Below are 119,041 nucleotides of genomic sequence, written 5' to 3'. Positions count from 1 at the left end.
GCAGCTTTGGGAAGGTGGGAAAATGAGACGGGGGGCGGGGGGCTGGCTCCAGGTGACAGGGTGTGAAGGGAGGTGTCCCAGGGCCCAGGAGGTGCCTACGCCCGCTCCCACCGGGAGGGGAAAGGCCATGGCCAGCACAGGCCGGGGGCAGCCTTCACCTTGCCAGCGTCTCAGGGGCTGTCCTGTCTCCTGCTGCCTCCGCTCCTGCCCTCGGCCTCCCGGGCAAGGCCCTAGCAGACCCCCCACCCCGGGAAGTGCCCAGTGGGGCAGGGGCCTCACCTGGGTCAGAGCCCCCTGCCACCCCAACCCCAGCCCTAAGAAAATACAACTATCACCCCTGATGGTTCTAAAGAAACACATCTAACTGGTTGACTAAGAGTCTGTGGACTCTGGGTGCCTACAAGGCTGTTGACACAACTAGACAGTCAGGAACGACAAGACAGACACCCCACTACATGGGGGACGGGGGGAGGGGGCGGGATCTTAGCAGCATTTCTTCTTTAAAGGAAAAAACCGCACCCTGAATGACATCGCTTTTTCTGAGCCTGTCTCCTGGGCTGTGGGACCCTTGGGGGCCTGAGAGCCCTCTCCAAGCTACTCCCAACCCAGGGGAGACACCAAAAAGTAGGGGTGCTGGTGCCCCAGCAGGACCATCTGCCCAGGGCGGGTCCGGCCTGGGTCCTAAGCATCAGGCAAAAAGCTCTGCCTGGGCCCCAACCCGCACTTTAGCACTTTCCGGAGGTCATATGCTCTCAGTAAAAAAAATAAATATAGATATATGTCTGTCTCTCTCTATATGTGCATATATATATATACAGGTGTCTGCGTGGGGAGGACCACGGCCAGGCCGGTCTGGGCTTTGTCTGGGCCTCAGCCGCCCAGACCCGCTCCATGGCGCCGGGTGGCCGGGCGCCGGGCCCGCGGAGTCCAGGCTGTGGCCCAGTATTGCTGTCTGCCCCTGGCTCCTGAGGTAACGAGGTGAGACGGGAGGGCTCTGGGCCCGGCGGCCCTCATCTCTTCCTCTTGCTGGCAGCGTCTGCGGGCTGCGGCTCTCCGGGGGGCTGGGCCGGGCCCCGCGGGCCTTTGCTGTGATCCGCGGCCCAGGAGGGGCTCCGGGCCAGGCCAAGGGGCGCGGCGAGGGGGCGGCCGGGGCCGGCGGCCAGGCTGCTGGTGCTGCTGAACCTCCGGGCGGGCGGGAGCCCCGAGGGCGCGGGCGGCGGGCAGAAGAGGGAGGTGAGCGAGAGGCTGCTGAGCGTCTCCGAGTGCTCGCTGCCCCCGCCGCCGCCGCCCGCGCCCCGGCCCGCGCCCTCCTCGTCCGAGGGGTCCATGGAGTCGTGGTGGGTGCAGCCCGGGCTGGTGGAGCCCCCGCTGCTGTGGCTGCGCTGGTGCGCCCGCAGCCCCCGCCGGCTGAACAGGCCCCGGCCCCGCAGGCTCAGGCGGCGGGTGGCGGGGGACAGGCCGGCCCGGGGGCCCGGGGCGGGGGCGGGCGGCCCCAGGGCGCGCCGGGGGCTGTCGCTCAGGGTCAGGCTGTCCTCCAGCGTGGTCTGCAGGCTGCCCGCTGAGCTGCTGCGGCTGGCCTCCAGCGACGTGTCGCTCCCGGTGGCCTGCGGGGGACGAGGGGGATGGGGACATGGGGACCGGCCGGTGTGCCTCACCCCACTCCTCCTGCAGCCTGCCCACCTAGGGACAGGCAGGCACAGCCCTCCCCACACACCCCGCACCCCTGCTGCTCCCCTCCCAGCCACTGCCCCTGAGCGTGGCCCTCCTGACAGTCACTGAGCGGCCTCCCACCGGCTCTCCCCACCCTGCTCTCTGGCCCCACAGGCAGCCGGAAGTGGCCTGCTCAAACCCATTCAGACCCTGGCCTGAGGGTCCTGGCCGCCCCTCCACACCAAGCTTCCCACCACCCACCGCCGCCCACCTCTGCTCACAGGCTGCCTGGAAAGCCCATCCCAGATACCCCCGTGCTCCCACCTCAGGGCCCTCCCAGCCCCTCCACCTGACTCCCAGCGCCCCTGCTCCCGCCATAGACCCCTCTCCTGTGCAATGTTCTCCCCAGTGTGTGTGGCTACCAAACAGACTATATACTCTTTACCCACTGATCTTGGCATTCCGTCTCTCCTCCCCTGTCTCTCCTCCCGTATGCACCTCCGAACTCATACATTAAACACAATGTAAGCCCCAGGGCAGGGACTCTGCATTCTGTAGCCTCTTCAGCCTCGAGCCCAGCACGCAGTAAGGCACACAGTTGGGGTTGACCGCTGCTGCATGAACAAATGCCTGGCGGAGCCCTGGGCCCAGCCCTGCCTCCACCACACTGTGCCATCTGGGCAGCTCCTGCCTCTCCCTGAGCCCTGAGCCCGGGTCTGCCACCCACAGAACGGGGTCTCGGGGCTGCAGGGTCCTCTGCCTGCCCGGGTGTGGCCCTGCCAATCCAATACAGGTGGCCCCCAGACCAAACCTCCCATCACCCACCTGCCCCTCCACCACTAGCAGGAACTCAGATGCCCCCCAGGAGGGGGCTCCCGGAGCCAGGGGGGTGCCTTACCTGCCGGAGGAGGGTGCAGTTGACACTCGGTGACCGTAGGGATGCCCAGGAGCCCTGCAGGGAGATCTTGGGGAGGGCCCCGGCCCCGGCGCCCTTCTCCTGCCCCTTCTGGCTGGAGGACACGGCGGGGTGGAAGAACTCGGCTGGCATGGGCAGGAGTGGGCTGGAGGCCTCTGGGGAGAAGGGGCTCGAAGGTGCCGCTGAGGAGGGAGGAGAGGGAGCTGGGGAGCAGGCTCAGGCTGGCGGGCCCCTGGGGGTGGGCTGTGAGACTATGGGCACATCTCCCTCTCTGAGCCTCAGTATCCCCACTGTGAGAGCAAGAGAGAACAGCGAGCCTGCCCGTGTGATTCCTGGGAGGACAGGCACCAGGCAAAGGCACAGCTTCTGGAGTCAAGTGGACTCGGCGCCAAGACCCCTGGGTTCCTGCCTCTGTGAAAGGGGAACCAGCTGCTCCCGTGAGGGTTGGAGAGGAGGTTGTCAGATCAGAGGTTCCCAGCCCAGTCCCAGGAGCACAGCAGATGTTATGAGTGCCACCCCCAGGCCGGCCGGACCCCGTGGCGTGTCAGGCCCTGGGGCCCGTCTAGGACAGCAGGCAGGTGGGCACTGCACTGTGTGGGCTGAGCACACAGATGCTGCTGGGTCTGCCTGATCTGCTCCCCTGGAGGCTGGAGAGGGGCCAGGACAGGGGCGGGGGAGGGGGCATGTGGGCGGGGCCGGCCAGTGGCCTCTGTCCACAGCCCCCTCCATCAGGGCCTCCTAGGGCGGGGGTGGGACGAACGAACTGGGGGACATGTAACCAAGGTGGCTGGACAGCATCCCCAGGTGCAGGGACTTCTGTTCTATGTCATTTCATTATTGAAGGAAAACGCAAACGAATAGTTCACTAAAGGGGGATGAGATGGCTCTCGGGTGCTGTGCCCTGACTGGTGGTTCGGGAAGTCTGGGGTCGTAGCACCTAAGCCACCGTGCCCAGCCCCGACGCCACTGGTTTTAGGATGAGTCCCCGGGAAAGTCACTCCACCCCCAGCTCCTGGGAGGTGTTCGGTGCCAGGCCTCCCGGGAGAGCACTGAGTGATCTCAGGGTCTTGGGGCCCCTCCTCTGCTGAGCAGGTCTCTCTGTCTCCCTCCTCAGCCCGTGCTGTGAGCCCAGGTTCCTGTGACCTCTAAGAGGACTCGAGGCGACAGTGGGCCCTAGTGATGGACAGGCCATCTCAGTCCTCGGTCCTGGTGCCCACAGCTAAGCCTGGAGCCCAAAGCACAAACGCGGGATGCCAGGGGCAGGGCCAATGGGGAAATGTCAGGACATTTTACAAAAGGGCCACCTCTGCCTGGGCCTCAACCAGGAACCGAACCCACAACCTTTTGGTCTATGGGATGACACTCCAACCAACTGAGCCACCTGGTCGGGGCGTTGATATCATTTTTATCTCCTCTCGAAGTAGTAGTTGGCTCTTGATCTTTTATCATTGTTATATCAGACCTGAGGTTCCTATCTTTTATCGTCCATTATTTATCTAGTTCTTTCTCCACTCAATGTAATAGTCTGGGGGAGGGGGGAATACTGAGGGAAACACTCAACCAGCTGCCTCTGAGGCGGCCCCCCGAGAGCAGGGCTGCGGGCAGCTGGGGGGGCGCCTACCCCTCACCTTGGCTGCCCTCCTGTTTCAGCCAGGACTGGACGGGGTTGAAGGCGATCGCCTCCATCTCGCACAGGAGGTTCTCCGGACCCGAGGAGACGGCCGTGTTGGACAAGGGGAAGAAGCATTCGCCCAGGTCCCCCACGCGAATGGGCTCGGCCGGGTCTGGCTCACCCTGCGGGAAACGGGAGGCAGACGGGTTAGGACGGTGGAGGAGGAGCGGGGGCCACGCCCACCACGCTGCCTCATGCCTCTGACCCACATGCTCTGCTGGGGCCGCTCTCTCCGCCTGGGATGGCCTTCTCCTCGCCCTGTCCACCTGGCCGACATCCGTCATTTTCCAAAACCCAGGTGGGAGGGCCCCACCTCCAGGAAGCCTCTCTGATGTCCCGGGCAGGTCACAGTCACTCCCCTCTGGACACTGAGGTCCGTGAGGGCAGCGGAGGGTCCTCTCACTTGGATACAGTATCCAAGGCAACAAGGAGCAGCCAAGGCCGCTGGAAGCTGTGCTTGGGGTCCTGGCTGAACTTGTTGCTGTGTGACTCCAGGTAAATCTCTCCACCTCTCTGTGCCCCGCTGCCCGCATCTGACCAACAAGAGCCGAGGGCCTGGTCCACAGCAGGCGCTGCTCAAAGGGGGCACGGGGAAGAAGCAGTGTCCTGGCTGAGGCGGCGGAGGCCAGCCTGCAAGGACAGACTCGCTGTCCAGGAGCCCACAGGGCCGCTCACCTTGCTGTCTTTGGGGCGAAGCGGGCAGGCTGTGGGGTCCTCCAGACTCAGGTCATCGCCCAGCAGGATGGACGAGGACTTGTCTGAGTTCAGGGAGAAGGCTTCTGTCTCGGCCAGCTGTACCTGCAGGGAGAGGGGGCGGCCTCAGGTCACCCATGGGGCGGGGACTGGCAGGGCTGGTCCCCGAGAAGGACCCAGGATGGTGGCCAGAGAGCTTCTGAGATCTGTTGAGCATGGAGGGCATGTCCACCTGGGGAGGGGGCCCAGCCTAGGCGGAGCGGGGGTGGGGGTGGGGAGATACAACGGCGTCACAGCCAGTGAAGAGCCAAGCCCGGGCTGGGCCAAGGGCAGGGGAGGTGCCGGGAGCCGGGAGCTCCAAAGCTGGTCCACTTGCTGGTCCACAGACCAAGTGTTCCTGGAGGCTGGCCATCGTGAGTCAGGGCAGTGTCTGCCCAGCGCTGGACTCTTCCCAGCCCCCCAACCCCTGCCCCAGGCCAGCCCCCGCAGGCGCCGGCTCACCTCCTGCTTGTCATGGCAGCTCCTGCAGCCGGCCGGGGACGAGTAGTGGTGGAAGACGGACCCGGACAGGTTGTCGATGATGGTCAGCTCCCCCTCCAAGGAGTCCTTGATGATTAAAGAGACGCTGTCCAGCCACAGGTTCTCCTAGGCGGACAGGACGGGTGGGGACAGGTGGGATTATCACTGGTGGGGCCTGCGGGGTGGGCGGGGCACTGCTGCCCTCGGTCCTCTGCACCTGTGGCCTGGGCCCGACCCCTCGTCACAGGGTCACTCGGAGCTGAGCAGGGGATCCCCAGAAGACAGAAGTCTCTGCCCAAGGCCCCCTGGGCGGCGTCCCTGGCAGCCCCAAGATGCTGCCCGCGGCGACCCCAGCCCCTGCCCACCTGGGCTGGAGAGTAGCAGTGCGGGCACAGGTGGCCTTCGGACTCGCCCCCTCCGCCTGGCCCCCCCGGGCCTCCGACGGGCAGCCGCGGGCCGGGCCCCAGGCCCTGGGCCATCTCGAGCTCCAGCTCGGCGTCCATCTCGGCGTCCTCCTGCGCCTCCTTGTTGCTGTCGTCCAGGTGCTTCATGAGCACGGCCACCACCACGTTGATGAGCACGAACTGGGCCGTGAGCACGAAGCTGACGAAGTACAGCGGCGACACGAACTGCAGGCTGCTCAGGCAGCTGCGCTCGTCATGGGTGCAGTCCCGCAGCGTGTCCTGCGGGCGGGCGGGCGGCAGTGAGGACCAGGGTCTCGGCTCAGGCCTCACCTCTGTCTTCCAGAAGCCCGCCCTGCCCACCCCAGGCTGGAGCCAGAGGGCCTCCATGGGGTGATGGGCAGGGCAGCAAATGCCAGGGCCCTGGCATCAGGAGGAGCAGCCCCTGCCCCGGGCTCTGGCCCTGGGGACAGTCATGTCCCCTAACACCTGAGCCCTGATCTGAGCTTGTAGGGGTGGACAGAGAGCCCCTCTGGTCTCACCTGCACATCGCTGTGCTTCTGGGCCCCAGGCAGGGCCCCCTGCTGCTCCGGGCCCTGCCCTCCCCTCCCATGTACAATGGGTGCTGGGCAGGCCGAGGCCGGGAGGCCTGACCGCCGGGACATCACCGGTACCCTTGCTCTCGAACCCAGCCTGAGTTCTCCCTGCGCAGCCGGCCCACAAGTACCTTCATGATCCCATTCCAGTTGTCGCCAGTAGAGACCTGGAAGAGCGTGAGGAAGGCCATGCCGAAGTTCTCGAAGGTGGCGTGCCGGCTCATGCCCTCGCACGGGTTCTCGTCGTTGCAGACTGAAAGGAAAGGCGGTCAGCTGGCCCGCTGCGGAGCCTGCCGGCCTCCTCTCAACTCCCACGACAACCCTCGGAGGTGCGTGCGGACTGTGCCCTGCCCCCAGATGGAGAGACTGGGGCTCAGGGAGGTGGCACACAAGCTGGGGCTCAGGCTCAGGTGAGCCCGGCTCCTCCCCCAACTCCAGTATCAGTTCCAGAGGGAGAGGATGGTGTGGGTGCAGGCCGGCCGCCAGGGGAGCCCTGCTTTCTGGAGCTGGCCCGGGGTTGCCCTGGCTGTCCTGCTTGTAGGGGTGGCCCTGGCCCAGGATGGGCACTGGCTTGTGGGCTCGGAGGGGGCATCGCTAGAGGTCAGACAGCGTGGGGGCTCAAAGTGGGCATCCACGGCGTAGGCCTGGGGTGTGCACGTGGACCCAGGCTAGCACCTCTCAAAAGCTCCTACTCACACGGGAAGGGGTGCGGGTGGCGGAGGGCCTCCCACCCATCCCCCCAGGGCCTACTGTTGGGGCATCTCCCCAATACGAAGACCCTGATGTGCCGGCCGGCGTGGCTCAGCGGTTGAGTGTCGACCTATAAACCAGGAGGTCATGGTTCGATTCCTGGTCAGGGCACATGCTCAGGTTGTGGGCTCAGCCCCCAGTATGGGACGTGCAGGAAGCAGCCGATCACTGATTCTCTCTCATCACTGAAGTTTCTATCTCTCTCTCACCCTCTCCCTTCCTCTATGAAGTCAATAAAAATATTTTTTTTTAAAAGACCCTGATGTGATAGTCTCAGGGGGCTCTCAGGCCTCCCCCCAAAGGCCCTTCTCCAGACCCGGTCCCCCCCCACCCCGGGCCTGCTTCACTCACCCAGCTTCCCGAAGAGCTCCACGCCCAGGGCGGCGTAGATGAAGAAGAGCAGCATGAAGAGGAGGCCCAGGTTGCCCACCTGTGGAGACAGCAGGTGGGCTGGACTGGGCCTAGGTGGGGGCGGGGGAGGGGAGGGGAGGCTGCAAGGCCAGGGAAGGGTTGGGGTGGGGGCCAGCAGGCTCCAGTTAAAGGGCCAGCCTGAGGGTCAGGGCAGCTGAAACATTTCACAGGGTCTGTGTCCATGGCTGCCACCCCCGCATGACCTCCGGGGGGGCAGGCTGCCCAGCACAGGGCACAGATAATGGTAATATGCTGGTGAAGCCTTTACTGTCAGCAGCCTCGATCCAAGCATTTCATATTCATTAGTTCACTTATCCACACGCTGATCCGTAAACTCTCTTTTCCCCCCATTCGGCAGAATTCTTGAGAAAGAAACATACTGGGCGGTGAAATCCTGGCCCAGGGTCACATCGCTAATACTAGAGTAGGACTGAGATCCAAAGCCAGCCCACTGGCCCCAGGGCCCATGAACACAATCGCTACGCCATATACCTGTGTGTGGTTAGTGCCATCCCCTGGGTGAATACAGAGGGGAAGGGAAGGGTGACTCAGCAATAACGCCTCCTCCTCCACGAAGTCTGCCTAGATTTCCTCCAGGCAGACCGGGATGCAGTCTGACAGTGTGAGTGTAACTGGTGTGTCCCTGCCACTGTCTCTGCCGCTCTGGGAAGCTCTTGAGAGCAGGAACATGACTAGATTAAGTCACATGTGCTTCCTCAGACCAGCACGGAGCCCAGCCACGGAGAGGAGTGGACATGGGAATCATGCAGAACTGTGGGCCCCAGAAGCGTCCTGCATGCCCAGCCACCCCTGTCCCACGGCTCCTATGGGAGGAACACGTCCCAGATTCCAAACCTGTTTCCAATCTATCTGTACGCCAGAGACCGCTTCTTACTACAGATAAGAAAAGTCTCAAACACATTCTTGCCCTGGAAGTGAAATATCTCCTGGAGCCCTCAGAAGGCCGGCGTGAATAAGTCCGAAGACGCTTGCATTAATTGCTGAAAAGTAAACCACGTTAATCACAGCCTCCTAATGCCTTTTTGCACCAGAGGAGGGTTCCCTTCCGAGCTGCTCTACAATCACCCCAACAGTGTCTGACTAATTAAATGATGCTCATTCATTAATGAAATGAGCACATACTGAGCACCTATGAGGCAACGTGTGAGGCCCTGGCGGCGAGGAGATGGGAGGGGGGGGGTGGCCGGGGCCCTGGGCTCAGCTCCCCGCCTCCGCAGGCCCCAGTCAGGAGCATGTGTGAGCCAGCGTCCACCTCGCCCTTCCTATCAGTCCTTCCCTCCTCCCTCAGCATCTTCCAGAGCTTGTACGGCTGCAGCCACCTCCTCCCCACCTCCCTGCCTCCAGCCTCTCCCTCCAGTCCATCTTCCTCGGAGTTGCCAGAGCAACCTTCTAAAAGGGTGAGGCCATGCCTGGCCAGCGTGGCTCAGTGGTTGAGTGTCGAGCCATGAACCAGGGGGTCACTGTTCGAGGAGGTCACTGTTCGAGGAGGTCACGGTTCGATTCCCGGTCAGGGCACATGCCCGGGTTGCAGGCTCGATCCCCAGTGTGGGGCCTGTAGAAGGCAGCCGATGGATGATTCTCTCTCATCATTGATGTTTCTATCTCTCTCCCTGTCCCCCTCCTCTCTGAAAGCCAAAAAATATATATTTAAAAAAATAAAAATAAATAAAAGGGTGAGGCTTCCCTTGTCTAGAACTGCCTGCAGGACAGAGCCCGAGTTTGCTGGCCTGGCACCAAAGGCCTGACCCAGCCCTGCAGGCCCCTCCCAGCCTGACCTCCCCGCTGACTCCAGCCACAGGAGACAGACCCCACTTGCATATTCTGTCCCCGGGCAGGAAAGACCCTCTCTCCGTCTTTGACTGGTAACTGCTCCCTCCCCACCCCTCAAAGCCCAGGTCCCCAGTCAGCTTCCCCGAGGAGCCTTCCCTGATGCCCCTTCCCTCTGCGTAGGAGGAAAGGGGCTAAAGTTTCATTTTTATAGCACTTCACAGAGAACAAGGAACGGTCCAGGGTCAGCTAGTAGATGTTGACGGGTAAGCCTGCGGCCATGCCATGTGCCAGTTTGGCACTTGAGTCTCTTAAAGTTGCTGATATAATCATAATTACTATTGAGCCAGGGACCACCTGGGCATCTTCATGTGTCCTCTGCCAACTCAGGGTTGGTCTGGGGAACCACCCAAGGATACCGAGGGGTCAGAACAAGGAGGTTGGGGGGAGGGAAGAAAGCCAATATAGCTGGGGACACACACCACCCATCCCCATTCCTAGCAGACTCTCACACAGCATTTCCTATGACCCCGGTCTCATTCCTTTCCTATAGGCAGGAAACCAAGGCAGGAGAAGGTGAGTCACATGCCCAGGGTCTCACAGGGGATGAAGCTTTGATCCCAGGCAGGGTGATCAGAGTCTGGGCTCCACCCACTTCCTGCCCGCACACCCCGAAGGCCCAGCACTCACCCCATCTTCCATGTGGCAAATCTTTCTAAGAGACTTAGTGTTAGGAAAAGCCACATCTCTTTGCGTGAATGCCCCTGCTTTCGATCAGACCTGGTGAGAGTCATGGCGCTTTCCCTTTGCAACTGGGCTGCTGGGAAGCTCACACCAAACTGGAGAACGGAACTCGCTAACATTCGTAGCCCAGGTCCCCGCGAGAACTAGCTGTGCTTTCGCCTCCCCTGAGCTGTTCATCTTTTATCCTCATGTGCAGTGTGCTGTGTCTGTGCCTTTTATCTTAAGATGCTGAAGTTCCTTAAGACTAGATGAGTTATAACGAATAAACCAGTGTGCGTGAGACGCACCTCAGAGCAGAGGCCACCCTGGGGGGCGGGAGAAGGGGAGCCTCAAGTAGTCAGGACAGCAGGGGAGGGAGAGACTGGAATCTCAGACTTCCCAGGAGGATGGAAGATGACCCCTCTGTGGCCCTGACCCTATCTCCCTCCCACTGACCAATGGGATAATTTCCTAGGATCTGTTCCCACATCAGGGTCTCAGGCTGTCCCATCCTAGAATCTCAAAACAGAACCTCTCTGTCCACATCACCACCTCCTTCTGCCAAGCCACCCTACAAGGTCAAGTTCAAAGTCCTCTGACACCTTCCCTGATTTCCGGTCTGTGTCAGGATCCTTCCTTCTCCCCAGCACAGTGCAGGCCCCTGGCCACACTGCCCTGCACATCTGTCTCCCCTACTAGCCCGCTGACCCCTGAGGGCAGAATGTGGGCCCCCAGGGGCCAGCCCAGGGCCCGATAAGGAGCGGGGTTGGCGCATACTTGGTGACATCAGCAAGAAAGAGGCAAGACTCCTGCTCCCTCTCCCACAGTCTCAGCTCAAACTGCTTCTCTGGAGACAAGGTTCTGCGCTGGCTCTGGGCGGATTTTGGGAGAAGGGAAGTCGGGGCTCGCCCCCCAGGGCCCAGCATGGCACCAACAACAGGCAGGAGGGGCCGCCGGGGGAGGCGGCTCTTACCTGGGGCAGAGCTTGCACCACCGTGTCCAGCAGGGCCCGCATGCCCGTGGCCATCTTCAGCAGCTTCAGCACTGTGGGGAGACCCAGCGGCCACTCAGCCAGGCCCGTGGGTGGGGCGCGTGCACGTGTGCGAGTGCCACAGAACGTGGTGCAGGTACAGAGTGAGTGGGGTGTGCACAAAAACTTGTGGCACAAGGTGCAGACATCGGCGTAAAAAAGACGGAAAGACAGAGGGCACGCCCAGTGGGAACCAAGGGATAGAAAGTATTTGAGTGAAAAAAAGCGTAAGAGTGACCCCTAATTCACCGATGAGGAAAAATGACCACCCAGTGAGTGCCCAGCCTCTTCCTGTGGCTGCAGAGGGCTCCGGCGTTACCCCGAGCTCTGCCAGCCATCCCCACCTCGGGACCTGGAGGCCTCAGCAGGTGCAGGGGGAGGGGAAGAGGCACCCGGGGGAACAGGGAGGCAGGGGGTCTTTGAAAGAAGTGTGGGAGCGCCTCGGGGTGGCGGGGGGTCTGGGAGAAGAAAGGGGATTTTAAGAAGCGTTGAGGCCCCCGTGTCCCAGCTGGTATTGGAGAAATGAAAGGAGAAATGCCGGTGAGGAATTTCAACCTGAGCCTGGGCCGCATGGGTCGTGGTGTGATGGGGGGGGGGGGGGGGGGGGTGCTGTGTGCTGTACAGAACGGCCTGTGGACGTGGGCACCCGAGTGTATGTTGGGTGTGAGCTCCTCCTGGCTTCTGCTCTCCCTGCTCAGCAGGAAGCCCATCATGCCCAGTCCCCTCCCCCATGGTGCCCAGTCCCCTCCCCCATCATGCCCAGTCCCCTCCCCCATCATGCCCAGTCCCCTCCCCCATCCTGCCCAGTCCCCTCCCCCACCATGCCCAGTCCCCTCCCCCATTGTGCCCAGTCCCCTCCCCCATTGTGCCCATGCTCCCCTCCATCGTGCCCAGACCCCTCCCCTACCTTGCCCAGTCCTCTCCCCAATCATGCCCACTTTCCCCTCCCCCGCTGGCCCCCCGCCCTCACCCCGGGCGATGCGCAGAACCCGCATGATGCGGATGATGGTGGGGTTGATGGGCAGTGCTGCGTTGATCTCTATCTCCTCCAGCGTGATGCCCATGACCGACAGCAGCACGATGGCCAGGTCCAGCTGGTTCCACCTGCTCAGGGGACACAGGAGGGCAGGAGTGGGAAGCAAAGTAAGAGCCACCTAGTTTAGACACACCTCTGTTCGGAGGAGGTCCCAGCTCTCCCCCCTCCTGCTGTGGCTGGCAGGGATGTGTGGCCACCCTTCCGACTAGCCCTCCAGACCCCACCGGGTCCAGCTCCCTCTCTGCCCTTAGACAGCCTCCAAATCCTCAAGCAAGAGGCTAACTGGGCTAAATAAATATCTTCGGCCTCCTGCAGAGGAGAAGAAATGGACTCTGACTTCTGGCTGTAAATCCTGAGCCCCTGTTCCCTCTGTGTGGCCCAGGGCTAGTCTAGCAAGCCCTCTGAACCTTATGTTCCCTCTGAGAAAGAAGGAGGTGTGCCCTGCTCTGCCCGTAGGGTGTGGAGGACCCATGGGAGCTGCGATGAGGAGACTTGGCAGAATGCCCTGCACCCACCAGGTAGTACCATAAACTTCCTGTTCAGGGCTGCAGGCAGCACCCAGGGGCCCTGGTCATCAGTGCCCAGACACTTATTAGTGTCTAGCTGCCCCAGGCTTCCCCAGGGATCAGGCCTGCTTCCCCATCCTGCAGCCCCATCAATGCTGCTATGGCCTGGCCCAGCCACTCACCGGTCCTTGAAGAAACGCCTCAGACCAAATGCCACCAGCTTCAGCACAGCCTCCAGCACAAAGACAGTGGTGAAAAAGTAGTTGCAGTACTTGAGGGCTATCTCCAGGGACTATGGGGGAGGGGGACAAAGAGAAGCATGATCCAGGCCCCAGGATCTGCCCCACCCCCATCTTTCTCTAGTCAGAAAGTCTTGGCCTTTTAAGAGGAGAATTTAATCCATTTACCTTTAGTGCAATGATTTATGTGTCTACTTTTATTCCTTCCATCTTATATAATGTGCACTATTTCTCTCACTGCTATTTCCTTTTCCTTATTTCTGCTGGTTTGGTCCAGGAACCCCTCTTTGGAAGCAGTGTTGGTTAATAGTTAGGGGTCATGTGTAAGAACCAGACTTACTCCTTGTTCACTATGACTTTGGGCAAGTCACTTGACCTCTGGGAGTTAGTTTTTCAATCTGTAAATGGGGGGTGACAACAGTCCCTTACCTCAGAAAGTTGCTGTGAAAATTAAATGAGCCAATAGCCCTGTGCCAGACACGGTTATACATTTAAATACTTGGTAAATGTGAGCTATTATTATTCCATTTCTTCATGTTAATTTGGAAGTTCCAATGGTTGCCATCCTTTCCCCTGCATGCATAACATTCCTCTCCTATCATTTAAAATAGCATACTAACCCCTCACCTGGAGGCTCTGCTCCCTCTTCTTCCCCCATCTATATATATAAAAGGCTAATATGCAAAGCGTCCCCTCGGGAGTTCGACCGGGAGTTTGATCACTCACTTGCCATGACGTGCACTGACCACCAGTGGGCAGCACGAAATGAAGGAAGGCCCTGGCCGGCAGCCAGCATCCAAGTAAGGGAGGCCCTGGCCGGCAGCTGGAAGGCCCCGATCAGCCCTGATCGCAGGCCTAGGGACCCTACCCATGCACAAATTTCGTGCACCGCGCCTCTAGTCTCTGATAAGAAGCTTTGGGGATGTACTTGCCCCTACAAGCCCCTCACATGCCCCTCATGGACACTGCCTGCAACTAGCTAGGAACTGGTCACCCTCCCCACCTCTGTGTTTGCCCCCAACAGTCCTGCTACCTGAAATGCCCCTCCCCCAGGCTCCATATGCCCAGGTAGCAGTGGGGGCCGCCTGGCAGTCCTTGAATACAAATCAAAGTCCTGGCTTCACTGCTCTCTGGCTGGCTAATTGGGGCAACATATTTTCTCTCTCTGAGCCTCAGTTTGTTCGTCTACAAAATCTGGAGAAGGTCCCCTCCCCCACCTTAAGGTTGCTGTGAGGATGAGAGAGTTAAAATCGGTACATGCCTTGCAAAAAGTCATATGAAACACACCCTGGCTACTGTTACCTGTATTCAAGGTGGGGTCCAAATGTCACCTTCCCGCCAACCAGAAATCGGAGACCTTTCCCTCTGGCCCCTCTCTTTCAGTCACATGTTCTACCGGGACCGTGAGCTTCCTGGGCATAGCACCCAGCATGGGTGACTCAGATCCTGCCCACCCTGTCCCAGGGGAAGGGTCCTGCTGAGGGCCTGCCCCCCATGAAACCTCGGCCCCGGGGGGCAGGACTGGGGCTCACCATCGGCTGGTTGTAGTGTTCCAGGGACATGGTGACCACATTGAGGCAGATGACGAAGGTGATGAAGATGTCCAGGTAGTGGCTGGTGCACATGGAGTGGATGAGCAGCCGGGTGGGACAGTAGGTGGCATAGTAGGGCAGCCGCTGGGCCTCTGCCAGGGGTGCACAGGGGTGTGGCACAGGCCACAGAGGGTGGCCAAGGAGGGCACAGAACATGTGGAGGGAGAGGCAGAGGGGAGAGAGGAAGCAGGCCCTGGGAGTCAGACTTAGGTCCCCTCCACCCAGCCCGGGGGCCACAAGGGAAACGGGTAAGATGTGGGGGTAGGTGGCAGAGACAGCAGGACACTGATTCTCTCCATCCACCCCGAAAGTGCCCATGGCAGGGGCTCTGGTCTGCTGGGGGGAGAGCAGGGGTCCCACAGCTCAGGGTCGGGCATCAGGCTCTGCCTTTGCCCTCTGTCTGGACCGAGACACCTGGTCAGCATTGGTGTCACCATCAGACTCCAGGTGGACATGGATAGGGCTCAGGTCACCTGGACAGGCAGACACTGGGCCAGGGGCAGGGCCAGGGGCACAGGGCCGGACCCTCCGTCCCTTCCAGCTCCGAAGGCCTCAGCCCCCGTCCCCGGAAGGATCAGCGGCAGTGGGCCGAGGAGGCCCGGGGTGCGTGTCCCCCACCCTTAGAAGTCACCCACTCACTGCGGCGCTTCTTTTCCAGGCGCCGCAGCCGCTTCTCCTCGCGCCGCCGCGCCTCCTCGGCCTCCTGGTGCTGCCGGCACTTGTGGAAGTTCTCCACCACGACGCCCACGAACATGTTGAGCACGAAGAAGCTGACGATGAGCAGGAAGGAGATGAAGTAGAGCAGCATCCAGGGGTTGTGGTTGGGCACGGGCTGCAGGGAGCCAGATGGGCTGAGGCAGGCTGACCGGGCACCACAGGGCCGGCTGTGGGGGAGGGGCGCCCTACCACGCTGAGCCGCAGTGCAGTTCAGATACTAACAGAGCCTGCCTCCTAGGGGGCCGTGAGGTTTGAAGGAGGATGCAGGGGAGTGCCCACCCTGGCCTGGCACAAGTAAGGTGCTCAGCAAAGACTGCCCCTCCCTGTCCCTGCTCCAGCTGCTGCCTCCTGGACACATATCCAGCCGTCTCCTTCCTTTCACCCACCCACCATCCACCCACTTATTCATCTGTCCACCCACCATCCACCCTCCCATCCATCCATCTATCCATCCACCACCTACCCATCCATCTACCCATCCACCACCCACCCATCCATCCATCCGCCCATCCATCCACTTATTCATCTATTCATCCACCTATCCACCCACCCATCCATCCCCCACCCTTCATTTATTCATCCATCCATCTATTCATCCACCCATCCATCCACCCATTCATCCATCCATCCATCCACTTATTCATCCATCTATCCACTCACCCTTCATTTATTCATCCATCCATCTAGCCATCTACCCACTTATTCTTCTGTTTAACCATCATCCATCCATCTAACAATCCATCCACCCACTTATTCATTCTTCCAGAAATAAGATAGCCAGCAGGGGGGAAACATATCCCTTGTGGAGTCCGTGTGTGTGTGTGTGTGTGTGTGTGTGTGTGTGTGTGTGTGGTTGGGGTGGTGGACAGACGAAAAAGTACAGGAAGATGCCCCCAAGTGTTCTCATTCCCTACTCCGCCCCAGAAGGGACCCCTACTCTTGGGGGATCTTGAGAGCAAGAGCTCAAGCTTCCGATCAGGCCCAACCTCCTCCCTGATCCCTTCCACCCTCCTCATTCTCAAATCCATCCCCGCCCAGCAGCCCACAAGAAGCTCCCACAAGCAAACCCAATGCTGTCACTCCCTTGCTCTAACACCTTCACTGGCTCCCACTGCCCTCAACTAAATGCCAGCCCTTGCCATGCTGGGACCACACTGTCCTGCTTGCCTCCTCCACACCTCCTGCCATTCTCCTCCCACTTTCCATTCGGGAACCTCTTCTCACGACTCCCTGAATGTGTCACTCTCTTGCGTCAGGCCTGCACCTACTATCTCCCCATCAGCTGGCCTGGCCCCACTGCATTCACAAGGCCCTGCACCCCTCCAGACCGGAACCAGCTTGGAGGGCTGCCCCTACAGTAGGGGCTTTGCTGAAGCAAATGGAACAATGACTTTCACTCCCCAAGGTATGGCTCTATTGGTGGAGGATTCAGGCCCGGATGGCAAGGGGTGGGCCGCACTGACAGTGGGAGACACTGGGGCGTGGGTCTTGCTGACACAGTTTCAGGCCACTGGGCCCCAAAACCACCGCGTCCCTTCCCGGCTGCCCTGTGACCCGGCCCAGCCACGCCCACCTGCTGGTCCACAGCGACAGCATCCAGTCCATTGTACATGATGTTCACCCAGCCATCCTTGGAGGCCAGGACAAAGAGGGACATCAGGGCCTGGAAGACACGGGGAGGGCGGGGACAGAGGTGATGGGTTCACAAAGCGCCCGGACCAGCAGAGACTGCCCGGCCGTCACACACCTACTCTGGACACTCCTCTCCCCGAGCCCGCCTCCCCCCCTACTCCACCCTGTGCTTCCACCACACCATTCATTTGTTGTAGCCCAGGGCCCTGGGCCAGGAAATGAGGTTCTGGGATGGGTCTCCTGCCGGCACTGGCCCCTCCTTCCTGTCTATACAGGCTGCAGACCCGTCCTCTCCCTTCCAGCTGGGCGTGATGCCAAGGGCTGCCCGGAAAAGGTTCCGGCACAGGGCCGGGCGGGCAGGGGACGCAGAGGAAGCCTTCCTGGCCAGGGAGGCACATGAAGCTCACAGGCCAGGGGACAAATGCCCCTGGAAGCCCTTGGATCACAGAGGCCTAAGGTGCAGAGAGCCTGCGATGGAACCACAGACCTGCGATCACTGTCCCCATTACAGGGAGGACACGGAGCACAGAGTCACGGGGGCTTGCCTGAGGGCACACCGCTGGGAACGAGCCTGGAAAGGGGTCAGGGCTCTGGGCCACCCGCTCGCCCCCTTTGGCTCTGCGTGCTGAGAGCACCATGCTCAGGGCGGGGGGCATCGGCCTGGCATTGAGCATGCTCAGAATGGAAGGGCTGGATGCCCCATGGGGGCTGTGGCCGGGGCCTGGTGCTGGGGTCAGGGGTCAGGGGTCAGGGGTCAGGAGCAAGCTCATTGAAAGCCCCCACTGGCTTGCCCTCAGCTTAGTGGAACATCTTTTTAAAAACATCTGTTTTTCCAACACTGAGTTGATAATAAATTAAAAGGCACCGCTTCCGGGGAATCTGGAGGAGTTGGGGGAGCGACTGTGCCCCAGTTCCTAACCCCCTTCCCCGGCCACTCACTGCCCCTCTGTGGCCACGTGGCCCATCTCCCGAGGGGCATGGGGAGTGGGATCTCTGGTCATGTGGGGTGAGATCCAGTGGGAACCCACTGGAGGGCCCCAGCTGAGGGGCGGGGCATGTGCCCTGGGCCACTTGGACCTGGATCCTGCCCCTTCCCTGTGTGACTGGGGAAGGCGCTCCCCGTCTGCTCATACCCAGCACCGGGTGGGCCTTCAAGAAAGAGGAGCATTTGGGGGTCTCTGTAGGCAGCCGGCTGGAGGCTCTCCTCTGGGCACCTCCCAGATGGCCAGGCCTGGGAGGCCCTCAGGAGAGGAGACAACGGCGAGGCCGGAAGTGGGCAGGGGCCTGCCTATGAGTGGGGAGAGCAGAGTAGAAGGGCGAGGAAACACACCCTGGGCCAGGGGCTGGTGCACTTTCATCTCTCCACAGCCTGCCTGGTGGGCTGTAACATTCCCATTTTACAGACAAGGAAACCGAGGCTCAGAGACGCCACCCCTACAGTAAGTGGCAGAGCCGGGATTCACACCCACGTCTGGCTGGCTTTCAAACTCCTGTCTGGGTCCCATGGGTGGGGGTGGGAGCCAGGAACCAGTGTCCGCTGAGGCGCCTATGAAGCGCCAGGCACTTGGGGACACTGCACTCAGAATCTCTCATCCTCTAATCCTGTTAAGGTGGCGCTACTCCTACCCATTTCACAGAAGAGGGAACTGAGGCTTGGGAAGGAGAAGTCCCCGGGTCAGTCCTGGGAGGGCATGCAATCCTGGAGGCTGGTCTATCATCAATCCCAAGCTGCTGGCACTGAAGAACTGTCGCTCCCCCCGCTGGGGCGGTAGGTGAGGAGGGGGTAGGTGGGCGGGCTCACCTGGCCCAGGTTGTCGAAGTTGTACTTGTGATGGACCCAGCGGTAGTTGGCGGCCATGCAGTCAGAACGGTTGGTGATGTTGCGGGTGTCCACACCCAGACAGTGGTAGAACTTGCCCTTGAAGAGCTGCGGGGAGGGACACGGGTGAGCGACTGTCCTGGCAACGCTCCCGGGGGTGGGGATGGGGGTGGGGGTGGGCGCCAATCAGAAGAGGGACAGCTCCTCAGCAGACACCTCCTCTGTGCACAGCCCGGGCCAAGCACTCAACACCGTCGCCCACGCCCCCCCAGGAAGTGGCACTGCTCTCATCCCATCTCACAGATGAGGAAACTGAGGCCCGGGGAGGCAGGTAATTTTCTCAAAGTCACTTGAGCTTTAGGAAGTGGCAGCCAAGGCTACACCTGGTTTGTCTGATTCCTGGGCTTTGCACAGACCCGAGATCAGACCCCAGTATCCGTGCTGGAGATGGGGCAGGGACCCCATGGGAGGAGATGCCTGCATATCCCCAGGGGAGGGAGGGGGGAGAGAGAGAGAGAGAGAGAGAGAGAGAGAGAGAGAGAGAGAGAGAGAGAGAGAGAGAGACCCTCTCTCTCACCAAGGACCCAAGCCTCCTCCATGCCAACTGCCTGGAAGGGACAGGGCCACTGTCCACTCGCAGCCCCTCCTGCCCAGTGGCTCCACTGTGGCTCTCAGCAACCCCAAAGGATACCTGTGCCCGGGGCTCCTCACCAGCCACAGCCCAAATGCAGGACCAGGTGAGGAGCCTTGGGGCCTCGGGGCTCAGACGCCCAGAAACAGGAAGGGTCTCAGTAGCCGCTCAGACCCCAGAGGACCCAGGTCACGCTGGCCATCCCCGTCTCACACTTTATGACCCAACCCACCCCAGCCCTGAGGCCCGTCTTACTCCTGGGCTGGGCTCCACACCAAAATCCGAGCCAGCTCAAGGCCCTGCCTGTGTCAGACCTTCCATGGCCCCAATCCCGGAGATGCCGACGCCAGCTCCCTAACTGCCATCCCAAGTCCTTCCCCCTCTGACCCCGCCCACCATCGGCTCATCCCTCTCTGCCAGTCAGAGCTCCGGCTCACCTCCACATGTGCCCATCCCCCCTGAGTCACCTGCCCGCGCCCCCCCTCTCCTTCAAGGCCCGGTGCAAAGGGCACCTCCTGCAGGGTGCTTCCCCCATTGTCCCCAGCACAGCCCCCTGCTCCTGTGTAGCTTGGACCCCTGTGATCCAATTTACCCAGCCTGCCTTGCACACAACCTTTCTGGCCATGTCTGTCTCCCTCCTGGACTGGGAACTCGCTGCTGACAGGGACGTGCCTGCTCCACCAGGGCCACCTGAGCCCCCAGGGTCGGAGGAGCTGAGTGGGAGTGAGGAGCCTCTATTCCCACCTTAGAGCCGACCCCACTGCCTGCCCAGCCGGGCACCCCTCACCTGTACCCCCAAGATGCCGAAGATGATGAAGAAGGCACAGCAGATGAGGACAATGTTGCCGATGGGCTTAAGGGAGGAGATGAGAGTCTCCACCACCAGCTTCAGGCCCGGGGCCCGGCTGATGACCCTGCAGGCAGGGAGGGACCAAGGGCACTGTTGGGCCTCAGCCAGGCAGGACGCAGCCCAGTCCTCCCAGAGTCACCAGGGCGGTGGCCCCAGGCTCCAGATCTGTAGGCGCAACAGGGCTCTGCACGGGGCCACCTCCATCCACGTCTCCCAGTGTGAGAGTGTGTACACACGTGCACACACACACACTCATACACACTCACATTCACACACACACTCATACACACACACACACACACACTCATACACACTCACATTCACACACACACTCATACACACACACACACTCATACACACTCACATTCACACACACACTCATACACACACACACACACACACTCATACACACTCACATTCACACACACACTCATACACACACACACACACTCATACACACTCACATTCACACACACACTCATACACACACACACACACTCATACACACTCACATTCACACACACACTCATACACACACACACACACTCATACACACTCACATACACATGCACACTCATTCACACTCACACACGCACACTCATACACACGCACACTCATACACACACACTCACACACTCATACACACTCACACACACACTCACACTCATACACACTCACACACTCATACACACACACACACACACACACACACACACACACACCCTCAGCCTGGAGCCTGGCCCTGCTCAGCTAGTGCTGGGCACGTGCTAGCAGAGGACTGGGTGGGTGAGGAGGGCAGGAGCGAGTGGTCCACGTAGACCCCAGGCCCGTCCCCCAACACGGAGGACTCCTCACCGCAAGGGTCGTAGGGTGCGCAAGAGCCGCAGGACCCGGAGGACCCCCAAGATCTTGGCTCCACCGGCCGAGGCCAGGGAAACCACGATGTCGATGATGGACACGAAGACCAGAAAGCCGTCCAGCACGTTCCAGCTGCTGCGCAGGTACGCCTGCTCCCCGAAGTACAGGCCCAGCGAGACCACCTGGGGGCGGGGTGATGGGCCAGGTCATCTGACTCAGCCAGAGGTGGGGTGAGGGGGAGTCAGGCAGGTGGGGTGGAGCCGCAGGGGTCACATGCCCCATGGCCCACTGAGAAGGTGGGTGGCAGGCAGGACCTGGAAGGTCTGGGCACATGAAGCAGCCCCACAGCCTGTCCTGATCCGCTCTCCCCTCACATCTGCAAACCCAGTTCCAAGCCACACGCTCCGGGAAGTGGCCCACGCCTCCAGCAGGTACCCCCATTGCACTGTAAGCATTTCCCTGCATTAGCCTTTCTGGCAGGTTGTGACGTCCTGGAGAGCAGGATGTGGCTGACCCCCCCACCCCACCCCATCACACTAGCCCAGTGCTGATACCAAGCGGGGGGGGGGGGCGGTTCTCGGGGGCCCCTGTGGAATGCTGCTGACCAGCAGGTGAGTGACAGCTGGGGGAGGGCGGGCCACTGGGGGTGGGAGAGGTCCCAGGTGAAGACGGGGCTACCTTCAGTGTCATCTCGCCCACGAAGATGGCTGTGAAGATGTAGTTGGACACGGTGAGGAATATGCGTTCCTGAAAGAGCAGGAGACACCATGGGCCTGGGGCTCCCAGAACTGCGGGTCCTCTCTGACTCTGGCCAAGGGGCCTCAAGGGGAGGCCACTTCACAGTCCAAGGAGGTGCCCCTCCCCAGAGACAAGCTCCCTGCCACACCTTCCTCTGCAGCATCGATAGATATCCACCTTCTGAGCTCCTAGCCCCCCGGCCCTGCACCCCGTCCCATAGCAGGCCCCATGGCCCGCCCCTCTGCCTGGCCCCGGCCCTGCCCGAAGGCCCCAGCCACTCACGGTGCTGCCGGCCTCGATCTGGGGCCGCTCCAGGGCGATGGTGATGCAGTTGAGAAAGATGAAGGCCAGGACGACGTAGTCGAAGAGCTTGTGGGCAATGACGGTCTGGCACAGGACCCGGAACCTGAGCGGAGAGGGCAGGGGCCATGAGTCTCCACTTGCCCCTCACCCCGGTGCGAGGAAGGCAAAGGGCTTAGGCCTGGGGATGGCCCAGAGGAAGCGGACCCTTCTTTTCTCCGGCCACAGCCATTTACACCCGCTCAGGGTGCCCACCTGGAGCCGCCTCCCGTCCACACACCACGGCAACTCCCACAGCCGCAGGAGGAAGGGCACCCTCCTTGCCCTGGCATGTGAGGCCTTCCAAACACCCGCCCGAACCCCGGCGCCCTCCCTCCGCCGTGCGGACAAACCTGGCCTGATACCCCGAGCTTCTGCCCCAGGCCCTCCCCCGGGCTGCTCCCTCCACCCGGTCCAGCCTCCGCTTCTACACAGCCGGCTCCACCTACAGACGCCACAAGGCCTCCTCCCGCAGGAAGCCTGGGTGCCCCCTCCCATGGGAGCGCCCGGCGACCTGAGCATCTGTCCACCCTGGTGCCAGCTCAGGGATGGCCTAGACCCGTGGTCGGCAAACTGCGGCTCGGCAAACTGGGGCTCGTGAGCCACATGCGGCTCTTTGGCCCCTTGAGTGTGGCTCTTCCACAAAATACTGACTTCTGCGCATGGGCCACGAAGTTTCAATCGCACTGTACGTGGTATTTTGTGGTATTTTGTGGAAGAGCCACACTCAAGGGGCCAGAGAGCCGCATGTGGCTCTCAAGCCACAGTTTGCCAACCATGGGCCTAGACCAGTGGCTCTCAACTTTCTGGCCCTTTAAATACAGTTCCTCATGTTGTGACCTAACCATAAAATTACTTTCGTTGCTACTTCATAACTGTAATGTTGCTACTGTTATGAATCGTCATGTAAATATCTGATATGCAGGATGGTCTCAGGCGACCCCTGGGAAAGGGTCGTTTGACTGCCAAAGGGGTCGCGACCCACAAGTTGAGAACCGCTGGCCTAGGTGAAAGTCCCCATTCAAACACTCCCCCTGCCCTGAGCCCCTCTACACAGGAGGGCACCAGCCTCCATGGCCCGACCTGCTCTGCAGAAATCTCACCCTCCCAGACCTGCTCACCCCCTAGTCCAACCTCCCCCCAAGCCTGGCCCGGCCCACCTGTTCTCAGGGGAGAAGAGGTAGACAGACCAGTCCTCGCGGATCTCGCACCAGTCGGGTTTGTACGCGTCAATCATCTTGCGCACCCGGAAACACAGAGTCTGGCAAGGAGAGGAGGGGGTGCGGACAGGTCAGCGCTGCCCACAGCTGCCCGTCTCTGCCCTCTCCAGCCACCCAGCAAGCTGGGGTCCCCGGGTGACCTCTGAACTCTCCCAGCAAGACCAGAACCCACACCCCTCCCAGGGCTTCTCTCCCAGGGGTGGGCCCAACGAGCTGTGGGCAGCTCCAGCCACCTCCGGCTCACCCGCCTGAGCCCTGCCCCCTGGCCCTGCCCCTCGGCCCCTCCTCCCTCTGTCCCGTGGACCTTCTCCTGGCCCTGGCCCCTCAGCCCCGCCAACTCGCCAACTCACATAGTCGACCTCCTCCTCATCCTCCCCGTGGTCCCGGCGGTCCCCCATCTGCGTGAAGACCTCCTTGGCGATGTGGGGCATCCTGCCATTGCAGTCCTCGTGCCCGGGGCCCGGGCCCGCTGCCCTCCAGGCCGCCCGGGGGTGGGTGCCCACCGGGGGTCCCAGCTCGGCCAGGTCCACCGAGTCCCGGGTGTCCAGGGACAGCGTCCGGCGGTGGTGGTGGTGGTAGTGGTGGCGGTGGGTCGCGTGGGGCCCGTGATGCGCGTGGTAGACGTGCGGGGTGTGCAGGGGCACGGCCCGCGGCCCTTCGTCCCGGGCGCCCTCGCAGGCCCGCGCCCCGCTGCGCTCCGCCGACAGCAGGGACTCGTGCTCCGCCGACAGCGGCTTGTGCTTGAGGCTGTTCCAGCTGGAGCGGCGGCTGGCCCAGGCCCCGCTGCGGCCCCACGGCCCACAGTAGGAGCTCCTGGAGCTGGACTGGGAGAAGCCGGGGCGCTGGTCAGCCCCACGGTGTGACGGAGGCCCTAAAGGGGCCACTGGCCTGGCCAGTGGGTGGCAGAACCAGCTGGACTCCAGAGGCCCTCTCCCCACCCAGCCTCTCAGTCCCCCACATCCATGGCCATGTGGGCTTGTCCACAGTGTGCCTTCATCTCCTCCTGCCACCCCATTTCCTTGGAGGGAAGTACAGCAAGTTAGGGCCATTTTCCTCTTTACAGGTAAGGAAACTGAGGCTCAGAGAGGGCTGTGACTTACTGGTGGGATCTGCCTGCCCCCCCCCCCGCCACCCTCCCAAGCTCAGCTCTTTACCCTACACATTGGCGCCAAGATAAAAACCCCATTCTCCACACCAGACCCATTGCCCCACTCCACGCATTCATTCATTCATTCATTCATTCATTCATTCCTTGCTGTCTGGTCCCACTCTGGCACTGGGAACCCAGAAATGCAACAAAGATAATCCCTGCCTGGTTCTGGCTGGACACTCGGTGCCCGAGGCCTGGTACCAGTTTGAAGCTGGACTGGCAGGCGCCTCTCCCCAGGGTCCCTCCGCACACCCAGCAGGGAGCAGCCATCAGAGCCCCCGCACAGGACTCACCAGGGAGCGCTGGTCGTAGCTCACCCTCCCCAGTGACATGACACTGCTCTTGCGGGAGCCCAGGGCCACCAGCATAGGGTCCGGCTGCAGCGACAGGCGGGCAGGTGCCGCAGTCCCAACGGGGCCCAGATGTCCACACAGAGGAAGACTGAGGTCCAGGTGCCCATTGGGAGTCAGCGGAATTGGGTAAAGCTTGGGATCTGGAGGGGTGAGATGGAAACAGAGGGAAGGGCAGACAGGAAGCCAGAACAGGAGCAAAAGAAGCCATGAGACAAAGAAACAGACATGGACGATTAACAGAAATGGAGAGTTTTTCTGGGGAGACCTCCTCCACCAGGAAGTCTTCCAGGTTGGGCCCCACCACATGTGCCTCTCCTCTGCCCTGCCTACAGGGCTCTCAGCTTATTTTTGGTTTTTTGTTAGTTTATTTGTTATTTATTTTAATTTTAATTTTTTAAATTTATTTTAATTTTCTCGGCTTATTTTTGGATAAGTGACACCCTTGCCTTCTGTGTTCAGGGCAACCATTGAGCCTCACCCAGCATGAGAACCTCCCTGCCATGCCCGCTGTGGAAAGCAAGGCAGAACCGTCCAGCCGGTTACCGAGGACATGGCGTGGACGGGGAGGTTTGTGCCAAGCTGCCCAGTGGTGCCAAACAGGACCAAACCCCAGGCATCCTGAGGCCCAAAGCTGTTCTCAACAGGCCACTGACTTTTTTTATTTTTATTGATTTCAGAGAGGAAGCGGGGAGAGAGAGAGAGAGAGAGAAGCATCAATGATGAGAATCACTCATTGGCTGCCTCCTGCATGACCCCCACTGGGGATCAAGCCTGAAACCCGGGCATGTGCCCTTGTCTGGAATCGAACCCAGGACCTTTCAGTCTGTAGGCCGACACCCTATCCATTGAGCCAAACCGGCCAGGGCTGGCCACGGACTTTGAGATTTAGCATTTCTTTCTATCATGAATGTAAACATCAAACCGCAGAAATGAGCAGTCACAGAGCCTGGGTTTGAGGGGAACCTGGGCCGTGCCCTTGGCCCACCTGGATCTCTGGGAAGGGTCCTGGCCCCCAGGTTTACCTCCGAGGCTGTCCAGGCCCTCCTGCAGCTTGTCAAACTCCTCCGTGTTCGATAAACTCTGGTCCTCGTCTGAGTAGGAGCGATTGGCGTCACCCTGGGAGACCGACCCTCACGTTGGAACTTTGGGTTGTCAGCTCAACCCTTCCTTCCCTCGTGAACATTTTCATGGGTCCCCCCACCCCACCCCCGTTTTACAAATATGGAAATTGGGGCTCAGGGAAGGGAAGTGAGAAGCTAGTGAGGACCTAGCCCACAAACCCATGTCTGCTGACTACACGTTCCCCAAAGCCTCAAAGGATGGAGGAGGCGGGATCCAGAGGCCTGGTCTTGGAGACTTTAGAGTCTCAGAGATGGAGAGGTCTAGTCTTACCCCCGGGGGAGACGCAGGGACCCCGATGCTGCCTCTGTTTGCATGCTTCCTGTGACGGGGAGCTCACTACCTCATTGGCGACCCTCCCCTCTTCTGGAAACTTGCCTGCTAGATGTTTGAATGGCAGCCCTCCCCCGTCCAGACCCCCTCCCCTCACCCAGTCTCCTGCAGGCCCCATGGGGGTGCTGCCTCCACCAGGGTCCCAGTCACCTCTGCCTGGAAGCCCTCCACCAGGATGGCCACCAGCAGGTTGAAGAGCACGTAGTTGCCGAAGGTCATGAGGGCAACGAAGTAGAGGGAGGCCCAGGGGGAGGTGGAGGCCATGCCGTTGTAGAGGACGACGTTCCAGTCCTCCTGGGTGAGGATCTGTGGGGGGAGGAGCACGCAGCTCAGTACAGAACATCCTCAGCCCCGGCCCGCCCACGGGCAGGGGAGCCCGCTGGGGGGAGCTACCGGCACACGGCAGCCCACACCCTCCTGCAGCCTCCTCTCACAGGCACTCGGGCACTCCCAGGGACCTCGAGTAACACGGCTCTCGCTGGGGTGCGCCCACCTGGTGGAGCCTCAGGCTTTCCCCCTGCCCCCGTCCCCCCCCCACACACACACACACTGCTCGCCTGTGCTCCCAGCTGGCCCACACCCGCAAGCCTGTGCCGCACACTCCTGCCCTGACATTCACTCCCCACTGAGCGGTGCTCCCTCCTAGCTGCTCCCACAACCCCATCCTCCATCCCGCTCATGTGACCCACCTGCACCCCAGCACAAGCCCATACCCCCCCTCCCCTGCTCCTTCTGCCCCTGAGCTGTGTGTACGCACTCATTCAACCATGTCCACGTTACCGGGGAGGAACAGTCTTAGGGAAGACTCTTAACGTGCCCACAGTCTCAGGGTGCGAGAGGAGGGGGCAGGGAGGGGCACTGGGCGGGCAGCCCGGCTCCCAGAGCCTGTCCTAAGCCTGCCTGGCCACACCCCCCAAACTGGCCCGCTAAACCAGAGTTGTGGGACCGCCCAGTCAGGCCCCTTTTCTCTGGATTCCCCGAGGCTGGCAGCACCAGCAAAAAGCGATCCTGGGTGAAACCGCGGCCCCCGGCACATATGGACGTGTGCTCACCTGGAACACCGTGACGATGGCCCACAGCAGGGAGTCGAAGTTCTTCCTGTCGGGGATTGTATCTCCCGTGTCAGTGCGGAGGCTGAATTTGCAGCCAAAGATGTGCATCCCGAGAATGCTGGGGGGGAAGGAGGTGGCTCAAGGGACTCACACACACCAGGCTCTTGCCCATCCGCCTGTGCCATTCCCTAAACAACCCCGCAAGCTGGGAGGGAGCCACGCTGGTCCCATTTTACAGAAGTGAACACTGAGACCCAAAGGGGCAGTACACGCCCAGAGCCACCAGGGATTAAGTGATGGTGGCAGGATTTCCACCCAGCTCCAGGGTGTGGCCTGAGAACCCAACCAGCCATGCTCCTCCCTGAGCCCCGGCAGGGGTGGGCCCCGGGGGGCAGGGCTCACCTGAAGATGAAGATGAAGAGCATGAGCAGCATGCAGAAGGTGGCCACGTTGTCCATGGTCTTCATGAGCACCACCAGCTGGCGCCGCAGCGCGGGCATGAAGCGCACCAGCTTCAGCACCCGCAGCAGCCGGAAGGTCCGCAGCACCGACAGCCCGCCGTCTGCCTGCCCCACGATCTCCCAGATGCTGCACAGGGAGGCGTCGCGCAGGGGTGGGGAGGGGAGAGAGGCAGGAGGAGAGCGGGGCAAAGGAAGAGATGGAGAGTTCCATTCATTCGTTCATTCATTCATCCAACCAACAGTATTTCAAGGTCATTGCTGCTCCAGGCACCCTAAGTTGGGGGCTGTTAACCTGGACTCCATGGACCCCCCCCCAAGATGTCTAGGGACAGAATTCAGGGGTCCACACGGTCACTGAGCTCTTTTTGAGATTTAACTTTCTGTTCTTTTTTTTTTAATATATATATATTTTATTGATTTTTTACAGAGAGGAAGGGAGAGAGATAGAGAGTTAGAAACATCGATGAGAGAGAAACATCGATCAGCTGCCTCCTGCACATCTCCCACTGGGGATGTGCCCGCAACCCAGGTACATGCCGTTGACCAGAATCGAACCTGGGACCCTTCAGTCCGCAGGCCGACGCTATCCACTGAGCCAAACCGGTCTCGGCAAGAGATTTAACTTTCTTTTGAGTATGAATGGAAACAACAAAATATAGAGAATTAGCAGCGCCCATGGCCTCGCGGTTCATGGAAATCGCTGTTTTTACATCACACGACGGCTGATGCGGATATTTTCGAGCAGAGTTTATGCTCCTCCCTCCTCTGGGAGGATGGTAGTCACAGACCCGCTGCTAGACCTCACCATTCAATGCATTAACCCAGAAGCATGTATATGGCTAAATCACACATTTTTAAACATTTTTGTCAACCGTAATGCAGTGTGATTGGGTTCCTTTGATCGTAGGCGCTTCATTTACAGGCTGGGCCAACCCCCTCTTCCCTCCTGTGCCTCAGGCCCACGGCCTGGGGCGGGGCGGGTGGGCGGGGCACCTGATGATGACGATGATGCTGTCGAAGATGTTGTAGGGGTTGCGAAGGTAATCGAAGAGCCCGAAGGCGGCCAGCTTCAGGAGCATCTCCAGGGCGAACATGCTGGTGAAGACCACGTTGCAGATCTCCAGGACGTTGGTCAGCTCCTCGGGCTGTGGGCGGGGGGCGGGGACGGAACCGTCAGGCAGAAGGCAGCCCTGGGACCCTACGGAAGCCCACTGGTTCTAGGACTCCCCCGCCCCCACGCCCCGGGAGGTGGCAAGGCCTGGCTCTGCCACCCGGCTGCGTGGCCTGGAAGGTCAGTGTCCTCGCTGGTGCTCCATCTCCCGGTTGCACCGTGGCCTTGAAGACCTTGCAGTTCTGCTGCCCGGATCCTGCGGGGGCCACTGAGATGGTGGGGCCCCTCGGGGTGACCTTCCACGAGTTTGGAAATGGTGCTGTAGCTGCACAGCGAGGGAGGCGTTACGAGACCCATTGACAGAGGGAGACACTGAGGCTCAGAAGCTGGTCAGAGCGAACAGTGGAAGGCAGCGCATTTTGCAGACGAGGAAGCAGGTTCAGAGAAGGAACGTTTCTGCTCACCGTGGAGCCAGGCTGCTCCCGCCCGAGCCACAGGCAAGGGAAGGACCATGTGACAGGCCTGACCGCGCTCCCATGCTGGGCCGGACACCCAGCACAAGTACGGATGCCGCGGGCAACCTGGGAGGCCACGGAGGCGGCTCCGTTCCACAGGCAAGGAGAGGCGGCTCAGAGGCTCCGGGCAGTGATGGGACTTGCTCAGCAGCACCCAGCAAGGCTGTGGCCGAGCCGGGCCCTGCACCAAGTCGGACTCCCAACAGCTCTCCTGTGGCACACAGACCCCACCTGACTCCTCCACTCCCTCCTCCAGGCATCCCTCCTGCACAAGTGCACACATCGCATTCCACAGGCCTGTGAGCCACCACCAGGTGCTGGCGTGTGCTACCCCGGTGGCCCGCGGAGTGAGTTGGGACGTTCTTCCTGCCCCTGGGAAGTGCGGGTTCTGGTGGCAAAGCCCCGACACGCAAGTTAACTAACAAACCAGCCAGCAGGGGCTAAAGCAGGAGCGGTGAGGGTGGTTTGGGGAGCGGTGATCCTGGAATCAGGGGCAGCTTCCTGGAGGGAGGGACACCTCAGCTGAGGCCTCAGAGCTGAGAGGGGCGGGTGGCAGGGACAAGAGAAGGCGTCCAGGCCAAAGGACAGCCAGAGTCAGGGCGGGAGGGTGCGGGGCTGCCAGCCATCAGCACCGCCCGACCCAGCCCAGCCCTTCTACCTGACAACTAGACACCTAAGAGGCCTGACTCTAATTCCGTTTGGGTTAAAAGGAGAAGGAAAAAAAGAAAAACCAACCGTCTGCTTCCCGCCTGGTGCCTGGGAAATAGAATAAAACTGCCAGCTCCGCTCCGGCCCAGATGAAAGGAGAAAGCCCCGCTCCCAGCTGTAATTACATCTGACTCACAAAATGGTCCCGAAAGGGGAGTGGGACCCCGCGAGGGGGCCCCTCGGTGGGGAGGGCTGGGGCCCGGCATCAGGGCTAAGTCGGGGCCCAGATGCTGCTTGGAGCCACCAATTTCCCCGCAGGCCAAACAACGCTCGACATGCGGGAGATGAAAAATGTGGACGCTGACAGCCCATAATTGCACATCGCCCCGCTCCGAGCCCCACGCGCTGCACGCGCGCTCCGCCCGCAATTGATGGCAGAGCTGCCGCTCCCGGAAAGGTCACCCGCTCGCTCCCCGACTCCCTGGCAACAGCTGTTTCTCCAGTCAAGTGCACACCTGTTAATCTTTTCCTAGTGCACCATCCATCACTCCCGCAAGCCTTTCTCTGGGAGAGAGACAGTGAGTGGGAGAGACAGACCGACAGACGTAGACACAGTGAGACCTATTGGGGTGAGTGAAGAGAAACAGGGGCAGCCATGCGAGAGATGGGCAGAGAGAGACCGACAGACAGACAAACATAGGCATGGGCAGTGAGAGGCAAAGGCAGGGTGTGGAGAGACAAGACGGAAAAACACAGATCAACACATAACGGGCCAGGATCATGATACTGTGGGAGTCAGCGAGAGAGCAGGCAGGGCAGACAGACAGACAGGCTGAGGAGAAGCAGCAGAGATGGCACAGACCCACCCAGTGGAAGAAGAAAAGCCAGGTTAAGCCAGAGGCAGGAGGGTAGAGGGCAGGAGAGGGGCAGGGGCAGGGCCAGCTCACCCCTGCCAGTGCCAGGCGTGGGAGGCACCAGGCGGCCTGGCCTCTGGCCATTCCTGCAGAGGCAGGTATAGGACCAGCTGGACAGGGGTCTAAACTGTTCCCCAGGCCTCCCCATGACGGTAACGGCAGCTGGTATTAACGTCTCCCACACACCAGGCGGTGCTGAGCACTTTCCATGAATTACCTCATCTCAGCCTCAAGCATTACCCTGTGGTGTCCCCATTTTACAGACAGGAAACCTGAGGCTCAGAGAGGAGAGGTGACGGCCCAGGGCCATGGCCGGCCAGTGGCGGCATCGGATCTCAAACCCAGGTCTCCTCCCTGGGCCCACACCCCTTCACCTGCCCCACTTTCCTGGCTGGAGGGTCCAGTTCAGCACAGACATGTCACCGCCCTGCTTACAAGCCTTCCACGGTTCCCCACCACGCTAAGGACAAAGCCGGCCTCAAAGTCCTCCATGGGTGGATAGCTCCCCACCTCCTGGGCTGGCTGCCCGCCCCGTGTGCACATCCTCCTGAGGACTCTGGGCCCTTTGGGTGGAGCCTGTGCCTCTGGTCCCTGCTCCTGCCCCTCCTCTGCCACACTGATGGACCCTAGTCACCCTTCAGGACCCATCTCCAGTATCACTGACTCTGAGAAGCCTTCCCTGACTGCAGCCCGTGGTGGTGCCTCCCTCCCTCAAGCCACCACAGAGCTGGACTGTTGGGCACTAAGCCACCCCATCCTCATCTTTCCAGGGTCACCCCAGACCTGGGTCGGCAGTGACTTGGGGGCTGCTGAAGGGAGAATAGCACCTGCTTTGACCCACCCGCTGAGCTGGAGGCCTTGAATACAGTCCCCGGGGAGCTGGGGCCAGGGGACATCCCCCGCCTGGGTCACCCCTGCCCAGGAGGCTCTCTGTATGCCTGTCCTGCTGCCCATTCAGCCCCACACTCTGTGTTCTGTTGTCCAGCTTGGCGACCATCCTCCAACTCCGGGACAGTGGAGCCCAGCTCCGGAGGGGTCGCTGGCCTAGACAGGTGACTGCCGGGAGAGGGAGAAGTGCATGTCTCCCCATCCCACCTCCTGTCCCCTTAGTGGAACCTCCGATTCAACCTCAGAACCCCAGCGCCAGCTCTAACAGCTGCTCACCGCCACCTGGGCAAGCCATCCCCACTCTCTGAGCCTCAGTTTCCCCGTCTGCCCAGGGGATAAGACGCCCACTCTGCCTACCGCCCAGGGCTGCCATGAGGGTCACCCCGGGAAGAGATGTGACCAATCCTGACAGCAGGTGACGATGGCGGCTCTGGTGCCCAAGCTGACCTCATCCACATGCTTGTCACTCAGCCTCAGTTAAGGACAGTCTGGGCCCACCCTCCCCCCAGGATGGTAGGGGGAGGGAAGGGTAGATGTCAGCACCATCTGACCACCTCGTGGGTCACAAGAGACCCCTGCCTGGCTGACACGCCTTCACCTCTCTCCCAGGCCGGTCCCTGAAAGGAACTTCCTCCTGAGGACTCTGGAACCTCGAGAGGCTCCCGCGTGATTTGGGCAGCAGTGACCTCCTGACGGCCACGGGGACCTGTGATCTCACCTCTCATTTGAGTACTGTGACCAGAGCGGCGGCAGCCCCCCACTTTACAGATGGAGTAGGGCAGCAGTGCCCAGGCTCTGTGCCCCCTCACCGCCTGCCTCCGTGGTGGCCACACCAAGGTCCCTGCCAGCACAGTGGGCAGCCGCAGCGTGGCGGGGCCCCTAGGACGCCTCCCCTCAAGGTCATAGCCCTGCAGGAGAGGGGCTGTGCTCACCTGCCTTCTCCCCTTCTCTCCCTGCTCCTTCCGGCCCAGGGCCACCTCTCTCTGCAGGCGCCTCTCAGACAGGGCAGCTCAAAATAAACACAGGGCGGGCCGCTTCCCACTGAGCAATGTCTGGGAGTCGGGGAAGAGGGAGCAAAAATACCCCGCGCAGAGCTCTGCCGAACAATGGCTGCCACGCGGAGCTGCTTTAAAAAGAGCCTTTTAAAAATTCTCCCTCCCCCTCACTTTTCCTTTCATTGATTTTTGAGGTTCCAGGCAGCAGATGGTAAAGTCACCCTGAACGTGGTGGTGTAAGGCTCCAAGAAAAGATTCAGAAACAATTCCTAACTCGCAAGCACCTACTATGCGCCAGGCTTCCTAACGCAACTCACCCTCCCAGCCACTCTACGGGGAGGTTGTGAGGACTCCGTGCCCACGCAGGCTCCGGGCCTGCCGCGCAGTAGGTGCTCAGTTAATGGGAGCTGACCCCTATGAGGGAAGGGGGGAAACCGAGGCAGACCCTATGGAGGGGCAGGTGACTTGCCAGTGAGAACAGCTTCTCCCGGCCTGAGGGGGCCCACGGGGTACCTGCAGTGCCAGGAAGAAGAGGCTCCACCACATCCGAGGCCAGAAAGCTTGCTCAGGCGGGATATGGTGGAGGCGGAGGTTTGGGCAGGGACCCCGGCCCGGCATGAGGCTGGAGCCCGACAGGGAGAGGGAGATTGAACCCAGAGCACAGAGCGGCCCCAGCTGCTGTGTTGCCCTGGAGGGGACCGCTGAGAAGACAGGGACCCGTATTATCCTGGCAACAGGGACCCGTATTATAATGGCAAACAGGCCTCTGAAGAACAACCCTGACGGTAGCATCCGCCAACTTCCATGGTGTAAACACTCCCTCCACGGCCAATTTCAAGCTCCCAGCTGTTTCTAACAATGGCCTTGCAAAATTCCTGCATGAGAAAATTGCTCCTGCCAGCCGGTTCCAGCAAGCCACTGGGGGACAGTGCCCAGGCTCGGTGACAGGCCCCCTGGGTGCCACCCCACTAGCACCAGCACCCAGAGCTCCTGTTCCCTGTGGGGCCTCCCCCAGAAATGCTGGCCTCCCGCAGGCCTGAGCTGGGCAAAGGCCACAAGGCTGGACCCCAGGCCAGGGGTCGGCTGCCTTCTCCCCAGCTCTCGCCTGCAGAGCCTTCCCCGGCCTCCTGAGACCTTTGTCATTAAGCCAGATCGGCTGGCAACCCAGCAGCTCTGCGCAGTGTCACGGCAGCCCCGGGGGCCGCATTGAAGTAAATGGAATGGGGCCTGCGCTTGGCAAACTAATGAAGAGGGAAACGAGAGTGTGGCCCACCGCGGGGCGCTGCGGGCGGTTGGGGCCTCTGCAGAGGGAGGGCGGCAGGGGAGCCAGGGCAGCATCCAGGTTCTAAACCTGCAGGGACTGGCAGGGGACCTGGGGCCACTGACATCCCGCCCTGGCTCAGCTGTCAAAAGCCCTCCCACGGCTGGGGTCACCTATGGGCTGGGGGACACTGGGAGCCAGAAATAGATGTTTTTCCAAGTGGAGCCAGGGCTGGAGCGGTCATCCAGGCTGGCACTGTGGACCGGGGACATCTGGGCTACAGCCCTCCATCCTGTGTCCCTACCGTTTCCTCAAACTCCCCGTGTCCCTGCCACCTCCTGGGAGCCATCTCTCTTCCAGGTGCTATTCCCCCTGGGGGACCCCTCCTCTGAACTCCTCTCCCCTCCGGACCCCAGCTGTACCCCTGATGGCCTGGGACACACCATGTGGCCGAGGAGGGAGACGGGTGACAGCCTTCACAGGGCAGCCACAGGACACCCTCAGTGCCGTGGGCTGGGGAGGCTGGGGTGAGTGGGGCACCAGGGACAGGGCACGCTCTGTTGGCTGAGCGTACGTGTGGGCAGCGCACGAGGAGAGGTGAATGTCCAGGAAAAGGTCTGTGCTCGGTGCCAAGGGCGATGGGGCGCTGCAGAAGGTGTGGGCAGGGGAGAGCGCAGCCTCGGGAAACCTCACCCCAGCTGCCCGGGGAGGGTGACAGGAGGGCTCACATGGAGAAGCCGTGAATGGGAGTCAGATTTGCAGGGACTAAGAGGGGGTGTGCTGTGGGCGCCTTGGCGTCCCTGCTGAGCTGCTGAAGATGTGAGGACCCGATCTCCCTTTCTCCCCCAAGAAGATGAGCCCCAAACTGCTGCACTCAGGCACTCATTCACCCACTCACACCCTGAGCTCCTGCCTGGTGCTTGGCCCTGGGCTGGGCACTCAGGCCACATGGCCGAACGGGACCCAGACCTGGTCAGGGGGAGACAGACACACGTGGGTCTTCCACACACCCAGCTGCGTGGGGCTGGCCTGGGTGGCCCGCCCCCGCCCCCGCAGTGCCCAGCCCGGCCCTGGCGCCCGCCCCACTGGCCTGCTCGTGGTGCTCGATGCCCATGCTGACGGTGTTGACCAGGATGGCCATCATGATGCCCCGGTTGAAGTACTTGCTGTCCACGATGCCTCGCAGCTTGGCGCGCATCTCCCGCCACACGTCCCCACAGAGCCGGGCCGCCCCGTCTGCCTGCTCCTCCTCGTCCTCCTTCCCCAGCCCCGACGAGGCCCCATCCTCGCTGTTCCGGACCCCGTCCCCATCGGCCTCGTCCTCTCCACCGCCGGAGCCCCCCGAGCCCGAGCCCTCCTGCCCCGAGTCGGTGCTGCCCAGGCCCGAGGGCCGGTGGCCCCCTCTGTGCTGGCAGCGGGGGCAGCCAGTGGGGTCGGAGGCCAGCAGGGCAGAGATGGGCTGCATCAGCATGGGGGGCGTCGGGTCCAGGGGGCTGTGTCCCGGGCACAGCTCTGAAAAGCAAACAGAGGGCAGCGTCGGTGCCTCAGGCCACACTCAGGGCTCTCAGAGGCGGCAGCACCTGCACAGCAGGCCCCGCCTGACCCCAGGCCCCGCCTGACCCCGGGACATAGCGGCTAGTGCTCCAGGCTCCTGTGCCCACGGGGTCTGCCTGGAGCATGCCAGCCCCAGGCAGGAGGCCAGGTGGCCTGCGGTTCCTAAGGAAATGGTTTCGCCTTCTGGGCTTTGTTGGTCCCTGTGCAAAAGCATAAGCCGGGAGCACCCACCACGGGGGGCTGCAGGTTCTCTATCAGCTAGTTTGCATGCTGTGCCTAGAACAGTGCCTGGGCACACATACATGTTAACTGTCCTTGCGGCATCACTTCCTGGCCTGCGGCTGTGCACTGAGCAGACCCTCCCCGCCACCCTGGTTGCTGACATTGTGGTTTGGGAAATGGCTGGGAGTGGGTGCCCTCGGAGGAAGCCAGGTGGCCTCGGCGTTCCTCAGGCTTCCTGTCTGCACACGGGGCCTGTGTCCCAGGGAGGGAAGGCGGCAGGAGCCCTGGGCAGGGGGCAAGCCCTCAGGCCCCAGGCCCTCCCTCCACACAAGCCAAGAGTCAGGCTGGCTCCGGGGAAGGAGGCAGAACAGGCCCCTGGGCCGCAGGGTGAGGGTCTGCCCCAGGAGGGGCTGGGACCTGAGTCATGTCTTTCTAAGAGGAGCCAGAGAGGCTCTCCCTGGGTGGTTCGGTTTCTTCTTTATGTTTGTCTGTATTTCCTTAGAATGAACACGTTTTGCTTGTGTAAGGGGAAGAAAAACATGCAATGCCGACTTTCACTTCCACACTTGCCTCCGAATATCTCCCAATGCCCTGGACAAGAGTCATGCCCAGGAGCCGGGCCAGGTGTCAGAGCCAAGGAGTCGGTCCCACCTCAGCTGGCAGACAGGGCAAAGCCTTCCCCCCTCCCCCAACCCCCCTTCCCCACATGGACTCTGGGCTAGGCTCCCTGACACTTGTGTCCCAGGGGGGAGGGGCAGGCACCGAGGCCCAGGGCAAGAGCACCTCTCTCCAGGAGTCCCCTGGGACTTCCCTCTGCGCAGGTTCCCTGGAGAGGGGCGTGGGCAGGAGCAGGAATCCCCTTGCAGTAAACACCCTGCCCCATGTCACCCAAGAATGCTGGTGCCAGCCTTGCCCAGAACCCAGCTAGCTCCCCATCCGAGTGCTGGGCCCGCCCACGGCCACCTGGAGCGCCCCCCCCCCCCCCAAGACCACACCTGGACATGTGGTGCCCAGGCCGGTGGCTCAGAGCATGAGTTCTCCGCCTGCCTCCTAAGAATCGCAGGTGCCCGGAACGTGAGACCCCAGTGCACAGGGTCTCACCCTCACTTTTCAGGGGGCTACTGAGGCCCACAGAGGGGCCAGGGCTGTCCCAGGTCACACACCTGCGCCTGCTCTGGGCACAGTCCTGACACCTGCTGACTTCCATCTTGGCACCAACTGGGGCGGGATTGGGCCTGGGGTGGGGCCCACCTGCTGGGGCACATTTGCCTCCTCCCGGGCTCATTTCTCCACTGAGCCCAAACTCTGACATCCTGACACTGAGCTTTTGTCCCTGACATACTGTGCAACCTCAAGTGGCTCCCTTCATCCTCTCTGGGGACAATACTGCTCACTCTGCCCCTCTCAGGTCTGTGACAGTCAGGTGAGCGAAGAAATGGGCCTAAGGCAGATCGCGGAGCAGCCGGTGTCCCCATGGTCCAGGCCCTTGCAGGTGGCCCGGCCCCTTTATCCCTGGTGGCCAGGCGTCACTGCTCAAGTGTGCTCGCAAGCATGGGGTGGCAGCAGGAGCCCATGCTGGGGTGACTGCAGTGGGCGGGTTTTACAGAAAACCATTCCTGTCTCTAGTGTGGATCCCAGGGGCGGAGTCTGAGTCCACGTGCGAACCAGACTGGGGAGGGAATTCCTCCAGGGCCGGGCCTACGTCCCCTGAGCGAGCCCAGGGCCAGCCCAGGCCAGGCACTGGCCGGTGGTCAGGAAAGAGGGGGAGGGCACGAGGGGTCGGGCTGGAGCCCTCAGGGAAGATCTGGGATCTCAACCTGCCGGACTGGCCGGCTCTGCTTGTGCTGGGGAGACTGGGGGACGCGCTTGCGAACTGTGCCGTGGGGAGTCCCCGACAGAGGCCCACGCAGGGCAGCGAGGCCACGGGAGGCAGGGCCACTTACTGAAGTGCCTGGGCTCCTTGGCGTGGGGCGCGGGCTTGGCGGAGGCGGGGCCCCCCGGGCCCAGGGCCTGGCGCCGGCTCTGCAGGGCCTGGTAGAAGCCCAGGGCGCGGCGCTTGGCCTTGCGCAGGATGTGGCAGACGTACTGGAAGATCTCCTCATAGCAGTCGCCCGGCTCGGCGTAGCTGGCCACCGTGCTGGAGGACAGGTAGCGCTGCCGCTGCTCCAGCATCAGCCGGTGCTCCCGCTGCTTGGTCTCCGAGAACTGGGTCGCTATGACAACGAGGCACAGGTTGATCATGAAGAAGGAGCCCACCTGTGACCAACGGGAGGAGAGGACAGGGATGGGGGGACAGAGGGTGGGGAGAGGCAGCAGTGAGGGTGGGGCGAGAGGGAGACAGAGATGGAGACAGACAGGGACGCAGAGATGGAGACGAGTGAGGAGGCAGAGCAAGAGCAGAAAGGGAGACAGGAGGAGGGGCAGACACGGGACAGGACAGGGGAAGGACCGAGCGGGAGGCAGACAACCAGGGACAGCAGGTGCACAGAGAGCAAGAACAAGGAGAGACACCAACAGAGAGAGAGAGAGAGAGAGAGAGAGAGAGAGAGAGAGAGAGAGAGAGAGAGAGGCTCAGAGAGGATGGGGACAGAGGCCACGGGAGACGCAGAGACGCAGTGACGGGGCAGCAGAGGGAGGCGAGGAAGGAGGCGGAGGGCCCGGAGAGACGGAGAGGCACAGCACAGGCAGGGACAGGAAAAGAGCGCTGAGGCCTTGCTCCCAGAGGATGTCAGCGCCGCAGGCAGCCGTGGCCCAGGCAGCTCCCCAGGCTCCACGGGGACCTGCTCCAAACCCACTCCCCTCGGACCCCAGCTCTGGCCTCACTGCCCTCCCACCAGGGACTCAGCACTGAGGCCCCTCCCAGGCCTTCTGGGCCCTGAGGCCCATGTCTGCTCTCTCTGACCTTGCCTTTGGCCCCAGCGGGGCATCCGGACAAGAGCAGAGAAGCATCCCTGAGAAGCTTTCGCTGGTGGGGCCCTATCTGGGCTTGGATGGGGTGGCAGGGGAAGCGGCCCAGTGGCGTTAGGAATCCTTGCCACCTCAAGTCCCAGGGCTCAGCTCCAGGGGGCCCTCCTGCTCTGGTTTCCAGAGGGTGGGCCCCTCCCTGGCATTCACTAAGCCTTTGTGTGGGCTCAGGCCCTGCCAGTGAGGGGCTGGGTGGTGGCTTTTCACCCTCTTCCAGGCTGCCCACCAGGAGTTCCTGCAGGCTGAACCCGCCACTGATTCACCCTTCCCGCCTCTCCCCGACAGCATGGCTAGGGAGCTGGGGTTCTGGGGCCGTGAGGTGAGAGCTTCCAGGCCGAGAGGACTCTGGGAAAATTCCCAGGTAAGAACAGGCCCCACTCGTTCACACTTCCTGGGGACCTGCTCCGTACCAGCCTGTGACGAGTTCAGATCCTGCCCTCTGGAGCTCACACCTGTCAGCCTTCTACCCAGCCTGCCCCTGCAGCTGCTGTCCCTGGGCCTCCATTTCCCCATCTGTAAAATGGGGGGCTCAGCAAGACCAGCTGAGGACTTCTGTAAGCAGAGGGAGCCCTGGGGATCTGGGTCTGAGGACCTCTCCGGGGTGCCGGCTCCTCCTCTGCAGAGCGAGGATTGAGGGGGTAAATGCCCGCACAGCCCCCCAGGCTCTGCCTGGACTGGCCCTGTTCCCCATTTCACCGTGAGCTCAGGAGTGGAGGGGCTTGCTCTGGGCCACTCAGGAGTTACTGACCCAGAATCGACCCCAAACTCCACCAGGAGGAGCAGCCAGAGCATCCCTCAGCCACCCTCTGGAATCTGAGGCTTCTCTAGCCACCCCAGTGGGTCGTGTGCCCGTCACACCCACCCCCACATTTCCCTCACCCCCGAGCCTTTAAGGCTTAATTCTGGTGTCACCTCCTCCCACTTCCCCACCCTCCTCTGAGCTAGCTTGAAGCCTTCTCGGGTGCCCCACTATCATGGCTCCCGAGATGCTGTCGCTGTACCCATCTTCCCCATGGGACTAGGAGCTCCCCCCGGCAGGGCCTGTCTGACCCCCGGCTCAGCCCCCAGCTCTCTGCCCAGGGCCGGGTGCAGTGCAGGCCTCCCTGAATGTGCCGGGGAGAGACCGAACCAACCAGGGGGCGAACGGTGGCTCTGAACAAAGCCTGCTCCTGCCTCCTTTTCCCCGGGTGTCTCCTATGGGCCCAAGGCCTCCCCAGGTAGGCACAGAGCACAGCCAACAGCAGGTGTGTCTCAGGTCACCTGTCAGCTTGTCCTGAACACCCAAGGTCCTACCAGCTCAGGATGGGGTGCTGCCCCAGAGGGTCAGTGTGGCCTCTCCCACCCCAGAAGCCAGAGCAGCCAGCTCACAGCAGAGGGCGCCGGCAGCCACTCCCCCAGGAGTGAGTCACCTTGACATTTGGGGACTGTGTGGGGACAGTGGCTGCAGCTGCAGTCAGACACGACACGGTGGATGCGCTTCTCGGGGGAGACTGTGGGGGGAGGCAGGCGGGACTGGCCCGGAAGGGGGGGTGAGGCGACGGAGTGCCTCCTCGGTCTCCAGGTCCCCCCACAAGGCAGGGTTGCCTGCGAGGGGAGGACCCTCCCAGAGTCTTGGGGAGCTCCGCCAGGTCACGGCAGGCTCGGTCTCCTCTCCAGAGCCTGCTCGGGAAGCAGCCCGGGCCTCCGGCTCAGAGCAGCCGGGACAAGAGGGCTAAGCTGGAGCCGGAGAGCTTCCATCCTGGGGCTGCATCCGGCTCAGGTCAATGAAAAGCATGTTTTCCCAGGGACGACGAGGCCGGGAAACAGGAGCGGGAGCCGGGGGTGGACTCAGATGCCAGAATGAGAAATGAAGACAATCGGAAGTGATGGATGCCTCCAGTACCGCCCCTGACAGCTCCCTTCAATCACCCGCTGCTGAGCTGCATTTAAAAAACTGCTCCCCCCTCCCCCGTTCTCTCCCACCCAGTCTTTCTGGCTCTGAGGAGCTCCCCGGGGACTCCCAAAGACCCCCCGCCTGCTCCCTGGCCCATGGGTCCTCGAGCTTGCCCGGACAGCCCCGGCTCCTCGGACACTTACTATGATGAGCAGGATAAAATAGATGAAGTTGTAGAAGGAGTGGGCATCCATCACGTAGTACATGATCTCCACCCAGCCTTCCAGAGTGATCACCTGCAGCCAGGGCAGAGCAGAGGGGAGGGCGAGCCTGAGCCAGGCTGATTCTCAGGAAGGGCAGGCAGCAAAGGCAGCGCCCCAGACAGAGGCCCTACTGTGTGCCAGGACGCTTGACACGCATTACCTCTCATACAGGCCAGCCGTCGTCATCCTCATTATACAGGTGAGAAACAGGTTCAGAGAGGTTAGGGCACCTGCTCAAGATCACACAGCCAGGGAGCAGAACAGAGGCTTGGTCCGATCCCTGTCGCTCCAGAGCCCACCCCCTTCCCAGTCTACCACACCCTGCAAGTAGGGGTCCCTGGTCTCCGGCTCCGGCTCTCTCTAAACCTCAGCTGCTTCTCCTCCGTGTATGGGGCTGATGGAGCCCGCCCAGCACGGCGGCCTGAGCTCAGCAGGGCCTTGGAGTGTGGCAGTGATGCGGCTGGTGTGACTGCCCCCACACACTCCTTCCGGGAGAGGGAGGCAAGACACACACAGGGTCCTCCTCCCCAGCTCTGCTGTCTGCTCACTGCTGGCAAACACATGAGCAGGTGGCCCCTGGGCAGCCCGCCTACCCTCTCCAGCCAGAGGGTCCCAGGGTGCAGAGCTGGGCTGTGATCATATCACACCTGGAAGCTCTGAATTCTGTGGTCTTGCCGCTCCCCAGAGCAAAGTGAGGGGAGCAGCCCCCCAGTAAGGCCCACCCCCTCCTCAGGGGCTTCGCGCCACCACTCCTGCTCCTGCCCCTCCTTCCTGCTGTCCTCAGTGACCTGACTGAGCACTCCCCGCACACGGGGCTGACCACTCTGCCCACATCATCCGGCCCATTTTTCTCAGCCATTCAAGGTGGGGGAGCTGTTACCCATTTTAGGGATGTGAAAACTGAGGCACAGAGACATCAAGCAATATCCCCAAGGTCCTACAGCCCTTTTTTGAACCTCAGTTGCTCTGTCTATAATGTGGGCATGACAGTGCCTATCATGCCAGCAAGTCGGGCAGATTTCAATGAAAGAAGTGGCAAATGCGAGCACAGTGCCCTGGCGGCCAGGTGAGCTGCTCAATCCACCCCACCCCACCAACCCCCAGCCCCCAGGCCCCAGCATCGGGGCTAATGTCTCGCCTGGAAGATGACGATCCAGGCATAGCCGATGTTGTCAAAGTTGATGGCCCCCTTGTGGGGGTTGGCGCTGCCCGTGCGGCACACGTTGTAGTAGCGGTTCCAGTTGACACAGAGCCCGCTGGCGTTGAGGTCCTGGCGCCCCGCCCCGAAGTCGTAGACATCGTCCTTGGACAGGCAGCACTCGCGGCCCTGCTCCTTGAGCGGAGGGATCTCATGGCAGCCCATGATGCCGTTGTCCCCCGAAAGGGAGCAGATGAAGGGCATCTCGTCGTCCTCCTCCGGCTGGTAGTAGGGGGGCAAGGCCACATCCCCTTGTCTGTCCACAGGTGATGGTGGGCAAAAGAGGAGAAGGGGAGGGGTCACTGCTATGGCCTCCAGGCCTTTGCACATGCTGTTCCCTCTGCCTGGGATACCATTCCCCACCTCTGCCATGGCCACAAAACACGACCCCCAACCCCCACCCCCTGGAACCACTGTGGTCAGTTCCAGGGTCACCCACCCCCCAGGAGGATTCCCTGAGGGAGCCTTCTCAGGATCAAGCAGGACTGATCCTGGGCCCCCTGTGGCCAGATTGTACCCGGTACACGCCTCCACTATTGCTCCTGGGGCACATGCACTCAACTCCCCTGGGAGGCTGGGCTCTTTTAGGACAAAGACTGGGTCTCAGTGTTCCTAGTCCCCACACACTGTTTGGTCAGCACAGAGTAGGTGCTCAATGAACAGATGCTGAAATTTACTGACCCACCCTCCCCATTTATGGGCCTCGGACTGGTCACTTCCCCTCCCTGGATTTCCATTTCCTTATCTGAAAAACAGAGATAACAATCCCTGCCCTGCCTCCTGCAAGGGTCATCTGTGATTCACCAGAATTCCAACCAAAATCTCAACAGGATTTTGTCTGTGGAACCTGGCCAGATAGTTCTAGGATTTATCTGGATGAGAACAGTCAGGACAATTTTTTAAAACAAGAAATATGAGTGGCATACAGCCCTGCAAGACAGCAATATACAAACTATGAATACAGTGATATTGTAACCAGAACAGAAAGAATCATGGAACATCACAGTGCACAGGGGAAAGCCCATGTTTAAAAGAGAACTTAGTATATTACAAAGATGCCTTTTCAGATCCATGGGGAATGGAAGGACGAAACAATAAATGGTGTTGGGACCATTGCTATCCATTTGGAAAATAATAAAGATAGATCCCTACCTCACACCATACACACAATAAAGCAAGTTAGAGAAAAGAAGATGTTATTAAGAAAATCCTGCCCTGGCTGGTGTGGCTCTGTTGGTTGGGAGTGTCATCCCATGCACCACAGGTTGTGGGTTCGATCCCAGGTTGGGGCCTATGCGGAGGCAACCGATCAATGTTTCTCTCACACATTGATGTTTCTCTCTATCTCTCTCCCTTCCTCTCTCTCTAAAATCAATTTGAAATTTTCTTTTCTAAATAAAAGAAAATCCTAAGGTTCATCTTAGGATTTCACATTGTCACAAATCTCCAAAAAATGTCCAATATATTTCTCAAAAACGACCTGTGTATAAGTGGACCCATGCAGTTCAAGCCCGTGCTGTTCAAAGGTCACCTGTAGTTTGCTGCTTCCACTCTGCTGGCCCTGACTCCCAATTGCCAAGTGAAAACTGTATTCAGTGAGAGTCACTAGGAGCTGAATGATCATCTCAGGCCTAGTTTAGACGGGGACTTTGCGATACCAGTTTTGAGAGCTCAGAGGCCTTCGTGCTCATTTCAGCATCCAGCCATTCAGGGGAAGCCCACCACCAATTCACCAGGCACATTCATTGACCTCCCTGCACCCCTGGGAATAAGGATTGGGAACAGGTGCTCAGTGGAGAGACCTTCCTGGCCCTAAAATACTCAGCACTACGGGTGCCCCAGGTGAAGCTGCCGGGAGCCGCCTGGGGGCGGCCCGCACTCACATGGTGAAGTTCTCCTCCAGGAAGCAGCGGTTGCGCAGCAGGCCGGCCCAGAGCTGCACGCCGATGATGCCGAAGATGAAGAAGACGAAGAAGCAGAGCAGCAGGACGTTCCCCAGCATGGGCAGCGTGTCCAGGAGTAGGTTCACCAGGATCCGCATACCTGCAGGGGAGGGGAGGGTGGGGGTGGTCAGGCAGGGAGCAGAAGGCCCGAAGAGGAGCCGGGAGAGCAGGGCGAGAGGAACAGAGAGAGGGGAGTGGGGGGAGAGGTGGAGCCACGTGGCCCAGACCCTCTCCTTGGTACCTGCCCCTCCACCCAGGGGCCATGGAAATGGCTCCGGGCCCCACTGCACTTCCTCTAAATTGTGGGTGAATAAGCAGGCATTTGTGAAGCACCCTTTATGTGCCAAGCACTCTTCTGGGTAATGCACAAATATGGCCTCTTTCAGTCTTCATGGCAACCCTGTGAGGGTGGTTATTTACTCCTATTTTATAGAAGAGGCACCTAGATGTTCACAGAACTGAAGCTCCCTGCCCAGGTCCCACAGCTAGGAAATGGCAGCGTGTGGGTTTAAACCAGGTGTCCGGACACCAGGCCTCGCACTCCTTCCAGTATCCAGGGCCTGGGACCAAAGCTGGCTGGATGGGCACAGCAGGTGCCTAATGAGTGTGGCCCGAATGCCCTTCATCTCCAGGGCAGTCAGCGGTCCCCGCGCAGGCCAGGACACACCAGTACCAACCAGAACCACCCTGCTGACCCAGCCCACTGTATGATGGAACCAGGCAGAGCCACCTACAGAAGAGACATGGCCAGCGAGGGACTCAGATCTGGCCTGATGTCCTGAGAAATAGCTGCAATGAGCCAGCAGCAAAAAGAGAAGAAAATGGGGAAATGGGACTGGAGACAGGAGTCCCCGGGGAGGGCGACCAGGTGACCTGAGGCGGGTGTCAGGCAGGCATGGGGAAGGCAGTCAGTCACACCCTGGAGGGGCTGACATCCTGAAACCCAACAGGTGGGGAGAGAAAGCCTGTGATTTAGAGAGAGCCTGGTTCAGGCCCTGCCCTGCTGGCCTGTGGGGCCTTGAACCAACCCTTTCCCTCTCGGAGGATAAGGACTCTCAGCAAAGGGGCCCAAGAAGACACAAGCGCCCTGCAAAGGGCCACACCAACTTTCAGCAAACCCTGGGGCTCCCACGCCTGCCCCGCCCCCGCCCCCAGTGAAAATGGAGAACAGAACACAGCAGCTTCCAGCCCCACCCCACACACTCACTCTTCACATCTGTCTCCCCATTCTTCCCTTCTGCCCCCGCCTGCCTGGGCTGACCCATCCATACCCGCCATGCCTTTTCTCTCTCCACAGGCTCATCTCCCTCACCCCCCAGGCCACCCCCTACCTGTGAAATTGACCTGCTCTCCCTAGAGAGGTCACATGGCCTAGGCTGGCCAATCAGCATTTTCTGTTCCCCCAGCCCCAGGGCCTGGTCCAGGATGGGCATGTGACCCCAGCCAGAACCAATGAGCGTCAGCCCTGAGACTTCTGCTGGAGGAAAATGCTCTCTTTCTGCAGAACAGGAGTTGGGCCTTGAACTGCTAAGGCCATCTTGCCTCCGGAGGGTGGTGCCTGCCTGGGGTGGAAGCCAGCCCAAGGAAAACTGAGCCCGGGACAGAGAGGGGGCGACTCCTGACAACAGCCACTCTCTAGAACTCAAATCTGGACATGTCACCACCATGCATGACAATCTCGGGCTCCCCTCACCCATGGAAGCTGGGGGGGGGGGGGGGGGGGCGGGGAGCCTGGGAGGTGGTTCATGAGCCTTATGAAATTGCTGTAAAGGATGAAGGTGTAATGCCATGAATTTTTCCAGGAGAAGGTTCACACACAAGTGTCTGTGGCCCCAAAGAGAGTCAAAAGTTGGTGTCAGCCTTGATTGTACACACACACACCCAAGATCCTGTGAGATCCAAAACTGCCTACCTCTCTAGATTCATCTTTCTCCCTCTCTCTTTCTCTCTCTCTCTCTCTCTCACCAGTTTGCACCCCTATGCAATACCAAATTATTTGAAGTTCCCTAAACATACCATGGGTTTCACACCTCCAAGCTTTCACTCACGTTTTCTCTCTCTTTCTTCCGTCTCTCCTTTGCCTGGAAAACCTCTGTTTGGCCACCACAGACCAGGTGAAGCTCTACTTTCTCTCTGAGAAGCCTTCCCATAGCGCTTCTCATTCCATCCCAAGTAGACTTTATCCCTCTCTCTCCTGCCCGGGGCAATCCCAGCCCCTCTGACCTGGCCGGGGCTGCCATGTACGTGTGCAGGTTACATGCCCCACAACCATGAAGTGCCCATCAACATCTAGTCTTCTTCCAGCGCTAGGGTACCTTCCCAGAAAGCTCTCGGGGACAGGGCCTGTGTCTGAGTCACCTCGGAGCTCCCAGAGTCCAGCAGGTCCTGGCCCAGAACAGAGGCTCAGCCAACATCTGTGGAACGACTGCTTGTGAATGCGTGAAGTGGAAGTCACGGGGAGAGTGGAAGATTGGAGAGGAAAGGAGGGAGAGATGGTGATCAGGAGAACAGTGGCCCTGCCCAGAGTTTTGCCTATTCCAGGGGTGATGCTGTGGTGGTTATTCACACGGGTAATTGTTTGGGATTTGCATCATGAACTCTATGTGGAGTGCTTTCCAATCAATAATTAATACCTAGCCCCACCCTAACCAGTTTGGCTCAGTGGATAGAGCGTCGGCCTGCGGACTCAAGGGTCCCAGGTTCGATTCCGGTCAAGGGCATGTACCTTGGCTGTGGGCACATCCCCAGTAGGGGGTGTGCAGGAGGCAGCTGATGGATGTTTCTCTCTCATCGATGTTTCTAACTCTCTATCCCTCTCCCTTCCTCTCTGTAAAAAAACAATAAAATATATTTTTTTTTAAAAAGAGCTTGGAAGTTAAAAAGAAAAAAATACCTAGCCCCATGCTCCCTCCCCACAAAATTCGGTCAACCTCCTCTCAGGAAAGACCCAATACCCCAACTCCCTGCATCCACGCCCCCAAAGGGAAGCCAGGGGGTGTTGGGAGGAGGGAAGCAACAAAACAGAAGACGCGCCCTACAACCCGTCTGAATGTCACGGGAGCCATCACAGCCTGGCTGGTGCCCGCCACCATTCACCCATCAGACACCGATAGCGCTGCGTGCCGGCGCCGTGCTGGCCACATGGCGGTCCAAGGATGAACAAGTCCCATTTCACCCCCTCAGAACTTGCAGTCTAGCAGCAGGGGGCCAGGGGGCCACAGTGTTGGGGTGAAAGGACCATGGCCAGGGAGTGGGCAGCTCTGGGCGCATTCCCGGAGGGGCAGACGTGCGCTGGGCCCTCACCTGGCGGGAGCTTGGGGCAAAGGCGTGACCATTCAGCGCACACAGGTTGTGCTTGGGGGTCTAAGGAGTGTGGGGCTCTGCGCCGGGTGACTGGTTGGGGAGGCCGGTCGGCAGATTTCTAAGCAGACCGAGCCCAGATGGGTCTGGGGTTAAACAAGAAGGGGCAATCCTGGAGGCCAGGACGAGGCCGGAGGCGAGCGCAGCGGCTTGCGAGAAGGGGCCGGATCAGAAAAGCCTCTAGGACAGCGGTTCTCAACCTTCCTAATGCCGCGACCCTTTAATACAGCTCCTCATGCTGTGGTGACCCCCAACCATAAAATTATTTTCGTTGCTACTTCATAACTGTGATTTTGCTACTGTTATGAATCGTCATGTAAATATCTGATATGCAGGATGTATTTTCATTGTTACAGATTGAACATAATTAAAGCATAGTGATTAATCACAAAAACAATATGTAATTATATATGTGTTTTCCGATGGTCTTAGGCGACGACCCCTGTGAAAGGGTCGTTTGACCCCCAAAGGGGTCGCGACCCACAGGTTGAGAACCGCTGGTCTAGGAAGCAGCGCAGGACAATCCCTGCCTGGCTGCTCCCCCGGGCCCAGCCTTTTTGCTCAATTAATTGCATTTCCCTTGTTCTCCAGGATATTAAAATTCTGAAAGGCTCCTGAAAACCTGCCCGACTGACTTCCCTGAATGGCAGCTGATCCCTCCTCCCTCCCACCTCCCTCTACTGAGCTGGGCCCCAGCTCACTGTCTTCCCTGGGGCCCCGGGAGTCCCAGGGCCATGGAGCCAAGGCATAATTAGCTAATTAGGAACTGAGAACAAATCCATCATTTCCGTGCGAGGGACAGTGAGCCATGGAATTAGGGACTCCAGGAGGACTCGTGAGACCCTAGCTAATCCTCTTTTTATGCCCACAGTCAAGGAATTAGCCAAGGCACTGGGCACAGGAGATGGAAGCAGAGAGAGGAGAGAGAAACAAAAAGACAGATAAAGAGAAAGTGAAGAGACAGAGAAACATGGAGACCGAGGACAGAAATGGAGAGAAAGAGAAATAGACAGAAACACAGAGGCTGCCTTCAAGACCTGCCACCATCTGCTTCAGACCATTCCTCTCCCTCCACATCTTCCCCTTGCCAAGTCCTCCTCCTCCAGGCAGTCTTCTCGGATTCCCACCCCCAGTTAGCCATGAAGCCCTCCTGGAGCTTACTCGGTTCTGCTCTCCTAGTGTCTGGCCTTTGCCTAGCCTAGGAGCCAGGTGGGCCTTGACGGGGGGCAATCTGCAGGCAGGGAGAGAGTATGGCGTGTCCTGTGGGTGGCACCAGGGTAGAGACATTCTCTAGATGGCATTTATTTTACTTTTAAATATGTTTTATTGATTTCATAGAGGAAGGGAGAGGGAGAAAGGAATAGAAACATCAGTGATGAGAGAGAATCATTGATTGGCTGCCTCCTGCATGCCCCCCACTGGCGATCGAGCCTGCAACCTGGGCATGTGCTCTGACCGGAAATTGAACCGTGACCTCCTGGTTCATAGGTCAACACTCAGCCGCTGAGCCACACCAGCCGGGCTGGATGGCATTTAAAGTCAGGAGCTGGAAGGAGACGGATGACAGATGGGCAAACTGCTGGAGCCGCTCAACCACTTCACCCCTTATCACCCGGGACCCCTAGACAGGACCCTCTGTTCTAAGGGAAGCTGGGCAGCAGTCAGGCCGGGGGCCCTTTGGTTGCAGATGGGACCTGGGAGGAGATGGCGGATGTGCTTCCTGACTGGCACCGCCCCTGGAGGTCCCGATGCTCTCCGCAGACAGGAGCTGCCAGCCCAGATCAGCGCGGCCGCTCTGCCAGGTCTGCTCATGCAGAAACAGCAGGACTCGCAACAGCCTCAGCCGGGGGCACAGCCCACAGCCAAGAGGGGGGCAGTCAGGCCGAGGGCAAGGGGGCCAAGGCTGCAGCCTGACCACGGGGCTCCCCTCTCCCTCTGGTCTAACCAGGTGAGGGTGGAGGGTGCTGAGTGACCAGGAAAGGCCGAATGCTGCTCCTGCCACTGCCAACGCCAACTAATGGTGGGTGCCCAGGAGGTCAGGCCAGGCAGCATACGACCCAGCCGGAGGGCACAGCTGCTGTCCCGGCCCAGCGGGGGGCGACAGTGAGCTGATGAGGGGCCTCAGAGCCCACACCCCAGGCAAGGAGTGTGCACCCTTGCACCCTCCATCCCAGAGAGGTCTTGGGCTCCTTCCCAAGGTTATCACACTCATGTCCTAGGGCCGTGGTCGACAAACTGCGGCTCATGAGCCACATGCGGCTCTTTGGCCCCTTGAGTGTGGCTCTTCCACAAAATATCACAAAATACCATGTGCGGGCACGCACATACAGTGCAATTGAAACTTCGTGGCCCATGTGCAGAAGTCGGTATTTTGTGGAAGAGCCACACTCAAGGGGCCAAAGAGCCGCAGGTGGCTCGCGAGCCGCAGTTTGCCGACCACGGCCCTAGGGTGTGGGTCCGGCCCATGTCCCACTGAAGGTGCCCACAGCCACCGTGGTACAAAGATCTACTCATTCTTCAAACGCCCTCCCCCACCCAAAGTACCTGGGGCCCTTCCCCGGGGCCCCCGCTGCCTCCATTAGAACACGTGTCCCACGGGCCCACACGTCTGCCTGCGGAGAGGAGCTGGGGTGCCTACACGCTAAAAGGAGAGAGGGGGGTCATGAAAAGGAACAACACGCTGGGGTTGTGCAAGCACAGGCTCCAGCCCTGGCTCTGCTCCGGGCCAGCTGCGGCCTCCGTTTCCCCATCGGTAAGGGGGCCAGGACCCTAGGGCTGTGGTGGAGATGAAATAACCTCACCATGTAAAGCACCCTGGCGGTTTGCTGTAAGCACCCGACACATTGCAGCCATTTAGCATTCGCAGAGCTTTTCTGGAAGATTCGGAAGGTCACTCCTGCCCGGCCCACCTGCAGTCCCTCTGCCAGGGCCACACGACTCCCAGGCCGGCTCCTCCTCTGCCTTTGCTGTGGGGGTGTCTGCCAGGAACACCCGCTTAACCCTCTTGCGCTTGGTGAGCGTCTTCCAAAACCCGGGTCCACAAAGGCGTCCTGTCCGGAGTCTGTCTGCCGCCTCCACCCTCAATGCTCCCAGCCCCTCTTCATAACAACAGCACCGACTCACCACTGACGGCGCGCAAGGCTCCCCGCTAAGCTCTTTACACGCATTACGGCATTGCACCCTTTCAAAACCACATGGAAATTTATTACTAACCCCATTTTATCGTGGAGAAATGGAGGCCCGGAGAGGAGCATGGCTTGCTTGCAGCCAGTGGAGGGACTGACAATGCAGAGCAAACCTCCAGTTCCTGGGCCTGCAGCTGGGGCGGGACAGCGGCCTCCCCCCTCCCCCCAACCCCGTCCGCCGCCCCCCCCCCCCCAGCTCATCAGCTCTGCTGCCCTGCCCATGGGCCTGCCCTGGGAGCTCTCTCTCCACCTCTGCACCGCCCACCCCAGGCCCAGCCCAGGGGCCTCTGCATGGAGATGAGCTGTTGCTGATCCAGGGATTGTGGCTGGACGGGGACCTTGGGGGTGGGCAGTGGCCCAGGCCAGGCTCAGCATCTCCCCCAGCTGCCCCTGAGCTCCCCAGGCCTCCGTACCCACCGCCACCACAGCCTGGGCCGGGGGTGCTGTGGCCAGGTGTACATGGGGCCAGCAGCTCAGACTCCGCTGGCTCAGGCCTTCGCAGTGACTGCCCTACTTTCTCACGGGAGAAAAAAACAACCTTTCATATTTAAATGGCTGGGCCAGGAGGCTTTGGAAGGCACTGCACAGGCTTAAGGGGTGTGTAGGCCAGGCAAGGCAGGAGTCACGGGTGCCAGGGGGGGCACTTTTATTTATTTTTTTAATATATATTTTTTTATTTCAGAGAGGAAGGGAGAGGGAGAGAAAGATAGAAACATCAAAGATGAGAGAGAATCATTGATTGGCTGCCTCCTGCACACCCCACACTGGGGATCGAGCCCACAACTGGGGCATGTGCCCTGACCAGGAATCAAACCGTGACCTCCTGGTTCATAGGTGAACGCTCAACCACTGAGCCACACCGGCCGGGCAGAGGGGCCCCGCTTGTAGAGATAATCCAGCCCCATCGTGCCAAGGCCCAGAAAGAGCCAGTGACGTATGAAAGGTCACACAGCAAGGAACCAGAGCCCAGCCTCTTGAGGCAAAGTCCAGTATTTCCTTTTCTCCGTCCTGTCTCCTTTCCTTTACCCATCAATGGTTGAGTGGCCGGGACAGAGACCTGCAAGGGTGGGCTGGAGGGACACCCTTTGCTGGGTTTCATAAAGAGCACCATGACTTCCAGGTCCCCGACCCAACCTGCACAACGTTTAAAACCACGCATCTAGTCGAACCCAGCCCCCTGCTTTGTGCAAGGGGGGAAACTGAGGCCCAGGGACACTCAGGGGCTCCCCAGGTCACACAGCATGCTCCTGGCAGGGCTGAAAACCAGGGCTTGCGCTCCTGACAACCCCACTGAGTCTCCCGGGTGGGTCTTGTTCTTAAACTACTTTTTAAACGGCAGGCAGCCACCCCGCTCTCCACAGCTGTGTAACTAATAACCTGTCATTTGACTTTGCCCTGTCCCAGCTCTCCAGCCTGCCATCTAGTGGCGGACGTCAAAGCTACGGCTGCTGTTGAGAAGATGAGTCTCAGGGTGAAAGCCGCTCTAAGGAGGCGACCTTCAGAGGCACTTCGGGGAGCCTGTGTCCCCCTCACGCATCCCCTGGTGACTCGGGCAGAGGGCATGCGCCTGGGCACACAGCTGCCCCTCCTGCAAACGGGGAGCTGGATCAGTGGGCCTGCTCCAACCGCCTGAGGCTCCTGTCAATTAAGTTACTCCAGAATATGCCTTTACCTCACGTCCCCTTTCCAGGGGAGCAGGGGAGGCTTCTGGTCGGGGGAGGGAGTGCATCGGTTGTATTGCGGGTCCCAGAGTGTTTGGGCTCCCGACACGCGCCTCGCCAGTTCTGAGAGAAGATTCATTTGTGAATCGGCTGAGAGACGGAGCCAGCTCAGGGCGGACACAGCCACTCCCAACTCCCCACCCTGAGCCTCCAGGGCCCCTATTGGGGGGGGGGGGGGGTCCTGAGGAAGGACCCCAGCTCTCTGCAGGCCTGGTCGCTGCAGCCTCCAAAATAGGAGCCTCCAGGTTCGCTGGAGAACCAGGCAGGCTGGCGGGAGGGACTTGAATGTGACCTCCCGCCCCAGCTGGTTTGGCTCAGTGGATAGAGAGTCGGCCTGCGGACTGAAGGGTCCCAGGTTTGATTCTGGCCGAGGGCACGTGACCAGATTGTGGGCTTGATTCCCCAGTAGGAGGCGTGCAGGAGGCAGCCCATCAATGATTCTCTCTCATCACTGATGTTTCTATCTCTCTCTCCTTCTCCCTTCCTCTCTAAATTAATATATATTTTTTTAAAAAAAGAAAGAAAGTGACCTCCACAGCCAGAAGCCATCCAATGAGCTCCCACACAGTGGGGGAGGGAGGGAGGGAGACACACGTGCCCACGTGCCCCATGTGTGTTCATGTCACATGTGCACACACCCCTGTGTGCACATTCCTCACATGTGCACACTCACATTTGCACACCCCGCACACACGCACACACCTTCACATGTATATACCCCTCACATGTACACACATACCTTTACATGTGTGCACACAGCCGCATGTGCACACACGTGTGCACACCCATTCACATGTGCATACCCCTCACGTGTGCATATACCCCTCATATGTGCACACACATGTGTGCACAGCCTCACATCTATACATGCACCCACATGTGCACACACCCCTCACGTGTGCACACACACCCCACATGTGCACACCCTTCACATGTGGGTGGGTGATAAAGCTCAAGTTCAAAGTCACTTAGCACAAGTGAGGGAGCCTGGGACCCTCCTCGGTGAAAAGTTGCACAAGGTCCTCCCTCACACTACGCAGCTCTGTTCCACACCTGGGGCGCTGTGGCCGCCACCTCCCCCAGGAACCTCGCTCCTGAAAGCCAGGCTCCCCAGCGCCCTGCAAGCTTCAGGCCCAATACTGGCCCGTGAGCCCTGTGGGAGCAGGACCGACACCTGTCCGGTCTCTGGGGGTCCCCTCCCCAGCACTAGCCTGGCCCTGAAAGGGTGAATGGGGTCTCTAGGGGCCAAGGGTGGGGCAGGGGCGCCAACTCACTGGGCACTCGGTTGATGGCTTTGAGGGGCCTCAGGACACGCACGGTGCGGATGGCCGACAGGTTGATGTTCTGAAGGTCCAGCGAGTACTCCACCATCCTGTGGGGAGAGGGAAGATGAGGGCGGTGCAGGAGGGCCAGGCAGGGCCACGGGCCAGACCACAGAGACCCCTGGCCACCCACACCCACCCATGTGTGCCCACACCTGCCTGGGAAGGTAAGTGGGAAAAGGAGGTCAGAATCCAGGCGGTGCCCAGTCCACTGTGTGGCCCCGAGCTGTCTCCTCCTCTGAGAGGGGGTGGGGCTGCTGACACCACCCTCCCAGGCTGCCCTGAGGATCAGGAGTTGTTGCTGGGGACAGAGGAATGCAGGGGCTGAGGCCTGGGTCCCCACTGTGGGCCGGCAGTGGGCCGGTGGCTCCTGCCCCGCCTCGGAGCAGCCTCTGGCCCAGGGAGGGTCAGCCCCATTCCTCAGAGGGAGGACTGAGCAGCGGAGGTCCCTGGGCCGGCCCAGATGGCAGCTGGACGTCACGGTCCTCATCTCTGTCCACTGAAACCTTTGTGCTTAAGGTCCCGTGCAGATGCCCTGACGTCCACACTGAGCCAGGCAGCGAAGGGGAAAGTAAGGCCAAGAATGACTCAGACCTGGCCCTCCCCTCAGCAGTACCCACTCGGCAGGGGAGAGACTCAAACCGGGGCCCTCACCATGGCCCTGGTTTTCTTCCTGGGGGCCCCCCAAACAGGTCCACCCTCCCCCTGCAGCTCCACGGCATCAGACCTCCACAGGCAGCAGACCTGGGTTCCCCTCTGTGGTTCCCTACCCTTCCACCAGATCCTACCTGCCCCCCCCCCCCACCCCACTGACCCAGCACCTGCAGCCACAGCCTGACCCAGCCCCACTCACCAAACCTTTTCCCCAAACCCCCACCCCCCACGGAGGCCGGCTCCACCTGCCGCCACCGTCATCAGCAGGAAATGAAGGCTTTTTCCACGCACCATGCAAACCTGTCCGATTGTTGTAAAGCCTCCACCCCCTCCTGCTGCTTGAAGAGTAATTGAGTGAAAGCTTCCTTTGCCTGAAATGCCTCATCCATCCCCCAGCTTTCTAGGGCACAGGCTCTGGCTCAGCTCTCTCTCTCTCTCTCTCTCTCTCCCTCCCTCCCTCCCTCCCTCCCTCCCTCTTTCTGTCTCCCCCTTATACACACACAATCACACACCTGCACACAACCATTGGTGCACACACACTCACCCCTTACACACCCTCATTCACACACACACTCCTTCCAGAGCCCCAATTCCGATGAGGGGACGTGACCCAAAAAAAGGTGACAGATGCCTAGAACTAGAGACAGACACCTGGGGGGTCAGAGGAGAAGGGAGGCAGGGAGGGAGGGGTGCCAGGGGCAGCCGCCCTGCGGAGAGGGGGAGGGTTGAGGGGGAGGGGGGCCGTGAATGAGGGCAGAGGATGATCTGAGAGGGGCATCGAGAGGGTGGAGCTGTATGAGGATTCCGCGCGTGGGTGAGCCAAGCTGTCGTTTTCATATTTTGTAGAAAGAGCTCTCCAGGCAGCCAAGGAGATATGTGTGATGAAGGCGCTGCGGGGGTGGCACACATGGGCACACAAACAGGCGCTCTTACACTGATGTGCGCGCACACACACACACACACACACACACACACACATCAGGCCTAGGAGAGCCACCCCATCACCCCATCGCAGGCTCAGCTCCTGCCAGCCCTTCCCCCCGCACACACACCCGCCCCCCCAGGAATGCAGCCCGCTGCCTCCTGCCCAGGCTCTCTCCCTCCTGCCAAGGGGGCAGCACCAGGCCCTGGGAGAGCTGGGCCCCCCCAGGCTGTGATGCCTCCCTGGGTGGCTGGAGGTGGGGGTTCCCAGCTGTGCCAGGCTGAACCCACCTGGCTCTATGTTCCAGGAGCCCCAGGCTCACCTGGTGAGGTCCAGCAGGTGCCAGACCAGGATCGGTTCCCGTCCCCATAAAGTCTCGCAGTAAAAATAAATAGATGCTTCACCGAGGATGGTGAGCCAGAAAAAGCAAATGGCTTTGAAGGCCTGCTGCTTGCCAGGCCCTGCTCGCATTCTCGCCCCGCGTTAGCCTGTGTGAGCTCCCGCACCACCTAGATCCCACCTCCACCCTCTTCATGCGCCCCAGGACCAGGGCAGACCACGGCCACCACCGCCAGGGCACGGCTGCGGGAGCCCTCAGGACGATGCTGCCTGGTCTGACTCCCCATCCCTCCTCACAGAGCCCAGGTCCATGGCCACTTAAGAAGGCACCCTCCCTTCACCCTGACCTGATGCCCCGGATCTTCATTGTGGGAACACGCCTCCTGCAAAAAGCCCCAGGACCTCCTCAGTTGCAGCCCTTGGGGTCCCCACTGAAAAGCTCCCAAGAAAAATCTCTTGGAAAATTTAGTGTCAAGATCTTAGCTCTGTTTGAGCTTCCTGGCTGTCAAGTCAAAAAGGGAAATGTGATGAGTTACTGAGTTCTGAGCAGCATGGAAGGAAGATCTTATGGATTCATCCAGGGACGCCATTAGCCTACACATTCCTCCCAGGTCCTAATTCTCTCTTTCATCTTCCATGAACCTCATGGGGGTGTTTGCCGCAGTTGCCTTTCCGGTCTGGGAAACGAGATGAGGTGCAAACGCATTCAGTGATAAAGGGCACATAGTCGGTGCACAGTGAGAACTCAGAAATTCTCGTTCTTCTCTGAGAGGAGGAGGATCCGCTGGACAGGATGGGGAGGGCGGGGGAGAACATGCAGCTGGGAGGGAGGATCTGTGGGTTTCACTCTCTGCCCCGGGAGGCACACCGCCCTGATGGCGACTCCATGCACCCATTCAGACAGTCTGCCCTCAGCTCCACCACCCCTGCCCGCGTCCGGAAGCCCTCCCTCTCCTGACACCACAGCAGCCTCTCGGCTAACCTCCTGCCTCCTGCCTCCTGCCTCCTCCCCAACAGCCCACCTTCCGCAGGAGAAAACCTCCTAAAACTAAAATCTAGCTGTGTCACTCCCCAAGTTCAACCTTCAATGTCTCTCCACTGCTCTCAGATCAAAGACCCAGGCCCTGGCCTCGGTCCCCTCCCCCAACCCTGCTCCTACCCCAGGCCTCCCAGGCACCACACCAGGCCCAGGAGCTCCCCGCACACACCCTTCTCTGCCCCTGTCCTCTGCACAATGCCCTTTCTCCTCTCTCATCCTTCCATCTCCACAAAGCCTTGCGCCCCTCCCTGCACCCCAGGCTGAATGCGCCATCTCTGCTCCGGCTCCTTCCACACCCTGCTAGTCTGGGTTCCCCAAAGCAGCCCTGAGCCAAGGACTGGGGGCAGCAGTTTCTCTGGGAGGGGATCCCAGGAAGCACAGTGAGGGAGGGGGAGGAGGAAAGTCAGTGAGGGGCTGTTCACCAGCAGGTGACCACTGAGGGCAATGACGGTGCCATCCCAGTGGGACCCCCCCCCGCCCCCCCCAGAGACCTTGTGGTCCCTGTGAGGGCAGGGGCTGCAGGATTATCCCAGGACTGGCTGACTACTGGCCACGCCGCCTTTCCTCCTCAGACACAGCACCCGCACCAGCCCTGCTGCACACAGTAGGCACGCAACACACAGTAGGCACTCGGGGAACCTAGGAGCATGAGTAACACCTGTGACCGGTGCTCTCCCCCCCCTCTCCTCCCACCCTGAGTGACAGCTGTAGGAGAGTCCCAACCCCAACAAGAGCAGGTGAAGAGGGGCCACTGTGGGTGAAGAAGCGCCGGGCTGGCTCCCCTCGGGCCCCAAGTTAAGACATCACTTGCGGGAGTGAGAAATTAATTCCTAATTGCACAGTTACATTATCACACGGCTTCAGTGCTAAAAGTCTAAAAAAAAATCAACAAAACCCCCACTCCCTCCTGCCAGCTCCGAGCGCCTAATTAGGTAGGTAATTTTGCTGTAAAGCGAGCACTTCTGTCCTGACACCACCCCAGGGGGAGGAGAGTCGCTGCACCCGGTTCCCAGGTGTCATCCGGGGAGAGGGACTCGGGTGCAGCCAGGCTGGGGTGGGGCTGCAGGGCGGACATTCACTCTTGGGGCACTGTGAGCCCCACTTAGTCCTGCTGAGGAGCCTCCTTCCCCCCCCCCACCCCCACCCCCGTTCCCCTGGATCCCAGGAGAGGCCCAGAGACCCAGGCGAGCCAACCCCGGACGCCATCCCCCGGCCACCATGACTGGCTTGGGATGGGCATGTGACCCCAGGTAGACCCAGCCCTTGAGCCAGCACTGCAGGGAAGAGGCGCCTCCCTGGCTAAGCCACCGCCTGGAAACCCGGAGGCGCTAATGGCCATCTTGCCTCTGCGGTGGCCTGAGAATTTTGCCAACACAAAGGAAGGCTGAGGCCAGAGCGGCAGAGTGGCAGGATCCTGACCATATGGTCCGACCACTCCCTGCAGCTGTACCCGGACCCCGCACCCGCCCTCTGCGCTTCCCGTCCTGTGAGCCAGTCCATTCCCTCTGGGACTTGGGGCCCGTGTGCACTGGCTTCTGTCACAGCAACCCAGAGTCCTGGCCGATTCACAGGGTCTCCGAGCACTCGCTCTGCGCCCCGCTTCCCGTGGTGGGACCAGGCGCCACTGAGGTGAGGAAGCGAGGCTCAGAAAGCTCCAGGTCACATGCCAGGGAGTGGGGGGTTCAGGGGCTCTGTGGGACACCCCCCACACACACACACCTCATCAGCCATCAGGCCAGACCTTTTCTGGCTCCTGAGCACCCCCCAGATGGCCAGTAAGCACAGCACAGATGGCAGCACACGGGATAGGGCCAGCATGGGGCAGTGTGTCCCAGTGGTTAGAGCCTGGGTTCCCATCCCAGCTCTGCTGCTAGTGCACCGCGTGACCTCGGACGAGTCACCAAACTGACCTCACGGGGGTGTGGGAGGAGGAAAGTGTTCCTTTATGGATTCAGCGCTTAGAACCGAGCCTGGCACAAGTCAGAGCCAAACAGTGTCAGCTAGTTTAAGGCACAGCCTCGTCCACTGCCTTGGGTCCTGTTTGCTCACGAATCACAGGACGCCCGCCTCAGCCCTTCCCTGGACCCACCTCCTGCCAGAGAGCCAGGCAGAAGGCCTCTGGAAGCTCCCTGGCACAACCCCAGCACTGCCCACCACTCGCCCTGCATCCAAGGGACACCCAAACGTCTCCAACTCCCAGAGAGTGCCATGCTGCTTCCAGCCTACACAACCCAGAGTCCTGGCTGACTCACAGAGCTCTACCTGGACTGCCCTTCCCAGGTTTCCAGATCCCACCCGGGGCAGAGCTGAGCTCTCCTGCCTGTGCCCCCCGTGCCTCTATTGGGGCACCCCTGGCTCTGAGGCCTGCTCTGTCACCGCCCGGTTCCGCAGAGCCAGGGCTAGCTCACTGTCCCTGCTGGGTCCCTAGCATCCAGCCCAGGGCTCCCCACGCCAGCTTGTCAAACAAATGACTTGAAGGCCTGGATCGGCGGGGGGACGGGGGGGAATGCTTGGAGCTAACAAGAAACATCAATGACTGAGATTGAACATCTTTCCAGGAAATACCCCTCCCTGGAGATGATTTCTGTGTGTTGCTGATAAAAATAGGGTGTTTCCTCAATCTTTTCAAGGGGCCCATGGGGCCTTTCTTAAAGTGTAGTTTAAGATGTAGCTCATGGGAAGGAAGCTGAGATGCTGGAAACAGCGGATCATCTGTCAGGAGGAAGTTCTGTGCTGACTCAGGCTGGTAACTAGACCACCAGCCCACACCACTCTCCCCATACCTAGCGCTCAGTAGGTGTTCAGTGGAGGGAGAAGGGGAGGGGGGGGGGGGAGGACATAATGGAGAGTGAAAATCCGAGGGCAATAACATTAACTTTGGCCAGGACTTATTGATGGATCAATTTCACCCATCTATCCTCACAGGAATCCTAAGAGACCAGAAGAACAGGGGTTATTCAGCCCACGTGACTGATAAAGAAAATGATGCTGAAACCAACTCAGGTCAAGTTCGGAGTCAAGGGGGAATCCGGGGTTACAAAGCCGAAGGGAGGGCTGCACAGAAAAAACCCAAGCTGGCAGGAACCAGGGCAGCTCCGGGGACCGCGCGGCAGGAGACCCTGGACCCTCTGCAAGGCTCATCTCAGGTGGCCACGCTCCAGAGCCAGACAAAACACGGGCTGACCAGTTAGGCTTGAACTTCAGATAAATGGCAATCTATGATTTTTTAGACCCTGTCCCAAATATACCTCCTGTCTACCTCCCTTACAATTTAGCTTCATTTTGTCAGAGTCTTGGCACCACCACAAGGTAGAGACCCTCTGAGCTCCGTCTACCAAAGCCTGGGAGACATGTCCCTCTCCCAGGACCTCCTCGCTCAGGGCTGGTGAGGCCGCCCAGGTCCCCAGGGCAGATCTGGTAGAATATTGTGGCCTCTGAACTAGCCCAACCCTCACGCTGTGAGGCAGTGTGGGCTCCGGGGCAGTTGTACCGAGCACATGGGAGATCTGCCTCGCGCAGGCGCTGGGACCTGGGGCAGGCTGCTCGCCTCTCTGAGCCTCCAATTCCTCTCTGCAAAATGGGACTACCAACCCCAAATCCTCGGGACGGTGAGGATGGTGAGGATGTAAGAGCGCCCGGCCCAGTTGGCAAACACGAGTTCTGGTAAACCACCTAAAGCAGCGGTTCTCAACCTGTGGGTCGCCACCCCTTTGGCGGTTGAATGACCTTTTCACAGGTGCCGCCGAAGACCATCCTGCATATCAGATATTTACATTACGATTCATAACAGTAGCAACATGACAGTTATGAAGTAGCAACGAAAATAATTTCATGGTTGGGTCACAACATGAGGAACTGTATTTAAAGGGCCAGAAGGTTGAGAACCACTGAGTCCTAAAGGATATGGTGTCTGCCTGGTGGAGGTCCTTTCTCTGCTCTCAGGCTAAGAGCCCTGGACTTGCCAAGCCGACCCTCCCCACTCCCAGGCCACGTGGAGTGGACACGCCTGACCTCCGACCCACCGAGTGCTGCTGTGGGGCTGGATCTAGGTCTGGCCAAAGTGCTGCCTCCAGGCTGTGGTGATTGGCTCAGAGATGAGCATGTGACCCACACCAGCCCAGCCACGCCAAGCAGGGTCAAGTCCGCACTCGCTGGGAGCGGCTGGGGAAGGAGAGAGGGTTTTGCGTTGAACCTGAGGGAGTGGGCTGTGGACCCCGCGGCTGCCCGGCCGCTTCCCACCGAGAGGAAAGCTGCCAGAGATGGAGGTGGGCACAGAGGAATGAGCAGTCGTGGGATGGGAGGACACACTGACGGGTGATGCATTCCAGGATTCTGGATCAAGCAGGCCCTGAAGTGAGGGACCCCGCGGCTTTCGGTTTGGCGGATTCCCGTCCCATATAACTGAGAGAGCCCTGCTGATTCGTGAGCCACTGGTGGCTGGCGCGTCAACTTGTGGCCTGAGAATGTCTGGTGACTAACCCCCCTCCCTCATGGCATCTAGCATCCTGTTTCCATAGAAACGGACCTGAGCAGTGATCACCACTCTCTCTCCCACTCAACTCCATATTCAAATGAGACATCATCTACACCAAGGTTCCCACTGGAACCTTCCCAGGGCCACACCCACCCAATGGTCAGTTCAGCTCAAGACAATGGCCCCAGACACTCTCCCCCCAGCTCTGCGATGCCTGGACACACAGATATGAAACAAGCATGTCATGGAGCCTCCTTCTCCAGGCTGGCCAGGGGGAGGACTCCAGGAGGAGGCCTCAGGCTTGGCCCTGCCCTCGGAGCACCCGGTCCTTGGAGCAGACAAACCTGCAGAACCCAGGATACATAAGTCTGTAAAGTCAGTGCCACGACCTGAAGGGGGCCTGGGCCTGCTGGCACACGGATGGTTCCCTGACCCACGGATAATGCCCAGAAGGGAGGCTGGCTGCAGCGGCTTCGGGAAACAGCCCTGGTGATGACCCTCTGATGCCATAACCACAATCAGGTCTGCTGGCAGACACAGCCCTCTGTGGAGCTTGCACCGGTCGGTATTAGACTTTAGATTTCTCAACAGATCATACACCCTGCTTCATCGGAGTGCTGAAGGTCCGGACCAGAGCCTGTAGACATGGTAGGGCCACAGCTTTGGTCTAAAACAGACAAAGAAATGAAGGCCCTGGGAGAGGGATGTAGCAGACTTTGAGAGTTGCCCACCCATGTGCATTCTCTTCTTCTAATCTTGCCTGGCCCCAGAGAACAATTCTTGGTTGATTTAGCCAAATTCAATGGTGTTTCCTATTTCCCTAGCTTCCCTTGCAGCTAAGGATGGACACAAGATCCAGTTCTGGCCACGTGTGCTGGGATGGGGGAAAGATCTAGGAAAGAAAACGTCGTTTTCCTGATCCAACTGGACAGGTGCGGCTGGCAGGTCCCTGTCTCCCTGTCTCCCTGCCTTCGATGCAGACATGATGCCCACAGCTTCAGCAGCCACCTTGTGACCATGAAGAAAGACCTAAAAAAAATCACAAGAACACCCCAGGGACATCACCAGTAACCACTGACCTCAAAACTTCATGTGATATCAGAGAAAACACTCCAGAATTTGCTCGAGCCACTGTTGGCTGGACGTTAGAGTTACTTGCAGCCAAACGCATCCCTGACACCTACACCGCCTGTGAGTTACACAGAACCAGGACTCGAGTCCAGCCCATGGAGCCCAGCTTCCTGCATCCAACTCCTGCTGTGCCCCTTACCAGCCCGTGACCTTGAGCAAGTCACTCCGTGCCCCTGTGCCTCTGTGAAATGGAACTTTCCAGAGTCCCTCCCACGCAGAGGCGGCTGAAAGATTAGACCAGATAATGCACAGCATCAGTCCACAGTAAGTGCACGGCAATCAGCAGACGCTCTGATTTCCATCACACCCCTGAACGATGCCTGAGAGGATTCAATTCCCTTTGCTTTTTAAAGTCCCACTGATGGGGCACTTTGGACAAAAGGAACTCTCAGCAAGCAACCGCAGAGGGGTCGTGCCTGCCTGATCTTTTTTGAAAGCGCTAGCCCAGGGCCAGGGGATCATTCTTATTGACGTTTTCTTTCCCAGGGGCCTGGAAGAGGCAGGGTGGGAAACTGCGCGCGGAGAAGATGGTTCGGGAGTGTGATAAAACCCAACCCGCCCTCTCCTTCCCACCCCCCGGCCAGGTGCGGAGTGACTGACATCACTGCTGTTTGTGCTGAGATGATTAATAATAGAAAATCTCATGAGGAGTCCCACCGTTCTGTTCACAAAGTACATCTACTTGTCATGAAAATTAATTTAGATCCCGGATGCAGATCAGGAAAGGAGCCCTCCGCACGCCTCTCCTCCTCGCGCTCCCAGGGAGGGCTCTGGACGGTCACACGAGCAGGAGCACCTGCGCAGGCCACCTGGGCGTGTGGCTGCCATGCCGGTTCCCAGGCCCTGCCGTGTCTGCTGGGTCTGGATCCCTGGGTTGAGGCCCAGGAATCTATATTTTAACATGTGCCCCAGTATGTTTGTTGTTCCTTGAATTTTAAGGAGCACTGAGTCGGGGTGCAAGGCTGTGCACGTGTTTGAGGATTGGGGGTGGGGGGCCGCCCTTCCCCAGGCTGCTCGCACATGTCCCTCAGCTGCTCCATTCCGTGCTTTCACTGTCGCAGTCGGAAGCTGTAAAAGGCTCTCAAAGTCAGAGCAGCTCCTGTCCCCTCAGTCCTCTAAGGGGGGGCCGTGCCAGCCGTGCCCTGGGCAAGGCTCCGCCTCAGCCTCACGCGGGAGCGGTCCCCGCAGCCGGCCCTCCAGTCCTGGCTCGCCCTAGAGACGCGGCAGTGGAATTCCTAGGGAAGTTTCTACTATGAAGGTGCCCAGGCCCCTCCCCACAGCTGGCAGTGGCCATTTCCTGGTCTCGGTCAGGGGAGGCGGCAGAATTGGCAGCAGGATGCAGCAAAGGAGATATGCAGGTAAAGAATATCTCAAGCTCAACAAGAATGTCATTGACTATTTCATGGCCTCCTAACGGACAAAGACAGGAAAGCGTGGCTCAAAGAAGACAGCGAGGTGGGCTCCGCTGCTAACTATTGTTCCGTGATTTCCAGGGCTTTGTCACACACCGGCAGAGGTGCCCCAGGGCCTGCTGTCCTGGGCTGGCCAGCGCAGGAAGTGCAGGTAATGAGTCAGGTCTCCTAGTGATCATTGTAAGATGAATGTAATAGCAATAAATGCTAAGTCTGATATTTGGCTTTTTAAAACATCAACTGTATTTAGTTGGTTCCGGGGTGGGAGAGACCTGGGCCACTCAGCAGGTCCCCACAGTCCGACCTGACACTGGGGCAAAGGCAGCCCATTCTCGTGTCATCACTGGGAGGCCGGGGTCCTGCTCCCCGCCAGGCACCGAGACTGCCGTGGTGAGGCCTGCTCCCCTGTCCGGTGACGAACGGGGGGACGTGCTGGGACATTTCACGTGGAGAACAGGAGACTCGGGGAGGAAGGGAGCCGCCTTCCGAATTCTGAAGGACAGTCGTGGGTCTGCCAGGGACGCCCCTGCCCGCAGGCTCCAGGCCCCCCTGTGGGATCAGGTCCCTGCCCCCCTCTCTGGCTTCATTCCTCAGCACCCACCTACCCCTGGGGACCCTGGGCTCTAACCCTGTGCTTCGGCTCTCCCTCCTCTTCCTCAAGCAGTCCCCCTGGCCCTCTGAATGTTGTCCCCTCCACCTGCGAGGCCCTGGCCCCGTCCTCTGCTTGCTTACCCCCAGGCCTCTCTACCCCATGAGGGGAGGATGTGCTGACACCCCTGCCTAAATCAGGCTCCTTCTCCACGCCCTCACGAGTCTCTCTACTCGTTTGCGACAGCATTGATCCCACTTTAGAACTTATTTAGAATTTTATTACCTGTTTTACATCCGTTTTCTTTTTTAAAAAGATTTTTTATTGATTTTTAGAGAAAGGAAGGGAGAAGGAGCGGGAGAGAAACATCGATGTGGTAGCGAGACATCGATCAGCTGCCTCCTGCATGCCCCCTACCGGGGGATCGAGCCAGCAACCCTGAGATGTGCCCTGACCTGGAGGGAAACAGGCAACCTTTCAGTGCAGGGGAGGGTGCCAGCCAGCCGAGCCGCCCGGCCAGGTTCCATGCATTTTCTAAACCGTGAGCTCCATGAGGTCTCAGCGGCCTCAGGCTTCTCCCCGATGCCCAGCATGAGGCCTGGGTCAGTAAATGCGGGTTCTGCCTTGAATCCGCAAATGAATGGCTCCATTGGGTGGGAGCTACAGGAAGACAGCGTTGAGCTCAGTGAAAATCCACTTTCCAACACTCCCGCTGCCCCAGTGTGGAAGCGGCGCGGTGAGGCAGGTCCCGCAGCGCAGCAGGGAAGCAGGGCCACCCGGACGGATGGACGGACGGACGGATGGACGTGGAGATGGAGGCTCTGACCTCTAAGGGACCTTCTCGTGCGGAGGTTCCGTCTCCTCCGCAGCCTGAAGGAGGAGCCAGTAATTTGGGGATGGGGAGGAGCAGGAAGGAAGAACACAACCTCAGAATGTCAGGCCTGTCACTCGGGGAAACAACATTTATAGCACGAGCCTGGCTGGGACCGCGGGGGATGGGCGGGCAGCTGTGGGGAAAGGCCTGGGTGGGAGCAGAAGAGGGGGGCTGGACTCTGGAGCCCGGGGCTGCTGGCTCCTCATCCCCCCCTTCGCCCACACACAAAGGACGGCGAGGACCTTGAGGGCAGGGCGAGGTCGGAGTCCTCTGAATCCCCAGCACCCCACACGCGGGTCTCCGTTCTTCCTGCCCCCAGCCGGGACCACCCACATCATCTGGGGGGCCTGATGCTAAAAAAAAAAGGCAGGCCCCCCTTTGCTCAAAATACACAAAGAATCTTTAAATGACAGCAGCATTGCATCAAACCAAGCACAGGACCCTCTGCAACCCCACATGTGCCCCGCACCCCCGGGGAGGATGCTGGGCTGTGGACCCCGCCTTCCCGAGGACCAAGAACAGAGATCCAAGAGGAACCTCACCACAGTGCTGAAGCCAGGCCGGGTCTTGGTGTATAACTGTGAGCAGACACGGGGTCACTAAGCAATAGAGAAGCCAGAAGGGCGGGAGTGGGAGGCGAGGGTGGCAGGAGTGGGGGGCAGTGCGTGGAGCCAGCAGGACAGATGACTTCCTTGAAACAGGAGTTAAGAAAAATTCTCCTAAACCTGGGAAATCGGGCAACGGGAGGGCAATATTTCCCGCACGCGACGTCGTTTGGGAGCCTTAACAGACTCCTCTGAGGATGATTCCGTTAGGGGAGCATACGTTTCACTCCCCATTTACCGTTAGGTGAAGGTCTGGCTGCTGTGGATTTACATATTAACGTGTGGATTTAGTAGTGATTTCTTCCCAACAAAGAAGAAATGACTCCACAGGCTACGGTTTTGCGCCCGGAGTTGTTACTGACCAGCTCTGATTGTGAGCGAGCGCGCTCAGCCCGCCTTTCTCCGGCGCCGCCCCGTCCGTCTTCCTAACTGCTGATCCCGTCCTGCAGGCTCCCCGCTCATGAGCTGAATAGACCCCGATGCCTCCTCCTCCTGAGATGGAGTGAGGGTCGTTGCTTAAAACTATTTGGAAACGACGCCCTGCCTTCGGGATCAGGAGAGGATTTCCAAGGAGATTCGAGGGAAACGGCATCCATAAACAAGAACAGGCCCAAGCTGCCCTGGATAATAAGCACAGAGCGGGAAGCGGTCTTGGGAATTAACGAGACGCAGAGGAGATGAACCGTGGGTGGGGGTGGGGGGGGGGTGGGCGTGGAGAACATGGTCAGTGATGGAGAAGATGGAGGCCAGGAATTCCCTCCTCGCACAGAGGAAATCTGCGAGGGGAAGGGGGCCGATGTGGCGAACAGACGGAGGGAAGGACCCATCGCGTGGGAAAATCAGGAGGGACCGGAAGAGAAAGGACGATGATCGAAGAGGAAATCGAAGGGTTTCCCTCCCCTGGAGTTCCGGAAGGTCCCACGGGAGCCTCTTCACCAAGGCCCGGCCCAGCGAGATGTCTGAACCGAAGGTGAGGAGAAGCCCTGCGGGCCTCCAGCGAGGAAGACGCGGCCGGCTGCCCAGAAGGAGAGGCAGGCCCGTCCGGGCACCCCTCGCCCAGCGGAGAGCAAACGGCACTGCGTGCGGGTTCTGAGCGACGGAAGTGTCAGAGCAACACAGACAAAAACCACCCTCACTCACCAAGGTCAACGGAAAACACGTGTGCAGAGGCAAGGCTGAAAAATGACACCACTCAAATACCCGTTCTTTAAATTAGAGAGAAAACCACACACGCACACGCACACGCACACACACATGCACGCACACATACACACACGCACACATACACACACGCACACATACACACATGTGCACACACATGCACACACACACACACACCCCAACTTAAGGAGACCCTGGGCCACATCAGAATGGGGATGAGACGAGGAACTTGGCAAAGGGAGGCGTGGCTCCCAGGAAACCCATGAACCCAGCATGAGTGAGTCCCAGGGAGGTCTACACCACTCTGATCACGTGGCGGCGAAACTGAACACGGTCTTAGAAAGGTGCCTCGAAGAGGCGTGACATTTCCTTGAACACGAGTGGACACGTCCTCTCGCTTCAGAACTTATCTGTGGAATTCCACACAGACAGTGGTACTGACTCCCTCACAGCCACATGCCTGTCTGCCCTCCCTGCCTCTTCTCGCTGGCATCACGCACATGCATGTGCACACACACATGCTCTCACATGCGATGACGCCCACACAGGCCTCCAGCCTTTTCCCCTCCCCCTTGTCACTTCTGCCCCAGGGCCCCCTTGCTGGGCATGGCTGACGCCTGCCTGTCCTTCGGCTCCCGCGCCACTCCCCTGGGAAAGTCCTCGAGCCCTGAGTCCTGAGCCCCGAGCCTGGCTCAGAGATGCGCTCAGAAAACCACAGCACCTGCCGGGCTGGTGGCTCTGTGGATTGAGCATCGTCCCATAGACCAAGAGGTCCCAGGTTCGATTCCTGATCAGGGCATACGCTCAGGCTGTGGGCTCAATCCCCAGTAGGAGTAGTGCAGGAGGCAGTCAATCCATGTGTCTCTCTCATTGATGTTTCTCTCTCTCTCTCCCTCTCCCTAACTCTCTATGTAAAAATCAATAAAAAAAAATTTTTTTTTAAAGAAAGCCACAGCGCTTTGCCCAGAGCCTCATCTGTGTGCGTGACACGTTCCCATGTAGCATTGACTGCCTCTCCCCAGACGGGAGCTGGGAAGGTGGAGGCCTGTGTCCGGGTGTGCTGTCCTCCATGCCCCTCTGTCCTTCACAGTCCCCCAGCGCAGACACGGGGAGCTCGCCCTCCCCTGGGGGTCGGAGGGATGCGCCTGGCTGGGCCCAGGAAAGCAGGAGCCAGGCCCAGAGCGGAATCAGACACAGGCACTGCAAGAGGCCACGCTGGGACCTGGCCTCTGACTGCAGCTTCTGTCTTGGTAGAAACAGTCACAGTTTGGAGTCAGTGCGTGACTCTGCTTCTCTCTGACTTGCTGAGTGATCGAAGGGTAATCATACTGCAGCAGCTAACATTTACTGGGTGCTCATTCTGACGCAGCTACTCTTATCATCCCCATTTTACAGACAAGGAAACTGAGGTTCAAAGAGGGTACCTGGCTTCCTCAAGGTCAGGCAGTTCATGTGAAACAGACCCCGTAGCCACTGACAGTGCAGGCGGACACACGACTTCCCGGCGAGGGAGGAAGGGGTGTCTGTCGGCCCCAACATTACCACGCGGCTTCGCCATTGTCACCAGGATGCCCCACAGGTTATTGGAACTCCGTCTGGCAAGCACCAGAGGCACTACCTACCCAGCCATGACGATGAAGAAGTCCAGTCGGTTCCACGTGTCCCCAAGGTAGCACTTCTTGCCAAAAATGCCCAGGGCCACCATCTTGAGCACCATCTCCATGGCAAAGAAGATGAAGATGAAGTCGTCAAAGACCTGCAGGGTGGGAGGCGAGAAGTGAGGGACAGAGTGAGGTTCAGCGGCAGGACCCAGAGGTTGCAGCCACGGTGTGAGTCGGGGACACAGTCGTGGACACAGGGGGCAGAACGAGAACTCAGAGATCCTGTTCCAAAGCACTCATCTCACAGATGAGGAGACTGAGCCCAGAGGGAGGAATGAACTGCCCAGGGTAATGCGGCCCATTCTATTAGTTCCCTAAAACCAGGTATAATGACAAGGGACCCAGAAGGGGCTAGAACAAAGAGGCTCTTCTGAATAATTGCCAAGCTCTGGGCTATATACCTGACTTCCATTCTCTCTTCTAAGTCTCACAATGATCCCATGGAGAGTCCATTTGACAGATAAGGAAACTAAGGCTCAGAGAGGTTAAGCAACTAGCCTCAGGTCACACAGCAGGTGAGTGGCAGAACCAGAACAGACTCTCAGGTCTCTCTGACTCCAGAGCCCACAGGGAAGGAGCTCTCTCAGAACAGGCCTGACCCCGACACGAGGCGCAGGTCTCAGCGCTGCCTTCCTCTGCCCAGAAGGAGGCCCCAGATGGTCCCTGGTCATGGGCTCAGGTGAGAATACATTTCCTGGGGAACAAGGCCTGGGCGGGACTCCTCCTTCTAGGACAGACAAGGGCTGCAGTCAATTCAGCTCAACAAACGAGCACAGAACACCTACTGTGTGCAGGACAGAGGCCGGAGTCGCGGACACAGAGACGAGTCCTCAGTGAACTCGCCCCTGGTAGGGGAGCCAGCCCAGTACCCACTGAGGCTGGTCAGCAATAACTCCGCTCGGCTGAGGGGCTGTTACCCACCTGGACCCCCGACCCGCCCCTGGAGATGCTGATTCTGCAGGTGTGGGATGGGCCAGGGCTCAGGGTCTTTAACAAGGGCCCCAGGGGGCTCTGAGGCCCTGGGACCCACTGAGCCCTGTGGAACACAGGAGGCAGAGGGCAGTCCTGCCCAGGGGGATTCCCTCCCCAGGGAGCCCACTGAGTGCTTCCATGTGTAACATGGGCAGAACCCCAAGCCCTGCACCACGGTGCTCACACACCGCACGGGCCATGGAGGTACCGCGGTTAGCCCCACCGGGGCCCGAGGAGACGAGAGCAGGAGGGCACAGGAGGGACACGGGGGCCCGCGCGTGCAGGGCACCGAGGACCAGCTGTGGAGCTGCCCTTCCTCCCAGAGCCCTGGGGGTCATGGGCGGGCGTCCCGCAGAGGAGTGGTGGGGTCACTGCACACTGGGGAGACCAGGAGGAGGAGGTGGGGCCTGGACTTGGGTCAAAAGCCAGGAGATGAAGATGGTGAAGGAGAATGGGTGAAACCAGCCAGGCGTGAGGAAGAGGCGGCCAGTTTAGCAAGGAGAGGTAGTGGTGTGTGGCTTGGCTGTGCTTGGCTGTGCCTGGTGCTGGGGGGTTGGGGGAAGGGGGAGAGGCGAGAGCAGGACATTGTGGGTAAGTGGGTGTGGCATTGTGTGCAGGTGGGTGCAGGGTGGGGGTGGGGGCATCGTGGGGGGGTGGGGGGCATCGTGGGCAGGTGGGTGCAGGGTGGGGGTGGGGTGGGAGGCATCGTGGGCAGGTGGGTGCAGGGTGGGGAGGGGTGGGGCATCATGGGCAGGTGGGTGCAGGGTGGGTGCAGGGTGGGGAGGGGTGGGGCATCATGGGCAGGTGGGTGCAGGGTGGGGAGGGGTGGGGCATCATGGGCAGGTGGGTGCAGGGTGGGTGCAGGGTGGGGAGGGGTGGGGCATCATGGGCAGGTGGGTGCAGGGTGGGTGCAGGGTGGGGAGGGGTGGGGCAGGGCGGGGCAGGCCACCTCACCTGCAGGATCTTGCAGCGCTCGGACAGGCAGTCCATGTCGTCGCACGGCTGGTACATGCCGAGGGTCACGCAGTTCAGCAGGATGACCAGCATGCTGACACATTCGAACCACGTGCACAGAGTCAAGGACAAGTCAGTGGGGACGTGGCCATGGGGCCGAGTGCTCCCCGGAACGTAACGCCCCCCCTCCTCAGGCATACCCCCCACTCCTGTTCTTCCCCTCTCCCGCTCCTTCCCTGCCCGAGTTCTCAAAAGACCTTGGAGCCAGCCTCCCCCCTCACAACAGACATGCCCACACGTGCCAAACCCACCAGAGAACCCAAGCCCCACCGAGCCACCCCTGCCCGGACCCCCACCTACCCCCTCGCCCCAGCCTCAGAGTTCCCAGGAAGGAGGAGGCCCCTGGGCTTGGCTGGCAGCCATCTCTGACCTATCCGGGCATCTCCACCTCTGACCACCTCCCTCTGACTGTCACTGCCTCCCTCCCCCCGCCCCGCCCCTTGGCCACCTCTCCCCTCCCCTGACCCATGCCCCCTCCACCTCTGCCCAAGGCCTGATCTGGAGCCTGCAGAGGCCGGTCCAGTGTGGCTGAGACTGGCTGGGCACCTCAGTCACTCTCTCCTCACCTGCGGTCGGATTAGAGCTCATCTCCAGGCTCTGGGGTATCCGTACCCAGGGCTCCCGGCCCCTGCACCCAGCGAGGTGGGGCCCAGCCCAGGTAGGGAAGCCTCCTGTGGCCAAGGGAGTAGGGAGCATCCTTCACCCAGCCCTGGGCGGGGCCTACACCCCAGGGGACAGGGTTTGGCGTTCACAGCTGACAGTGACGGGCACCTAGTAAATGTCTGTTGCATAAATAAGTAAATCTCTCTGGGCCCTGCCCACGAGGACACCCTGTGATTCTTCAGTGTCTCCGCTCACTCCATCTCCCAGCCTTGCTCCAGGCTCGGAGGTAGCCACACCAGCCTGACCCTCAGCCGGATCCCACCCAAGGGGCGCTGAGCACCTCTTGCCTGATGGGAAACTGACTTGGTTTCCTTGGTAACAGCCTCCCTCCAACCCCGGGGGCCCTGGCTCACCTTGGGATGCTGCCTTCCCTCTTCCTCCGCTCAGACCCTCCTTGCCCCAGCCCTGCTCCTTCCTGCCCGCCCCATCCCGCTGCCATTCTCCCGCCACAGCCTGTAATTAATTTCAGTCGCTGCCAGGGCCCCTTCTAGCCTGAGCAGCGCTCCAGCACAGCTTCATCATTAATTAACTTTTCTAAAGTTCAAACGTTCTAATTACCCATCCCCCAAGCTTTCCCCCCTGCCTGTCGCGCTCTCTCGCCTTCAGCCTCCTCCTAGGCTCCCTCTGCCCTTCCTGCCAGTTTCAAGTTCAACATGCACTTAACAGGGGTCTCCCAGGAGCCTGGTACCCCCACTTCTTCCTCAGGACCCTGAGCCCATTGTACAGATGGGAAAAACTGAGACCCGAGGGGCCTCTCCTGCATCACACAGCTGGGAAGTATGAGGGCTGCGATTCACACAGGCCTGCTGGCCTCCAAGGCCCGTGCTCTCCTCCGGGACTCATGGCCTGTCCCTGCCTGTGACCCCCCTCTGTCCCCTGAGTCTTCGGCCCATCCATCCTCAGCGGCTCTCGCCTCCCCGTTGCCCTTCTGATCTGTCCCACACAGTCACCAGGCCCACTGTGCGCCCCACACTGTCAGAGCGCTTCGAAAGTGTTAGCTCCTTTAATCCCTGCAGCACTATTTTTACAAATGAGGCAATGGAGACAGAAAGGGGAGTGTGATTTGCCCAAGGTCACCAGCTGGGAAACGGCAGAGCTGGAATACCAAACCAGAGCCTGCTTTTCTTATCCCCGCGCTATGCTGCCCGATTAATCTGCCTGAACGGCTCTGGGTGCCTCTCCCCGTTCAGAAGCCTGCCATGGTTCCCAGCACCGTCCTCAGCTGGACATCCAAGGCCCCTAGACTGGTCTTAGCGAATTCCTGTGACCACCTCCCTCTGGCCTTGGTATGCACTGAACTGTATATACATATATACATATGATTGGCTGCCTCCTGGGGCACACTGGAGACCGAGCCCGCAACCCAGCATGTGCCCTGACCGGGAATCGAACCGTGACCTCCTGGTTCATAGGTCTACACTCAACCACTGAGCCACGCCAGCCGGGCTGCACTGAACTCCTTGCTGTCCCCAAGCATACCCTGCATGCACGTTCCCTTCCCTCTACCACATCCCCCAGGCAAACTCCTACTCATCCTTCACAGCCCAGTTCACGTGTCACCTCTTAAAGCATCCCTTGAAGCACCTCTCACCACTCACAGGGCCATGGTCCAGCCTCCTCTCTGGCAGTGCTCCCTGCTCGCCTGGTCTAGCTGGTATCATAGTCATGAACTTGGCAGTAACCCCTAGGGACATGGCCCCAGCTGTCACCACACCCGCTGGGGGCAGGGGAGGAAACAGGCCTGGACAGCTGGAGTGACTTGCCCAAGGCCACACTGTCCGCGGGCAGCCCACGCGGCCTGACTCGGTGGTGCCCGCAGCTGCCTCTGTTGTTCGTCCGGCTCGCCCTCGGCACCGAGCCCCTCAAGGGGCCAGATGGATCGGCTTTCACCTCTAGATGGCTCAGCGGCAGACACGCAGGGACGGACAGTCTCAGCCCGGCCCTGAGGCGCTCGGGGAAATCCCAGATGGCAGAGCCTGGGCCCTTTCCAAGAGCCCGCGAGGCTCAGAAGTCAGGCCAGAGCTGGCATCGCTGCCCGAGGTTCCTGACATGCTCCCCACGGGCCCAGGGATCAAAGGCAGCAGCCCTGGAAGCTGAACCAGATCACAGGCCGTGGGGAAGGAGCCTGGCAGGGAGGCGAGGTCCAGGCCGAGGGGCTCCAGGGCCTGGCCCGACGCCTGGCGTTTCCGCCATGAGTCACCGGGGAGCTCAGAGAGGCCGCTGGGCAGGCTCTGGTGCCCTGGGACACTTGAGGGAGGACAGAGACCCCGAGAGGGCGGTACAGGCTTTCTGGGTGATCGGGAGGCAGGGCCTTGAGTGCCAGCTCCTCACTGCCTCACACAGTAAGGCTCAGAGCCCCCCGCCTGGCACCTGAGGCCGTGCAGGGGGTGCCCTGCCACCTGGCCTACTCATCGCTCCGACCTCACTTCTGCTGGGGTGACCTTGTCACAGAACAGCCCCACCGAGTCCTCAGAGCCTCTGGTCCGGTCGCCCGTTGCACGTGGGAAACGGAGGGCAGAGCCAGCAAGGAGACACGGCGAGCCGAAGCGAAGGGACGCTAAGCCAGCCCCTGGGATGGACGTCTGCCTCGCAGCGCTCCGACTCTTCACGCACAGCCTTTCGAAATTCCGATTCATTCAGGCCTGGCAACGAGGAAAGTCGCCCAGAACTTAAGCAAAGTTCCCTAAAACTGGCAGGCACTACCGTTACCCCCATTTTACAGATAAGGAAACTGAGGCACCGAGAGCTGGTTCCAGGGCTCCCATCACACATAGCCGCCCGGGTTCACACAGCTGGTATGTGGCAGGGCCAGGATTTGAACCTGCCTCATGCTGACTCCAAATCCCACATTCTCAGCCACCTGCTCCGTGGACCCCGGGCACGGGGCCTGGAACGCGAGGCCCCTGGACCGGCATGCGTTTGGTGGACGACTCATTCGCTTTTCCTTTCTCGCCCACACTGATGCCTCCCGAGTGGGCCTGGGTCAGCGGTGAGCCAGCAGCAGCCCATCTGCCGGTGCCTAGTGGGGTCAAGAACGGGATGTCCCACCCCTGCGGGGTGGGGAAGGAGGGACCTGTCTGCAGGAGATGCAGGGAGGGGTGCTGGTCCCAGTAAGAAGCTGAGCTGGATCTGAACCCTAACTCCAACCCATGGCCCCCCTGCTGAGTCTTGGGAAGGCTGGGCTGTGACTTAGGGAGACAGAGTCACCGGGAAGGCACCACGCCAGGGGTCCCCTCAAAACTCCCACTTCCCAGAGAGAAGAGTGAGACCAAATGGAGGGACAGTGCCTGACACCCCAGCAGGCCCCTCAGGCCAGCCTCCTCTCCAGGAACCGGAGCCAGAGACCTACACGGTCACCATGGCAACCACCCCCCTCCATCCTGTGCGCCCAGCTGACAGTCACGGTTTCTGTCATTGGGGGCGCTCTGGAAGGAGGGGTGGGGGTGAGAGTGCTGGGTTTGGCTGGGGTGGCCATGTTTGTTTTTATAGCTGTCAAATCTGAAATCTAATCCATTTCCCAGGGTGGGCCTCTGTTGTCTAAAGGAACCAAGTAGAGAAAGGGGGCTGGGGCTGCATCCTTCTGGACCGGGAGGCAGGGAAGCCGGGCCAGCCTCTGCAGGGGAGGCCCTCCCCGCTGGCCCCCAGGGGCTCCGAGGGTGGGAGCTCAGTCCATGGGCCTTCACCGGCTGGGCCTGAGGCTGGACTCCGGGTCTTGGTCCAGCTTCGTGCTCCTCGGGCCAGGTCCACACGCTCTGTGTCCGTGTTCTGAGACGAACCAGGCTTATTCCCGCCCGGAGGTGCCCCGAGCGTGTCCCTGTCCCCGGGCCCCATGTGTGTGAGGCCGTAGAGCCTCGCTGTGGTAACAGTGGCTACCAAGTTGAATGTGCTCCAGGCCCTGGGCTTTAAAGAGGATATCCACTCATTCATTCATTCATTCATTCATTCAACTTATCTCTATGAGCAATGACCACTGGACAGCTCCTTGGCAGCTTCTATTTAAGCAAAACAGAGGCCCTCACTAGGACCAGGGGTGCCACTCCCGGACCCCCACTCCAGTGAAATGCCCACATAAGTCTGCCGAAAGGCACACGTTATTCATAACAGCCCCAACCAGGGAACAACTCAAGGCCCCCCAACAGGAGAGTGAGTTGGGCAGAAGATTCCAACTAGGGATGAGTTTGACCCCAAGGGACATGTGGCCATTCCTGGAGACATTTTGACTGTCACACCCGGGGAGGTGGAGCACGGGCAGGTAACGAGTAGAAAACAGGGATGATGCTAAACACCCTGCAATGCCCAGAACAGCCCCCCACAAAGAATTCTCCAGCCCCAAACGTCGACAGGGCCAAGGCTGAGAAACTGTGGGGCCCGCCCACTGAGTGGAATACTACACAGCCAGGAAAAAGAACAAGCTACCAGTACAAGCAACAGCATGGATAGCGTCGAAGAGCAAACAGTGTATGAACCCAAGTATATAAAGTGAAAAACCAGGCAGAGTTAACCTACATGAAGGAGGTCTTTGCTGCCGTGATTTTTAGGGAGCAGCCATAGGGGTTGGGGGGGAGGAGGAAGCTTCCCGGGCTAGAGACATTCTTCTTTGTCTGAGTGGAGTCACAGGAGTGTGTCTATGAGGAAAGATGCCTTGAGCCGGACATTAAGATTTGAGAGCTCTACTGCATGCAGGTTTGACCTCAATAAAAAGTGCAACAAAAAATAATGAAGCACAGCTGCCATAAGGAACAATAAAAATACAACAATTAAAGACAGCACCAGCACCTGCTGGGGCGCCGGCTGTCGCAGCCCCCGCCGGAGCCTTCACCACAACCCCGCGAGGGTGGGGTGTCATCCCCGTTTCACGAACCTGTCCAAGGCCACGTGAGGGGCAGAGCCGGGGTTTAACCACCCCCGTCTCCCGTGTGTTTAGGGATTTGTTCTGCTCGTGCCCTAGGCGGCCTTGGGAGACAGGCATGGCCGTCCATCACACCCACTTCACAGATACGAAAATGAAGGCCCAGAGACGGCAGGACTTGCCCACGGTGACACGGTGGCCGAGCTGGACAGAAGTTGCTTCACCAAGTGGACAGGCCTGCTGGGCAGATGGTCCTAAGCCTCTCTCCACTCCCACACCTCCAGCGACGAGGAGCCCCCCACAGGCCGCACAGCCCTGCCCAGGCTGACCGGCTCTGCTTATAAGCCACGGAGCCTCCTCGGTGGGCTGAGATCCCTTCCGGGGAGGGGACCAGGGAGTGAGCTCCCCCTTCCTTCCCTGTCCCTGCCCCCCCACCCCCCACCCCTCCCCGCTTCTTTAATCACCCATAATTTGAAAACTCATTGTATTTGGCCAAAGTGTCTGATTCCCAGATGTCCGCAGGCCGCAGTGCCCAGTGCGACAGCCGGAGTGGGGGAGTCGATGACGCGGGGGGGAAAGGCTGCCAGCAGGGAAGGGAGCCCGGGGCGGATGGTCCCCAGGACGGATGCTCCAGCCGGGAGACGCTCCAGACGCCACCGCTTCAGCCACTGCTGAGCACAGGGGCCACGGTCCCACCGCCTGTGGGCAAGCCAGTCTCAGGAGCCCCCACCCACAGGAAGAGGTGCCCGCGGGGTGCCTCCTAGAGTCCTGGGTGGGGGTGGTAGCCGCTTCCCCGGGCCCCACAGCACCTTGGACGCCCCCTCCCCCTTATAGCAGCTCTGAACTGAGTGTGGTCTGTCCTGGCCTCTCACCCCACCAGGCTGAGCTCTCCGTGGGCAGCGCGTAGCCATCCTCCTCTGTGCTGGCGCCCTGCCTGGGGCAGATGCTCAGGGGCGTGGCAGCCTCGGGAGGGAGTGAGACCCCTGTCAGTGGGAGGCAACAAGGAGGCTGAGGTGAGATTTCTGCGCTGGAGGCTGCGCAGCCCCCTCCCCACCCTACACTCCCCCTCCTCTCCTCTTTAACATGCGCCGCTCCGCATGCATGTACTCAGCACCCCCTCACTGGGTGAGGCCTACCCTGGCTCTGGGAACCCCAAAAGAAGAAGCCAAGGCCCCTGCCCCCCAGAAACTACGAGCACACATTCCGCGGAGACACAGAGAGGTCCCGGGCTGGATGGAGGGTGATGACATCCTCCCTCGGCCTCCTGGGCGCCTGTCCCCACCACACGTCTCCTCTGCCTGCCCCGACCACATACATGTACACATTCACACGGGCATCCCTTCCCGCACCCTACATACCACCACACGTGGCACCCTCCTGGCCCGCCAGGCCGGCAGCAGCGGGCACGGCCCACCCGCTCACCCGCAAGGCGCCTCTCACCTCCCCTGTGCCCCTGGGAAGCTCACGGGCCCCTTCTCGGAGTGATGTTTGCAGTGCAGGGGTGTTTTATGCTCAGGGTTAGAAAGGAAGGAAGCCAGTCATGTTAAAATAGTTGTCAAAATATGTTTTACAAAAACAAATTTGTGATAGAGAACTATACGAGCTCCATTGTCAACACAGTGAGCAGGCGGGGCGGCGGTGGGGCGGGCAGTGGTGGGGCGGGCGGCGGTGGGGAGCAGCGGTGACTCGGGCGACAGTCCCGGGAGCTGCCACCACCCCTCCGTGGTTCCTTACCTCCGCTGGCGACAGAGAAATGCTACATTTCAGTCAGAGGTCGGGGAGGAGAAACATGCGACCTGTCCCCATCCAGGTTCACGGCCCTGGGCTTCAGACCCTTGTTGTAGAAACTCTCTCCCTTGGACTCCGGGGACCCCACAAGGCCCTGGGCAGGTCCTCCTCCTACTTTGTGGGTTCCGTCCCTTAAATGCTCCCAAGCCTCCAGGCTCCCCTCTCCTGTCCCTGACCTCACACTGCTCCCCAGCCTGTCCCAGGCCCAGGCTTACTCACTGCTGAGCAGCAGGCCTCCCAGACACTCCGGGACATCCCTAGGAACCTCAGATTCGCCGTGTCCAAAATGGGTGTGTCGTACTCTCCCGACCACCAAATTCCCCCCGGCCCTTCCCACCCCCATGAATAAACCCCAACCACCACCAATCCCGGAAGTTGTCCAGACTAGCACCCTCCAGTCTCCCTCTCCCTGGTGCCACACCCATCTCAGAGACCGGTCCATCTCAGCACCTAAATCCCTCCTCTCCATCTACCCCTCAGCATCCCCCCTGCCCCAAGCAGACGGCACTCTCTCGCTCACGAGTCTCCTCCTCCACCCTTGCCTCCTATGACACATCCTCCACACGGCATCCAGGGGGCTCCTTCAAAACCAAAGGGCATCTGTGGCTCCCTATGACTTCCAGAGAGTTTCCAAACTCCTTGGCTTGGCATTCAAGGCCTTTGTATAAGAGTTCTTGGCTAGACAGTGGAGAAGGTAGGTAGGTAAATGCATGAATGTAAGGGTTGGGTAGATGGATGGGTGGGTGAATGGAGAACTGGAAAGATAGATAAATGGATAGATGGATAAGTAGGTGGTGGATAAACGGATGGGTGGGTGGGAGCCTTCTCTACCTCTCTCCTGGAAAAGCCAGGCACAGCCTGTGGTCACACTGCTCTGTCCACCTCCACCCCAGCCCGCCTCCCCCCGAGCCCTCACACTCACACAGCACCTCACAGTCACCGGCCTCCTCCTCCTGCTTTCCAATCGAGATGGAAACGGGTGCCCAGAGAGGCCGGGTTGTTTCTGGGTGTCACACAGCAGTGAGCTGAGCAGCAGGCCTCCCTGAATGTCAGGACGTGAACTTGGGGAGAGAAGAGGGAGTCCGGAGGAGCAGAGCTCCACAGGACAGATGGGGACAGAATGGGGAAGGCGGCCCCACAGGAGAGCTGCAGCGAGGTTCGCAGGAAGGCATTCCGGCCCATTAAAAAGACACATTGATTTCTCTCCGAGGGACACAAATGGGGCTGTTTTTCTCCCAACAGGATGGCGACACGGTCTGAGGGCGGCCGTGGGTCAACGCTGGCTTCTCGCACAGAAGCCAGAGCCCAGGCCCGATGGACGAGTAAAAATCCAATCATGTTTTAAATGCCCCAGGAGGGGCGAACTCCTCATTAGCCAGCCAGCCCTCTTCCTAATTCTCTGCTCTAGATCAATTACTACAAGACTTCCTGGCAGGCCTCCCGGGGCCCTCGGGGCAGCGCCCGGCCAGGGCTCTGGCCACACCGCACTCTGTCATTGCCAGGCTGGGTGGCCTGGACAAGCACTTCACCTCTCTGGGCCTCATCTGTCCCGTGGACAATCCTTACTGCCAGCATGAACGGTACCCAGCACATAGTAGGTCCCTAATGACCACCAGTGCCCTTCCAGACACAGTCTTCCCCTTTGCCTTCCAGAATCTGGACACCAAATGTCCTTCCATACTCAGCCCACACTCCAGGCTGTTATCAGAGTCCCCGGCGACTTCCGCTCAGCTCAGAGCCCTCGACCAGGCTGTTCCACTCGAGTCAGGAACAGTGCCCAACACATAGCTGTCTTCAATAATCACTTGCTAAATGAATGAATGCATCAATCCATCAATCATCAATCAACCAACCAACCAACCAACCAACCAACCAATATATGTTGCAAGAGCCTCCTGCTTGGTCTCCATACCTCATTCTCCCTCCCTGAAGCAGCCTTCATTTTACTCTAGGGGCAACCATTCTAGTAAATGAATTTTCCCACGCCCCATCCCTGTCGGACACCCACCAATGGCTTCCCAGGGCCCACACGATCAAACAGCAGCTCTAACAGCCTGTCTCACACGGTTCCAGCCACACTAAACGCCTTTCTGTCCTCAACACTGTTCCTTCTGCCTAGAATGCCATTCCTCCATTGGTCTCCTGGAAAACTCCTACTCACGCACCAAGACCCAGGCCAAATGCCCGCAGGCTGGTCAGAGGCAGCTTCTGCACCTGCGCTCTCTTTACACAGACATTTCCACGTGACAGTCCCTGAGACCGCCCTGTGGGCCAGGCTCTCTCTGGCCACCCCGCTGCCCTGCAGCACCCGCTCGCCGCCATGAGCACCCCCTGGGCACGGCTCAATGCTGACTTTTACTTGGAGAAAAACAACCTTCTCTACACCAGATGGAGGGAAACGGACAATTTCCCAGACATGTGTTGCTCCTTCCAGCACACTTGTCGCCCGTCTGGGTGTTCCCATTAGGCCAGGGCTGAAGGGGAGGGGACAGCCTCCCCCAGAGAACCCCTTCCCCAGCCATAAGCAGGCTGGGTGGGCAAAGCACTGGCTGGAGAAGCTGGAGTCCTAGACTCCAGCCCACCCTGGCATTGTCCACTACTTAACGTGGGTAAGTCATGCTCCCTTCCTGGGCCTCAGTCTCCCTAGCTGTACAATGGGGAGGTAGCACCGCCCCGCCCTGCCCGGGCCTGCCACCACTCAGGAGGTGCTGGGAGAATCTAAGAGGACAACCAGAGGGAGCCCGGGAGGCCTCAGTCCAGGCGAGGGGACACTAACGTGGTGGTGACCGAGAGCCCCAGAAGCCTCTGCGTGAGGAAAGAATAAACAAAGGAAAGGCAGGCAGGCAGGCGGGCAAGGTGGGGGGCACAGCACTCGGCAGTGTCTGGAGGAAGGAGTGAGTCCAGGGGAGAAGTGATCCCCCAAAGTGACACAGCTTTGGGCTCCTGGCCAGGGGTCCGTCCCCTGTGCAGGGGAAGAGAGGGAGGGTGACACCAGCCGTCACGTGGGACAGGAGGGGTGAGATCCAGGGAGCTGCCCGTTTACATGGAAGGGATGGAAGGACTCAGCCCCAGATGCTCCCGATGGCCACACCACAGGGAGAGGGCTCAGGACAGGAGGGATGGGATGAGGGAAGGGGAGCTTCCTGACAGTCAGGAGCCCTCAGAAAGGTCCCCGAGGCTTGATCCGGGGCCCAAGGCCCGCGAGGTGCGGCAGGACTGAGAGGCAGCCTGCAGAGGTCACCGGGGCAGCCGGGCCTCTCAGACCATCAGCAAGGACCTGGGGCCCAGCTGCCCACCGGCCATCAGGACCCTGGTGGCTCCCGCCAGCTCCCCGTCAGCCCCAGCGCGCAGACAGCTGCCCTCGGCACGCAACAGTTTGCCCGATCAATTCCTGCCCTGGCTTCTCACTTGACCCCTTGATGTTGCCAACCAGAGTCACTGTGACGCCCATTTCACAGATGAGCAAACAGAGGCTAAACAGAGGCAAGAGACTGGTCCACGGCCACCGGGCCACAAAGCCAGGACAGGTCTGCGTTCATGCAGCGACCAAGCCACAGACCCTGGGCCACCTCTGAGTCCTCTCCTTCCAACACCAACCCCACGGCAGCCACACCTCCACTCGGACCCTCCTCTCGAGGCCCTGCCAGCACCTGGGCCACCATCATTGCTCCACCCCACAGGCACCTTCTCACGGAGGTCTCCCCGGGAGCCAGAGTGGCCTCCCCTGCACAGAACGGCCCTGGCTGGCCTCTGCACACGGTGGCACACGGCCCGTCTCAGTAAAGCTTCTTGAATGACCTCATGAGTGGGCGAGTGAATGATGGGTGAACAGGAGCCCTTCACCCGCTCAGTAAGCACCAGAACCCTCACAGCGAACAGCTGAGGATGAGACCGCGGCCCCGCCCTCTTCCTGTCCCAGGATGGGCGAGGTCAGAGGGTCCCAAGGCAGGGATCTAGGTCAGGTTGATTGGAAGTGAGAGTACCCACAGAGCCCGCCCTGGCAAGCGGAGGGCCGGGGCAGGAGCAGGCAGAGGGGGCAGAGGGGCAGGCGAAAAGCAGGAGCCCAGCAGCAAAGGCACAGGCCAAGCCAGCCCCCCACAAGGAACCTGGAGCCCGGGAGACACCACTGAGACGCCTCATGGGAAACGGATACCCGGGCAGCCCTTCTGGGCCTCGCTGCCCGACTCTCCCAACCTGCAGACAGGGAGACTGAGGGCTAGCGAGGGGGGTGACTTGGCCAAAGTCCCTGGCAGCTGGCGCCTCCTGCCTCCCCACTCAGACTGGCAACCTCCCCCTGCCCAGCAGTGAGGCAGCCTTCACAGACGACTGGCTTCCCGCCGTGCATGGATGACTCGTGCATGGATGATTTGCAAGCAGCACAAGTGCTGGCTCAGCCCTGGCGGGAGGGGGAGGCAGCCCAAGGATGCCGGGGTGGGGGGGTGGGGGTGGGGGTTGCAAACTACTCACAGGCGCGGCCCCCAGCAGGCCACAGCGCGGTGGCCGCAGAATGTAGATGCTGGAACCCACGGAGACCGGCCTGGAACTGGGAAGCAAACCGCCCTGCCCCATGGGGTGTGGAGAACCCGTGCTGCCCCAGGCTCCCCGGGGCCTGGATAAAAGCTGAGGCTGGGGGTGCAGAGCAATGGAGGCCTTCATCCCAGCTCTACCACTCCCTGACTGTGCAACCCTGGAAAAAGTGACTGCACCGCTCTGAGCCTCACTTTCCGCGTGTGTAAAAGGGGGCACCTCTGGGTGGTATAAGGGTTGCAGGGGATGATGCAGGCAAAGAATGCAGCGCAGTACGTGCCTGAGCTCCTGGTTGCCACGCCTGTGCTCCTCCTCTGTGCTGGGTCTACAGGAACCATCTAACCGTCTAACCCTCCCGTTACAGAGATCAGGAAACTCAGGCGCGGGGTCGGGAAACCAGAGCGAGGACACGCACCACGGCCTTTCTCCCCCTGCCCCCAGTTACACTGAGAAAGGCTCTCAACATCTGATCTGGGTGGAAAATAGGTTTCCAACTGATTAGTTCTGCGGCCGGGGGCGCCCGCTGGAGGATGCCGTGATGGATTAGCCATGTCTGCACGGGTGAGGGCACGGCTACCAGCAGCATGACCGGCACAAATTTACCTAAATAACGGAGCCTGAATCTGATTTTCCCTGGAAACAATGTCCTCTGAAAGCATTGTGTTCTATCTAAAGCCTTGATGCCCAGGGTCTTACTGAATCTGCCACGAGCAGAGAGTTTGCTCAGACACACAAGGGCCCCGCTCACCTTTCGGGCACAGAAAATGAGAATGACGGCCGCCTTGTGCCGCTTTTTCTAGTCTGCCCGCTCCATCGCCACATGTTCCCTATGCGCCTGCTCTGGTCTTTGTGGCCATCCCGGGACCTGGGGATGGCCACCCTTCTTGTCAACTGGGGAGCCTGGGGCTCAGAGAGGTTAAGAAACTGGCCTGCCCTCGTCAGTTTTTCTCAGTGGTTAGAGTGTCAGCCCGTGGACTGAAGGGCCAGGGGTTCGATTCCGGTCAAGGGCATGGACCTCAGTGGCAGGCTGAATCCCTGGCCTCCGTTGGGGTGCATGTGGGAGGCAACCAATCGGTGTGTCTCTCTCACATTGATGTTTCTCTCTCTGTGTCTCTCCCCTCGCACCCCCCCCCCTCCCTTTCACTCTCTCTAAACATCAATGGGGGGAAATATCCTCGGGTGAAGATTAACAAAACAAAAACAAAAGAAGAAACTGGCCCATGGCCACACAGCAAAGCAGAGGCAGAACCAGCCCCTGGGTGTGCCTGACTCGGGTCCACACACCGAACCACTCCCCCAGGAGTCCAACAGGGCCACCAAGCCTCCGACATCTCAGACCCAGAGACCTCCCCGCTGCAGCCCCAGCTGCCGACACCTGCGCCAGGCCGGCAGGCAGACAGCACCGCTGCCATGCGGGTGAGCGGCCCGCTCCCCACGCCAGCCCCGGGTTCTCCGGTGAGTCAGGGGGTGACTCAGGTCTGGCCTGGCTGGCTGAGGAGCTGAGTCAGGGAGACCGAGCCTGCAAGGGCCGCTGGCTCCAAGCCAGGGCCCCTCAGCACCAGGGACCGCGTGTGGAGGACAGCCTGTCTGGGGCCGACCTCCCACGCTGCCCCGGGCCCACTGGGCTGACCCTGTGCCGCCCACCCGCATTCCTAGGGGCCCTCGATGGGGAGCAGACGCCTGCAGAGTCTGGGGAGGTGAAGGGTCCTTCCTGGTTGTCACAATGATGGAGGAGCACTGCCTACTAATATCACCACACGTCCTGTAAGGGACAAGGCAGCCAGGACCACAGAGCAGGAGCACAGCCCAAATGCCAACAGTGCCCCCTGAGGGGCACCGGGTCGGCACTGCCCCTCCCTGAGCTCCCTCGCAGGGAAGCATCCTAGAGCCCTAAGCATCTGATCAAAGACATTCACACACACACCCCCAAGCCCCCTAAAACCCAGCCTGAGCACCCCCGGTCGAGTCTCTGCTGCAGGAGCCCCTGTGGACACCAACATCTGCCGGTAGACACCCAGCTTGGCCTCTCTCCCACGGACCCACTCGGGCTGTGAAATCTCAGCATCGCGTTCACAGGGGGGGCCCAGAGACACGGGTCCTCAGCTCCCAAACAAGCACCGTGGCGGCCGGACACGTATTTGAAACCGAACTTCACAGTTTGGGGCTCACTGAAGCCTAGAATGTGGGTGTCACTGAACCTTAAATGGGAAGTGTGAGCCTTGGACTCAGTCGCAGAGTCTGGAATCTGAGTCGTCAGCTCTCTGGTCCAGAAGACGGCTCAGCAGTTAGGTGGCCACTTCAAGCCGAGACCTCCATCCCTCGCGCCAGCCTCGGCAGCCTCTGGCTGTGGGCCCCGGGGAGCCCGAAGGTGCTCTGAGCAGGTCCCCGTGCTGGGGTGTCCTCCTAAAGAGGGGCCCACAGCTCTGCACTCCACCCACTCCAGCAGAGACCCTCAGGTTTCCCAGATCTGGGGCAGGAGGGGGGTGGGTTCCAGGGCCCATCATCACCTCCACTCCCAACTCAGCAGGGAGGCCAGCAGACGTGGGCTCAGCATGTGCCTCCCCCAGCCTTTCTGGGGTTAGCCTCATCACCCCGCCTGCACCCAGGCACCCCAGGCATCTAGGACAGGGCTCAGGCCCCATGCTGTGAGGCCCCAAGCACCAGTAAGGACTCTGTCTTGCTTGGTGGATCCCAAAAACCATAAGGCCACCACGCCTGGGTCCCAAAGCCTCCTCCTCAGCAGCCCCCAGCCGCAGGCTCACCCCTGCAATCCATCCTCTTATCACGGCTCAGTGGTCCTTCTAAGGCAGGTCTCACCACATCGCCTCCCTGCTTTAAACTTCGCCGGGTCTCCATGGCCCTCAGGACGCAGGCCAGCTCCTCACTCAGCACAGGGAGCCTACAACATCTCCCACTGCCCCGCCAGCCTCCCCTCCCCTCTCTGCCCCTCACTCACCCATCCCAGCCACACCAACTGCCCTCAGGCCCTCTCCTCCCCAGGCCTTCGCTCCTGCCATACCCCTGTCCCCACTGCCCTCTCACCTAACACCACGCGTTACTGGAGGCTCAGCTCAGACACTGCCGATGTCTGCCCAGCGAACACCAAAGGAGCACCGTGGCTGTGCCCTGTGCTGGGCGCTGGGGTCCGGCAGTGAACATGACAAGCTCAGTCTGTGTCCTGGTTATGTGGTGGCACCCCCGGAGGAGGCCAATGTTAGGTTCAGGTAGTGACAACCAACAGAGTGGCTGAGGGGAAATCCCAGAGGGCTGCCCTGAGGAGGTGACACAAGCTGTGATTTGAAGGATGCAACAAAGGACTTGCCCAGGTGAAGAGAGCAGGGAAGATCGTTTCAGACAAAGGGAAGAGCATGTGAGAGGGCCCTGAAGCCTAGAAGAGCACAGAGGACACAGCGTGGAGAGGCTGGTGAGGGGCACACAGGGTCTGGTGGGCTGGGTCAGGACTTGGCTGAGGGCAGCGGGAAATGGTTTCGGGTCTGAAGCAGGGGGGTGACATGAGCAGACGAGAGGCAACAGTGAAGGCAGGCAGATTCGTGAGGGGCTGCTTGCCGCTGCCTCGGGCCCCGAACAGATGCCTGGGGCCCATGCCCATGGGTCCCCATCTCAGCTCTCATCACCCCAGTGGCCACCATCCATCAGATGGTTCAGTCACTGGGAGCTGGGCCATGGGCCAGGGTCTGACTTAACTCCGTCCTCAGTTCCAGTGCAGAGCTGGGGTTCACCCCTGAGGGCTTCCCGGGCCAGCCGGCCACTGGCAGTCAGCAACTTCTAGAATGTTCCCATCAGCAGGTCCTCATCAGTCCGACCTCCATGCCCGATGCCTCCCCAGAGCCACCACTAAGCTCTCCCCCACCAACCAGGCATGGCCAGCGGCCTCAGGCCTCCCAACCAGGGCAGGCGTGGCCAGCGGGCTCATCAGGGAACAGGGGGGCCCAGGCAGGGCCCCGACAAGCCCAGGCCGCACGAAGGATATGGGTTACACACCATCTTGATACACCAGTTCCGGGGGCTGGTGGTCTGTCGCAGGCAGAAGAAGGCAACGGGCGCCAGGTCCGGGTGAGGGACGTCTGCGTTGGCTCCATCCTGGGGCTCCTCCAGGCCCGGAGGGGAGGGCGGGGGGCTCCGGGGCCCCGGCTGCTCTGTGACCCCCGGCTCCGGGGCCAGGGCCACAGCAGAAGAGGAGGGCGGCGAGCAGCTCTCAGCCATGTCAGCGCCGAGCAGGGAGCCTGGGGGAGAAAAAGAAGTGACTGGGACACGCTCCCCAACCAGCCTCCCCCGAAAGGCGGCAAGCCCCCAACCTCGCCCCCTGGGCCCTCAGTTCTTTCCTAACCCCTGGCCATGAGGGGAGGAATGAACTGCGGGCCCAGATGCCTCCGAGTGGGAATCCACTTCCAGGCTGGGTGGTCCAGGGCAAGTCCGGTCAACCTCAGTTTGAGGAGATGAAGAGTGGGGGGAGCAAAGCCTTAGATTGTGCCATAGCTGGTTTGGCTCAGTGGATAGAGCATCGGCCTGTGGACCGATTCCGGTCGAGGGCATGTACCTCAGTTGCAGGCTCCTCCCCGGCCCGGCCTGGGCTCCTGCAGGAGGCAACCAATCGATGTGTTTCTCTCACATCAATATGACTCTCTGTCTTTCCTTCTCTTTTCCACTCTCTCTAAAAATCAATGGAAAAATATCCTCAGGTGAGGATTAAAAATAATAATTTTTTTAAAAACACTTAGATTGCAGTTGTGATATTAGTTGTGTATTTATTTTATTATGAGACTAGAGTTGTGTATTCATTGCATCATCAAAGGTAAGGAAAATTCGCAAGAAAAAAGGGAAAGTTACTGTAAAGACAGACATTATTGCCAGGATGACACGTGTTACAAAGGGAGAAGTTGGGGTGCTGTGGGGCCCGAAACCGGGGGGCCTGGGCAAGCAGAGAGGAACTCAGGGCAGGCTCCCCCGGGGACAGCTGAGCTGAGCCCTGCATTTGAGCCCAGGGTCCCACCACCACGGCCTCACAGAGCTGAGAACCCAGAGACCTTATGCACCAACCTCTGGTTTACAGATGGAGAAACTGAGGCCCAGAGAAGGGACAGAACAGATAACACAACCAGATAACAGCAGAGACAGGACTCCCTCGGGGCCATCTTCCAGGGTGTCCGACCTGTGCAGCTCCCAGGGCCCCACACTCAGGGGGCCTATGCTTGCTTTAATGCTCTGCTGTCACCAACCTGAAACTTAATAACTTTTGATCTTGGCCCAGCAAATCGTACAGCCGGTCCTGACTCCATCTCCGGGTGCTTCCACATCCTGGTCTTGTCTGAGGCTCACAACAACCCCAGCAGGGTTATTGTGCCCATTTAGCAGGAAGAGAAACTGGGGCCCCAAGAAGGGTGCGCCATGCCAAGTCCACGCACTGGGGCATGTTTAGAGGCCAGATTCTCAGCACCAGCCCTCCAGACGCAGCGCTGACTGACCGTGCCTCGCCTGTCCCCCTCTACCGCTGGACAATGCCAGGGCGGGAAGAATAGCACTTTTCAGGGTCTGCCCCTCACCATCGCCTCCAAGAGGCTACCAATCCCTGAGTCTTTATCCACGGGGTTGTCCTGAACCCCCGAACCCTGCCAGTGCCAGGCTGAGCAGTGGGAGTTGGAGATGAGGCCCAAATGCCTCGCGCCCACCCGGCTGCCACCCGTGGCTGCTGAGCCGTCTGCTGAGCTGCCCAGAGCTGATGCATTTGGACATTTCCCTGGCTCCCGGAGACAACAGGCGGGAGTTGGCACCGCCTGTCACTTCGCCCGGTTGGTCAGGGAGGCACCGTTTCCTCTCAAGCTTAAGGCTTTGCTCTTGGTTCCAGAAAAACAACCACAGGCCTTACATAAGCTCCCAGGCACCTCGGCCGCCACGTGCCAACCCCTGGGCTGAAAACTTCCTCCCTGGGATGGCTCCAGGTCTGCCCACACTGTGCCAGCCTCGGAGTCCACAGGTCCCTCACTCCAGCCAAACGCACCTCCTCAGGTCCGGGAGCGCGGGCTGCCTCCTCCGGCCTCTCCCTGGAGCCCTGTTCTCCCAGGCCCTGGAGATTCATCCATTTGTCCAACAATATTCCCTGAGCACCTACTATGTGCACAGGCTATGCAGGCTACGCTGGTGAATGAGCCAGACTTGGCACCAGCCCTCATCCACAATGCCAGCACTCCAGCAAGGGAAAAAGACACGAGTCAATTAATCTCTCTCCCCGGGTTTCCATCGCTCTTATCACTACCAAGCACACCGTCTCATTTATGTATTTCCATCTTTATGATTTAGTGTCTGTCTCCTCACCTGAAAGAAGGCTGTAAGACAGCAGGAACTGTGGTCTGTTTAGTTCACTGCTGTGTCCCCCCAGTGCCTGGAACAGTGCCTGGAACATACTAGGTGCTCAATAAATATTTGTTGACTAAAGTAATAAGAAGTGCTGGGAAATAAATAAACAAGAGAGAAAGGGGGAAGTGAGGAGAAACCACCTTGTCCTCTCTAAAGAAAGAGACATTTAAGATAAAAACAGGAATCAGAAGCCCAGCCGGTGTGGCTCAGTGGTTGAGTATCAACCCATGATTCCTCATCAGAGCACATCCCTGGGTTGCAGGCTCGATCCCCAGTAGGGGGCGTGCAGGAGGCAGCCGATCAATGATTCTCCCTCATCATTGATGTTTCTATCTCTCTCTCCCTCCCCTTCCTCTCTCTGAAATCAATAAAAACATATTTAATAAAAAACAAGAACCATAAGGCATCATCATGGGGGTAGAAGGAATCGCATATGCAAAGTCTGGGAAGCTGGAGTAACCTCGGTGTGTTTAAGGAACAGAAATGAGGCCAGGCTGGCGGGGCCTGGGGCAGGGATCGGGGTGGGAGTGGAGAGTTCAGCAGGGCCCGTTGTGAGGCCACAGAAGAAGCTTGCGTTTCAGTCCGAGTGCAACAGGATCCGTGGAAGGAGTTTATGTAAGGAGGGGTGTGCTCTGGTCTGGGCCTTTAAGCCATCCCTCTGAGGGTGGGAGGGAGGTGGGTGGAGGGGCAGGGGTGGGGCAGGGAGGGCCACTGGAGGCTGGAGAAATGGGCTGGCCAAGGCTGGGATGCTGGTGGAGGTGAGAAGGGAGTGAATTTGAGATAAATTGTAGAGGCCAGAAGAGCCAGGCCTTGTATTGGCCCAAGGCCACCCCACCCACTTCTGCCAAAACCCTTCCTGCACCCACACAGGTGGACAGAGCTGCCCTGGCCTCGGGGGTCACTTGTGATCACGCCCTCTCCTCACTCCCTGTTTAAAGCTGATGTGGGTGGATGTCCTTTGTCTTCTCACCTCTCTGCCCCCCTCTCTGTGGGGCTACTTCTGATCACAACTGCCAAGGCCACCCCCAGCACACACCCCAGTGACCACCCTCCTCCACCCTCTGACCTGTTCCCCACTGACCACCCCTCCTCCACCCTCTGACCTGTTCCCCACTGACCACCCCTCCTCCACCCTCTGACCTGTTCCCCACTGACCACCCCTCCTCCACCCTCTGACCTGTTCCCCACTGACCACCCCTCCTCCACCCTCTGACCTGTTCCCCACTGGCCACCCCTCCTCCACCCTCTGACCTGTTCCCCACTGACAACCCCTCCTCCACCCTCTGACCTGTTCTCCACTGACCACCCTCCTCCACCCTCTGACCTGTTCCCCACTGGCCACCCCTCCTCCACCTTCTGACCTGTTCCCCAGTGACCACCCAGACTTGCTCCCTATTCCCAATTCCCTTTGCCTGTGCCTATAGCCCAGCGCCTGTCACCAGCTGCCCACGTGCCTCTGGCTGGAAGCCCTTGGGGACTGGCAGCCGGGCCACCTGGGGACCATCCTGTGGGCAGATGGAGCCTCGCTGAGTCGAGAGGACGTGCGCTAAGTGGCAGCGCTGGCAGATTCAAACTAAGGTCCATCTGGCCCCAGAGTCACAGCTGCCTCCACACGCCAGTGTCCTTCCTCTGGACGCTCCCGGGGAGGGCCCACCAGGCAGTGGGTGGTAACTGGGCTGGCCTCCATCAGCAGGGGCTGGGGCAGAGCAGCACCGCCCCCCCCCCCCCCCCGTGCCTGGGGCATACACCCACTCCTGACTCCATCAGCCTCTTGGAGTCTCAGCTGTCCTCCCTGTAAAGCTCAGCTCCCTTCCTGCTTGCCTCACGGGCCCTTGTGAATACATGATGTGGATGGGCAGGCTCTCTAGGACCCATGAAGGTGGATGTCCAAGCATGCATGGAGCCAGCTAAGCCATCCCCAGGGGCTGCCACCCCCGCCCTCTCTCCACATCACTACTATCTCTACCACCATCATCACCACCACAATCACCATCACCATCACTATTACCATCATCTCCATCACCATCACCTCCATTGACGCCATCACCATCACCTCCATCGACACCATCACCATCAGCTCCATCGACACCATCACCACCATCACCATCACCTCTATCATCACCACTACCACCATCACTTTCATCGCCATCACCTCTATCACCACCATCACCATCACCTCCATCACCTTTACCTCAATCACCATTACCTCCATCATCACCATTATCATCACCATCACCCCTATCATCATCACGACCTCCATCACCACCATCACCATTACCATCATCTCCATCACCACTATCACCACCACCATCCACCATCACCTCCATTACCATCACCACCATCATCACAGCATCATGGAGGCTCTATGTCTGACTGTGCCAGGCGATGGGCAAAGGGCTTTCTATGCATTGTCTATGTCAATTCCCACACAGCCCCATGAGGTACAGGCCATGGTTATTTCTACTTATGTGGAAGGAGACTGGGGCCCAGGGAAGTCCAGCAGTGCCCAAAGTCACCCATGTGGTACAGGGCAGAGTCTGGTTCCCAGCTCAGGCCACTCCTAAGCCCAAGCACTGACCCACTGCAGGCACCACGCTGGGACAGGAAAAGGTGCCCTGAAACCAGGCCTTTCCTCTCGACTGAGTCACCAGGCAGTGGAGTTATAGCTGCTGGTCCAGCGAAGACCCCCGTGTGGGCAGAGAGACCCTCCAAGTGTCCCAGCGTCTGTGGGGAACCTCCTGGAATCTTCCAGCTGGTACTGCGAAGGCCTTGGAATGAGGTGTAGGGAGGCCTGAGCCTGCACAGCTTGGGGTCTTGGTGGAGAAAGACCTGAGGCCTGGCCTGGTCACCCCAGACAGGGTGTGTGTGTGTGTGTGTGTGTGTGTGTGTGTGTGTGTGTTCACAGGCGCACACACAGGCAGGCAACTTGCTTATTCCTTTGTCAACAACCACACATCAGCTAATGTCACAGCTAGAAAAACAAGCAACAAATTCATTCTGAGAACACGAGAATCCAGGACACTCAAATCATAATATCTTAGAATCACTCAGAACCTCAGAGGCCCAAGATATTAACTACAATAACCTGAGGCTCTATAGTGTGGTGTTTCGGAGCCTGGGCGCCCGAAGCCAAAACCTATGCTGAAGTCCCAGCTGACACCAATCCACCTGGCACACGACTCAGCCTGGCAGGGGCCCTCGGTGGCCCTGTGTACACACTGAGGGTGACCACTGCTCTGGAGCAGGGCTGCTGTGAGGATGAACTAGGGTCACACACAGGAAGCCCTGGCCACACACCGGACACTGGGCCAGCCACAGGGAGCCCATGGTGGTTGCCTGCGTGTTGGCGCCATCAGCCACGGAATTCCAGAATCCTGGAGCGCAGGAGCCCCAGAACACAGCGTCTGGTGTCAGACTCTTAGGCGCTCTTGACCTTCACACAGGGAATCTCTGAAAAGATGGACCCCAAAGTGGCCTGCTGTGTCAGCACACAGTCACACACACAATACACAGATGCACACTATCACATAGACACACATCTCACTATCACCCTCACATACACAATCAGATATACACTCACACACAGATACACACACTCTCACACTGACACACACACACACATAACGCCTACTCACACAGATGCACACACCTCACTCACTCACACACACGCCAGTGCAGAGGCTGCCTATAGAAAAGTCCTTGTGAGGCTGCAGGAACCTGCCTCCCGGAATCTTCCAGCCGCCATCCCAGAGCCCCTGGAATCCACTGTCTGCTCCCTCTTCCACATGACAGCGCTGCAGATGCTTGACGACAGCCCGCCCGCCCCCAGCCTCATCTGCACAGGCCTCTTGTCGCCAGCTTCCTCATCCATTCCTTGGGTGACAATTTCCAGATCGTCTGCTCCTTGGGACCCCCTCCCCAGTCACATTCTCCTTTGCCTATTTTCCGCCACAAAGGCTGGACCAGGTTTGCACCAAGTCACCCAGAGCAGAGCAGACGAATCACCTGCCTGGCTCTGCAGGGAGGCCCTCTCTTGATGCAGCCTGGGAGCCCCACAGCCTGGCTGGCAACCCAATCAGACTGCCGCACCTGTGGGGCATGTGGTCCACTGGTCTCCTCAGATCTTCTTCGGAGGAACTGTAGCAAAGACAAGGCTCCTCTAGAGTACAGACGAATGCCTGCAGTTTGGCCCCTACATGCGTGACCTGACACAAAACGTGCTCTGGTCTGGCCAGCTGAGCCTGCCCATGTACTGCAGCCACTTTGGTCCTGTCACCACAATCAACAGCAAGCCCTCCCAGCTTTTCAATGTTCAGTGAGTTGGGTTGGCAGCCCCTCCTATGACGGCCAACAAGAGCTGTAGACACCATTCTTTGTCCAGCACTGACTATGTGCCGGGCACCTCGTTACAACCCGGTGAAGAAGCGATTTTACTCTCTCCACTTTATAGATGAGGAGACTGAGGTGCAGAGAGGTTAAGGCATTTTCCCAAGGTCAAGAAGTACTTGGCAAAAGAGCTGGGATTTGGATCTGGGAGGCCCAAACCCAGGTCACCAGTTAAAGGGCAGGCCATGGACAGGAAGTTGCAGCCCACCACCCAGGGCTCGGACCGAAGAACCCGGCTGCGTTTGACACGTGGGGGTGCAGATCGTGGAAGGCTGTGAAAGACTAGGTGTTTGGATGCCCTTGAGCAAGCGCTGGGTGCCTGTGGGGCTCTGAACACATGGCTCCCTGTCCATGTGTCTGTCACTAGGCGTCGTTTGTTTGTCAGCTCTCAGCCTTATGACAAGTGCCAGCAAGTGAGGCTGTTGGAGTCTCCCCCAGAGTGTTTGAACATTTCCCAGCAGGTGACTGTTGATCCGTTCTTACTCACTCTGCAGTAATTAGGGCCTTAGGTCTGACTTCAGCTACAAATCAGAGTGAGCATGGTCCCTGAGGGGAGGAAGGGTGTCCTAGCAGAAAGAGCACTGGGTCTGGAGTCCCAGGGCCCAGGTTCGAGTCCCAGCTCTGCCCTCCCTGCATCATCTAGTCTCATCAAGCTGTGTTTGCTCTTGAGTAAAATGCAAACATGTTTCTCTCTCTGTCTCACAAAAAGGATAGCAAGCTAGAAAGGAGATGTGGAAAGTACCTTTGTGAAAGAAAAGCTGTTTCACTGCATCAGGCCCGTGCTGGGCACTGTAGAGACAGTTGCAGGCCTTACAAAAACCCTTTAAGGTAGAAGGTACTGTCTCAATTTTACAGGAAGCAGACACTCCGTGATGCTAAGTGCCTTGGCCCTCTGGGTGGTGTTTGCAATCATGGACTTGCTCCTTCCTCTCCAGCCAGGACAGGGGCTGAGTGATCCAGGGAGGAGGCCTAAGTCCCTGGACCACCAGAGAGTGGCATGAGGCCCTCACGGCCCATCAAGGCCAGCGGTCAGCGGTGGGGAGAGGGAAAACCCTGATGCTCTTCTCATAATGCATCATGAGTGAGAGCCCCGGCCAGAGCGCCGGGGGAGGGGATGCTGGCAGAGGTAGGGCCTCCGAGGTGAAGGCGGAAGGTTTGTGAGGCAGGGCCAGGCCCAAAAGACCGGGGCCTCCACCCCGGGGAAACCACTTCCTGCTCATCCGCTCCTGCTCCAGGGCGGCCAAACTCGTTGTGCTTTCACAGCCTTTATGGTCCGCACCCCCATGTCAGGCACAGCCTAGGTCGCCCCTCTGAGAGCACAAAAGGAACCCAGCCCTGTGGCCATGCGTCTGCATGGCACCTGGCACAGGGGTGGCCCCAGGCCCCGCCCACGGGCACAGAAGCTCCAAGCGGGCAGATTTTGTCTATTCCCTTCTGTTCACTGTAGTGCCCACCAGTAACCAGAACAGGGCTTGGCACATAGTAGGTGCTTAATAAATACAAGAGAGACACGGAAATCAGATGTGTTTTCTCCCTTACACTGGCAGCCATGATGGGGGACGACTCAGCCCACATCTTCCTGAACATCAGGATCCACAGGCCCACAGACCTATGGACCCACAGACCAGGAAACCACCCTCCACAGGTTCGCAGACACAGCCACCCACAGACCTGCAGACCCACGGACCCCTGGACCTTAAGGTCCCCAGACCCCACATGCTCACACGTTCACAGAGACCCGCAGACCACAGAACCCGAGCATGAGCCCACGGGCCACGCGCCCCCAGATCACACACCCACAGCTCCCTCAGCCCAGCCCAGGACTCCTGGGGGCGCAAGGGAGGGCACAACGCAAGAGCTCATCCTGTGAATGTGTGGGAAGAAAACATTCCGCAGAAAAAAACAGGAGGGAGGGAAGGGGTCAGACGGAGCGGAGACTGGGAAGGAGGACGAGAAAGGAAAAGGAGGGGTGATGGAGACAGAAGGAGGACCCTGCAGCCGGGGGGCGGGGGGGGGGGTGGTCTCCCTGGAGCCTGCACCCAGCCCAGCATCCCCTCTTCCCAGATGTAGTGTTTAAGCACCTGGGGTGGAGGGTAGGCACTCAGAGAACGAGCCAGCCGAAGGAGAGACAGAGGGATCAAGGAGCCCCTAAGAGCCTGTTTCTTACCTTGGACAGCGCTGGGAGCTGTTTGGGGGGGACAGTTCCTCCAGGGCGGGGGAGGGACAGAGTGGTGCCTAGAAACAGACTCTCCTAGGAGGGCTGAGGCCCAGGGGAGCCCCACTTGGGGCTCAGGGTGAGGGTGGAGGAGATGGCACTGGAGGGGGACTAGGGGCGGGGAGCTGGAGGTAGCCCCCACAGGTTCAGGGTGTGGATCTGGGTTCAGAACCACAGAGAGGCTGCAGTCACACTGGTCGCTGAAACTGCCTCCAGCTGGGCTGTAGGCTCACGAGGGCCAGGCTGTCTGCAGCCAGTGGCAGAAGGTGGGAGAGGAAGGGTTCTCCCAGCAACCTCAGCCTCTACCGCCCCATCCAAGGTCAAGGAGAGTCGGGGAACAGGGACAGGGAAACTGCTGCTTGGGGCCCCCTGGTGGGTCTAGATTCTCTAGACGATGCCCTCTCAGAGCAGCGGGAAGGGCCTGAGGAGAAGGGTGCAGAGTCCCTCCTCCAGGCTGGCCGTCACGGTCCCGGGGGTAAGCCTGGACAGCTCTGCGCCGCCAGGAAGGGAGCTGGAGGCGGCTGGTGCCCGGCCCTGCCGTGGTTTGTGTTTGGTGCTAGTTCAGCCCCATTCCCACCATCCCCTGTGATCTTCCCTTTCCCTCCTTCCCCCCACTGCAGCCCCAGAACTGTCCCCACTCAGGTCGCCCTGCCCTGCCACCCACTGGCATCCCCTCCCTAGGGCTCCGAGTGGATGGTGGAGGTGGGAAGGGGACCGGGGGGTGGGGGGGCTCTAGATTCCCCTCCATCCCCATCCCAGCACCTTCCTGGAGCCTGAATGGAAAGTTTGTCCTGTAGGGTGGGCAAGAGTGTCCAAAGCCAGGCCATGGAGCCGAGGGAAGACACTGATCCAAGAGGTGGCCGGACGGTGTGGTGTGGGCAGGGCCTGAGGACTGCAGCCCGAACTCCTCCGTCAGACCTTTCCCACAGGACGAAGCCATGGACCCTCACCCCATCTTCACAGCATTCCAGCCTGCACGCCAGTGCCTGCTGGGGAACCTCCCAGTGGTTAGAGACAGGACAGGCTGGCTCCCTGCTCAGGCAACCTGACCACTCCAGCCCCTAGGACACTCACACCACCCGGCACAGACGCAAGCAAGCGCTCGCTCTCTCTCTCTCTCTCTCTCTCTCTCTCTCTCACACACACACACACACACACACACACACACACACACCTGGCCCAGAACACAGACTCCCAGAATCAGAATACACATATAGCTCAGGGGTCTCCCCACAGCCAATCTCAGCCACAGTTCAGGCGCCCAGGGACCCTGAGAGGGAGAAGACACAGCAGAGCAATGACTGGTGCCTCCACACGGCCCATCCCAGAGCCCCCTCCTCCAGGTAGCGTGAGCACCCCAGGCCTCCTCGCCCCCCCCCCCACAGCCCCCTATACACCACCCAGTAGACAATTAAAACCCAATCATCATAAACACTCATTATATAACCACCCCAACCCGCTGAGGACTCTTTTACCCCCTAAAGTCTCGGCTTTGACGGGGCCTGGCTTCATGCAGCGAGGCCTTGGGCACCCCCTGGTGCTGACCAGGGAAGGGTCGCACCGCCCGGGCCTCGGGAAAGTTAAACGTTGCCCGGGATTCCCCCGTTCAATCCCGGCCGCCGCTCTTCCTCCCCAGCGCTCCAGCTCGGCCCCTGGACGCCAGCCCGGCCCGGTGCAGCCGGCCGCAGAGCCGCAGCGGCGCGGGGCAGCGGGACAGACCGACAGCCTGGGCCCCGCCGGCGTCCTGACTTGTTGAATAAATTTCTGCAGCGCTGGCTCCGCGGGCTTCAGCCTTGGCACGGAGAGAACTTTCATGGCCTTGGAGAGGGGACCGGTCAAAGTTTCCGGTCCTTCCTCCCAAGGCACCTGCCGCGAAGGCGCCGGCTGGGGGGCGGCCTGATGGACACGCGCGGGTGGGGGTACCGGTCCCCAGAAACGCCTCCATCGAGAAAGAACCGACGCTCCGAGAAATTGGCCTCGGGAGCTGCGCCCTCCCCTTTCCCCTCTCCCCACCCCACCCTACCCCCACCTACCGGGCATGGACTTGGGGGGGCGGCGGCGGGTGGTCCAGGTTGGAGACGCGGGGGCGATGCGGTGCCCCCAAGCCTGGAATCCAGGGGGACCTCCAGCCCTGCCGCTCGCCCCGCGTCAATTCAGGATCAGCTGCGCCCCCGGGGCGCCAGGGGCGGCGGGCGGTGGGTGGCGGGCCCGGGGGCCCCGGCCATGGCGCGAGGGGCCGGCGGCGGGCGGACCAGCCGCGGGCGGAGCGGAGTTGGAGCGCGGCGGGCGGCGGGGGGCGCGCCGGGCCGGGGACGGGGTCGCTGCGGGGCTGAGCGGCAGGCAAGTGCCCGGAGCGGACCGCGCAGCGGCGGGCGGCCGGCGGGCGGGCGGGGCGGGGGCACGGGCACGGGCACGGGCAGGGCCGGTCCCCAGCCTGGATCCCTGGATCGGCTGTGCCTCCGGCCGCGGGCTTGAGGCGCGGGGGCCGCGCGGCGGGGGCTGCGGAGGAGCGGAGCGCCCGGCGGTGCGGGGACGTGCGGCGGCGGCGAGACCCAGCCGCGCCGCGTGCGAGGCAAAGCCGTCCTTATACTGACACCAAATGTCTTCGGGGGAAGCTGCAGGCGCGGAGGCGACAGACAGGCTGCCGGCGGCTGGTGAGCCCCCGCCCGCTCTGGGGGGCCAGAAGCCCCAGCCGGTGGCCACCCCCTTAAAATTCAGGGTCGCGCCTGGGGAGTGTGCTACCCGCTCAGCAAGGGGGCTGCATCATGTGATAAAGGGAAGGGACCCCATTACCGACCACCCCCATGTCTGAGGTGCCTGTTGGCCACCTTACACTCCGGATTCTCATGGAGATGCTGTGAAATGCCAGGGGTGGGGCCCCCACTGCTCCGTGAGGGGCTGCCCCCCAAGGCCACCAGCTCTTACATGGTGGAGCCGGGCTAACTCCACTCCAATGGTTTCTCCAGGGCCCAGGCAGCCTCCCCACTTCTCACCCACACTAATGTGTCTTCTCAACCTTCAAGGCTTGGCTGAAAGACCACTTCCTCCAAGAAGGCTTCCAAGAGGGCTCCCAAGTGGAACAGATGCCTTTTACTCCAGCTTCGAAGGCCCCAGCCGCACCCCTTCCCTGGGCAGGCAGCCTGGGCCACAGGAGCCTGAGAGACCAGGGACCTCAGCTCAGCCATCCCCCTCCTCACCCCACCCCTGCTCCATCTCGTCTCCTCGGAGAGTGTACAGCAGAGGCAGGAACGGGGCTGGGGAGGGAGGGGGGCGGGAGAGACGCTGAGGCCTGCTCTGGGGCCCCTTGGTCTGGCAGATGGGCCGAGTTTAGGAGGAAGGTGCACTGGGGTTTGATCCCAGCTCAGCTCTACGGATTCCCAGCTGAGTGCCTTGGGCCAGCCCCTTAACCCTTAAGGTCTCTGAGCCTCCAGCTTCTCATCTGTGCAATGAAGATAAAAGTACACGCTTTGCAGAATGGTGTGGGGAGCCTCAGGCTGACCTGTGGCAGGGCCACAAACAAGCCCCAGCCCAGAGGGCAGAGCTCTCCCAGCATAATTAAGCCTGACCTTGTAGCCCTACTAATTCCTTCCCAAGTAGCTAATGGGCTGTGGGAGGTGCCACAAGCGTTGCTTGCAGGCTGGGTCTTTTGTGTTCTCATCCAGGCACGGGAGATCCATCCACCGAGCCCCAGCTGTATTCTCTTGTCAGTCTTTTCTTCAATCCTTCACCGCCCCTGCTCAGGTTCACCCTTGGCCGTGCTGGCGCGGCACAGAATGGAGCCAGTCTTAAAACTGCTTCGCACCAAGCCTGGCACATAGTAGGTGCTCAACAAATATTTGTCCTGTCCTACCGTCTATCATCTGCCAGGGAGACAGGGCGAACCTCTGTCCCCAGCCCACAGTGCCAGGTCACGCAAGCGTGCTGGAGGCTAGGCGGTACCTCACAGGTGTGGACTGAGCAGGCCAGAGGCATCCACAGGTGGGATGGGTTGATTTCCAATCAGAGCGGGCTTCAGACCAGGAGTCGTCAGGGAAGACCTCATCACAGGCCAGAGGCCTACACTGTGCCTTGAAGGCTTGTGTAGGGTTGAGATAAAGGGGGTGGGGCAGGGGGGGGGGGCACGTTGCATCCACTAGAAGGGAGAAAGGACATAAGCAGAGGCATGGAGGTAGGAGTAAGGTGACTCGGGCAGGCACTCCGTATCCTGACCGGCTGAGTGCCCTGCTAGATAGCCCAGGCCTGGGCACATGACGCACTCTGGCAGCAGGGCAGAGAGAAGATGGACACCATTGCTTTCTCTCCATTCTCCTCAGACAACACTTTCATAAAGTTCAAAAGGCTGGACTAGACTTTGAGAAGCCAGCAGATGGTGAATTCTCAGGACTGGATCCTTTCAGCTACAGCCTCCCCCAGTGGCCACCCAGCCCCCTGCTTGCATCCCTGGGGTGACGCAGATCTCACTACTCCTTGGGGCAGCTCCTTTGTTCTCTGGGCATCTCTGATCGTTCAAAGTTCTTTTTTTTTTTTAATTTAAGGAGGACTCTGCCCCCCCCACCCCCCCACCCCCCCCACTCCATGATGCTAGTCCCTTCCCTATCCCAGCAGGACTAACACCCCCTCCCCAGCCTTCTTCCAGCATCCACACTGGCAGGAAGTCCTGCTACGTGTCCAATCTCAATGCTTTAGTCTTCCATTAAAGCCTTCATTGTCTACTACTTCACGCTTATGCACACCACACCCCTCAGCAAGGAGTGGGCTCTGTGGACATGGAGAGGAGGGTACAGACAGGTTAAAGGTCATGAGAGAAGTGGGGCGAGGGATGATCCTCACACTCACAGGGGGGTGGGAGGCAACTCGAGGTCTCAGCAAGAAGCAAGGCTGCAGCAGTCCCTCCCCGGGGCCCTTGCTGGCTGCAGGAGCTTCATGTACCCATTATTGCTATTTATATTGTGCCTGGTATTTGCAGAGGCTGCAGCCGCCACACACACTCATTAGGCTCCGTCATGCCCTGGGAGTTGGGGCCTGCCAGGAGGTGGGCGATGGGCCCTGTCCTGGAATCCCCTACTGCACCCACCTGGCCCCTGGGCCAGGCTCCTGATCCCCTCCCCCAGAGACGAGGCCCAAGCAGGTAGGCCCTCATTCACTACTTCAGCAGCAGCTGCGCAGAGCAGCCCGGGCCCGCCTCAGTCTGGAGGACTTTCTAGCAATTGTAATGACCAGAGGGATAAGCAGGCTGGGACTAATGAAAGCTGGGGCAGGATTCCTGCCCCAGGACATGAGATGGGGTCCTTCTTAGGCCTGAAGACCCTAAGGTGCAGAGACAAAGATCCCAGCACCCTCAAAACCCACACTGATTTCTTCCTCAAACACCAGGTGTTTATCTGCACCAGGCCCTGGTCTAAGCCCTGGACAAATATTAACACATTTAATTGTTTTCACAATCTTGTAAATCTCTTTTCCAGATGAGGAGCCATTGACACAGAGAAGTTAGGGAAGTTGCTCGAAGTCACACAGCTAATAAATGGCAGCGCTGGGATTTGAATCCAGGGGGCCTATGGGTTTTAAGATTCAAAACTCTAAGAGTCAAGATTTCCAGGATTCCAAACCGGCAGGGTGGCCCCCACTCCTAGAGGAAGGAGGGGCCTGGCCTGAGATACCCTCACGTGGGCCACCCCGACCCGGTGAGAGCGTGTTCCCCCAGGGCCTGGAGAAGGGCTACTCTCAGCCCCAAGCAGCACGCTGGATGCCTAAGAGCTAGGCCCTGAGAGCAGCCCATCGAGATGGGAAGGGGAGGAGCCATGAATGGCAGAAAACGAACCCCAGCTTTCCAAACGCTTTCATGAAGCATCTACCAGGTATCAGGCATGTGCCAGAGCTGGGGGACATTACCTACCAGATGGAAAAGTACAGAAGTGCCGACGGTGGGTGAAACAGGGAGGGGATCTAGAGTCAGATCAGAGGGTGGGCAGGCCAGACACTGGGCAAGTCAGCCAGTCCATCCCCTAACAGGCAGAAGCAAAGGGCAGAACCAGAAGGGCCTCTGGGGACCCTGGCATTCCTCCAGAGTGGCTGTGGTGACAGGAATCCGGCCCAGGCAGGAGAGTGGGGGTGCAGCGTCTCACCTAGCTAAGCAGCAGGGAGCACCCCTCCCCCTGCCAGGTGCCCCATTACTCCATTAGCCCACTTAACCCTGGCAGAGTCCTGGGTGAGAGGTAGTATGAAGCTCATTTCACAGATGGGAGAGCCAGAATCCGGAGAAATTAAGTAAATTGCCTGGGGTACACAGCTAATGAGGGGCAGAAACAGGATTCTATGCCAGAGGGAGAAAGAGGGAGAGACAGAGAGAGAGGGAGAGAGGGAGAGAGAGAGAGAGAGGAGAGAGAGAGAGAGAGACCAGGAAAGGGAGCTGGAGATGGACAGAGGGAGAAGGGACAGATCTCAGGACCCCCAGGTTCCTGCCAGGTGGGAGGCCCAGATTCTCAGCCAAAAGAGGCAGTTGCTGGCCTAGAAGCTTCCCGGGGGGCTTGGACCATCCAGTCTGGGGGCATCTGGACGGGGCTGCTAGGCGGCCAACAGTCTGCCAGTGGCGAGGGGGGCATGGAGGGGCAGCGGGTTTATTCCAGCGTGAATGGCAGCGAGGAGACCGACCGGCAGGGGACTGCCCAGACGCCCACCCAGACAGAAACTGGCGCTTGACAGTTGGCACATCGTCTCCTTTGTGCCTCACAACATGCAGCATGCGTGGACGGGTATGCAGCAGGCACTAAGTATTTGCTGACTTTTTATTTTTTCAATATATTTTTTATTGATTTCAGAAAGGAAGGGAGAGGAAGAGAAATAGAAACATCAGTGATGAGAGAGAATCATGGATTGGCTGCCTCCCGCACGCCCCCTACTGGAGATCAAGCCCACAACTTGGGCATGTGCCCTGACGGGTTATGGAATCACCACCTCCTGGTTCATAAGTTGACGCTCAACCACTGAGCCACTCTGGCCGGGCCTGAGTATATTTCTTAATGTCAGGGCCCCAGTCATTTCCAGATCCCTTTTACTGATGAGGAAACTGAGGTCAGGAGGGGTGATATGACATGCCAACAGTCGCCCTAGGTCACTCAGTGACACACATAACCACCTACTATGTGCCAGGCATTGCAGACACAGAGACGAAGGAAACTCAGTTCGGCTGGGACACAGCCCTGTGCAGACAACCGAGGTTAAGCACAGCAGAGGAGAAGTGAGGGCCCCAGGCAGGGCCAGACAAGGAAGGCTTCACACACAGTGACCGAGTGAAGGCTTGGAGGGCAGTGGGCCGATGACACCTCTCCTGACAGACCACGGAAGGCAGGTCATCCCAGGAGAGGCCAAGCCGGCAAGGGCCCGGGGGTGTGACGGAGCAATGGCTTGTTGTGGGAACAACAGGATGTCCCGTGTGGCTTAGAAGGCCAAGCTCGGGAAATGTGCATGGGGGGCGGCAAGGTCAGGTCTGCTGAAGAGGCCCTACTGGGTGCAGCCTGAGAGCCAACTGCAGAAGGCCGCGTGCTGCCCGGAGCCTGAGCTAGCCTGGACTGCACCGCCGACGTAGGGACTGGACTGGTCCGGATGGGCTTGAGGGATGTTTAGGAGGCCGAGGGACAGAACTCGGAAACTTAAGGAGGGAGGGGAGCAGGAAAGACACAGGTCTCTAACCTCCCCTGGGTGGTGGTGGTGCCTGATGGGAGGAGAGACCAGCACAGTGAGGGATGGGAAATGTGAGATAAAGAAGGACATGGAAGAGGGAGGTAAAGGGAGAGACAAGTTCAGGCACAATGGAGCGGGAGGGGGGCAAGAAGGGAGGAAAGAAGAGAAATCCACAAGCTGAGGGGCGCCCTCCGCCCCCCGCTTTCTTCTCTCTGCCCCCTCTGTGGGTGTCTTTCTCCTGTTCCTCTTGCCTGGCTCCCTCCCTCCTAGGCTGTTTCTCCGTCTTCTGCTCTCTCGCCCCATCTTTGTTCCTCCACCTGCTGCGTCCCCACCTCGAGGTCCCCCCGCTCGTGTGTCGGGCTCCCTCTGTCTGTCTCACGCTCCTGTCATGCCCTGTGTGTGTGTGTGGAAGTCTCTCACGCCCTTTTCTCTGTGCCATTCCTGCTGCTGGAGAAGAATAATGGAGCAGGCAACTCTTCCTTTCATCCTCTGCCAGGCAAAGGCTGGCACCCCGGTGCCCGGCAGTCAGGCCTCCAGGGAGCCAGCTTCAATGGCACCATCAAGGAGAGAGGAGTGGGGCATGCGGGTGGGAGCAGGGCCCTGCGCTGGGGAGGCTGGCCCAGGCTGGCCTTGACCCCCGCCCTGCAACCTTTTGCCCCCATGGCAGTTCAGGATGGGCATTTGAGAGAGATTGGCCCAGGGGCAGGGTGGGCAGCCCCTCAGCCTCCCAGACTGCCTGAGATCCCACCATCGGCCATGGTCCTGTCTTTTATGGTTTGGGTCTTTGTTAAAACTGGAATGGCCCCTGGGAAGGGTCACGGAGCCCAGAGCTCCACCCTGAGGCCGGCCCCGTGCCTCCGCCCGCTCTGCCTTCGGAGAATGATCCCCAGCTGCCCTCTGCGTGGCCATGGCCCCGGGTGGGGTGGAAAAGGCTGTCATCAAATGTCACCCCCTGGACCAGTGGTTGGTTCTCAACCTTCCTCACTCCGCGACCCTTTAATACAGTTCCTCATGTCGTGGTGACCCCCAATTTCATTGTGACAAATCGAACATAATTAAAGCACAGTGATGAATCACAAAAACAATATGTAATTATATATGTGTTTTCCGATGGTCTTAGGCGACCCCTGTGAAAGGGTCGTTCTACCCCCAAAGGGGTCGCGACCCCCAGGTTGAGAACCGCTGCCCTAGACAGGCTTCCCATCCTCAAGCCCAGATCAGACGTCTCCTCCTCTGGAATCGCACCAGCGGTCCCTCGTCCACACGCCCTCCGTTCTGATGCCTCCCTCTGTGCCCTGCCCCCCAGACGGGAGCCCTGCACAGGAGGGCAGGGCTGGGCGTAGCAGAGGCCGCAGGTTGGCTGAATGAATGCATGATTGTCTCACAGGGGGCTGTGGCCAGGCGGCTGTTTCTGTAGCAGCTCCTCTCCGAGCCCTCTGCGCCTGGCACAGCCCCAGGCCCTGGGGGTAGAGCAGTGAACAGGAAGTCCTTGCCCTCGTGGAGCTTCTATTGCAGTGACTCCGAAAGATACATGAGGTAAACACGTGCACTAGGTAGTGCATCAGCGGACACCGGCCTATAGGAGAAAATAAAGCCGGAGTCCCGGCCTGTGTGGCTCAGTGGGTTGAGGGTCGTCCCATACAACCGAAAGGTCACCAGTTTGATTCCCAGTCAGGGCGAATACCCAGGTGGCCTGTTTTGATCCCCAGTTGGGGTACAGGAGGCAACCTATCGATGTTTCTCCCTCTCTCTCTCTCTCCCTATAAATAAATAAAGCAGGAGAGACGGGTGGAGAGAGGATGGTGAGGGTTTTTTCAGTGAGGTTGTCAGGGGTATGAGCTGACTCAAAACCTAAAAGAACACCCTGGCTGCTGTGCAGAGAATGGACCGGGGGCAGGGGGGAGGGGGGAGCGGTGCTGTCATCAGCGGACACGCATCCTCGGCGAGAAGACTGGTGCCTTCTCAGCAGGCCCCCTGGTCTCCGAAGGAAATGGCCCTGACATCCAGGCCCAGCTACCCAGCTGAGGGCCCAGACACTTCTCCTTCCTGGTGACCAGAACCTGCACCTCAAGCTGCCCCCCCTCCCCCCCCCGCCGCCCCCCCACGACCACCACAGCCTCTCCTGTCCATCTCTCATCTCTCGTTCTCTTACACCATCCCCGGGGCACCCGCATCTCCTCCTGGCAGACCTTTCCAGGGATCCCTTTGTCGGGGCAGGGACACAGGCCACAGTGGGGTGTTAGAGAGGCCTCCGCAGGGAGGGATGGAGGGGGCAGGTGCACCCCCTCCCTCAGCAGACATCTGGGGAGGCTTCATGCAAAGAGGGGCTGTTAAGATATGCCCTGAGCCCAGCCAGTGTGTCTCAGTGGTTGAGCATCAACCTATGAACCAGGAGGTCACAGTTCAATTCCCGGTCAGGGCACATGCCCGGGTTGCAGGCTCCATCCCCAGTGGCATACAGGAGGTAGCCAATCAATGCTTCTCTCTCATCATTGAAGTTTCTATCTCTCCCTCTCTCTTCCTCTCTGACATTAATAAAGATACATGTTTTAAATAGATGTGCCTCAAAGGTGGCAGTGGCTGAAGATGGGGGGCACTTCCAGTGGGGTGTACCCAGCCTCCAGTTCTGTTTGAACATCAGTATAAATTACAAATACACAGCTCAGGAAGCAGCACATGCCAACCCACTGAGGCAGAGAAGCACACACCTGACAGAGAGCCTCTGGGGTCCGAGTGACCAGCCTGTCCCCGCCATCATCTACCTGCCCCTCCACACGCATGCATTCCCTTGTGCCCGATCCCCCACCCTCATGAGGTGAGCAGCGTCATCACGTTCCTCTGGCAGATGCCGAAGCAAGGACCAGAGAAGCCAAGACACTGGCCCAAGGTCACACAGCAGAAAGTGGCAGAGCCCAAAAGCCAAGCCTGGGTCCCCGCTCTAAAAAGCCTGGAGCCTGTGGCCACCTGATCCCCATCTATAGGGACCTGGGGATCCCCCTGCACCACCAGCCCCCATAGGAAACTGGGGGGACACCGCACAGCCTGACCCAGAGCATGCACTTCTGGGGCACAGGCGGCCCTCCCCCAGAGAAGACGTACATGAGACACTCCCACTCGCAGGTGTGCACACACGCAGACACACAAACCGGCACATTCACACACTCACAGACACCAGACACCCTCCCTCGTACACCCAGACAGACATCGTCTCTATTAAATACGCCCGCACACCGAACACACATTCACAAGCATATTCACACTCACACTCCTCTCCAGGACACACGGCATGTTCTTCTTATTAAGTCCACACCAACACAAAGACAAGCGCAAATGTGCCCTTTTTCAAACGCACTCAGGAAGCGGGGAGGACATTAACGTGTTAGCGAGAAGGAGGGGAAAGAGAGACAGAAGAAGGAAGACAGGAAAAGTCAAGGGGACAAGAATAGGGAGGGGACGAGCTTAGAGCATCCAGAATGGGGGAGGTTGGGGGAGAAAGAGGCAAGGAGAGGGGAAGCGATAAGGAGGCAGCAGGGGCAGAGGACGAAGTGGGGACAGAGGGGCGAGGGTGCTGTGACTGGAGCCTAACTTTAGCTGCAGCAGCACTGGTGACTCACGCTTCGGGGGGAGCGTTGAGTCGGCTCCAGGTTTCTGTTTATATACCTCGGTGAGCTAAATATACAGGCTAAGGGTTCTTCTGTTCTGGCCCAGCAGCTCCTCGGTGCTCTTCCTCCCACCCTCGCTCCCCTCTCCAGCGCGTGCGCACACACACACAGGAGCACACACACACACACACACACTCTCACACAGGCACACACTCTCACACACTCACACACACACTCACACCCTTGGTGCTGGCCTGCCTCTCCCCCTTCCCAAGCCCATGGGGCTCTGCCTGTGCCCTCCCCACACAGGAGCGCACACCCTGCCCTTGCCTGCCGCTCTCCCCCCAGGAGCTGACCAGGGGACTTGCTCATAAGCTCAGAAGTGACATGGTCCAAACTGCCCCTTCCTGATGCCGCAGTCAGAGGGGAGGGGGTGCCGCTTCCCAAGCTCACACAGCATGCCAGCAGATGAGCCACACCAGAGCCTCCTGTGACTGTCAGGCCAGAAACTCCCCCAGGAGCCGGGGAGGGGAGGGTCAGGGGTAGGCAGGCTGGGGGCTGGCGAAGAGGGAAGCACGAAGGGGGAGAGAGAGAGCACTAACCAAGGCCCGCAAAGCAAAGAACAAATGGAATTGGAGGGGAGGGGGCAGGGGAAGGAGATCAAGGGACTTAGGAGCAAAGGAAAAAGAAAATCCCATTAGCAAAATCATCTCTGAACCCACAGGGGGCTCCTCCCACACCATCACCCCTCACCCCACAGGGGCTCCTCCCACACCATCACCCCTCACCCCACAGGGGCTCCTCCCACACCATCACCCCTCACCCCACAGGGGCTCCTCCCACACCATCACCCCTCACCCCACAGGGGCTCCTCCCACACCATCACCCCTCACCCCAAGGGGGCTCCTCCCACACCATCACCCCTCACCCCAAGGGGGCTCCTCCCACACCATCACCCCTCACCCCAAGGGGGCTCCTCCCACACCATCACCCCTCACCCCAAGGGGGCTCCTCCCACACCATCACCCCTCACCCCAAGGGGGCTCCTCCCACACCATCACCCCTCACCCCACAGGGGCTCCTCCCACACCATCACCCCTCACCCCACAGGGGCTCCTCCCACACCATCACCCCTCACCCCAAGGGGCTCCTCCCACACCATCACCCCTCACCCCACAGGGGCTCCTCCCACACCATCACCCCTCACCCCACAGGGGCTCCTCCCACACCATCACCCTCACCCCAAGGGGGCTCCTCCGACACCATCACCCTCACCCCAAGGGGGCTCCTCAGACATTCAAGACCACCCACCCAACCAGCCCCATTTGCTTCCTGAGGAGCCGAGGCCTGTCGCTGTCCGTGGTTCTGACTCTCCCCAAAGCCTCTGCCCAGCCTGGACGGTGTCCATTCCCACCAGAGGTCTCCGGGAGCCAGGAGGGCTGAAGGAAGAAGTGGGGGGCGAGGGGGGGGACAACGGGAGGAAGGAAACGAAGAGCAGGGAGGCGGGGAGGTGGCCCAGCCAGGAATGTTCAGGGAGAGCGGATTCTTCTTGAATTCTGTTTTCAAGTCGCCACAGTGGCCAAGACCCCCAAGCGAAGATGGCCGGCACGCCGAGGGAGCGCGAGGGAGGCGGAGTGAGGTGTCTGCGCCGCTGGGCAGGTGTTGACAGGCACAGGGCCGGCCGGAGGCGGACACTGGGTGGGCTGCGAGCAACCGCGGAGCCGAGTGGAGCCGAAGAGTGTCTGGTTTTCCCGTCCTGATGACAAGGTGGGCGTTTTCACACTGTCAGAGGGCAAACAGCTGCGACTTCTCTTTCCCGGCCCCGGCTGCTCCCTGTGCTCCTGACAGCTCCATCACACTTCTCGCCGTTCCGTTCCTCTGGAAGCGTAGTGGAGTAGAGCCCTCCGTTTCCCTGGCACCGGCCGGGCTCAGGAGCCTCATTCCTGGCACACACATGCCCCCCCCACACACACCTTTTTCAGTCACACTTGCCCCATCCCCACACTGTCTTATGCTCTGGGCCTTTGCACATGCTGCCCCTCCCCCGGTGCCTTCTCCCCTCCCCCCTTTCTCCTTCTAGGCCCAGCTCCTCTGTCTCCCCCACAGGACATGGCAGGGCAGGAAGGACCACGCTCATCTCAGTATCCCCAGCAGCTGGCACAGAGCCTGTCAAGCCATTCACTTTGGTCCCTTCCCTTCTAGATGAATGAGCTGAGCCAAAAAAGGCATGGCTAGCAGCCCTGTCTGGATGGCTCAGTGGATTAGAGCGTCATCCCAATATGCCAAGGTCAGGGCACATACAAGAAGCAACCAATAAGTGCATCAATAAGTGAAAGAACAAATCTCTCTCTCTCTCTCTCTCCCTCCCTCTCTCTCTCTCTCCCTCCCTCCCTTCCTCTCCCTCCCTCTGTCTCTCGAAATATCAATAAACCAAAAAAATGTTTAAATGCATGGCTAAATATCCTAGGACTGGGGGAGGGGTGCATATGGACACCTTGGAGGTGTTCAGAGAAGCCCCCAAGTTCTTAGACAGGTGCTGCCTAAAGCAGCCTAAAGACAAGTTTGTATGCTCTTCCCGCCCTACTTGGTCCCATTTTGCAGATGAGAAAACTGAGGCTGGGAGAGAAAGGGCCTTGGACACGGTTGGCCAGGGAGACAGTGGACATCCTGGAGCCGCCCGAGGCTGTGGGGGTGTCCTTCTGAGTGGGGGCCGTGGGGAGGGGCCGGCTCCCTCTCCCAGACCCATGGCCCCCGTCGCGGCCACACACACCCCTCAGGAGAAGATATTTGGGCCCCTGGCAGGAAGATGGCCCTGCCGCCCCTCCTCCACTGCCTCACCTGCTAGAGGATGCTAGCCTTTAAATAATGAACCATTCCTAATTTAATTACATCTTTAATTAATCCAGCTCTCCCAGGAGCTTTGAGCTGGAGTCGGAGGAACTGCTCAATAGCTCCCGGGAGGGAGGGGGGATATTCTTTCCTGATTCAGGGAGGGGAGGAGAGCCAGGGTCCCATTGTCCTCTGGGACCGTGTGTGCCCTCTACTTTCCCTGCAGGGTGTCCCTGCATCATATCTTGGCTTTGAGACAGCGGTGCTGGGCTGAGGGTGAGGAGGCAGCCGGGGGAGGCGGCGAGGGGCAGAGTCGGGCACGGGAGCATCATAAGCGTGTGATCCTGTCTTGAGGGTCTTCTCGTGTCAAGCGCTTTATCCAACTTAACTCTAACCTCACGGTAGTTCCGTCCGCACCTTGCAAAAGAAGAAACTGAGGCACTTTGCAAATGGGGAAACTGAGGCACGGGCGGAGTCTCTGGCCCTGGTCCCAGCCGGGTCTGCGCCAGGCCATCTGGCTCCAGGCTGTGCTGGGAGCCCCCGTGTTCACGGGGTGGGTGGAAGGTGGCTTGGGAAATGCCCACGCTGAGGACCCTCCCCGTGCCCTGGGGACAGTCCCACAGGGCTCTCCCGACCCACCACCCTCAGAGGGCCTCGTGCTCGCTTCATGCTCTGCTCTCAGCATGGCAATAATTTTTGAAACAAGGGGCCCCGCATTTTTATTTTGCATTGGGCTCCACAAATGCATCGTCAGCCCTGCCCTCAGGTCAGAAGGCCTCCACCAGTACCCGCTCCTCTCTCCCTCTGGCCTGCCAGCCCTGTCGCACCAAATCACCAGGCACTGTTAGCTGTCTGTCCCCTGCACCAGACACCGCCATGCTGGTGAGGAGAGACGGCTCTGCTCTGTGTCTCTGCCAAGCCCAGCACAGGGCCAGGCACCGCGTAGGACTGGGGAGTACGGGCTGGGGCAGACCAGCTGGGTGGGATGGACTGAACCAGCCCTCTTGGGGATCCTGGGTGGAGCTGTGGGTGCAGTTCCCAACTCTACTTTCCACTGGGAGACCCTGCGATCCCCCTCTGGCCACACCCTGACTCCTGTCCTGGGCTCCTCACCCAGACGCAGCCTCTAGGGATAAACCGTTAGGGACTCTGGGGCCCAGAAGTGTCCCCTGCACCTCAGCTCCGCCTGTTTGGAGTGAAGAACCCCAGCCTCTGACCTGTTCCTCTCTAAGTCCCCTCCCCCACCCACCAAGCCATCTCAGGAGCCTCAGATTTCCTCCTCTGTGGTTGAGGCAGTGCCAGGGGCCAGGTCAACAGCTCAGCACACCCCATAGGCCTCAAGCCCCAGCTCCTGGCCTGGGGAGCAGAGGGGCAGAGGCCCAGGCTTCTTGTGCCTCTGTATTATTGATTTTTAGAGGCAGAGAAAGGGAGAGGGATTAAGAGATAGAAATATCAATGAGAGAGAAACATCAATGAGAGAGAAACATCATTGACCAGCTGCCTCCTGCCTGCCCCCTACTGGGGATCAAGCCCGAAACCCAGGCATGTGCCCTGACAGGAATTGAACTGTGACCTCTTAGTTCCTGAGTTGACGCTCTACCACTGAGCCACACTGGCCAGGTGAGCCTCTGCATTCTTGAAGCCTGAGCCTTCAGAGGGCTGGGGTTCTCACAACTGAGTAGACACAGGACCCCGAAGCCATGGCAAAGCCTGCTCCTCCTTGGTCTTCCTCCGATTCTGCCCCTCGCATGACACAGTTCATCCCAGAGCCCCAGCCTGACATCCTGGGGGGTCTGGGGGGACTGTCACAAAGGGAACTGGGAGGTGTATTAGTCAGGACATGATAGGTTATGCTGCGGTAACAAACAGATCTCAAAACCCTCAGAGCTTTGACACCACAATAGGTTACTGCTTACGTGTCACCGTCCTAATGGACAGTCCCTTGCCATCCACAGTACCAAGGTCACGGTAGCAAGGAAATGAGCTGGAGATTGCAAGGGATGCTTTCAAGAGCCAGGCCAGACTCAGAACTCGACTCCTGGCCCCACCTGATTGCAAAGAAAGTGCAAACCCCAAGCTCTGCCCTCTCCTGATTGGTAAGGGAGTTAATGAGCATCCTCTTCTGGGAACTGAGCCCCATCTTGTTCGAGAACAGTCGCCCCCAAAACCAGCCCTTCAGCTCCCCCCTTGTTCTTGCTGAGATGCAGTCTTACCACCTCAGCCTTAAGAACTCAGAATCAATCATCAGACAAAATACCATCACTCCCTCCCCGCCCCCCCCCCCGCCCCGTAGGCGGCGGCGCCAGAGGCCACAATCACCCAGCAGCGAGAAGCTGAAAGGTTTGCACAGAACGGCCCATCCTCATTCTTTTTCTCTCTGTCACAATTGTTCATTTATCATTTATACTCTCAGCTCTTTCTAAAGAGGATTTCCTAAAAAGTAAAATAAAGGATCAGAAGTCATTTAGGGAAGAGGCGTGAGCTAGATGTACTAGAAAGTTGAAATGAATATTTATTACAGTTGAGTAATATAGTCATGCAATACCATAACATAAATTACATGTATTCCTGTAAAACGGTAATAATAATATTATTCCATCTGAGCTTCCTAGAAGCACAGGCAAAAAGGGAAACAAAACGTCCTCCATATATTCATCCCTTCCTGCTTCTCTGGCCAGTTCTCCTTTCCCCTCCTGAAGTCCCTGCTCTTTGACCCCCCTTGTTTTCAGATTCACTGAGGGTGTCCCACCCCCGAAAGGAAAGAACAGCAGGAAGTCAAATGGCCACAGGATTAGTGTAAGGGACGCCTCAGACTGAAGAACGGAGCCAGCACAGGACTGCGAGGTCCCTCCCACACCATCTCTGGCTCCTCCCGGGATGGAGCAGAGGCTAGAAGTCCAGGGCAGAAGACCCCTTGACCCCACATGGGGAGGGGTCCAGGCCATGGCATCATCAAGTACCTGGAACTGCATTTGGAGGGCAGACCCCCCCTTCCCTAACACCCTGTACAGTAATTCACTGAATCCGCAGGATGACCCTGCAAGAGAGGCCTCTAACGTTATCCCTGACTCACAGGTGGGGAAACTGAGGCCAAGAAAGGAAAGTGACTTTTGCCAGCATACTCAGCTCCCTTCCCCTGCAGACCCAGCCTCTGGGCAGGGCACCCCCAAGCTGTGGGTGAGACGCTCAGAGTCCTGAGAGAGGGAGGGAGCATCCAGGCAGCCTTCAGTTTGGTCAGTTAGGATCAGGGGATGGAGATGGCTCCCCTTTCCCCACTCCCAGGCTTTTGTTGCCATGACAACATGGCCTGCATCCTGGGTGTTTATTGGAACTTTGTATTTTAATGGAGATGTAATTAGAAGTAAAAGGCTGAGGCTAAAAAGGGCAGAACCCACGCCCTCCCCTGGGGAGCCAGAACCCCCCTCTGACTCCCCACCTGACACTTTCTACCACCGCACTCCCAGTGTCTGTCCCCCCTGCGGACGGGAGCCCTGAGCTGTGCCTTTGGCTGGTCAGGGTGGGGCCATTAAGAAGGACCCATTTGTAACCCCCAACCAGAGTCACAGTCTGACCCCAGCTCTCCATGGAGAGTTTCCAGCAGCTTCTTTTTTAAAGATTTTTCATTGCTTTTTAGAGAGGAAGGGAGAGGGGGAGAGAGAGAGAAACATCAATGTGAGAGCAAGACATCGATGGACTGGCTGCCTCCTACACACACCCACTAGGGATCGAGCCCGAAACCTGGGCATGTGACCTGACCTAAATCAAACCGGCAACCTTGCAGTGGGTGCACAACCAACTGAGCCACACGAGCCAGGTCTCTAATGCCTTCTTAAAGTCAGTCATGCCAATAATGTTACCTTTTCATTCTCAAATCATTAAAAAGAAGCCACTCTGTCTCTGCCTGGACCTCCGTCAGAGGGGGCCACAGTCCCTGGGTGCCACCCCGAACCCTGCAAACCCTGGGGTCACAAACAAGCCTCGAAGGGAACAGAGGCCCGCACTGGCTGAGCGGGTGGCGTGAGTGTGTGCGCACCGCCAGGCACACAAGCGGCCCTGTGTTTACCCGACCCACCTCCCTGCCCAAGCGTGCTCAGCAGATGTGTGTTGAGTGAATACATGACTAAGCAGCAGGCCCAGCGGCTGAGCACATTCCGTGCAGCCTCTCGCTGCGCCTCACAGCAGACCGATGAGGGGGGCACCGCCAGCCCCCACCCAACCCCCACGAAGCTCAGAGAGGTGACGTGACCTCCCCAGTCACACGGCTGGTAAGCGGCAAAGGCTGCATTTGAACACAGACCTGACCTGCTGACTCCACGCTCTGAGCCTTACTGTCGGCACGGGTCCCACAGGCACACCGCCCGCCCAGGTGGCTGTCATTTCTTTACAGACATATAGCACATACTCTGTGCCCGGTGCTATTTCAAGTGCTTTGTACTCAATCCTCACAGCAACCCTATAAGGTAGGGACAATTATTATATGCAACTCACAGACGGGAGAACCAGGGCACAAAAGGGTATGTGACTTATCCAAGGCCACACAGCTAGGGAGTGGAAAAGCCAGGATGTAAAGCTGCACGGCCTGGCTCTAGAGTCCAGGCTCCCCCCAGACCTCAGACCCAGGGGCTCTGGGCCCCCACCCCCCTCAGCCCTGGGAGGAGGGCTGGACAATACTGCTCAAAGCCCAGGGGGAAAAGGCCGCTTGCTTTTGGACACACAGCTCTGTGAGCACCGTCTGTCAGCCCTGAGGATCCCCCTGCCCACAGCCTGCCAACATCTCCCACCCGGACGCACACTGATCCGAGACACTGAGGAGGGGCGTGGGTGAGGAGGGAACTTCAAAGCCACCGATGGCAGGAGGAGGGGGTGAGAGGGAGAGAGGGGGTGCACTCAGCAATAATGCAGAGCAAGGCGGCGGGGAGAAGCGGGGCGCGGACACGCGGAGGCCGGAAACACCCGTCCAAAGAGGCAACTGGAAATTCCACTTGGGTTTTCAATTGAAGGCCGAGAGAAGCCAGGGGTTTTGGGGCGGGGGTGACTGAGCAAAGATGGAAAGAGAGAGAGAGGACACAGACAGAGAAAGGAGAGGACAGACACACGGGAGACAAGAGTCAGAGATAAAGACAAGGAGACAAAGGACACGCAGAGACAGAAGAAAGATGGAGGGAAAAGCAAAGGCCAGTCATAAGACCCCAGGTGCCCCCATAGAGACAATCAAACAGGCCACACATACACATATAGCACTCTCTCACACATGCTCTCACACACATGCTCTCACACATGCTCTCTCACACATGCTCTCACACATGCTCTCACACATGCTCTCACACACATGCTCTCACATGTGCTCTTGCACATGCTCACACACATGCTCTCACATGTGCTCTTGCACATGCTCTCACACATGCTCTCACACATGCTCTCACACACATGCTCACACATGCTCTCACACACATGCTCTCACACACATGCTCACACATGCTCACACACATGCTCTCTCGCACATGCTCTCTCGCACATGCTCTCTCGCACATGCTCTCACACGTGCTTTCACATGCTCTCACACATGCTCTCACACACATGCTCTCACATGTGCTCTTGCACATGCTCTCACACATGCTCTCAGACATGCTCTCACACACATGCTCACACATGCTCACACACATGCTCTCACACACATGCTCTCTCGCACATGCTCACACACATGCTTTCACATGCTCTCACACATGCTCTCACACACATGCTTTCACATGCTCTCACACATGCTCTCGCACATGCTCTCTCACAAATGCTCTCACATTAGGCTCACACACATGCTCCCACACATGCTCTCACACACATGCTCTCACACACATGCTCTCACACACATGCTCTCACACACATGCTCTCTCACACATATGCTCTCTCACACATATGCTCTCTCACACATATGCTCTCACACATGCTCTCACACACATGCTCTCACACACATGCTCTCACACACATGCTCTCTCACACATATGCTCTCTCACACATTATGCTCTCTCACACATATGCTCTCACAGCCATGGCTCACACACATGCTCTCAGCACACATGCTCTCCGCACCATGCTCTCACACACATGCTCTCACACACATGCTCTCACTCACATGCTCTCACTCACATGCTCTCACACACATGCTCTCACACATGCTCTCACACACATGCTCTCACAGTGCTCTCACACACATGCTCTCACACACATGCTCTCTCACACATGCTCTCACACGCTCTCACACACATGCTCTCTCACCCATGCTCTCACACACATGCTCTCACGTGCCCTTATACATGCTCACACACATGCTCACACACATGCTCTCACACACATGCTCTCACACGTACTCTTACACACGCTCACACACATGCTCTCACACATGCTCTCACAATGCTCTCACACATGCTCTCTCACACATGCTCTCACACATGCTCTCTCACACACATGCTCACACACATGCTCACACACATGCTCACACACAAGCACTCTCTCATACATGCTCTCACACATGCTTTCTCACACATGCTCTCTCACACATATGCTCTCACACATGCTCAGACACATGCTCTTACACACATGCTCTCACACACGAGCACTCTCTCACACACGCTTTCACACATGCTCTCACACACAAGCACTCTCTCATACATGCTCTCACACATGCTTTCTCACACATGCTCTCTCACACATATGCTCTCACACATGCTCAGACACATGCTCTCACACACATGCTCTCACACACGAACACTCTCTCACACACGCTTTCACACATGCTCTCACACACAAGCACTCTCTCATACATGCTCTCACACATGCTTTCTCACACATGCTCTCTCACACATATGCTCTCACACATGCTCAGACACATGCTCTCACACACGAGCACTCTCTCATACATGCTCTCACACACATGCTCTCACACATGCTCTCACACACATGCTCTCACACATATGCTCTCACACATGCTCTCACACATGCTCATCACGCTCCTGCCCAGGACTCAAAGACCTGGGTTCTAGGATTGACTCTGCTCTTTTTCCTTTTTTTAATGTGTGTGTGTGTGTGTGTGTGTGTGTGTGTGTGTGTGTGTGTTGGTTTCAGAGAGAGGAAGGGAGAGGGAGAGAGGGGTAGGAAATATCAGTGATGAGAGGGTACTATTGATTGGCTGCCTCCTGCACGCCACCCCCTGGGGATGGAGCCTGCAACCAGCCGGGCTGGACTCTGCTCTGCAAATGCTTTCCAACCTTGCAGAAGGCCGCCTCCCTCTGAGCGCCAGGTCGCCCTGAGCACCGCGAGGCTGGGCCGGTTCCCGGAGGCCAGGGCATGTGGGCCACAGGGTCTGGGAAGGCAGCAACCTCACCACGAGGGTTCCTCTAGTGGTGGGGCCCGTGAGCAGGCACTGGGGGGGGAGGGGGACCTGAGGGGGGCCCTGCCTCCCAGGGGCCCAGTGCTGCCGCCACAGATGAGGAGACGGGCTCGAAGCAGCTCCCTCAGCAAACACAGCCGGACTGCAACCCCCTGTGAAGTCCCATGATGCCCCCTCTGCCAGGGACACGGGCAGAGCAGGAGGGGGCTGCCTTTCCTGAGCCCCCGGGACCCCTGGCGCTCCTTAAGTGCCCAAGTGTGGGCACCCCGTTCTTGCCCAGAGCGGCAGTGGACATGTCTGTCATACCCGCGCACACAGCCGCTGGGCACTGACCCCCGCTCGGTCCCAGGTGCTTTACGGTATTAATGCACTGGCTCCTCACACCCGCCTGGTTAGGAAGCTAAGCCCCATTAAACAGAGGGGTAGACTGAGGCACCCCCTGCAGCCTCCCCAGCTGCCCATTCGCACACCTTCCCAGAAGGAGGCCTCATCTCGCCCTGAGCCCCCCAGCCTGACGCTCTGCCTCCACTTCCACACAACGCCCCCCCCCCAGCCCCCCCGGCCGTGGGGCAAGGACACCAGGAGGCCGGGGCCACGCGGGGCTGGCTGCAAAGAGCCCGTGGAGACCCAGGGGTGTCCCAATCTCACACTCCTACCTGGACACCCCAACCGGGCCCTGGACACCCCAACCAGGACGGCAGCACAACCAGGCTGAGCCTCCTGGCGCGAGAAAGCGATCCTGCGGCGCCATCTAGTGGCGGAGAGGCCGCCTGGCCCGCGAGCCCGGCTGAGCCGGGGACGCTTCAGGATTCCGGGCCCAGGCGCCCTTCTTCGCTGGGACAGTGGGATGCAAAGAATTCCTCCAGCCTGCTCTGTGGGCTGACCATCCCAGGTCGGGAGCTGACTCACCCATCCCACGAGCACAGGGACAGCTCTACCCGCCGCCCTCAGGCGTCCCAAACCCAACCTTCGTCTATCTAATTCGTGCATTTATGAAGCACTTATGTACGCCGAGCACTGTTCCTGGGCCTGGAGAGATAACGATGCACAAAGCAAGATCCCTGCCCTTGTGGCGCTTAAGGTGGGGCGCGATGCGGAAGCACAGTAAGCAACGAACATAAGAAATAAGAAAACAATCTGGTTATTTTAGAAGCAGGAAAAAGGAGCATGTCTGACACGTCACTGAGCTAATTAGGCTCAATGATATTTGACATAGGAGGCAAGAGTATACAATGGAGTCAAGAAAGTCTCTTCGATAAATGGTGTTGGGAAAAGTGGACAGATACAAGCAAAAAAACGAAACTAGACCACCAACCTACATCATACACAAGAATAAACTCAAAATGGATAAAAGACTTAAATGTAAGTCAAGAAACCATAAAAATCCTAGAAGAATCTCAGACATCCCTTATAGCAGTGGTTCTCAACCCTGGCTGCACATTAGAATCACCTGGGAATCTTTTTAAAATCCTGATTTCTGGGCCTCATCCTCCAGAAATTCTGTTTCTTTGTTATGGGGTGGGGCCACAACATTAGTAACAACTAAGCAGAATTTCCAGAGGATGAGGCCCAGAAATCAGGATTTTAAAAAGATGCCCAGGTGATTCTAATGTGCAGCCAAGGTTGAGAACCATTGTCCTAGGGCAAAGGAAACAAAGGAGAAAGTAAATAAATGGAACTACATCAAAATAAAAAGCTTCTGCACAGCAAAAGAAACCATCAAAAAACAAAAAGGGAGCCCACTGGATGGGAGAACATGTTTGGTAATGATACATCTGATAAAGGGTTAATAATCAAAATATATAAGGAACTCATAAAACTTAACAAAAGGAAGACAAGCCAATTAAAAAAAAATGGACAAAGGACCTAAATAGATACTTTTCCAAAGAGGACATACAGATGGCCAAGAGACATATGAAAAAATGCTCAAAGTCACTGATCATCAGAGAGATGCAAATTAAAACGACAGTGAGGCATCATCACCTCACACCTGTCAGCATGGCTATCATCAGCAAATCAACAAATGACAAGTACTGGCAAGGATGTGGAGAAAAGGGACCCCTCGTACACTGCTGGTGGGAATGCAGACTGGTGCAGCCATATGGAAAATAGTATGGAGTTTCCTCAAAAAATTAAATATGGAACTGCCATTTGACCCAGTGGTCCCACTTCTA

General features: G+C 59.4%; 1 protein-coding gene across 1 annotated transcript; it reads right to left on the bottom strand.

The window, feature by feature from the left end:
- Window positions 1–990: 990 nt before the first annotated feature.
- On the bottom strand, window positions 991–86,656 carry CACNA1I (calcium voltage-gated channel subunit alpha1 I). Its single transcript, XM_036301364.1, has 36 exons — window positions 86,397–86,656; window positions 70,519–70,630; window positions 68,554–68,687; window positions 53,684–53,781; window positions 44,084–44,243; window positions 42,141–42,456; window positions 40,943–41,035; window positions 37,846–38,158; window positions 35,217–35,638; window positions 28,788–28,939; window positions 27,736–27,921; window positions 27,334–27,451; window positions 26,432–26,587; window positions 25,852–25,945; window positions 24,770–24,969; window positions 23,677–24,150; window positions 23,267–23,367; window positions 22,050–22,173; window positions 21,708–21,776; window positions 21,027–21,211; window positions 20,109–20,235; window positions 18,673–18,798; window positions 16,813–16,902; window positions 15,162–15,354; window positions 14,463–14,614; window positions 12,874–12,983; window positions 12,120–12,253; window positions 11,093–11,163; window positions 7,549–7,627; window positions 6,579–6,700; window positions 5,816–6,133; window positions 5,433–5,576; window positions 4,914–5,036; window positions 4,195–4,360; window positions 2,549–2,748; window positions 991–1,604 (listed from the first exon to the last, which is right to left on the bottom strand). Exons 1-36 carry the CDS (start codon window positions 86,627–86,629, stop codon window positions 1,011–1,013), a joined length of 6,489 nt encoding a protein of 2,162 aa, XP_036157257.1. The 5' UTR covers window positions 86,630–86,656; the 3' UTR covers window positions 991–1,010.
- Between the last annotated feature and the right edge of the window lie 32,385 nt (window positions 86,657–119,041).

The sequence above is a fragment of the Myotis myotis genome, unplaced genomic scaffold (genome assembly GCF_014108235.1).
Source record: "Myotis myotis isolate mMyoMyo1 unplaced genomic scaffold, mMyoMyo1.p scaffold_m19_p_3, whole genome shotgun sequence".
Taxonomy (NCBI): domain Eukaryota; kingdom Metazoa; phylum Chordata; class Mammalia; order Chiroptera; family Vespertilionidae; genus Myotis; species Myotis myotis.
Note: the sequence above shows the minus strand (reverse complement) of the source record. Positions and strands in the feature narration are given on the sequence as shown.

Excerpts from the sequence above, each read along its gene's own strand:
- CACNA1I (XM_036301364.1), bottom strand. The coding sequence starts at position 86,629 with ATGGCTGAGAGCTGCTCGCCGCCCTCCTCTTCTGCTGTGGCCCTGGCC. Across the intron at positions 41,036-42,140 it reads CCTGGATCGTCATCTTCCAG|GTGATCACTCTGGAAGGCTG; the intron begins GCGAGACATTAG and ends CCCTGGCTGCAG. Across the intron at positions 6,134-6,578 it reads ACTGGAATGGGATCATGAAG|GACACGCTGCGGGACTGCAC; the intron begins GTACTTGTGGGC and ends GCCCGCCCGCAG.